At 42.5% G+C, this 144,179-nt stretch overlaps 2 protein-coding genes across 2 annotated transcripts; one reads left to right on the top strand and one right to left on the bottom strand.

Moving 5' to 3' along the window:
* Positions 1-65,053: 65,053 nt before the first annotated feature.
* On the bottom strand, positions 65,054-70,791 carry nudt2 (nudix (nucleoside diphosphate linked moiety X)-type motif 2). Its single transcript, XM_078221195.1, has 2 exons — positions 70,639-70,791; positions 65,054-66,346 (listed from the first exon to the last, which is right to left on the bottom strand). Exons 1-2 carry the CDS (start codon positions 70,769-70,771, stop codon positions 66,036-66,038), a joined length of 444 nt encoding a protein of 147 aa, XP_078077321.1. The 5' UTR covers positions 70,772-70,791; the 3' UTR covers positions 65,054-66,035.
* A 1,893-nt stretch (positions 70,792-72,684) lies between these two features.
* Positions 72,685-141,770, top strand: LOC144499156 (kinesin-like protein KIF24). The gene is made up of 13 exons (XM_078221240.1): positions 72,685-72,790; positions 80,097-80,725; positions 93,238-93,427; positions 98,041-98,138; positions 101,660-101,875; positions 104,403-104,490; positions 105,874-105,995; positions 109,061-109,166; positions 109,875-109,946; positions 115,889-115,998; positions 120,160-122,691; positions 136,234-136,327; positions 141,501-141,770. Exons 2-13 carry the CDS (start codon positions 80,118-80,120, stop codon positions 141,645-141,647), a joined length of 4,383 nt encoding a protein of 1,460 aa, XP_078077366.1. The 5' UTR covers positions 72,685-72,790; positions 80,097-80,117; the 3' UTR covers positions 141,648-141,770.
* The last annotated feature ends 2,409 nt before the right edge of the window (positions 141,771-144,179 follow it).

The following is a 144,179-nucleotide window of genomic DNA, read 5'->3' as shown; positions in this document are numbered from 1 at the left end:
ATGAGGGAAATGTGGTGCAGATTGAGTAATATGCTGATCAACATGACCTGCAAAGCTTTTTTGAAGACTCCAAGGCTGTCAATAGACTGAAGTCAAAAGGGCATAATCTCCTTCATTTGCAGGATGGCGTTCCTCTTCTTGAAGGTGACAATTGCATCTGTCAGTGCTGGACAGAACATTTTGAACAACTCCACCGTGAATCCACAGCAGCAGCTGATACTCTCCAGGCTACCCCGCAGTAACCTGTGGTGGAATTAATCTAATCATCAAGTCCTGACAGTGCAGAAGGAGACCCTTCAGCCCATCAAGTCTGCACCAACAGAGGCATTTTAGCATAGCCAATCCACCTAACCTGCCCATCTTTGGACTGTGGGAGGGAACCCACGCAGACACGGGGAGGACTCCACGCAGACAGTCACCCAAGGCTGGAATTGAACCTGGGTCCCTGGCACTGTGAAGCAGCAGTGCTAACCACTGTGCCACCCTGAGAATTCTTGGGAAAACTGCAACAAGCAATCAAACAGATGGGGGGAAAATAAACAAAACCTGCAATTCTGATGGTACTCCAGCTGAGGTCTTTAAAGCTGGTGGGCATTTACCTACATTAAAATTCCCTGCATTTATCCTATGAATTAGGGAAAGAAATAACTCTAATATCTAAACCCCACTGACACCATTGCCAACTTCAGGAATACAACAATTGTAACCATCTTCAAAAAAGATCAATCATGTTGTGGTTAACTCTTGAGGTATTTCCCTCTTACCCATAGCTGGAAATATCCTGATATGCATTGTCCTGAATTTGACATGATTTTTCTTGGCAGACAAATACATTAAAAATGTCAAGAGCAACACCAGGAACCCTTCATTGCATTCATTGACCTGGACAAAGCTTACGACTCAGAATGTGGATTGCATTCCAATTTTGATATTCAATAATTTTCATCACAATCCTGCTATTGCTTCATGATGATAAGAGTACAATTCTGTTGAGTGTGAGATTTGAAACAGACAGTTTAAAAACCCAGAGTCAGGCAAGGTTATGTGTTAGCTCCCACACTATTTATAATCCACCTGATGCTGGCTATTCACCTCATCAACGATCAGCTGCCCTCTGTCAGCCATCTCTTTCAAAGGGCCACCATTGCTGCTGCTTCAACTTTGCTTGTATTAGCATCACTAACTAACATTGTCTTCCGCCAGCATTTATGAATCTTGTTAACGATGTGGTAATGACCAGATAATCTCTTTTTTGTGATGTTGATTGATTAGGTGGGAGGTCAGGTGATTCTATTGATATTAACCAGAAAACTGGGATAGACCACCCGTTCTGCTTCAAAATCTCTTACAAGCAATGGGACCTCAGTTTAATGTCTCATCTGAAAGACACCAACCCCGAGATTGCAGTCCTCCCTCAGTATTGTGTTGGAGTGTCAGCCTTGATTTTACATGTTCAAGCCCTGGATTGGGGTTTAGACCAGAGCCTTGTGATTCAGAGTCATAGAGGTTTACAGCATGGAAACAGGCCCTTTGGCCCACCTTGTCCATGCTCCCCTTTTTTTAAACCCCTATGCTAGTCTCAATTGCCCGCATTTGGCTCATATCCCTCTATACCCATCTTACCCATGTAACTGTCTAAACATGTTTTAAAAGACAAAATTGTACCTGCCTCCACTACCACCTTTGTTCCAGATACTCACCACCTTCTATGTGAAAAAATTGCCCCTCTGGACCCTTTTGTATCTCTCCCCTCTCACCTTAAACCTATGCCCTCTAGTTTTAGACTCCCCTACCTTTGGGAAAAGATATTGACTGTCAAGCTGATCTATGCCCCTCATTATTTTATAGACCGCTATAAGATCACCGCTCAGCCTCCAGGCTCCAGAGAAAAACGTCCCAGTCTATCCAGCCTCTCCTTATAACTCAAACCATCAAGTCCCAGTAGCATCCTAGTAAATCTTTTCTGTACTCTTTCTAGCTTAATAATATCCTTTCTATAACAGGGTGACCAGAACTGTACACAGTATTCCAAGTGTGGCCTTACCAATGTCTTGTACAACTTCAACAAGACATAGTATTCAATGTTCTGACCAATGAAACCAAGCATGCCGAATGCCTTCTTCACCACTCTGTCAACCTGTGACTCCACTTTCAAGGAGCTATGAACTTGTACCCCGAGATCTCTTTGTTCTATAACTCTCCCAACACCCTACCATTAACGGAGTAAGTCCTGCCCTGGTTCGATCTACCAGAATGCATCATCTCACATTTATCTAAATTAAACTCCATCTGCATTCGCCAGCCCACTGGCCCAATTGATCAAGATCCCGCTGCAATTCGAGGTAACCTTCTTCACTCTCAACTATGCCACCAATCTTGGTGTCAGAGGCGAGAGTGCTCAAGACTGAGCCATAGCTGACACCACAGACGAGGAGATCCAACATTGGATCAGCTGTGCCAGTTCAGCCTTCTCCACGTTATGGAAATGAGTGTTTGACAACCAAGACATCACCCTCAAATTGAGGGAATGGAAGCAACAACAAGGCACAATAACCCTAATTCAGATTTTATCATATTCCTCTTACTCTGACATCACCTTATACCTTACTATTTCTTACTGTAGTGCTATTTGTCACCCCTATTCTCTGTGCACCTTGGTTTTCCTCTCTGATATTACATCCTGGTTCCTGCGCCCCTGCCGAGTTAGTTGTAACCCTCCCCAGTACACCAGCTATTGAACACAATAATCTAATCTTTGTTCAACATCAGTTTCATGCCTTAATTTGGGATCACTTAATATTCTGACCTCTCCCTTCACTGTCCTTTCTTGCTGTTCTGTTAAGTCTCTGTGTAATTTCTACATTTCCGATTCCATCTTTGACTCTCTGCTGATGAGGTTGTAAAAAAGATGAATACATATTAAATACATGTATACATACATAAAATACATGTATTTTACAACATCATCGGATCCTTGTTATTTTTAGATATGGCTATATCCTGACTGTTCCCTGGTATGGCTATGAATACAAGGTTTTATAAAATAGTCATGTTTTAGAAACATAGAAGAAACATAGAAAAACTACAGCACAAAACAGGCCCTTCGGCCCCACAAGTTGTGCCGAACATATTCCTACCTTCTAGGCCTACCTATAACCCTCCATCCTATTAAGTCCCATGTACTCATTCAGGAGTCTCTTAAAAGACCCTATTTGCCTCCACCACCACTGACGGCAGCCAATTCCACTCGCACATCACCCTCTGTGTGAAAAACTTCCCCCAAACATTTCCCCTGTACCTACCCACCAGCACCTTAAACCTGTGTCCTCTCGTAGCAGCCATTTCCACCCTGGGAAAAAGCCTGAGAGTCCATCCGATCTATGCCTCTCAACATCTTATATACCTCTAATAGGTCTCCTCTCATCCTACGTCTCTCCAAGGAGAAAAGACCGAGCTCCCTCAGCCTATCCTCATAAGGCATGCCACTCAATCCAGGCAACACCCTTGTAAATCTCCTCTGCACCCCCCCCTTTCAACTTTTCCACATCCTTCCTGTAATTAGGCGACCAGAACTGAGCACAGTACTCCAAGTGGGGTCTGACGAGGGTCTTATATAGCTGCATCATTATCCCCGGACTCCTAAACTCAATCCCTCGATTGATAAAGGCCAGCACACCATACGCCTTCTTAACCACCTCCTCCACCTGCGGGGCCAATTTTAGAGTCCTATGGACCCGGACCCCAAGGTCCTTCTGATCCTCTACAGTACTAAGAGTCTTTCCCTTTATATTGTACTCCTTCATCCCATTTGACCTGCCAAAATGGACCACTATGCATTTATCTGGGTTGAAGTCCATCTGCCACTTATCCGCCCAGTCTTGCATCCTATCTATGTCTCTCTGTAACTTCTGACATCCCTCCAGACTATCCACAACCCCACCAACCTTCGTGTCATCGGCAAACTTACCAACCCATCCCTCCACTTCCTCATCCAGGTCATTTAGGAAAATGACAAACAGCAAGGGTCCCAGAGCAGATCCCTGGGGCACACCACTGGTGACCGACCTCCATTTAGAAAAAGACCCATGTATACAAACTCTCTGCCTCCTTTGGGCAAGCCAGTTCTGGATCCACAGGGCAGCAGCCCCTTGGATCCCATGTCCTCTCACTTTTTCTAGAAGTCTTGCATGGGGGACCTTATCGAACGCCTTGCTAATCCATATAAACCACATCTACCGCTTTCCCTTCGTCAATGTGTTTAGTCACATTTTCAAAGAACTCCACCAGGCTCGTAAGGCACCATCTGCCTTTGACAAAGCCATGCTGAGTATTCTTGAGCATACTAAACCTCTCTAAATGCTCATAAATCTTGTCCCTCAGGATCTTCTCCATCAGCTTACCAACCACTGAGGTTAGACTCACCGGTCGTTAATTTCCTGGGCTATCCCTATTCCCCTTCTTGAAAATAGGAACCACATCCGCAAACCTCCAATCCTCCAGCACCTCTCCCGTCTCCATTGACGTTGCAAAGATCATCGCCAGAGGCTCTGCAATCTCTTCCCTCGCCTCCCACAGTAACCTGGGGTACATCCCATCCGGACCGTCTTTTTTAAATTTAGGGTCAAACAGAATGCCCTGGAAAAGACAGGATGGTGTATAATTGTATTGGACTTTGCCTAGTCACAGAAGACATGAGGCTCAGGTCAAGACTGAAACACAAAGTGCCATGTTTTACACCTGAACACAGAGAGAGGCGGCTGTTTTTGCTCTGTGTAGAATTACAGGCATTCTGATTAAAATACACCCTGGACATAGTGAGAGAGAAAGTTCATTTATTCATCACAAGTAAGGCTTACATTCACACTGCAATGAAATTACTGTGAAAATCCCCTAGTTGCCACACTCTGGTGCCTGTTCGAATACACTGGGGGAGAATTTAGCATAGCCAATACATCTAATCAGCACATCTTTGGACTGTGGGAAGAAACTGGAGCACCCGGAGGAAACCCACGCAGACACGGGGTGAATGTGCAAACAACACACAGACAGTGACCGAAGCTGGGAATCGAACCCGGATCCCTGGCACTGTGGGGCAGCATGGTGCTACCATGCCACCCATGAAGGTCAGGAAAGCAGCAGCCATTGCGGGCAGCAGGGAAAAGCTGTTCTCTGCTAGCTACCAGGCAAAATGTTGGTGGAAGCTGGTCCTCTGCTTAAAGAGAAGGAACCACCAGATATTTGAAGAAACTGGAAGATCATGGGGAAACTGGGAGGAGGAATCACCAAAGTGGGCCTGGCTGCTGGAAGTTGATTCGAGAATTTTCAGCAGCTGGGACAGCTGGACATTCACAACTCAACAAAACAGGGAGATGCAATTCCTTTGGAAACTAGCAGTAACTGTTAAACGATTGCAATTCTTTGAAGAGCATGCTGCAAAGTGTGAATGCAATGGGGTGGTTTTATGTGGGTTCAAATGCTAACAAGGGATGTATTTTCAGTAGTTTGGAGTATTACTTGCCTATTAAGTATTATTTAGTTGATGTTGATTTTTGCTTGTTAAAGTAAGAGCCTTAAAACTTGAAGCCTTGTTGTGCAATTCCTTCAAAGTTGGCAGCAACCGGGAATTCAAATTCTTTTCAAAATGTTACCGATCTCTGTGAGGACCGTAACAGTTTGAAGACATTATTTTAATCTGTAAATTCATTCTTCTAATTGTTTTCTCCCCCCAGAACTGACTCAACCAAGCGCTAGAGGGCCCATAACAAATCAAACTGCTCAGCAGTTCAGTCTGTGTTACTTTCAGTTCCAACGCTCCGTCCAGTGTATCTGCTCCAAGAAAGCAAAACATTGCAACATTATCTCCCAGCCTTGAAGCAGGAACTCCTAAGACAACTTGGTAAGCAACATTTAGCGAAGGGAAATCCAGGGGGGATTTCTTTACACCTATTTTAATTGTTGACAATATTTATTACCTAAAAAAAATGCTCAGCTGAAAGGGCGGAAAAAAGATGTTCATTCTGTTACATAATTTCAACAATAGCAACCTAAAGTTTACTCCCCCGACCCTGCAGATATTACCGTTAGAAAAACGCGCTGAAGCCGCGATGAGGGGTGTCAGGCTGGGACTGTTTCTCTTCGGTTTGATTCAGACAGCGAGCTCTGAAGGTAAGGCGGATTTATTTCTCTGCTCATATACTTAACTTCAAGCAGGATGCGAAATTTAACAAGATAAAACAAATTTGCGATCTGGAACCAGGACAGAAAACATTGCTCCCCGTATTGAGGCGCTACCAGTGAAAGATCAATAACTGTAAGTCATATTAGTTGCCAACTGCAGGATTTTAATGCCATAATATTCGAATAGATTAAAAGCGTCAAAATGATTACCCACAGAATTGCTTTAACTTTATAAGGGTAAACGATTTATTGCCTCGTGCGCCTCTCGAATTTTATTTTAAGAAAGTTGTCCCTGAGTTCCTTCCCTGGTTTAAAATTGTTTATATTGTCTCTCCTCAATCTTTTTCCAGACATACAACACTTCACATTTCACTGCCCTGAATTTCATCAGCCGTGTATGTCTGCCTATTTCACCAGTCTATCCATGTCCTCCTGAAATCTGCTGTGATCCTCCTCATCCATACCCGAGTTTAGTCATCTGCAAATATTTAAATCATACTCTTTATACCCAAGTCACTGTCGTTAATATAAATCAAAATGAGTAGTGGTCCTAATAGCCACCTCCTGATTATTTGCTTCCAGTCTCGAAAGAAAACTCAGTACTATTTTTATTCGTTCAAAGCATTTAAGAAATATTTGGATGTGCACTTGCACGCAAGGCTATGGGCCAAGTGCTGGGAATTGGGATTAGAATAGTTAGGTGGTTTGTCTTTGACTGGCGCAGGCACGATGGGCCAAAGGGTCTTTTTCAGTGCTGTATACCTCTGTGACTCTGGGATGCAGGCACTGCTGGCTAGACCAGTGTTTATTATCCTTCGCTAATTGCCCTTGAGAAGGTAATGTTGAGCTGCCTTCTTGAACCACTGCAGTCATAGAATCATAGAAATCATAGAAACCCTACAGTGCAGAAAGAGGCCATTTGGCCCATCGAGTCTGCACCGACCACAATCCCACCCAGTCCCCACCCCACATATTTACCCGCTAATCCCTCTAACCTACACATCTCAGGACACTAAGGGGCACTTTTTAGCATAGCCAATCAACCTAACCCGCACATCTTTGGACTGTGGGAGGAAACCGGAGCACCTGGAGGAAACCCACGCAGACACGAGGAGAATGTGCAAACTCCACGCAGACAGTGACCCAAGCCGGGAATCGAACCCAGGTTCCTGGAGCTGTGAAGCAGCAGTGCTAACGACTGTGCTACCGTGCCACCCATTCCAGTCCACGTGGTGTAGACACACCCACAGTGCTGTTAGGAAGATGTTCCACGATTTTGCTCCAGCGACAGTGAAGAATATATTTCCAAGTCAGAAATGGTGTGTGGTTTGGAGAAGAGCTAGCAGGTGGTGGTGTTCTCATGCATCTGCTGCACTTGTCCTTGTAAGTGGGGTTTGAAGGTGCTGTTGAAGGAGCTTTGGTGAGTTGCTGCAGTGCATCTTGTAGATGGTACATACTGGCGGTGGAGGGAATGAATGTTGAAGGTGATGGGTGAGGTACTAATTAACTGGGCTGCTTTGACCTGCATGTTATCAAGTTTGTTATTGGAGCTGCACTTATCCGGACAAGAGAGTAAATCACCAGACTCCTGACTTGTGCATTGCTGTTGGTGAACAGGTTTTCGGAAGTCAGGAGGAAACCCACGCAGATACGAGGAGAATGTGCAAACTCCTCACAGACAATGACTCAAGCTGGGAATCGAACCCAGATCCCTGGTGCTATGAAGCAGCAGCGCTAACCACTGTGCTACCGTGGCTGAGATATTTTATCTTACAGTACAGAGAGAATCCAGATTATCTCTACAGAATTTCCAGCCTCTGATTTGCTCTTGCAGTCATAGTATTTATAAGGCTGATCCAGTTCAGTTTCTGATCAATAGTAACCCCCAGAATGTTGATAATGGGGATTCAGTGATGGTAATGCTGTTGAATGTCAAGCGCAATAGCTGGATTCTCTCTGTACTGTAAGATAAAATATCTCAGCCATGGTAGCACAGTGGTTAGCACTGCTGCTTCATAGCTCCAGGGATCTGGGTTCGATTCCCGGCTTGAGTCACTGTCTGTGTGGAGTTTGCACATTCTCCTCGTATCTGCGTGGGTTTCCTCCGGGTGCTCCGGTTTTCTCCCACAGTCCAAAGATGTGCAGTTAGGTTGATTGGCCGTGCTAAAATTGCCCCTTAGTGTTCTGGGATGCGTAGGTTAGAGGGATTAGCGGGTAAATATGTAGGGATATGGGGGTAGGGCCTGGATGGGATTGTGGTTGGTGCAGACTCGATGGGCCAAATGGCTTCTTTCTGCACTGTAGGGTTTCTATGGTTCTAAATGGTTCTTGTTGGGGATGGTCATTGCCTGGCACTTGTGTGATGAGAATGTTATTTGTCACTTGTCAACCCAAACCTGAATATAATCCAGGACTTGCTGCACTTGGACATGGGTTGCTCCAGTATCTGAGGAATTATGAATGGTGCTGAACATTGTGCAATCATCAGCAAATATCCCCACTTTTGACCCTATGATGAAGGGAAGGTCATTGATGAAGCAACTAAAGATGGATGGGCCTAGGACACTCCCCTGAGGAACTCCAGCCGTGATGTCCTGGAGCTGAGATAGTTGAACTTCAACAACCACAGCCATCTTCCTTTGTGTTAGGTATGACTTCAATCAGTGGACAGTTCTCCTCCTGATTCCCGTTGACTCTAGTTTTGTGAGGGCTCCTTGATGGTACACCGATCAAAGGCTGGCTTGATGTCAAGGGCAGTCATTGTCACCTCACCTCTGGAGTTCAGCTTTTTTGTCCATGTTTTGGCAAAGATCCGGAGCTGACTGGCCTTGATGGAACCCAAACTGAGTGTCACTGAGCAGGCTATTGGTATCTAAATGCCACTTGATAGCATTGTCAACTGCCTTCCATCACTGCTGATCCAGAGTAGATTGATGGGATGGTAATTGGTCATAGTGGATTTGTCCTCCATTTTGTGTACAGGACATATCTGGGCAATTTTCCACATTTCGGGGTGGATGCCACTGTTGTACCTGTATTGGAAGATCTTGGCTAAGAGTGTGGCAAGTTCTGGAGTGCAAGTCTTCAGTAGTATTGTTGGAATATCCAGTGCCTTCAGCCATTTCTTGATATCATATGGAGTGAATCGAGTTGGCTGAAGACTGACATCTGTGATGCCAGGGAAATCTGGAGAAGGCGGAGATGGATCATCCACTCAGAACATCTGGCTGAGGATGGTTGCAAGCACTTCAGCCTTATCATTTGTACTGATGTGCTGAGCTCCTCTATCATTGAGGATGGGGATATTTATAGAGCCTCCTCCTGTTAGTTGTTAAATTTTCCACTGCCATTTATAGCTGTATGTGATAGGGCTGTGCGCTTATCCATTTGTTGTGTGATCACTTAGCTCTGTTGGCTGATTGCTGCTTCTTCAGTTTGGCACACAAGTAGTCCTGTGTTGTAGCTTCATCAGGTTGACACCTCATCTTTAGATATACATGGCGTTGCTCCTGGCATGCCCTCCTACAAGCTTCATTGAACCAGGGTTGATTCTTGGTGATAAAAATAGGATGGGGAATATGCTGGGCCTTAACATTACAGATTGTGGTTGAATACAATTCTGCTGCTGCTGATGGCCCACAGCCCCTCCGGGATGATCACTTTTGAGTTGCTAGATCTGTTCAAGATCTATCCCATTTAGCACAGTGGTAGTGCAACATAACAAGATAGAGGGTATCTTCAGTATGAAGATGGGTCTTTGTCTCCAAAGTGACTGTGTGGTGGTCACTCCTACCATGCTGTCATGGACTGATGCATCTGCAACACGTAGTTTGGTAAGGATGAGGTCAAGTAGGTTTCTCCCTTTTGCTGGCTCCCTCATCACCTGCTGCAGACCCAGCCTCCCAGGTATGTCCTTTAGGGCTCGACCAGCTTGGTTAGTAGTGGTGCTACCAAGCCACTGTTGGTGATGGATTTTTAAGTCCCCCACCCAGAGCACATATTGCGCCCCTGCCATCCTCAGTGTTTCTTCTATTATGACTGGTCCCCAAGCAAGGTCTCCAAATTTGGTCGCCTTTGTCTCCTCTCTGGGAACAATCTTGGCATGAGCCACAATTAGTTAAATTCCAGACAGGATACCCCAAATTGTTATGCCCCTGGGTGACGAGGGACGAATTGGCTCCCTTTCTTTATTCAACCCCCTTGGTTGGTCAAACAGGAATAATTTTAAAAGGATGCCTTCCCTTGTGGATGCTTTTTCCCAGTCCAAATGTATTTATGATTAAAAAGGAGTCACTTTAACCAGAACCTCTTGAGCTAAAGAATGAGTGAGTTTATTAGCTACTAAAATGAGAGAAAACAATAAATGCACGCATATACATACACACAGATTAGCAATGAGAAGTGAGCAGCAAATAAGTTAAAAGTATTATGAATCAGTCTTTGATTTGTTCATGAGGAGTAGATGATGAAATGTTGTGGCCATTATGCTTCGTGTTTCCAGTAGACCTGACCAGCAGTTGAATAGTTGGTTTTGAGATTGGTTCCTGACACACCGAGCAACAGTCGACATCGACCAGGTTTGCAGCTGCTTTTTAAAATCTCTGTCTTTGTGCATTCCTGGAAGAGGAGAATCCACAAACCTACGCCCTAGGTCTGGGACATAGCCAGGGATGATGAGGCTTCTATCTGGGACATTATCTGTAAGGTATGATCCCGTGAGTATGACTATATCAGGCTGTTGCTTGACTAGTCTGTGGGACGACTAGTCTGTGGGACAACTCTCCCAATTTTGGCACAAGCCCCCAGATGTTAGTACGGAAGACTTTGCCAGATCGTCAGAGCCAGGTTTGTCATCGTCTTTTATAACATCTAGGTCAATGCTGGGTGGTCTGCCCGTTGCCATTACTTTTAGTCTTGAGCAGTAGTTTGACACAACAGAGAGGCTTGCTAAGTCATTTCAGAGGGCATTTAAGAGTCATGACTATGAGTTTGGAGACACATGTAGGCCAGACCAGATAAGGACAGCAGGTTTCCTCCCCTAAAAGATACTATTGGTTTTTTATGACAATCAATTCATGGTCACCATTACTGAGACCAGCTTTTTAATTCCAGATTTTAAAAATCAATTGAAGTTAAATTCCACCAGCTGCCATGGTTGGATTTGAACCTATGTCCCCAGAGTGTTAGCCTGGGCCTCTGAATTACTAATCCAGTGACAAATCCCCTCCAAGCCACACATCATCCAGACTGGAACCACATCACCGTTCCTTCACTGTTGCTGGGTCAAAATCCTGCAAATCCCTCCATAGCAGCACTGTGGATGTATCTATGACCAGTAAGAAGTCACACCAGTGTTGTGAGACTTCTTACTGTGCTTACCCCAGTCCAACGCCGGCATCTCCACATCATGATGTATCTATGACACATGGATTGCAGCAGTTCAAGAAGGCAGCTCACACCACCTTGTCACGGGCAACTAGGCATGGGCAATAAATAAATGCTGGCCTAGGCAGTGATGTCCACATCCCATTGACGAATAAAACAAAATACCAACACTTCCCCCGTGATTCTGTCTCTCAGCGAATTTCATCTCCATGTTGCTGCTGCTCTCTAATCCCATTGGCTTTAATTTTGTTCACAAATTCATTACTTCATCAAACACTTTGAAAATCCATGTAGACAACATCAGCTGCACTACCTTCATCAATCCTTTTTGTTATCTCTCACAACACAAGTTGAATAAGTGCCCATTAGTTCTTCAAGGGGCTGTGGAGTGTGATAGTGCAGTGCCGCTTCTGTGGCTTGCCTTACTGGGTATTCCCCTTCGTTCTACAAGAAGATGGAGTGACTGAGGAGTAAACTAACAACTGAAGAGTATGTGCCAGACAAGAGCAGTGAAGTATGTGGCTGTCAAAGAGGATGGGGTATTAGCATTATACTATTGAACGATTGTGCTGAATGGAGCTGGGAAGCGATAGTACAAAGAACATTGTAAAGGGTTTGTTGTCCAAGTATTGATTTAAGAGGAGGGAAAATGTTTCCATGGTGGGCAAGAAGATGGAGAGAAGTCCAGTACATTACCTTGCCTGCACTACTGAGGCTGTAGAACTTTCGCAGCATAGTACTGCATCCTGGGAATGAGGAAGATAGCACTCAGTGGGGGCCACCTCCTTCCAGCTGACGATTAGTTTCTTGGGGTCTTCCTTTTCTTCATGAGATGTGAGAAGCATTGGCTAGGCCTGCATTTATTCCCGTTCTCTAATTGCCATTGAGAAGGTGGTGGTGAGCTGCCTTCTTGAACCGGTGCAGTCCATGTGGTGTAGGTACACCCACAGTGCTGTTAGGAAGGGAGTTCCAGGATTTTGACCCAGCGATAGTGAAGAAACAGCGATATATTTCCAAGTCAGGATGGTGAGTGACTTGACAGGGAATTTGAAGGTGGTGATGTTCTCACTTGTTTGCTGCCCTTTTCCTTCTAGATGGTGGCAGTTGTGGGTTTGGAAGGTGCTGCCTCAGAAGCTTTTGTGAGTTTCTGCAGTGTATCTTGCAGATAGTACACGCTGCTTCCATTGTGCATCAGTGATGGAATGAATTCATGTCAAAAGTGATGGTGAATGGTGGTAGATAATTAAATGACTCACTTTTGTTGGGCTGTGGGCCATTATCAGCAGCAGAAATGTACTCAACCACAGTCTGTAACCTCATGGCCCGGCATATCTCCCACTCTACCGTGAACACCAAGCCAGGTCAACCCTGGTTCAATGTAAAGTGTAGGGGGGCATGCCAGGAGCAACACCAGGCATACCTAAAAATGAGGTATCAACCTGATGAAGCTACAAAACAGGATTCCTTGTGTGCCAAACAGTATAACAGCAAGTAATGGATAGAGCTAAGCAATTCCACAACCAATGGTTAAGCTCTGCAGTCCTGCCACATCCAGTCATGCATGGCAGTGGACAATTAATTGACTCACTGCAGGAGGAGGCTCCACAAATATCCCCATCTCAATGATGGGAATGCCCAGCACATCAGTGCAAAAGGCAAAGCTGAAGTATTTTCATAAATCTTCAGTCAGAAGTGCCATAGGGATGATCCATCTTGGCCTCCTTTGGAGGTCTTCAGCATTCCAGATGTCAGTCTTCAGCCAATTTTATTAACTTCACTTGATATCAAGAAACAGCTGAAAGCATTGGCCTGACAATATTCCGGCAATAGTACTGAAAATCTGTGCTTGCTGTGCCCTGAGTCAAACTGTTCCAATACTACAACATTGCCATCTACCTGGCAATGTGGAAAATTGCCCAGGTATGTCCTATACACAAAAATCAGGACAAATGTAACCTGGCAATTACCGCCCCATCAGTCTACGCTTTATCATCAGTAAATCAATCACCATCAACAGTACTTTCAAGCAACACTTTTGTGTAGAAATAACCTGATCGCTGGCGCCGAATTGGAGTTCTTGAATGCACTCCAAAGAGTGCAGAGGAGATTCACTAGGATGTTGTCTGGGCTGGAGCATTTCAACTATGAAAAGAGGCCGGTTAGGTTGGGTTGTTTACCTTAGAGCAGAGAAGGCTGAGGGAGAGAACCTGATTGTGGTGTACAAAATTGAGGGACATAGTTAGGATAGATATGAAGAAACTTATCCCCTTAGTAGAGGGATCAGTAACCAGTGGGCATAGCTTTAAGGTAAGGGGCAAGAGATTTAAAGGGGATTTGATGAAAACCTTTTCACCCAGAGGGTGGTGGGAATCTGGAACTCACTGCCTGAAAGGGTGATACGGACGGAAACCCACAACACAAGAAGCATTTAGATGAGCATTTGAAACACCATAGCATACAAGGCTACGGACCAGGTGCTGGAAAATGGGATTGGAATAGGTAGGTGCTTGATGGCTGATGCAAAGACAATGGGCCAAAAGGCCTCTTCTTATGCTGTAAAACTCTGAGAGTAATGTTAGAGGTCCAACCATCTTCAGCTGCATCGTCAATGACCTTCCTTCCATCATAAGGCCAGAAGTGGGGATGTTCACTGATGATTGCACAATGTTCAACACTATTCGCGACTTCTCTGATACCGAAGCAGTCCATATCTGAATGCAGCAAGACCTGGACAATATTCAGGCTTGGGCTGACAAGTGGCAAGTAACATTCATCCACACAATTGCCAGGCAATGGCCATCTCCAACAGGAAAGCATCTAACAAACACCCCTTGACATTCAATGGCATCATCATTACTGAATCCTCCACTATCAATATCCTGGAGGTTACCATTGACCAGAAACTCACTGGGCTAGTCATAAAAATACTGTGGCTACAAGGGCAGGTCAAGGGCAAAATCCTGCGGCAAGTAACTCACTTCCTGATTCCCCAAAGCCTGTCCACCTACTACAAGGCACAAGTCAGACGTGTGATGAAATACTCTCCACCTTCCAGGGTGACTGCAGTTCCAATAACACTCAAGAAGCTTGATACTATCCAGGACAAAGCCGCCTGCTTGATTGGCACCCCTTCCACAAACACTCATATGCTCCATCACTGACAAACAATGACAGCGATGTGTACCATCTACAAGATGCACTGCAGAAACTCACCAAAGCTCCTTAGACAGTACCTTCCAAACCCATGACCACTACCATCTGGAAGGATAAGGGAAGCAGACACATGGGAACATTACCACCTGGAAGTTTTCCTCCAAGCCACTCGCTATCCTGACTTGGAAATATGTTGCTGTTCGTTCACTGTTTCTGGGTCAAAATCCCGGAACTCCTTTCCTAACAGCACAGTGGGTGTACCTACAACAGATGGCCTACAGTGGTTCAAGAAGGCAGCTCACCAGCATTTTCTCAAGGGTAATTAAAGTGGGCAGTAAATGCTGGCTTAGCCAGTGAAACCAACATCACATAAATGAATTTTTAAAACGCTCTTCTGAGCATAATTATTTTGATGATAACATACAATTCTGCCATGAAAATAATTTGTGAATTTAAGTAGATAAGAAAGCATGAAATTGGAAAATTGTTCAAACTCATGAATGTTTTCAGAATGTAGCTAAGTTGTAACATTACAAAATGGAAGTGAAAGATTGTGTACGCATATCTTGGCCACAAGTATATTTAATTCTGCAAACGTTCCCCTGTGATGTATATATTTTTTAATGCCGTTTTACATTTTATTTTGTTATTAAATATTCCAGGCTTCAACATCAAGAATGTCCGTCTAGATAAATGTATCCGTGCAAACAGTGAGAACAATAGGATATCTCTCACTGAATGTAACCCAGATTCTGAACAGCAGCAGTGGAGATGGGATTCCCACCTAAATTCAATAGTCAGCCTCAAATCTGAGCGGTGTCTGACTGTTCATAAAACAATTGAATTTGGAACTGTGAAACTGGAGCCTTGTGCCAATGGCCAACCTCAGGCATGGACGTGCAGCAAACGGGGTCACTTAACTCTCAAAGGCTTCAGTTTGCATCTCAACGTGAAGCACAAGACGAACAAAGTCCATGTCTCACACGAAAAAGGCAAATTAAGCAAGTGGCGAACCTTCAAAGATAAAATCATCTGTACTGAAGCGAATCATATTTGGCAACATGAAGGTACTGCAGAAATTTTAGTCTCACAAACATTGGTGATGCCAGTAAGATTTAGGTATTAGTAGCTTTCTGAAAAACCATGGGAGTAATGTAGAAAATCATAGCTTCACCTCTGTTGTATGTTCAAATTACATATTTGATTTTCAGCAAACCAAAGCATTTCAGCCTAACTACCAGACACCATATTCTCTTCACAGGTGCTGCCAGACCTGCGGTGTATTTGTGGCATTTTATGTTTTTATTTCAGATTTTCCTTTTGTGTCATTGCATTCAGATTGTTTCCTTTACAGTTCTCTCGATTCAGCTCAATATCTTGTATCTGATACTTACTGTTCAGTGACCCGTTCGGAGAATTTTAACCTGGTGTGTTTTAAGTTTTATGGAAAAATGTTCTGTCAGCAATTTTAACATTATTTGTACAGTTTTATCAATCGAGGCATTGATTACAAAAGCAGGGAAGTTATGTGGGGTTGTGTAGAACTTTGGTGAGGCCACACTTGGAGTACTGTGTGCAGTTCTGGTTGCCACATTATAGGAATGCTGTGGACACACTGGAGGGGATGCAGAGGAGATTCACCAGGATGCTGCCTGGGATAGAACATTTAAGTTATTAAGAGAAGTTGGATAGGCTTGGGTTGTTTTCGTTGAAGCAGAGAAGACTGAGGGGGTGACCTGATCAAGTATAAGATTATGAGGGGCATGGACAGAGTGGATAAGGAGCAGCTGTTCCCCTTAGTTGAAGGGTGGATGTAGCTATAAGGTTCATGGTGGGAGATACAGGAAGGACGGATGTCCGAGGAAGGTTCTTTACTCAGAGAGTGTTGGGGTGTGGAATGGACTGCCTGCTTTGATAGTGGAGTCGGACACTTTAGGAACTTTCAAGGGGTTATTGGATAGACACATGGAGCACACCAGAATGATAGGGAGTGGGATAGCTTGATCTTGGTTTCGGACAAAGCTCGGCACAACATCGAGGGCCAAAGGGCCTGTACTGTGCTGTACTGTTCTATGTTCTATGTAAGGGTTAGTCATGAGGGGACATAGGCCCAAGGTGAGGGGTAGGAGGGATGTGAGGAAAATCTTTTTTATCCAGAGGATGGTGATGGTCTGGAATGCATTATCTGGGAGGGTGATAGAGGCAGGTTGCCTCACATCCTTTAAAAAGTACCTGGATGAGCACTTGGCACATCATAACATTCAAAGCTATAGGCCAAGTGCTGGTAAATGGGATTAGGTGGAAGGTCAGGTGTTTCTTGTGTGCGGTGCAGACTTGATGGGCTGAAGGACCTCTCTGCACTGTATGATTCAATGATTCCTGGGGCAGAGCTTGCTAACAACAAAATTCTCTAACTCTTAAAATCACTTCATGTCGAGAGGGCGCTAGAACACAAGAACAGGGATGTACTTCTGAGGCTGTATTATGCTCTGGTAAGACCCCATTTGGAGTATTGCGAGCAGTTTTGGGCCTTGTATCTAAGGAAGGATGTGCTGGCATTGGAAAGGGTCCAGAGGAGGTTCACAAGAATGATCCCTGGAATGAAGAGCTTGAGGAACGGTTCAGGACTCTGGGTCTGTACTCATTGGAGTTTAGAAGGATGAGGGGGGATCTTATTTAAACTTACAGGATACTGCGAGGCCTGGATAGAGTGGATGTGGAGAGGATGTTTCCACTCTTGGAAAAACTAGAACCAGAGGGCACAATCTTAGGCTGAAGGGACGATCCTTTAAAACAGCGATGAGGTGGAATTTCTTCAGCCAGAGAGTGGTGAATCTGTGGAACTCTTTGCTGCAGAAGGCTGTGGAGGTCAGGTCATTGAGTGTCTTTAAGACAGAGATTGATAGGTTCTTGATTAATAAGGGGATCAGGGGCTATGGGGATGAGAAAAAAAAATCAGCCATGATTGAATGGCAGAGCAGACCCGATGGGCCGAGTGGCCTAATTCTGCTCCTATGTCTTATGGTCTTATGGTTTTACTTTCTTCCTTTAAAACACTCCTTAAAACCTACCACCTTGACCAAGCTCTTGGTCATCATCCTTAATATCATCTTATATGACTCAATGTGATATTTTATTTCTTAATGCTCCTCAGATGCACCAGGGGATGTTTTATTATATTAAAGATAAACACAAGTTGTTGCTGTTCAGCAAATTCAGTGTAAAATCAGGAACAGAAAGATAACTAAAGAGAGGGAATGAAAGATTGAATTATAAGAGAGAAGGAAGAGGCAGAAAGGTCAAGTTCAGAACAACGTAAGAAGATTTAAATTTTACATCCTTCAACAAGCATTTTATTTTTTATAGTTTACTTTAATAATTAAAACCTGAAGAAATGCAATTGAATAGTTACTTTCCAGTTTTATGGAGGTCAGTCAACAGTAACCAACACATGCCATTTTATTAAAAGAGTGCTTAGCAAGTCCAGAGATCCCTTAAGGTGGCTGAACAAGTAGGGAAGGTTTTCAAGGTGCCACATGAGATATTTGCCTTTATTAGTCAAGGCATTGTGCTGGAAAGTTATGCTGGAATTGTCTAAAGCACTAGTTAGGCCATAGCTGGAGTGAACATTTACCAGGATGTCACCAGGACTAGAGAATTTGGGTTATGGGGAAAGAGTGAACAGATAGGATTTTCTTTGTAACAGAGGAGGCCAAATTGAATTGTATCGGATGGAGTGGGTAAAAAGGCCCTATTCTCCATGGTTGAGGGCTCCATAACCAATGGGTGTAGATTTAGGATAAGAGGTTTAGAGGCAATTCGAGGGGAATTATTTTTCACCCAGAGGGTGGTGAGGGTCTGGGACTTGCTGCCTAAGAGCATAGTAGAGGCAAAGCCCCTGATGACATTTCGAAAGCATCGGGGTTTGCCTTTATAGGGCTATGGAGTAAGCTGAAAAGTGGGATTAGGCCGGATGGCTATTTGTTGGCTAGTGTGGACACAATGGACCGAATGGCCTCCTTTTGTGATGCAACTTTCTAATTTCTGAAAGAGAAACAAATGCCATTCAGTTCACCATTATTTTGAAAGCAAAGTCTGGCCTATTTTAGATGGATAATGTGGTGTTGACAGAAGTGGCTTTTTTCATGTCATCCTTAACTAAATGTTTCCTTTTCTATACATGTATGTTGAGATTTCTTCACAGTATGGATTTGTTACTGCTGTAACCAGTGCAGTCTCCATGAGAAACAAGTGTGCTGTGGATATTTTGTATTTGATTTTTGTTTGGTAGTTGCTAAAGCCTCTGTAGCTTTATTAGACTCACTCTTTGTTCTATTCTGTTGTTGCTATGGAGAAAGCACATTCTCTTGAAGCATTTCTCCGATGAATACCCCTCTGCTGATTAACAGTGAGGTTCCATTTAACCCTGTGATGGCTGCACTAGCAATTTTCCAATGAAGAACGTTTTGGTATTCAGTCTTCTCAAAATATCTTCTACTTTCTAATCTTTGGAAACAGTGAACCACAGGTTAAAATGTAGATGCTGTCACCAAATGGAAAGCTACTTCAGTGTTATCCCAAAGAAACTTGATGTTTAAAATATATGACTTTCAATTGAAGGTATAACAAGGAGTTAAGTATAGCCAGCTTCAATTTCTTAATCATTTCCCCGGTTCTAAATTTAATGTTTTGAGTGAGGTACTTCTACCACTCAACTTATATTTGTGTCTGCAACTTAGTTTGCTGCGCAGTTCTAAAACTGTTATACTGTCTAGTTTTCACTGTCTCATATGTGGAGTGGCATTAATTTAAAATAAATTGATCTTTGGTATTGCCATACTCACTAAATTAGGCTTGTTTCTAAATGTAACAATCCTCATTCCCAGTATTTTAAATTAAAACATTCCCACCAACACAACTCTGTATTTTTTCAAAGTCTGTTCCCAGGGCCCTGCTGCCTAAAATTGACAATTCACAGCAGATATCTGTTTACGACTTAGCACTGAAAAATACACTCTGTGCCAAGAACTTGGATGGTGTGAAACTGGAAAACTGACTGAAACTGTTGGCAAAAGTGTACATGATGGAATTGTCCAAGTTTCCGGGGCACCTTGGAAGAATTTTGAAGCAGGAAAATAAAATCAAATACTGTGTATTTGAAATAAAATGGGAAGTGCAGACTGACCTTCTCCACTGCTGCCTCACAGTGCCAGGGACCCGGGTTCGATTCCCGGCTTGGGTCACTGTCTGTGTGGAGTCTGCACGTTCTCCCCATGTCTGCGTGGGTTTCCTCCAGGTACACCGGTTTCCTCCCACAGTCTGAAAGACGTGCTGGTTAGGTGGATTGGCCATGCTAAATTCTCCCTCAGTGTACCCGAACAGGCGCCAGAGTGTGGCGACTAGGGGATTTTCACAGTAACTTTATTGCAGTGTTAATGTAAGCCCTACTTGTGACTAATAAATAAAACTTTAACTTTAAACTTCATTTTCAGAAGTGTCTTTGCATTGTGAGATCCAAGTGGTAACAATAGTATATTTTCAGATATTGAGGGATATTCGATATCCTTTTGTGTGTTAGTTACATACCTATAATGAGAAAAGACCATCAGGCCCAAGTGTGTCCCATCTCTTTTGGTTATTTGGCTGATTCAATGCTTGTCTGTCAACCATCAGTTCCCCCAATTCCTGGGAAAGACAAAGCAATGGGAATGTTCTATTGAAAATTCTTCTCTGACTTTACATTGGCAGCTCGGCAAGCTTTAGCGGATTTCCACATCCGCATGGTTATTTTCCAGAATATTTTAGTCTTACTTGCCAAATGGCATGAAAACCGCATCCATTTGTGACAAAGGACTTGATTTTTAACTTTCAATTTCAGTGCGTGATGCCAAAGGATTTCCAGTTGTTAACCTATCCATCCCATCTTTGCTTTTTAATTCTTAGTTGAATGCTATTTTTGGTTAATTTCGATGCTCATCAAGGTGAGTGATGTCAATATTAAAACATTGTAATAATTGCTGACGATGGTTCTGATGCAGGGTCATTGACCTCAGCTCCCTCTCTTTTGAAGAAAACAATCTTAATCCATTCAGCCTTTTTGCATCGATATAATCTTCCAATTCTGCCATCATCCTTGTGAACCTTTTTTGCACCTTCTTCAACACTTCTGTATCCTTTTTATAAAATGGAGACAAGCACCATGCACAGTACTCCAAGTGTGAATCATAGAATATTTACAGAACAGAAAGAGACCACTGAACCTTGGTGCCTGCACTGGCCAGAAATGGAGTCACCCAGGCAAATCCCACTCTCCAGCATTTGGCACATAGCCTGCAGGCTACGGCACTTCAGGTGAATATCCAGACACCTTTAAAATGAGTTGAGGGTTTCTGCCTCCACGACCCTTTCAGGCAGTGAGTTCCAAACCTCTGCAATCCCCTGGGTGAAAAACCTTTTCCTTATCGCCCCTCTAATCTTTCTACCAATCACATTATGTCTATGGTCTAATCAAGGTTCTATACAAATTCAATGCAAGTTCTCTGCTTTTTAATTATATTTCCCAGAAATTAATCCCAGCACTTTTGTTTTATGATCAATATACAAGAATCATAGAATCCCGACAGTACAGAAGGAGGCCATTCGGTCCATCAAGCCTGCACTGACGACAATCCCACCCAAGCCCTACCCTGTAATCCCACGTATTTACCCAGCTAATCGGCCTGACACTAAGGGGCAATTTAGCATGGCCAGTCAACCTAACACGCACATCTTTGGAGTAGGGGTCTTCATGGGTTTCCTCTGGGTGCTCCGGTTTCCTCCCATAGTCTGAAAGATGTGCTGGTTAGCTGCATTAGCCATGCTAAATTCTCCTTCAGTGTACCTGAACAGGCGCTGGAGTGTGGCGACTAGGGGATTTTCACAGTAACTTCATTGCAGTGTTACTGTAAGCCTACTTGTGACACAAATGAATGAACTTTACAACTAACCGGACACAGGGAGAACGTACAAACTCTACACAGATGGTCACCCAAGGCCAGAATTGAACCCAGGTCCCTGGTGCTGTGAGGCAGCAGTGCTAACCACAGTGTCACCGTGCCGACTCTGAAAGGGTTTAACTGGGTAGATGCTGACAGGATGTTTTCCCTCGTTGTCGTGACTGTATCTAAAGTTAGGGGGCGCAGTTTCAGAATAAGGGGTCTCCCATGTAAATAGAAATAAGGAAGAATTTATTTTTTTAAAGGATTGGTAACATTTGGAGTTCTCTGCCACAGAGAACAGTGGAGATTGAGTCCTTGAATATATTCAAGGCCGAGATAGACAGTTTTTTGACCCAGGAAAAGACAAAGATTTTGGGAAAGCAGGCAGGAAACTGAAGTTCAGGCCACAATCAGATCCACCAATATCTTATTGAATAGTGGAGCAGGCTTGAGGGGCCACATGGTCTACTCATGTCCTTATTTTTTATGACCTCATGCCTTATTAACATGTGGTGATACTTTAAGTGATATGGGTATCTGTCCCCATACTCCTCAAACCTATTTAGATTCTTATTACCCAAGCAGAAAGTGGGCTGAAACTATCTGTGAAATCCATTTGCCCCTTACACTTCTATTCTGCAAGTTAATGAATGAATTGCCTTTTGTAGCATGTTTCCCTTGTATTAGTCACCATTGGTAGTTTACGACACTTCACATGGTGGAATACTGCTTCATCAGTAAGAAGGATTGAGATGGTAAACAGCAGTTTTTCTTGCCATCTTTGACCAGTTGTCATGAAACTTCACAAGCTCCGTGGTCAATGTTGATGACTCCCAGGGTCACCCCCTCACTCTGCCACTGCCTCTGGTGGATCTGTCCTGCTAGTGGGACAGGACATAGCCAGGGATTGTGATGGAAGAGCTTCGGACATTGGCTGGAATTTTGAGTGTGACTATGTCAGGCTGATGCTTGACCAGCCTGTGGGTCAGCTCTCCCAATTTCAGAACAATCCCCAGATGTTAATGGGGAGGACTTCGCAGAATTGATTGAACAGGATGTGCCTTTGTTGTTTCTGGTGCCTAGGTTGATCCCAGGTGACCCATTCAATTATAGTCTTATTATAGTTTTGTGTAGCAGTTTAATGCAACTGAGCTGCTTGCTAGAGGACAGTTTAGAGTCAAACACATTGTTCTGGGTCTTCCTTTAGGGAAGGAAATCTGCCTTCCTTACCTGGTCCGGCCTACATATCCTCCAGAGCCACAGCAATGTGGTTGACTCTCAACTGCTCTCTGAACAAGGGCAACGAGGGATGGGCAATAAATACTGGCCAACCAACAATGCCCCAAATGAATTTTTAAAAAGTCACAGACTGGATATGGACAGCACATTTCCTTCCTCCAAGGACATTCATGAATAAGGTACGTTTTTACAGCAAACTGGTAGTTTCACAGTCATTATTATTGAAACTAGCTTTTATTCAATATTTGTTTAATGAATTTAATGCAAATTCCCCCAAATGCCATGGTAGGGTTTGAACTCATTTCTCCAGATCAATAATTTGGGCCTCAGAATTACTAGTTTAATAACAATTTATATAAATGAATTGGATGAAGGGATTGAAGGTGTGGTTACTAAATTTGCTGATGATATAAAGATAGGTAGAAAAGTAAGTTGTGCAAAAGACCCAAGGAAATGACAAAAAGATATAGATAATTTAAGTGGCTGGGCAAATATCTGACAAATGGAGTATAATGTGGAAAAATGTGACATTGTCCATTTTAGCAGGAAGAATAAAAACAAAGCATGAACCACAAGAAGTGAGTATGCAAGTACAGCAAGTAATTAGGAAAGCTAATAGAATGTTTGTTTATTGCAAGGGGAATTGAATACAAAAGAAGGAAAGTTGTGTTTCAGTTATACAGGGTATTGGTGAGACCACATCTGGAGTATTGCAAACAGTATTGGTTTCCTTATGTAAGTAAGTACGTAAGTACATTAGAAGCAGTTCAGAGAAGGTTTAGAAACTAATACCAGTAATGGGCAGGTCATCTTATGAGGAAAGATGGACAGGCTTGGCTTGTTTGGAAGACTAAGAGATGGCTTGATTGAAACATTTAAGATCCTGAGGGATCTTGACAAGATGGATGTGGAGGGGATGTTTCCTCTTTTGGGAGAATCTAGGACTAGGGGGTCACTGTTCAAAAATAAGGGGCATCCAATTAGGCCAGAGATGAGAAATTTTCTGAGTCTTTGAGTCTTTGGAAATTCCCTTCTCAAAAGGCGCTAGAGGCAGAGTCTTTGAATGTTTTTAAGATAGAGGTACATAGGTTCTTGATAAACAGGGAGGTGAAAGGTTATCGGGGGTAGGTGGGAGATTACAGTCAGATCAGCCATGATTTTATCGAATGGCTGAGTAGGCTTGAGGGACTAAGTGGCCTACTCCTACTCCTAGTTCTTATGTTCGTATGTAACATAACCATTCTACTGTCATATTGAACTCTGAATTCAAATTGTAAATTGGGAACAATACTGATCCCTGCTCAACAATATCTTTTGCCAGTTTGAGCTATCCTCAATTCTGAATTTCAGTTTTCCGTTTTTTAGCTAGCTTCCTATCTTTTCTGCTACCTGTGCCCTGATTTCACATGTCATATCAATGGACGTCAAAATCCAAATATATTACAACTATATTATCCTGGTCTACACTTTCTGTTACTTTTTCAAACAATTTATTTTATTTTTGTAACCATAACTTTTCCTCTTTTGAATTCTGTGCCATTTATAGATGTTTTACAATTACAGTTGGGGCAGCACGGTGGCACAGTGGTTAGCACTGCTGCCTCACAGCGGTGGGGACCCGGGTTCGATTCCCGGCTTGGGTCACTGTCTGTGTGGAGTTTGCACATACTCCCCGTGTCTGCTTGGGTTTCCTCCGGGTGCTCCAGTTTCCTCCCACTGACTGAAAGACGTGCTGGTTTGGTGCATTGACCTGAAGCCGGAGTGTGGCGACTAGGGGAATTTCACAGTAACTTCATTGCAGTGTTAATGTAAGCCTTACTTGTGACTACTAAATATACTTTACTTTACTTTTATATTTTACCTTTCTTACCACCAACATTAAGATAATTGCTTTATAGTTCGCTGGACTTGTTCCCTTTTTATATATATGGGAATCACGATAATTGTTCACCACTCTTCTGGCACTAATCGCTATCCTAATGCTCTTTAATAGTGCTTCTAAGTTTTCCCCAACTTATTCTAATATGTGTGGATTCAATCCATTCCAGAACAGGAATTTTATCCTCTCCAAGTCTGATTAATTTATCAATGATCTCTGTGGTGATTGTCCCTGTAAGGGCAACACACTAGAAGAGGGTATCCTGGCTTGAGGGACCAATTCAACTGAGAATGGGTGATCACACCAGGGGATAGAAATCATAGAAACCCTACAGTGCAGAAGGAGGCCATTCGGCCCATCGAGTCTGCACCGACCACAATCCCACCCAGGCCCTACCCCCACATATTTTACCCGCTAATCCCTCTAACCTATGCATCCCAGGACTCTAAGGGGCAATTTTTTTTTTTTTAACCTGGCCAATCAACCTAACCCGCACATCTTTGGACTGTGGGAGGAAACCGGAGCACCCGGAGGAAACCCACGCAGACACGAGGAGAATGTGCAAACTCCACACAGACGGTGACCCGAGCCAGGAATCGAACCCAGGACCCTGGAGCTGTGAAGCAGCAGTGCTAACCACTGTGCTACCGTGCCGCCCCATGGGATGGAGTGCTCTCTTGGGCAGAAGGCAGCCTGAAGATATGTAGAAGACATGGAGGGACTAGGACAGACAGGGGGTGCTGCTAGCCTCTGTACAGTTTTCCCTAATTAATAAATGCCTTTTGTGTTTCTGAGAAGTCTGTGAACATGCAACATTATATTGGTGACAAGGATGGGATGGATTGCTGATGACACTGCATTTGGCCCAACACCTGTGAGTATCCTGTTTTAATTGAAGTCTGAAGAAAAGTAACACTCACCCCAAATGCCAGTCCTTGGGCAACATTTAAATGTTGAGATGTTACCAGACCCTGAGGAACAGAAGCAGAGCAAACTTGAATTGGACAGTACAGTCAGAAGTTTAGAAGTATATAGAAAAAAACTGAAGAGAAGATAACCCTCCGAAGCAAGAGCTGTGATTTTGTGTTTATGAAAAAGTGGAATTTAAATTAAAAGAGAGTTGCTGCAAAGTTTAAAGAAAAGAGAACCCAGAGCTGTGTTTTGGGTGGAATGGGAAAAATGGCCCAGGGAGCCGACAGCTAGCAAAGCTGCATCTTCAAATTTAAAAAGAAGGAATTTGGATAAAAAGCAAAGAATTGCTGCAGTTAAACAAGTTCAAAAACTAAAAACAATGTCTGGCACAAGGGAATAGTGCTCCAGCTTTAAGAGTAAAAGAATAGAAGCCGCCTGAGCGAGACACTGATACATTTATTGCAAAATACACCTGCAAAAGGAAGTCAACTATATCTGAGCAACCACAGCCTGTGAGGGGGAAAAGATTACTACACAATCTTAAAGCAGTAATGCATTTAAAGTGGTAATGCATTTAAAGTACATTTAATGTGGCAATGCACTTAAAGGGCAACCACAAAAAGGAACAAATGGCAATGGACAGAAAAATTGGAGAAGACCTCAAGGAAGAGGCAATGAAAGACCCCAGAAGGAGGGGACTGAAAGACACTAAAGGACCAAATGAAAGACAACAAGAAAGTTGCAGGGTGGAAACGTCAACGCTTCATTGGAGACAGGCTTAACCAACAGTGAAGTCAAAAAGAGTTTAGCTGAAGATAAAACAACTAGAAATGAAGGTTCCGTTTGTCGAATGTCCAGTAAGTTCATGATAGATTCACCACAGAAGAAATGTAGGAATTCAAAACTTCAAAAGAAACCAGCAACTATTGAATATAAAGAGGAAGCAGCAAAAAGAATTAAAGCTCTAAAGAAGACATTAAAACAACAAGATAAAATGACTGACAGCAAACTAACTGAAAAGTTAAAAACATTGAAATTGACCACAGAATCAGCAATTCAGATAGAGAAAGAAACTGAGATTGAGTGCCGGAACAAGATTGCTGGAATGGTCATGTGAATGAAAAATCAGCAAGCCTGTGTACAAGAGTTCCATGCTGGACCATATTTGGAACTGTACATAGTTAAAGCCCACCAATAAAAGTATTTTGTTTGGACGCACAAGCCTCAAGACTTTATCAATGAGCCATCATCACTGCAACAACATGTTGCCATAATATAGAACTTTAGTAGCGGATCAAGTAAGATCCCTGGAATTGTTGTCACTCTGACCAGACTCCTGTCATACACAGTGGACATGGAGGAACAGATCATTGTAAATATATGGATCACTTGAGGAATAGAGAGATGCTCCAGCAGTCAAGAAATGTTTTCGAACCTGGAAGCACCAAAGTACCTGATCAATCTGTTATAGACATAACCAATGTCTCAGTGGAAGCAAGTTGGAATGAACTGCCTGTGCCTGTACCAACTATCTGTAGTTCCCGTTAATGTTGATCCTGTAGAAGCATCTCAGACTACAGGATTACACCATTCTACAAGAAACAGAGAAACCCCTCAAAGGCTCGATTCCAGCATGTTCAATTAGAATTTGGGCTTGAGTAACTTGGTTATTGGAGATTTTATAAAGGAGCTAAAGGGGGAGGGATGTGATAATTGTCCCTTTAAGGGAAAAACAGCAAAGGAGAGTCACGTGCCTTGAGGGACCAATTGGGACTGAGAGTGGGTAATAATCCCAGGGGGTTGAATCCTATCTTGGGCAGAAGACAGTCAGAAGATACGTAGGAGATGTGTAGGGCTTGGGGCAGCCAGTGAGCTGCTTTCGGGCAGCTGGCGGAGTGGGGTGCTGCTAGTCTCTGTGCAGTTTTTCCTAATTAATAAATACCTTCTATGTTTCTAAGAAGTCTTTGAACATGCATCATTACCATCTCCCTTTTCTCGACTTTGTCTTTTTTTTGTTCTTTTCTAATGTAATCCCCACTTTGTTAGTCTCCCAGGTAAATATGGCTGGATTTGACCTTCTGGGGACAGGTTTAAAGGCTGGGGGAGGGGGGGCATGCTCATTTCCATCTAGTGGCCTGCCTGCCACCAACCTGCCCACTCCTGTCCCCACCAAAAGTCTTTAGGGTCTTTGTTGATCACTGTTTTAGATATTTCTTACTGTAGTTTTATCATTCTACAAATATTTTTTCCAGTTTACCTTCTCTCGCTCCATCCCCAGCCCCTCATAAGTAGCTTTTTCACCATCTATTATTTTGGTCTTGCCTTAATTATGTTTTGCTCAATTATTATGTAAAATCTTATTATGTTATGGACACTATTGCCTAGATGTTCCCCCTTGTTTATTTCTCTTATCGGCTTTGATTCTTTTCCCATTACTAGATCCAGCAGTGAAGCCTCTCTGGTTGGGCTTGTTACGTCCTGGGTAAGAAAGGAATTCTGTACACAGCATAAAGACTCAAGTCCCTTGTCCCTTTACCCCACCTCTTTTTAGTAATTTATTTGAGGGTTGTTTATCTCAAGTTTTTTAAAAAATGATGATATGAGTAACATCTGTATATTAACTCTGGATCCAAATCACATTTCACAGAGCCTGAATTTTGTTTCACCGCCCCTTCATTTTTAATCAGCAAGTAGGAATGGAGAACTAATGAGGTGCAAATCACAGAAACACATTCCTGAAGACTTCTTGCCAACTGCGGATCCACTACAATTTTGGAGAAGATTTCAAAAATGTAGTTGGCACTCGCACCCAAAACCAGTGAAAGCCTTTTGAATATAATAAAGCAGGGTATTAAAATGCAAGTTTGGTCTTCCACTGGCTGGACTGTCCACAAAAGTTCTGATCAATGAGTGTCCCAACAAGTGATTGTTAAATGAACTGTTGGAGGCCAGTCCAAAAGCCTTCAAGTTTTTTTTAATTCATTCGTGGGACATGGGCGTCGTTGGTTGGCCAGCATTTATTGCCCATCACTAGTTGCTTTTGGAGCGCAGTTGAGAGTCAACCACATTGCTGTGGCACTGGAGTCACATGTAGGCCAGACCAGGTCAGGCGGCAGATTTCCTTCCCTAAAGGACATTAGTGAACCAGATAGTTTTTTGTGACAATCAACAATGATTTCATTATCATTAGACTTTTAATTCCAGATTTTTGTTGAATTCAAATTCCACAATCTGCCATGGCGGGATTCGACCCCGGGTCCCCAGAACATTAGCTGAGCTTCTGGATTAATAGTCTAGTGATGATACTATTAGGCTATCGCTTTAAAATCATTTTAAAATAATTTTAGGAGCCAAAGAAGTATGAATGCAGCCATTGCCCTACAAAAGTCTTGCTTCCACTGAATCTGGTGAACTGGTGCGGTGACAATAATCTCTCCCTCAATGTCAACAAAACGAAGGAGATTGTCATTAATTTCAGGAAGCAGAGAACATGCCCCTGTCTACATCAATGGGAATGAAGTAGAAAGGGTCGAGAGCTTCAGGTTTTTAGGTGTCCAACAACCTGTCCTGGTTTCCCCCCATGCCGACACTATAGTTAAGAAAGCCCACCAACTTTCTCAGAAGGCTAAGGAAATTTGGCATGTCAGCTATGACTCTCATTAACTTTTACAGATGCACCATAGAAAGCATTCTTTCTGGTTGTATCACAGCTTGGTATGGCTCCTGCTCTGCCCAAGACCACAAAGAACTACAAAAGGTCGTGAATGTAGCCTAATCCATCACATAAACCAGCCTCCCAACCATTGACTCTGTCTACACTTCCCACTGTCTCGGCAAAGCAGCCAGCATAATTAAGGACCCCATGCACCCCGGACATTCTCTCTTTCACCTTCTTCCTTCGGGAAAAGATACAAAAGTCTGAGGTCATGTACCAACCGACTCAAGAACAGCTTCTTCCCTGCTGCTGTCAGACTTTTGAATGGATTTACCTTGCATTAAGTTGATCTTTCTTCACACCCTAGCTATGACTGTGACACTACATTCTGCACTCCCTCATTTCCTTCTCTTTGAACGATATGCTTTGTATAGCGCGCAAGAAACAATACTTTTCACTGTATGTTAATACATGTGACAATAATAAATCAAATTAAATCAAATCAGTTCCTTCACACTCCCTCTTTAAGTAGTGTCTGCTGGCTAGAACCCATGAAAGAACTCATAGAATCATAGAAACCCTACAGTGCAGAAGGAGGCCATTCGGCCCATCGAGTCTGCACCGACCACAATCCCACCCAGGCCCTACCCCCACATATTTTACCCGCTAATCCCTCTAACCTACACATCCCAGGACTCTAAGGGGCAATTTTTTTAACCTGGCCAATCAACCTAACCCGCACATCTTTGGACTGTGGGAGGAAACCGGAGCACCCGGAGGAAACCCACGCAGACACGAGGAGAATGTGCAACCTCCACACAGACAGTGACCCGAGCCGGGAATTGAACCCGGGACCCTGGAGCTGTGAAGCAGCAGTGCTAACCACTGTGCTACCGTGCCCACCCCACCCACCCTCTGTGGCTGCCTGATCAGTGAACTGTCCTTCAACTGCTCATCAACTTTATTAAGATGTGGGTCAACCAGGCTAATCTGCCACTGGCATCGCGCAGGTGAGGTCAGAGGTGAAGCTTGACACTAAGGCTGAATTTGACTGAATGGGCATCAAAGGACCTAGCGAAACTGGAGTCAATTGAAATCAGGGGGAAAACGTTCTGCTTGTTGCAGTCATACCTGGCACAAAGGAAGATGATTGTGGTGATTGGAGGTCCATCATCCCAGTTCCCAGACATCATTGCAGGAATTTCTCAGGATGCTCGGGTGGCACGGTGGCACAGTGGGTAGCACTGCTGCCTCACAGCGCCAGGGACCTGGGTTTGATTTCCGGCTTGGGTCACTGTCTGTGTGGAGTTTGCACATTCTCTCCGTGTCTGCATGGGCTTCCTCTGGGTGCTTCGGTTTCCTCCCACAGTCCAAAGATGTGCGGGTTAGGTGGATTGGCCATGCTAAATTGCCCCTGAGTGTCACGGGGGCCCAGCTAGGGTAAATGCATGGGCTTATGGGGATAGGGCCTGGGTGGGACTGTGGTCGGTGCAGACTCGAAGGGCCGAATGGCCTCCTTCTGCACTGTAGGATTCTATGATTCTATGATAGTGTCCTAGGCCCAACCATCTTCAGCTGCTTCATCAATGATCTTCTTCCCATCATTAGGTCAGATCTCCAGACACACTGATGACTGAACAATTTTTAACATCATTTGTGACTCCTTAGATGCAGAAGCAGTCTATGTCCAAATGCAACAAGACCTGGACAATATCCAGGCTTGGGCTGGCATGGCAAGTAACATTCATGCCACACAAATGCTAGGCAATGACCATTTCCAACAAGAGAGAATCTCTCCAATGATGGCACCCCGTCCAAAAAATGTCACAACCTCCACCCCTCCAACGTACAGTGGCAGTCATGTGTACCACCTACAATTGGTACAATCAAAAACGATTGGTCTAGTTGGACCAAGGAGCGGCACAGGCTTGGAGGGCCGAAGGGCCTGTTTCCTGTGCTGTACTGTTCTTTGTTATTTGTTCTTTACAAGATGCACTGCCGGAACTCACGGCTCCTTCGATAGCACCTTCCATGACCACTGTCACCTAGAAGTACAAGGGCAGTAGACAAATGGGAACACCAGCATCTGGAAGTTCCCCTCCAAGCCACCCTCACCATCCTGATTTGGAGCTATATCACCATTCCTGTTGCTAGGTTAAAATCCTGAAATTCCTTCCCTCACAGCACTGTGGATGTACCTACACCATATGGACCTCACCAGTTCAAGAAGGCAACTCACCACCACCTTCTCATCGGAAAAGAGGGATGGACAATAAATGCTGGCCTAACCAGCGATGCCCACATCCCACAAATTAGTTTTAAAAAGTACAATCCACTCTGTGCCACTCTGAAATTCATGCAAATAAAAACATCACCCCTAATCTCTGGTAAACAACCTTCCCATCAGGCATTTTAGTTCTAACACTTTGAAAAACAAAGGAGTAGTTTTCTAGTTTTGTGATTGAGTGTAAATCTTTGCCTTGATGCTGCAGGAAGTAAGATTGGAGAGGGAGGTTTGCCCTATCACCCAAAATGGAGATGGCTCAACAGTCCAACTACTTAAATGAATGGGAGTGCAATCCTTCACCCCAATCTTTGCTCCCTGGGCTATGCCCACATTACTCTTTAAGCCCAGACAGTAAAGACAAAGACTTCAGCCTTGGGGGTCATCATTGATGGAATCTGATGCTTATTTCTACATTTCAGGTGATCATGTTGAAGTTTCAGAAGCTCCGACAGAAAATATTGAAAGATCAACAAACATTCATGTGACTAATTATGTCTCTGATACTTCCTACCCTACTTTTGAAAACATCACCAACTCTAAAGAAAATGATAAAACAGTGAGGTTCAAACTGAATGACGGTAAGACAGAAAGATTTCCTTTTGGGGACTATGTAATTTCAGGAAATGTCAATTTGGATTGACTGGGAGAGGAGTGGAATTGGAAAAAAATCACATGGGACCCAGATCCACAAGACTCCACCGAGACCTGTTTGGGTCAAACCCTTTTTCCACTCAAGTATAGCCCATGATGGGGCTGGAGCGTGAAAATTCTTTCAGCCCCTACCTCTTTACACCAAGTGTCATGGATATCACGACATAGCTGGTGTACACATAGGCAGTACACCCACTGTTCAGCCAATCAAGATCTCCAGACTGGAGTCCTGGCCTGGAAAACCTCAGAAACCTGATTACTGCCTAATTGCTTAAGATATCCTAAAGAGTGAGAGGGTGATCTTCCTGCCAAGACTTTTTTGCCAGAGGCTTCCACTAAGCAGGCTAGTCAGATTTATGTTTTCCACCTCCTGCCCCCTCCCACCCACCCTGGCACAGATCCAAGATGTGCCCAAGAGGCGCAAGCATAGATCCCTACCGTATTGATAAAGTGATAGCCATTGGTACAACTCGGGTCAAATGCAGATTACCATCTCTGTTTCCCCTACCCTTCCATTGAAAGGGCGCGTTATGCAAACTCTGGGGAAGTGCACTGATGACTTTGTTAAAATTGTGTCTGTATAATTCTGGAGACAGATGTGTTTTCAATCATTCCAGCATCATTTTTTTAATTATTTCACACATTCAGAGGCCAGTCACCTTCTGCATATTGCTTAGTGGCATTGATTTAGGTTTAAGGTTAGAGTTTGTGCCTATCCATCCAACTCTGAAAGGTGATGGGTTTCTAAGAGGGAGAAAAGAAAGAAAATAAATAATGGAAAAACAAAACAAAATGTAAAGTAGGGAGAAAAAGGCAAGGGAGAGAGAAATAAACTAGGACAATATAAAGCCAAGTGACAAAATAAATTGATACAAACCAAAAGCACAGGAATAACCCTATATAACCCATAACAATTTAAGAACCAGGGGTCACAGTCTGAGGATACAGGGTAAACCATTTAGGAGTGAGGAGACATCTCTTCATCCAAAGAGTGGTGAGCCTGTGAAATTCATTACCACAGGAAGTAGTTGATGCCAAAACATCAAATGTATTTAAGAGGCAGCTAGATATAGCACTTGGGGCAAATGGGATCAAAGGTTATGGAGAAAAAACAGGATTAGGCTATTGAGTTGGATCATCAGTCATGATTGTAATGAATGGCGGAGCAGGCTCGAAGGGCCAAATGGCCTCCTCCTGCTCCTATCTTCTATGTTTTTATGTTTCTATGTAATTTCAAACCAAAATTTATTTCATGTCACTAAATATTACATTTTGGAATTAATATTCATGTTAAGCATATGAAATTAATATACAGATACAGTTAAAGACAGAAAAATGGAAAATATCCGACTCTAGTTCAATAAAACCATTATCTCGTCCAACACATTATACTTTCTCTGTTATCATTGTTGTTGGTCTTAGCTTAGTTTTTCCTTGGTTGGGATCGAGAAAGACTGCTGGAGGCAAGGTTGTTGCTAAGCTTTAAGTAAACATTCTTCCAACTGACAAGAATTAGCAGAAGGCTTCACACAGAACATCCCTTAGTTGGCTTTATTTTATGTTATCTTACATCACTGAAGATGTAAACTGCCCATTTACATATTTAACATTAATTCTTTACACTACATCTCCCCCCACCCCAAGTCCATATTCTTCTCCATGTTCTCTCTCAAACTCAGTGGATGTGAATCGTCAGGAACTACCAGCTTGCTGTTCTGCCTGATCTTCTAGGTAACTGGTCCATTAGTCTTCTTCTAAATACAAGTGGGCTTCAACTGTTTCTTGTGAGGTTTCAGACTCCACAAGATATGATCATGGATTTTTTTCCAAAACCTGGTCTTCTCGATTTTGGTCATGAATCCATACTAACTCCCCTGGAGTTTTGGCAAGTTATATATAGTTTCTGGTTTGATTTGCATAATATTCATCCTGCAACTTCCTTGAGGCATGGCACAAGGGTGTGCAAAAGAACAGGAAGTCGGGTCCACAATTGTCTTCCGTTAGAGGTTTGGACAGAGCCAGACCATTCTTGAGTGGTGTGGAATGGTAGCTCAACAATGTCACATTGATATTGTCTTTTTCCTCAACAAAGTCTTCACCCTCCTTACTCCACATTCAGCCTCCCCATTAAGCTTGCGGGTATCTAGGTCAGCTAGTCATGTGGACACATCCATAGGCTTCTGTGAATTGCTTAAAACATTCATTTGCAAACTGTGGGCCATTATCTGAAATGGCTAGGTCTGGAATGCCATGCATTGTCAAAATTTATTTTATTGACAGCTTCCGATGTGGAACCATGCAACCGCTTAACCTCGATCCATTTGGAGTAGTAGCCAATGAGGAAAGTCTTCACCTTGAGTAGAAAAAGACCCATTCTGAGACATTTCCATGGTCTGGATGGAAATGAGGATATCACCAGTAGTTCTCTTTGCTCCTGGTGACAGATTGCACAGTGGATGAGTTTGAAGTCATTTCCTCTAATGATTTTGAGATTCCTTTGTGGCCACCAAATAGAATTGCGCACTCTAGCATGACACTTTGCCATGGCCAGGTGTCCCTGGTGTATTCTTTGAAGGATCCTGATTCTTAGGACTCCAGGTATGACCAATCTCTCATCATAAATCAGCAAGTTATCCATGATACTGAGATGTCTTCGTTGCTCAATAATATTGCTTCAGGATGAGATTATTTGGAACGTATCATGGTCATCATTAAGTGCAGTGCTCCTGAATTTTACGACATTCTTCATCTGCATTTTGTATTGTTTGAATTTTATTCAGTCGCTGTGTTGTTGCTGGTAGAAATTTTCTGGTCACTGAGATATAGGACTTCACGTCTTTGACAAAGTTTATGTCTTCTTGTTTGGGCTTTCCAACAGGAATATGCGCCAACGCGTCCACTGTAGTTTGTTTTTTCCTTGGACATACTCATCAAATCTCATCAATTCTTGATCATCACTTGACAGAGTGGACACTGAAAGGATGCTTCCCCTTGTGGAAGAGACTAGAACCAGGGGACACAGTTTGAAAATAAGAGATCTCCCATTTAAGGCAGAGATGAGAGAAGGTTTTTCTCTCAGAGGGCTATAAATCTTTGGAACTCTCTTCCCCAGAATGCAGTGGAGGCAGAGTCAATAAATATTTTTCAGATGGAGGAAGACAGATTCTTGATTACCAACATCAGACATGATCTTACTGAATGGTGGAATAAGCTCAAGGGGCCAAATGGCCTCTTCCTGCTCCTAATTTGTATGATCGTGTGTTCATATCTCAAACAAAATTGCAGTATTCTTGGCAGCGTCTTTGTTAATTCTTTAGCATTTAATCATGTAACCAACAGTATGTGGTCTAACTCAATGCTAAACATTAACATGGTCAGTGATATGGTTGGCAAGCTTCTCACAAGCCCCTGTTGGTGCTAATGCTTCTTTTTCAGTTACAGCCCCTACCTCTTTACACTAAGTGTCATGGATATCACGACATAGCTGGTGTACACATAGGCAATACACCCACTGTTCAGCCAATCAAGATCTCCAGACTGGAGTCCCGGCCTGGAAAACCTCAGAAACCTGATTGCTGTTCCATTTCAGTCAATCCTTTCCATCTTGGTCCAAATGGCTGGGTATAGAGAAACAACTATCATTTTATATCAAGGTGGTCAAGCGAGGATATTTTGTCAGGAGTGGTGGTGTATATCACTGTAATATCTCCTTCTCATTTATGAGTCAAGAACTGAGTTATTATGTGTTCCCTGGTTTGTTCTGGGTGGCCACAATTGCACACAGGGGTTTTCAATTTTTCATTTGTGTCAGTCAATGATCAAGATGCATAGTGCACTGCTCTGTGTTTATCATCTCTCTGATACTGAAAGAGTACAGCTTCCAGGACAGTCAATGATGCATCTGTGGCAACTATCATAGGCAGTTCTGGATCATAGTGAGCCAAAATGTCTGGTGAAATAATTTATCCTTTATCTTATATTCTTTTGAATAAAACGTGTTGATTGGCTTCCCAACACCATGCTAGGCCTTGCCTAAGCAATTATTGCAGTGGTTCATTTACATGTGCAAAATAATGTAAGAACCTCCCTACTTGATTAACCATTCCCATGATGTGCTGAAACTCCTGTGACATTGGGAGGTGCTGGAAATTCTTTTGATTGCCTTTGTTTATTGGGGATCATCCTGATGCCTCGTGCATGAACAATGTGTCCCAGAAAGTTAATGGTTGGTTGGTTGAGAGAAGTCACATTTTATTAATGGTGGGTCCTGCTTTTTGCAAACGTTGCAATGCTGCTCCCATTTTAGCATCACCATAGAATCCCTACAGTGCAGAAGGAGGCCATTCAGCCCATTGGCTCTGCACCAACTCTCCAACAGAGCATCTTACCCAGGGCCAATCCCCACCCTGTCCTCATAATCATGGCTAATCCCCCTAAATTATACATCTTGGGACACTAAGGGGCAATTTAGCATGGTCAATCCACCTAACCTGGACATCTTTGGACTCTGATATAGTGGACCCATGAATCAAAATGTCATCCATATGATAGTTGGCCCTTCTAACCCTTCAAGAACGCTCATCATTATCTTTGGTTGTGATGTAATACAAAAGGGTAATCGATTGAATCAATGTCTCTCAAACAGTCTGATGAATATAGTCAGTAGTTTGGATTCCTCACCCAAAGGTAGTTGTCAAAAGCCATGGTTGGCATCCAGCTTGCTAAAAATTGTGCTTTTAGCTATCTCTGCTAGATTCTCATCCATAGATGCATTGGGTAGATCTCCCTTTCCACAACTTTGCAGGTTTTTTTTTACAGGGAAAGTTACTCCCTGATGACGCATTGACTCAACATCTTGCTTCACCTTCTGTCAAAGTGGTTGTTGAACTTTCCTTGGGGGTGAACAACAATACTGGTTTGATATTTGGTCTCAATGTGAAGTGATAGCTGTTTTCAGCTTCTCAAGGCCTCTAAATAAGTTTGAGAATTTTGTCCTGAATTATTTTAGTTTGTTGTGATTTCTCAATTCTTCTACTTTAGACGTGAGTTAGAGATTTGGGCAAACATTTTGGCTTAATGGTGAACTCTCTCGGTTTTGGACCATGTGCAAAGTTTCTATGATTTCTCTTCTTTACTACTGAAGTGTACAGTCAACTGTCACCTGACCTTCAGTTGAATATCTCCTGGACTGTGGAATTATGTGGTTGATGGCTGGAGGAAGTCTTGTTTCAGCCACTATTTCTGTGTCTAAGTTGAAGTTTATTTTATGTCCGTTGACCATATGGTCTATGCTCTATTATATCCTGTAATTTCTCCCAAAATTGGCAGTTCATTGACTTCTGCATCTTCAATTTCTTGAATTCTACTTGCTTTAATTGGTTTCTCTTTAAATTTCTGAGTTGAGAGTTTTTTGCTTTAAAATGTTCACGCTCCTTACAGGAATAGCACTGTGCATTTTTGGCGGGATACTCTTTGTGTCAATGCATCCTCTTCCTGCCACAACCAGAACATTCACTAATTGTGGCTACTTTGCTCTTTCCCCATTTTTGAGTCGGTGCATTGCTACTTCTGTGACCTACAAATTGTGTCGCACAAAACTGCATTGATTCATTCATTTTTCTTCATGAAACCTCCCCATCACCTTGAATATATGGAAGATTTTGTTTTCTCACTTCTGCTTACCTTGTTAACTGCACAGCCTTTGATGAAATCCTCTCTTGATTGTAGAAAATCCAGTAAAGCTTCCTCTAAGGCTCCTACAATGAGGCTCCAATTTAAATTGTCTTTCAGGGCTCCATGTTCACGATTCTCAGCTAGTCAACATAAATCGATAAGAAAGGAATCTACACTCTCTCCTAGTCTTGGGAACGTCTATTAAACTTCACCATTTCTATGATTGTGTTCCTTTTAAGGCTGAAATATGTACCAAAAGCTTTAATAACATCTTCATATGTTGCAGTTTCTTCATTTATGCCTCTGACCAATATTCATCTTCATTATTCCCTATGGGCACAGAGAAGGGTACTGACCTGTTCTTTGCTAGGCTTCTTTGCTAGTCACAAAACAGTTCAGTCCCTGGCAAACTTATGTTAGTTCTGTATTTTTTTGGTTTGAGCTGGCATTCCACATGTTTGAAGCATTCTGGTAAGGGTAAGATCTTTGCCAGGACTTTTCTTCATTTAAGTCTTTCTTTGAGTTCTGTTGGTGTTTTTTGCAATGCTGTCCTTCCCTCGTTTTCCTTGCTGCTTTTTCAGTCGCTGGGCTTTTTCCCTCTGTCTTCTGTCTTGCTGGGATTTTTACTCAGTATTTCTTCCACTTATCTTTATTGCTACCACCATCTATTATCATCGTTGTATGCCTTAGCTTAGGTTGTCCTTGGTTGGGATCGATAGAGACTTCTGGAGGCAAGGCTAAACATTCTTCAAACTGTATACAGAATAAGACTTTGCAGGAGGCTTCACCAAGAACCATCCTTAGGTTGCTCTGTTATCTGTGATCTTACATCACCACATCCCACATCACTAGAGATGTAGATGATCTATTTACATATTTAACATTAACTTTTAACACTACACAGTCCTCCTTTTTCCTCCAATTGCCTGACTGCATGGCCACTGACAGAGCAGCCACCCAAGATACATTCCTGCGCCCCCCCCCCCCCCCCCCCCCCCCCCCCCGCCACCCAACCATTTCCCCGAGACCATTAACAAAATTCCACTGACTAAAATAATTTAGCTAAAGTGATGCAGGGAGAGAAATACAAACAAATAGACCAGCCATTATAGAGAAAAGACAGAAGTATAAGAAGTTTAGAACACAAGGCAGGGGAAATGTGTTTACAGAGATTTTTAAGGCTGCAGAATTCACTTCCAAGGTTATTGGTTAAGGCAAACACAGTCAGCATACGATTGGGTAGGTGGATGGAGGTAAAAAAAGCAATTAAAGATGGATAATAAATGCTGGCCTGGCCGGCGATGCCAATAACCCGTGAAATAATTTTTAAAAAATTAAAAATATTGACAAGGTTGTGAACAAGATGGAGAAATGTGATTCGGACAGTTTGCTTTTCTGGCTGGCTTGGCTGTTTGGCCTGTCATAACCTTTGTGTATCCTTGAGTAAATTATTTAGACATCAATATCTAAAGAGACACCCCTATGTTTATTATATTGTGTACTTCTCATAGAAATTTTGATTTATCTTCTTCTCCTACCTGTATGTAAGCGTTAAGGTGGTAATACCTGAAATGAATATGATCCATTGCTTTCAAATTTGGTGATTGGTGTCTACTGATTGTAAAACGGTCACATTTGATATTATTTTCTATAACCCAGTAGACCCAGTTCTCCTAACATTACGTAGGTGTTACTAACATGATGTATCTCTGTCCTTTAAGGAACCACTTGGAAGGTTACCATGTTGATTCTGGGTGGCATAATGTTGATGCTAGGACTAATTATACTGCCACTGAATGTCCTTTATAATAAGTAAGTGTGAAAACATTAATGGTGAGCATCTTTACTATCCTTTGCACTTTTTGCATAAATTGTTGGTTTGAATTAAGGACAAATATCAAACCTGTCTTTAGTTTGTCTACTGGTTAAGTGACTCTATGTTAACAATACAGACAAAGGTGATGTCATCTATTCCTAACTATTACTGTTCAACCAAAATACCAAGAAAAATACAGCCAAATTTGAGCTTGTCCCCAATGTTGGTTGCACATTTGAGAAGCTAAAATTATAAATAATTTATCTATGCATGGATGGATATGATTAAAAATTAAGGTAATTAAGACTGTTATCTACTAAATGAACTAAAAACAGAAAATGTTTGGAATAATCAGCAGGTCTGAGATACCTTTTCTGGAGGGAGAACATCTGTGGAGAGACAATCAGTGTTAATGTTTCAGGTTGATGAACTTTCAACAGAAGTTCGACAAAAGGGTATTGACCTGAAATATTGATGCAGTTTCCCTCTGCATAGGTGCTGCCAGATCTGCTGAGTACTTGCGGCATTTTCTGTTTTCGTTTCAGATTTTCATCACCTGCAGTATTTTTTTGTTTTTTAACTCACTGAATGAATTTATTTTAGCACGGTGGCATTTTCCTCTCATGTCCAAAACCAGGGAAGTGGTCAGATTTTCTAGTTCAATGTTCTAGTTATCACAAACAATCCTGTACAGGCCACTCCATCATCTGAAAGGCATGTGTCTATCATTTAGCTGATGAGGCTGGGCTTTTAAAAAGTTCATTACTGGAATGTGGGAGTCACAGGCTAAGCCAGTGTTAATGGCCCTTCCCTAATTGCCCTTGAGAAGGTGGTGATGAACTGCCTTCTTGAACTGTTGCTGTCCCTGTGATGTAGGCACACCCACAGTGCCATTAGGGAGGGAGTTTCAGTATTCAAATGCAATTCCTATAACCTTTCCAAAAAATAGATTTAAGAAAATGTGAGGAAATTTTCTTTTTCCAAAAGCTAAATATTTAAATCTTGTGAAATGTCTTTCTTTGGGCATTTGAAATTCAGCTTTGAGTATATGATGATGGGCGGGGAGGGAAGGATGCCACTGCGCAAATCTAAAGATTATTTATTTATTAGTCACAAATAAGGCTTACATTAACACTGCAATGAAGTTACTGTGAAATTCCCCGAGTCACCACGCTCCTGCGCCTGCTCGGGTCAATACACCTAACCAGCAAGTCTCTCAGATTGTGGGAGGAAACCGGAGTACCTGGAGGAAACCCACACAGACACAGGGAGAATGTGCAAACTCCACACAGACAGTGACCCAAGCTGGGAATTGAACCCAGGTCCCTGGTGCTGTGAGGCAGCAGTGCTAACCACTGTGCCACCGTGCCGCCCACATCTGCTCTTGATTTTTGACAGGTAGAGGGGCAGCTCTTTGACGTTGCACTCCTGGTGTTTGGCCTCAGTCACTGAGAGTGCAGATTGAAATTATACTGCATTTGATTTTCTGGCCGTGCGTGCTTCCAAGCTGAAAAAAAGAGTTCAAAATTTATGATTTTTTTTCTAGGTATTGACCTTTTCCACTGGGAGTGCATATCATAAATACAGACTGTGCTCCCCATGAATTTTCTGTTGATCTTGGTTTTAAAAAACTCATGGGAATACACACCTAAATTCTTGATATACCCCTCCCCCCATAAGTTCTGAACCAGAAGCACAGATTTATTAACTTATTGGACACCATCCATCTTCCAGCACTAACACTTGTACAGCATTCCTGACCTAAAAGCCCATTCTAATGATACGGGATAGATTTCAGCTTTTAATGCGTTTAGTATAAAAGAACGATTCATTGCTATTCTAATCACCCCAGCTGAGGTTTGGGAGTCTTCCAATGGTACAGAATAAAATTCTGAACTCCATAAATAGAATAGAATAAATGGAAGTTGCAAAGAAGTGGCTCAAACAGCAGTCTGTCAAGCCTTGTGGGAAGAGCATGTGACTCTGTGTAAGGACTTTTCACATCCTGTAGCATTGTTCACTCATGCGGTATGTATATTCTCCTCGAGTACTTTACGATTGACCCAAAATAAACGTTCTGTCCTCTTGAGAAGGTGACAAACAAAATCAGAGATCTGCCATTTGTAACGTCAATGCTTTAGAATTAATCAGTACATTTTTTAAATTCAAAATTAAATGAAAGGGGAGATGATGGCACAGTGGTAATATCTAGTAATCCAGAGGTCCAGGCTCATGATCTGGGAGTGTAGGTTCAAATCCCAGCTGGGGAGTTTTTAATTCAATTAATAACAATCTAGAATAGAAAGTTAGTGTCAGTAATAGTGACCAGGAAACAAACATCCCTTTAGTGGAGGAAATCTGTCACCCTTATGTGGTCTGATCTACACGTGACTCCCGACTACAACAATACTTTTAGTCTTTAGACTTTTAGTCACCCTCTGAAATGGCCTAGGAAGCCATTCAGTTCAGGTTGTGAGTCTGTGGAATTCACTACCTCAGAGTGCGGTGGATGCCGGGACTTTGAGTAAATTAAGGAAGAGGTGGGCAGATTTTTAATTAGTAAGGGTTTGAAGGGCTATGGTGAATGAGCAGGTAAATGGAGTTGAGGCTGAGATGAGATCAGCCATGATTGTATTAAATGGCAGAGCAGGCTTGAGGGGCTGAATTGCCTACCTCGTCTGCTCCTCGTTCTTATGATTCTTTTGATACCATGAGACATCCTGGGATCTAGAGTCAATGTTGAGCACTCCCAGGGTAACACCCTCCCCACTGCATCTCTGCTGCATTTGTCCTGCCGGTGGGACAGGACATACCCAGGGATGGTGATGGTGGTGATGTATATGACTATGTCAGGCTGTTACTTGACTAGTCTATGAGACGGCTCTCCTAATATCGATACAGGACCCGGATTTTAGTAAGGACGACTTTGCAGGGTCGAAAGAGTTGATTTTGCCACTTGGTTTTTGAGTGCCTAGGTCAATGCCATCTGGTCACATCTAATTTAGTTCCTTATTGACTTTATAGCGGTTTGGTACAACTGAGTGGCTTGCAAAGTAATTCTGGAGGGCATGTAAGAGTCAACCAGATTTATTCATTTTTACAGCATTTATTGCCCAACCCTAACTGCCCTCCATTTCAGAGGGCATTTGAGAGTCAACCACATTGCTGTGGGTCTGAAGTCATGGCTAGGCCAGACTAGATAAAGAAAACAGATTTCCTTCTCTCATGGACATTAGTGAACTAGATGGGTTTTTATGACAATCAACAATGGTTTCATGGTCAATATTAGACTTTAATTTTTATTGATTGAATTAAAATTCCACCATCTGGCATTGAAATGTTTTAAATATTGGGAACAGTTTTTAACTCCATAATTTTAATTAATTTAGTTGTAGATTTAAAGTAGTGAAACTTTACCTTATTAACCCTGGAATGAACCCTGGAATGATGACCTTCCAAGATGGCACCGGAGCGAGGCGACTTCTTGCAAGCTGTGCCCAGCATACCTTCTAATTCTATCTTTTACTCTTGTTCTATGCCTCTAAAACTTCATTCCAACCCTTTTAAACTCTCTAACAATGCTTTAATTACCGTGGCACTGCATTCTAGACTCTCTTCTTTCCCTCTCTATGAACGGTATGCTTTGGCTGTATAGTGCACAAGAAACAATGCTTTTCACTGTAATACATGCGACTATAATAAATCAAGTCAAAACCCATATATATCAGTAATACTTTTAAACACGTACATGTTTGTTGATTTCACTCAATAGTAGAAAGAAAAAGTTACGAGGCGGAATTGTTGCTGAATCTGCAGACGAAAAAACATCCCTGACTAAAGGATTCAAATTCCAACATGATGCTTCTCGATCCCCATCTTTAAAACATGGAGAAATACTGATCGAATGGAAAGATGGCAAGATAACACCTCTTTTCGATGACAACTAAGGTGGCAACTGTTAGTGTAGTAGGGATTGGACAAGACTTACCAACTATGGTGAAGTACAACCTCATTCTCCAGTATTTGTATTGTGTTGCAAGTGGGTTGGATACTAAAGAATGAGATCAATATTTCATTATGGAGGTACGTAGCTGTGAAAAATCCTGTTCTGGAAGTCCGCCCATCGTTCTGGGAGATGGTTTTCCCTAATTTTAGTTCTTTGAATAGTAACCCTGTGGATGATCTCTGAAGGGTTAGATTTCACACAATTACTTCCATGGTTAGGAAGGAATGGGGCATGAAACAACCTGTTAGAAGCAGTGAAAGGCCAGAGCCATATTTGGTATTAGCCTCATTAACATTCCATCGGTGAGGCGTTTGCACTTTCCAAGCAGCCTGGTCATTGGAAGGGGTGGGAAGTCTGGCAGCTCCACTGTGGAGCCCAACAAGTCCAAGAAAGCTAAGGTGGGTGGGGGGGTGGGGGTGCTGGAACCCGTAGTTGGGTTCTGAGAATGGGAAATGTGTGGAGTTGATTTTTGTGAAGATAGGAATACTGAGTCCTTTTTGCTCCTAACTTCACAAAAAAACATTTCATTGAACAGAGAAACTTATAACACAGCAGGAGGCCATTTGGTCTATTATGCCTATGCTGCCTCTTTGAAAGAGCATAGTTCCTTATCCCCACTTTTTCTCCAATCCCAACTACATATCCCAATCCATTTTAAAATGATTCATGAAATCAGCTCCCATAATCTTTTTAGTCAGAGTGTTTCTGATCCTGACTATCTTTCTATAAACTTTACATTTTGAGCAACCTGCAGCAATCCCTCGGGAATGTGCATGCAATGCCTCATCATCGTATCAGGATTATATTGATGCCATTGGATTACAATTTGACTGAGCTAAGAAAGCTCCCACACCTGTTTCTAGTCCACACTAAAGTTGCAGAGATCTGGACATTGGCAGGAATGGAGCGGTAAATGTGGCACTGCCATTTTGTTCTTGCTATCTGCCCATTCCTGTCTGGCATTGGCTCCTCTATGAGTGAAACAAAGTCATAATTTAAAATAATAGTAGTGGAAGACATGCCCCTGTCTACATCAAAGGGGATGAAGTGAAAATGGTCGAGAGCTTCACGTTTCAAGGTGTCCAGAACACCAACAGCCTGTCCTGGTCCCTCCATGCTGATGCTATAGCTAAGAAAGTCCATCAATGCCTCTACTTTCGCAGGTGGCTAAGGAAATTCAGCATGTCCACTACAACACTTACCAACTTTTTCAGATACACCATACTTTCTGGCTGCATCACAGCTTGTATGGCATCCCCAGTTCCCACATCTGCACCAACCAACCTCCACATATGAATGACTCCCCCTCTTACCCCTGCCCGCACCATGAGGCTCCCACTAGGGTTCGCCCCAGCATTGCCCCCTGGCACAGGTTGACAGTGCCAGGCCACTGCCAACCATATCACCAGGCAGGGCATTCAGATCTTAACCACTCGCTGTGTGGAGAAGTTTCACTGCATACCTCTATTGTTTCTTTTGCCAGTTACCTTAAATCTGTGCCTTCTAGTTCTCAATCCTTCCACAGGATAAGGAACAGTTTTTGCCTTATCTACACTGTCCAGACAGATCATGATTTTGAACACCTCTCAAAACTTTTCTCACCCTCCCCTTCACCAAGGAAAACAGCCCGAACTTCTCCAATCTGCCTGCATAATCGAAGTGCCTCATCCCTAGAGCCATTCTCTTGAATCTTTTCTGCATTCTCTCTAATACTCGCATCTTTCCTGAAGTGTAGCGCCCAAACTGCAAGTAATAATCCAGTTGAGGCTGAACCAGTGTCTTATTCAAGTTCAGGATAACCTCCTTGCTCTTGTACTCTATGCCCCTATAATAAAGCCTGGAATACTGTACGCTTTGTTAACTGCTTTCTCAACCTGTTCTGCCGTCTTCAATGACTTATGTGCATATGCACCCAAATCTCTCTGCTCCTGCACCACCTTTAGAATTATAGCCTTTATTTTCTCTGCCTATGTTCTTCCTACCACAAAGAATCATTTCACACTTCTCTCATTAAACTTCATCTGCCACTTGTCAATCAACTTTTCTATGTCTTTTTGAAGTCCTCCCCACAGTTCACAATGCTTCCAAGTTTCAAATCATTTGCAAATTTTGAAATTGGGCTGTGTACAACATGAGGTTTTTAATATATCAGGAAGAATAAGAGTACCAACACCATCTTCCGGGAAACTCCACTACAAATCTTCCACCAGCCTGAAAAACATCCATTGACTCTGCTCCCTGTCACTCAGTCAATTTCATATCCATTTGCTACTATACTTTTTCTTCCATAAGCTATAACTTTGCTGACAGCAGGCCTGTTGTGTGGCAATGAGTCAAATGCCTTTTGAAAGTACGTGTCCACTAACTACATCAACATCATTACCCTCACCAGCCTTTCTGTTGCCTCTTCAAAAAACTCCAGCAAGTTAGTTAAACACAATTTTTCCCTTAAGAAAACCATGGTGGCTTTCCTTAGCTAACCCGAGTGTCCCAAATTGTTATTTCTGGAAGTTTTCCCACCATTGAAGTTAAACTGACTGGCCTGTGGTTGCTGGGCTAATCTTTACACCCTTTTTTTGAACAAGGATGTAACATTTACAAATTTCCAGTCCTCTGGCACCACCCCTGAGTCTGAGGAATGCTGAAAGATTATGACCAGTGCCCCTGCAATTTCCACTCTCACTTTTCTTGGATGTTTCTCATCTAATGTTGGTGCCTTCTCAAATTTAAATACACAAAGCCGAGCCAACACCTCCTTCTCAATTTTAAGCCCCCCAAATATCTGAAGTACCTCCTCTTTCATCACGATCTGTGCAGCATCTTCTTCCTTGGTGAAGACAGATGTAAAGTATGCATTTAATACCTTCGCTCAGTCCATGTCTCCCTGTGTAAATACAGTTTTTTGGATCCTAACTGACCTTACCCCTCCTTTTACCTTCCTTCTTCTATTTATATGTCTATAGAAGACTTTGGGATTTTGTTTTATGTTAACTGCCAGTCTCTTTTCATGCTCCTTCTTTGCTTCTCTTATTTGCTTTTTCATTTCTGAACTTTTTATATTCAGCCTGGTTCTCAGCTGTCTTATCCACCTGACTTCTGTCATAAGTACACTTTTTAAATCTTAATCTCTAATTCTTTCATCATGAAGGGAGCTCTGGATTTGTTTGCCCTCTCTTTCCCCTTCAAGGGAATATACTGTGACTGTGCCTGAACTATCTCTTCTTTAAAGGTAGCTCATTGTTCAGATTTTCCTGCCAACCCTTGACTCCAATTTATTTGCCTCAGATCTATTGTCAACCTTTGCAGTTGGCTTTCCCTCAATTAATTATTCTTACTCTGGATTGGTCTTTGTTCTTTTCCAATAACCAACATAAACCTTAGAATAAACACTGTCTCCTAAATGCTCCCCGACTGAGACTTGATCCATATGTCCCACCTTTTTCCCAACAAAGAACAATACAGGACAGGCCCTTCGACCCACCAAGCCTGCATCGATATGCGGTTTCTATCCCTCTGTTCACCTCCCATTCATGTGTCTATCAAGATACACCTTGAACATTGCGAACGTGCCTGCTCCCACCACCTCCACTGGCAGTGCGTTCCAGGCACTTACCACCCGCTGTCCGAAAAACTTTCCCCGCACATCTCCCCTTAACTTACCCCCTCCCACTTTAAACTTGTGCCCTCTTGTAGTTGACCTTTCCAAAGCCTCTGACTATCTACCGTATCTATGACTCTCATAATTTCGTAAACTTCTATCAGGTCACCCCTGAGCCTCCGTCTTTCCGGTGAAAACAATCTGAGTTTATCCAACCTCCCCTCCTACCTACAACCCTCCAGACCAGGCAGCATTCTGGTAGAAGAAAGAAAGCGTTGACAGCCTGTCTCTTTTTTCAGCAACACTTTACAATTCTTGCACCTTTCTGTAATTCCCAGGGGAGATGGTGATGTAGCAGTAATGTGACTGAACTGGTAATCCAGAGGCCCAGGCTCAGGCCCTGGGGACACGTGTTTGAATCCCACTATGGCAGCTTGTGGAATTTAAATTCAATTAATAAATCTGGAACACAAAAGCTAGTTTCTGACAGTGATCATCAACTGTTGTAAAAACCCATTTGGCTCAGGAAGGAAAGGAAGGAAAAGTCTCATCCTCTGATGATACTTTTCTGCCCTCAGAAATGGCTGAGAAAGCCCTTCATTTTAAAGGCAATTAGGGATGGGCAACAAGTACTGGCCTTGCCAGCGTCACCCACATCCCGCGAACGAATAAAGAGAAAAGAAATTCCTTGCAAATTTGTTCCTCTACGTAGTGGCTACATCAAATTGCACCGATTTTGTTCCTTAGCTCTGACATAGTTGTAGAGTGTGAATAAAACAAACCTTTTCTCTTTTGTACTGTATACATTATTAATCAGGATGTCAGTTAATTGAATTAGACAGCTCCTTTCTCCCACCCAACATGATTGGCAAGTTTCACCCCCATCAGCTTCAGTCACAAGCTCCATCCCTCCTGATTGTCACTCTCCACTGCTCCCCACCAAGTTCTGACCTTTAGCTCCCTCCTGATTGTCAAGCTTGTTCCCATCACCGCACTCACCCCCGACTGATCTGTGCTCCTTTCTCCCCCGTAATTGCTCGGTTAGTTCATGTGGATGTAAGACTGTCTCATCTTGCCGCTGGTTTTACTGCCCAGCAGCTGGTCGGTCTGTCAGTTTGGCTGCTCTGCCAGGTCGAATACAAAAGAAACAAATTTAACAGGACCGGAGTCCCCAGCCTTGCCAGGTTTTCCCTGCACTCTGAGCTCCTCCATACTCTCCCTGTCTCTCCTAGCATCATAGCCGATATCTCTATGCTATTAAGCACTTCTGCCAGTCTATCATTATCCAGAAATTACAATTTGGCACAGATGTTAAACAATCTTTAAACAAAAAGGAAGCCCAGAAAGCCTTAATCACACAGAAGGAGGCCATTCGGCCCATTATGTCAGTGCCTATTCTCCTAGAACAAAGAACAAACTACTGTACAGCACAGGAACAGGCCCTTCAGCCCACCAAGTCTGTGCTGTCACAGATTCCTCTCTAATCTAATATTTTCTTGCCTCTATGTGGTCCATATCCCTCTATCCCCTGCCTATTCATGTATCTATCCAGATGCCTCTTGAACGTTGTGATAGAATCTGCTTCCACCACCTCCTCCAGCAGCACGTTCCAGGCATTCACCACCCTCTGTGTGAAAAACTTGCCCCTTCCATCTCTTTTAAACTTTCCCCTCTCACTCTCAACCTATGCCCCTGAGCAATTGACCCTTCAACTCTGGGAAAAAGACTCTGACCATCCACTATATCCAAGCCTGTCATAATATTGTAAACCTCTATCAGGTCCCCCCTCATCCTCCGACGCTCCAACGAAAACAATTCAAGTTTTTTCAACCTTTCTTCATAGTCCATATCCTCCAAACCAGGCAACATCCTGGTAAGTCTCTTCTGCACCCTTTCCAATGCATCAACACCCTTCCGGTAGTGTGGTGACCAGAATTATACACAATATTCCAAATGGGGCCTAGCCAAAGTCTTATACAGCTGCAACATGATTTTCCAATTCCTATACTCAACGCCCTGACCGATGAAGGCCAGCATGCCATACGCCTTCTTGAGCACCTTGTCCACCCGAGTTGCCACCTTCAGGGAACTGTGGATCTGCACGCCTAGATCCCTCTGTATGCTAATATTTCTAAGGACTCTACCATTTACTGTATACTTTCCTTCTGCAGTATACCTTCCAAATCGCATCACCTCTCATTTATCCGGGTTAAATTCCATCTGCCATCTTTCGGCCCAGGTCTCCAGCCGATTTATATCCTGCTGTATCCTTTGACAATCCTCCTCACTATCCACTACTCCCCAATTTTTGTATCATCTGCAAATTTACTAATCAGACTACCTACATTTTCCTCCAAATCATTTATATATATATTACAAATTACAGAGGCTCCAGCACTGATCCTTGTCACAGATCTCCAGTTAGAAAAGTACCCTTCCACTGCTACTCTCAGCTTTCTATGCCCAAGCCAGTTTTGTATCCATCTGACCAGCCCACCTCGGATCCCCTATGACTTCACCTTCTGTATCAGCCTGCCATGAGGAACCTTATCGAAGGCTTTACTAAAGTCCATGTATACAACAGCCACCGCCCTGCCCTGGTCAATTTTTCTTGTCACTTCCTCAAAGAAGTCAATCAAATTTGTGAGACACGACCTCCCCTTCACAAAATCATGCTGACCAACCAGGCAGTCCCAGTCTGCTACTTTATCCCCATAGCCATACAAATTGATTTCCTTTATGTGCCCATTAAATTTCCTCTTGATTATCCCAGCTTCCACCACCCTCATGGGCAACCAGTCTCCTCAGATCATCACCATTTGCTGCATAGTCAGAGAAAGCCCAATCACGGAATGCATTAGAATCAGTTCAGAGAAGGTTTACCGGACTAATACCAGGAATGGAAGGGTTGTCGTATGAGGAAAGGTTGGACAGGTTAGGATTGTATCCACTAGAGTTTAGAAGAGTAAGATATAATCAAAACCTTTAAGATCCTGAAGGGTGCATGTGGATAGAATGTTTCCTCTTGTCGGAGAATCTAGAACTAAGGGTCACCTTTTAAAAATAAGGGGTTGCCAATTTAAGACAGATGAAGAGATTTTTTTCTTTCAGAGGGTTGTGAATCTCTGGAACTCTCTCCCTGAAAAGGCAGTGGAAGCAGAGTCTTTGAATATTTTTAAGGCTGACATGGACAGATTCTTGATTAACGAGGGGGTGAAAGGTTATTGGGAATAAGCAGGAATGTGGAGTTGAAGTTACATTCAGATCAGCCATGATTATTGAATAGCGGAGTAGACATGAGGGGCCGAGTGGCCTACTCCTGCTCCTAATTTGTGTGTTCATAATGCTGTATTCTAACGATCCAGAGCCTGAAATTTATACAAGCAGCTACTTCAAACACCTCAGGAATGTAATGGCAACTAAAATTGCTTGCATTTGCTGTTGTAGGTTATGTTGTGGCACTCCAGCATCAAGAGATTTCAAGCTTGTTAGGAACAAAAAGTATTGATTGATAACAGAAACTTGGTGCAAGTGTTTGCAGTCCTTGGCTGCCCTGGAGCAGAGCTCCAGTCTTTACATGGCTGCTGGATGATTCTGCCTTGGGGAGGACTTCACCCTCAGGTGTGATCACTCACTCTCAGTTTCCATTGGTCCCTCAAGTCAGGTGACTCACTTCTGCTGTACTGTCTTAAAGTGACAGGCTTCAGATACGCAACATAGGTCACTTGTCCACAGGGACTTAAACTGAGTCAAAGAGTATAGGGGGTAGGAAGGAAAATGAAGTTGAGGCCACAAATCAGATCAGGCACAATCTTATTGATTTGATTTGATTTATTATTGCCACGTGTACTGGAATACAGTGAAAAGTATTGTTTCTTGCACGATATACAGGCAAAACATACTGTTCATAGAGTACATAGGGAAAAAGGAAAGGAGAGGGTGCAGAATATAGTGTTGCAGTTACAGGTACGGTGAAGAGAAAGATCAGCTTAATATATGGTAGGACCATTCAAAGGTCTGATGACAGCAGGGAAGAAGCTGTTCTTGAACAGTGAAGCTGCCTCAAGGGGCCAAATGGACTATTCCTGCTCCTCCTGTAAGCTTGTAAAGGGATAAGCGTGACTCCACTTTAGAACTAAACATTAGAGCTATACCCCAGACCACTTTTGAAAAATGTCACAGTAGATGAACCATTTTAATTTGATTTGATTTATTATTGTCACATGTGTTAGATTACAGTGAAAAGTATTGTTTCTTCCGCACTATACAGACAGAGCATACCGTTCATAGAGAAGGAAATGAAAGAGTGCAGAATGTAGTGTTACAGTCATAGCTAGGGTGTAGAGAAAGGTCAACTTAATACAAGATAAGTCCATTCAAAAGTCTGATGGCAGCAGGGAAGGAGCTCTGATTAATAAGAACCAGTTCTTATTAAAATTGTTTGTGTTTCATATTTTTAAAGATAATTTAAAACATGTAAATCATGTAGTTTGAGTAAGGAACTAGAAAGCTATAAGCAGGGATGCATTACCTCGGAAGAGGTGAAGGCACAGTTTAGGTCTAACAGCTTTAAAACTTATGATATAACATTGGATAGAATTTAATACTTGGCAACGTGGTCTTGCCTGCCAGTTAGAGAACTGGCGGGAGCGCCAGGTCATCTCCACCAGGTTCGGCCCATTGTCCATTGAGGCACTTAACTGGCCAGTGTGGACTGGGACAGAAATCCCATCCCCGAGAGCTGCTGGCCAATCAGAAGCCTGCAGGCTCTCCACTGGGTGTTAGCCAGGAGAAAGTTAAGTTTATTTATTAGTCACAAGAAGGCTTACATTTACACTGCAATGAAGTTACTGTGAAATTCCCCTAGTCATCACAGTCCAGCGCCTGTTTGGATCAATGTACCTAACTAGCACTCTTTTAGAGTGTAGGAGGAAACTGGAGCACCCAGAGGAAACACATGCAGACATGGGGAGAATGTGCAAACCCCACACAGACAGTCACCCGAGGCCAGAATTGAACCCGGGTCCCTGGTGTGGTGAGGCAGCAGTGCTAACCACTGTTCCACCGTGCCATGCCACCGTGTAAAGACTGGAACTCTGCTCTAGGGCAGTCAAGGGCTGCAAACTCCTGCGCCAAGTTTCTCTTATCAATCAATACCTCTAGTTTCTAACAAAGCTTGGCATCTCTTGACGCCCCCCCCCCCCCCCCCCCCCCCCCCCCCCCATTCAGAGCTTGCTGAGTTTGCTTTTGGGCTCCCTGTGTGGTGACTCCCCTGCTTACTGCTCGTTGAATATTAGCAATGGTGGGATGAGGTCCTTAAGTGGGCATTAATTTCCACTGAAGGGCCTCAATTAGCATCAACATAGAAAGGCTGCCCACAAGCCTTTCTGCCTGAAATTTAATTGGGCACAGGTGGGAAAGCAATGCCTCCCCACCCCACAAACCCCTGCCCAAATAAGTCCACAGTCCAAAATGAGGAATTGCTAGTAAAGTGGGAGGTGGGGGAGAGGGCGGGCAGTGCTTGTGGGGTGTATGTGGGGGTGCAGTGGTTGGGAGGTGTCGGGTAGGGTTATACAGGGAGAAGCCATTGATCAGGGAAAGTGGCAGCTCAGGCCTCAGAGTCTAAACAGGACACTCAATTTGAATGACAATACCTGGTGAAAATGATATGATCAGGTAGGATTAAATATCTTTGCACCATTGAACGTACTCCACAAAACTCCTCATTCAAACAAAAGGTTTACTTATCCTTCTCTTAATACAAAGTTTGAAGGATGAATGCTTCTTTTATTATTATAAATTTAAATCATTTCTAACATGAGCTTTAATGTACCTGATCAGTTTGCACTATTTGACACCTGAGGCATCTTGAATAGAACAAAGAAAATTACAACACAGGAACAGGCCTCCAAGCCTGAACCAACCATGCTTGCCCGACTGAACTAAAACCCCCTACCCTTCCGGGGACTATATCCCTCTATTCCCATCCTATTCATGTATTTGTCAAGACACCCCTTAAAAGTCATTATTGTATCTGCTTCTACTACCTCCCCGGCAACAAGTTCCAGGCACCCACCACCCTCTGTGTAAAAGACTTGCCTCGAACATCTCCTTTAAACCTTGTCTCTCGCATCTTAAACCTATGCCCCCTAGTAATTGATTCTTCCACCCTGGGGAAAAAGCTTCTGACTATCCACTCTGTCCATGCCCCTCAGAATCTTGTAGACTTCTGTCAGGTCGCCCCTCAACCTCCGTCGTTCCAGTGAGAACAAACCAAGTTTCTTCAACCTCTCCTCATAGCTAATGCCCTTCATAACACCTTAAGGAAACTCCTTTGTTCAAAGGGGAGGGATGGCACAAAATTGCTCTGGGCCTTATGTACTATTTTTATAAATGTATTTTTATGCTGAGCATGTTCGGACTGTCAGTTTTTGACATTGTGGCTCTGTGCAACAGGAGACAGTTCCAATGTAAACCAGCCTGATGCACAAAACCAAACCCTTTGGCTACTTTGACTGGGTCTTCCTGGCATCTGGATTTAGTAGGTTAAGCAAGTTTACATTGGAGTTGTCATTTGCTGGTTGAAATATGTGTTATCAGGTGCCAGCAACATTAGCACTCCTCTAAGTTCAGTATAATAGTAGCTTTAGTGTTTAAACTTTTTTTTTGCAGCAGTCATCAGGAAACACACTGCACCATGTGGTGAAATTTGTCTCCATGCATTTGGCATCTCAATGTTACGATGGAACAAAAACCACTCACCTCATTAGAATTGACACTGGAACAAATTGTCGAAAATAGAAAATCTAGGAACACCAAACTGACCTAAGGCAGAAAGATTTCTAGTGCATGCATGCTAGCTTATTTATATACATGGGTAGTGCTCTTTCTACCTTCTCATGGTTAGTGTTTAGTAGTAGGAGAATGTATGTGGCCCTTCTTTATCATAATGATAAAAAGATTCAGCACTAAATTTACAAAATTACGAAGAGATCCAATGAATGATCTGAAAAGTTTTTTAATTCAGCATTAAAAGTAAAGCAAAGGTAAAGTTTATTTATTAGTCACAAGTAGGCTTACATCAACAGGGGACCATATGCCTCTATTCCCATCCTATTCATGTATTTGTCCAGACGCCCCTTAAATGTCACTATCGTATCTGCTTCCACTACCTCCCCCAGCGGCGAGTTCCAGGCACCCACCACCCTCTGTGTAAAAAAACTTGCCTCGTACATCTCCTTTAAACCTATGCCCCCTAGTAATTGACTCTTCCACCCTGGGAAAAGGCTTCTGACTATCCTCTCTGTCCATGCCCCTCATAATCTCGTAGACTTCAATCAAGTCGCCCTTAAACCTCTGTCGTTGCAGTGAGAACAAACCAAGTTTCTCCAACCTCCTCACATAGCTAATGCCCTCCATAACATCTTAAGGAAACTCTTTTGTTCAAAGGGGAGGGATGGCAGAAAATTGCTCTGGGCCTTATGTGAAGTTACTGTGAAAATCCCCTGGTCACCACACTCCAGCGCCTGTTCGGGCACACTGAGGGAGAATTTAGCATGGCCAATTCACCTAACCTGTACGTCTTTGGACTGTGGGAAGAAGCTGGAGCACCTGGAAGAAACCCAAGCAGACACAGGGAGAACGTCCAGACTCCACACAGACAGTGACCCAAGCAGGGAACTGAACTCGGGTCCCTGGAGCTGTGAGGCAGCAGTGCTAACCACTGTGCCACCCCAGTTGCTTGTGATGCTTTCACGGTGTTGCTAAACTCAAAAAGTAAAATGACCTCCCATAGGGCTTGGTAAGCATTTAGCTCCAGAACATGGTGAAACCTGATTAGAACCTGATTTGAGATTACCTAGACCAATCCAGGAAATAGGAACATGGAAAATTCCTCTCCAACACCCACTGAATTTTTGTACACAGTGATATTAGCTGCAGTAAGGAACTCAAACGTCTTTGTGAACTTTAGCAGCAAATCTGCACTCACCACAAGAGCCAACTACAGTAAATTCAAAGGTCAGTAACCCTGCATACAGGAACTCCTTCTGACACCTACCTTACAGAGCCTATATGTATGACACATATTTTCTCTAGTCTAATTGAAATAGCCTGTCCAGACTGGTATGGTATGGCCCCTTCATAATTTCAAATAATTAAATTGACTTGAAATTCATGCTCTTCTAGCGTAAAGAGACCCAACTCTCTAAGATTATTGTGATAACGAAGGGTTTTAAAACTAGCGATCTTTCCAGGGGTCCTTCTTCAAACTTTATTCAGGATCTCAAAATCACTCACCACTTGCAACAACCAAACTGGACAGGTGTTCCAAATAGGGCCTAAGCAAGGTCTTGTACAAGGATACCACAGTTCTTCTTTTATGCTGGATCATCCTGACTATACATCCTATTCTGGGTTTGTCTTTGCAATAGACTTGACATTGGTTATACACCAATTTGTAACTCTAAGATCTGTTTAAATATGTGTGCTTGGTGTTAGCCCAGCCATGTGCATAAATAACACTGCCTTTATGTTAAATTACACTGTCGGATGTGGGCCTATTTCCCCATTGCATTGAGATCTCTTCTTCTCATTGAGGATGTTAACACTTGACTGCATGTCATCTTGGACTTGTGGGATAGTACCCACAACATCTTCATGTAACTCCTGATTAATATAGATCCTGAACAGCAATAGTCCTAACATGGATCCTTGTGGGAATCTACGAGCAACTGGTCTCCCACATAACTATTTCAATTAGTAACAACCCCATGAGTGTGACACCTCAGTCAGTCATACAGTGCAGAAGGAGGCCATTCGGCCCATCAAGTCTGCACCAACAACAATCCCACCCAGGCCCTATCCCCTAACCCCACATATTTACCCCGCTAACCCTTCTAACCTACACCCCTGGGACACTAAGTGGCAATTTAGCATGGCCAATCAACCTAACCCACACATCTTTGGACTGTGGGAGGAAACCGGAACACCCAGAGGAAACCTACACAGACACAGGGAGAATGTGCAAACTCCACACAATGACCCGAAGCCGGAATTGAACCCAGGGCCCTGGAGCTGTGAGACAGTAGTGCCAACCACTGTGCTACCATGTCGCCCAAATGTGCTGTACCTAGTCTATCCAATCCAGGATCTTCCCTCCTATATCTCTTATGAAATAATCCATTTTGTGATACCTAGTCAAAAGCTTTCTGAAAGTCCAAATGTATATACAGTAATACAGGACTAAAGTCATATGTCAGCTAAACCAGGTAGGAATGGCAGTTGGGCATTTAATGCCATTCCAGTAATTTTTCAGCTCATTTTTTTTCTGGACTAAATCCACAAATGAGTAGATTTGTTGAATCTAATTCACAACTAGCAATGGTATGATTTACTGATGCAGAATCTTGGAGTTTCTGGACAACTGTGTGTCTGTTTTTTGCTTTTCCTTGCTGCAGAAATTGAATTTTCAACTTTTTAAAAACTCATTTATGGGACATGGGCATTGCTGGCTGGCCAGCATTTATTGCCCATCCCTAGTCTCCCCTGAGAAGGTGGTGGTGAGCTGCCTTCTTGAATCGCTGCAGTCCACGTGCTGTGGGTTGACCCACAATGCCGTTAGGGAGGGAATTCCAGGATTTTGACCCAGCGACTGCGAAGGAACGGCGATATATTTCCAAGTCAGGACGGCGAGTGGCTTGGAGGGAAACTTGTAGGTGGTGGTGTTCCCATTTATCTGCTGCCCTTGTCCTTCTTGATGGAAGTGGTTGTGGGTTTGGAAGGTTCTGTCTAAGGATCTTTGGTGAATTGCTGCAGTGCATCTTGTAGGTAGTACACACTGCTGCTACTGAGCGTCGGTGGTGAAGGGAATGGATGTTTGTAGATGTGGTGCCAATCAAGCAGGCTGCTTTGTCCTGGATGGTGTCAAGCTTCTTGAGTGTTGTTGGAGCTGCACCCATCCAGGCAAGTAGGGAATGTTTTAAAACAATTTACTGACAGACTCTTTTGCTAAGTAGCTAAATTTTACATTCTACTCTTAATACTTCGGCCACATGCCTCATCTTTCTCAGATGAAAGTTGGTGAGCAGGGAGTCTCATATTGTATGTTTTCTCCATGATAATTTGAAAATAAATGTTAAAATGATTATATAGAATATAATAAATACAAACCTGCACCAAGATGCAAAAATATGTAAGTTCCCACTTCTGAAGACTGTAACACAATTACATAAAACTTTTAGTGGCTTTTTATGTATTCAGGGCAGGTGTCTCCTTGCACTTCTGCACGGTACGAGGAAAGCTGAACTTGCCCATCCCGCATTCATCTGAGAAGGTGATACTGGACCTTTCCAAATTGTTGCCATCCTTGTGGTGATGGTGCTCCATGATATTGCACAGAGCTTGATCCAGAACTTACTCTTATTGGTAACAATTTTTAGTTCCTTCAGTTTTATTATTTAGAGTCTTTCCATCCTAATGGAGATGGGGGGAAGTTGTTGGTACTTTACTTCTTTGGAATTAAGGCTGTGAGGTGAGTAGCTGTGATTTGAGGCATGAAAATGGTCTCAGAAAGGCAGAAAGTAGTTTTCAGTGGCTCCCTGCAAAGTCTGTACATCTCAAAATGTTTGTGCTACATATGTAGATAAAGCAAACAGATTGTGCAGCTCTAATCATTGAATCATAGGATCCCTACAATGCAGAAGAGGCCATTTGGCCCATTGAGTCCGCACTGACTCTGACAGAGTATCATACTCAGGCCCTCTCCCTCACCCTGTAACTGTACACACTTACCATGGTTAAATCTAACCTACACCTCTGGAGACACCAATGGACCTAATGTCCATTTTTGGACTGTGGGAGCAAACGGGAGCAGCCGGAGGAAACCCATGTAGACATTGGGAGAACGTGCAAACTCCGCACAGTCACCCAATGCCGGAATTGATTCCTGGAGCTGTGAGGCAGCAGCACACACTACTGTGCCACCCTTAATAAGCACTGTTGATTCAGTTTTTTTTAAAGTGCAGATACAATTCTTAATTTCAATTTAAAAATATATTGAGCCACACAAAATATCAAATAGAATTTGGACTATCAGAGTTGCAGGCCTGCAATATGTTAGTATTCTCTTGATTGAAGGTTTTGGATGCCTCCTCATGAAACATTTGATTCCAAGACTGAGTGGGCTGGGAAGTCTCAAGGTCAGTATTAAAATTGATAAACTTTAAAAAACATTGGTGCTAAAATTTGAAACAAACAGATTGGAATGTACATTGCGAGGAGCCAATGATCAGTGAGGCTTTGATCCCAGCGAAGCTAGCCCATCAGTCATCTCTGTTGTTGATTTTGTTGGATTTTCCCAGTGTCAGAGGGAGAATCCTCATTTTACAAATGCAGGTTGATGCCAGTTGAATGGGGAAAGGGAGGGCAAGGGAGTTGGGGGTAGGAGGATTGTAAAATGCAATAAAAGTTGCTCACTTCAGGGCTCGAGGGTAATGCTGAACCTCCATCTCCTGGAACATGCTGCATGTACCCTTTTACCAAGGGGAATAAAACCTAATGATTATCAACATTCTGGGACATCCAGACGAAGTCCCAGGTCTGAAAACCTGAGGTAGGTCCTGTTGTACTCCTGCAGCAACTTATATACTTCTTTTCCCACTGCAGTCTGCCAGTTTGGGGACAGCCTGAAAATCCCCCTGCCCATCCACCACCCAACACCTTCCTCCGAACATGGATGGCTTTATTTACATGGGTTGAAGGACCTTTCACCCTGGTCTAGTTACTTAGATTTTGCTGTGCTCTTGACAGATGTAACTGGAATTGGTATTTTAGTCACTAAGTTTCAACAGGTTTTGAATCAGCCAATGTTCTACATTCCTGAGCATTTCTCTGAAATCCTTTATAGAATTCATAAGATATGAAACATTATTTCCTATGTGTTGATTTCTCTTTATCTTTGAGCAGATATTAGAAGAATGCCAAGCAGTTGGGAGTAGGAAACTGGGGGGAATCAAATTGCTAATCATTTCTAACTGGTGTGCAAGACTGGAGAAAAAATAAAATTGAAACGTAGAAAATAGGAACATGAGTAGGCTATTTGGCATTCAAACCTGCTCCACCATTGAACGTGATCATGGCTGATCCTCTATCTCAACGCCATACTTGAGCACTCTCCCCATACCCCTTGACATCTTTAGAGTTTAGAAATCTTTTCCTTCTTAAATATACTCAGTGATTTGGCCTCCACAGCCTTCTGTGGTAAAGAATTCCACAGGGTTCACCACCCCCTAAGTAAATACATTTCTCCTTATCTCAGTCCCAAATGGCCTACCCCATATCCTGAGACTGTGACCCCTTGTTCTGAACCCTCCAGCCAGAGGAAACAACATCCCTGCATTCAGTCTGTACAGCTCTGTCAGATACATTTGCCACAGCTGGAGTACTGTGTGCAATTCTGGTCGCCACATTATAGGAAGGATGTGACTGCGCTGGAGGAGGTGCAGAGGAGATTCACCAGGATGCTGCTTGGAATGGAACATTTAAGTTTTATGAAGAGAGGTTGGATAGGCTTGGGTTGTTTTCGTTGGAGCATAGAAGACTGAAGGCAACCTGATTGAGGTGTTCAAGATTATGAGGGGTGGGAAGTTTAGGGGGGATTTGAGGAAGAACCTTTTTACTCAGAGGGTGGTGACGATCTGGAATGTGTTGCCTGGGAGGGTGGTGAAGGCGGGATGCCTCACATCCTTTAAAAAGTACCTGGATGAGTACTTGACATGCCATAACATTCAAGGCTAACAAGCGGGATTAGGTGGGCAGGTCAGGGCATTTCATACATTGGTGCAGACTTGATGGGCCGAAGGGCCTCTTCTGCAGTAGTAATCTGTGATTTCAATTGGATCCTTCTAAATGCCAGTGAATACAGGCCTGGTTAACCCATTCTCTCCTCATATGACAATCCTGCCACCCCTAGAATCAGTCTGGTGAACCATTGCTGCACTCCCTTAATGCCAAATATATCAGTTCTTCGATAATACTCCATGTGTGGTCTTACCAAGGCCCTGTATGGCTGCAGTAAGACATCCTTGTACTCAAGTCCCTGAACTCAAAATAGTTTCAGATAGAGAAAAATACGATGTTTTTCTGTTAATGTTCTTCCCTTTTTCTCTCCTGACAATGAAAGCATACTGGGTGAACAAGAGTGACAATAACTCATTCATCCTGTTTGAGCCCATCAATTATCGGTTTCCCACATGACCACAGGAGGGAGGGAAGTTATAGCTGAACTTAGTTCTGTCCTTCACACTCTCATTTTCAGGCAAGGATCACATAATAGGTGCTAGGAGTGGGTCCCCTCAACAATTTTGGCATCTGCAGCACTGAAGACCCTTGCAGTATCCCATGAAGTTATGCACACCAATACTACTCATTACCCTGTCATAGGGTACATTTACTTAATAGGCTGAGAATCTAATTCTTACATAATATGAAATAAAAAGGTGAATCTGTGGAAAACTAATCAAGTTTGTTTTCTTAATATTGAGCATTTGTAGTATTTCCAAGAAATATAATGAGGTTAAGTTCTAAACAAGTGGAAGGGCTCACCTATTGAACATGATATTGTTGTTTAACTTTAGGTGTCACATGCGCACACATGAGGAATAATTCATAATTACTGTTTGTAAAACATTACTGAGATGAAAATCTTTTAATTTTTATAATGACCAGATTTCTGAATGTCATTAATATTTAATATTCATAGTTCCTGTACAAATAGGCAATAAATGTGAATTCATATACTGATGCATTTTGTAATTTGTTTTTATTCAGTTTAGATTACTGACTGCAGATTTATAGTTCTTTTAACATTTGAGTACCTGTGGCAGAATGAGCCTTTGCCTCAGTGGTTCGTCAAAAAGTTACAAGTATGAGCACCACTCCAAACAGTCCTGGCGAGTTGAGACAGTTTTGCAAGTAGAGTGCTTCCCCACCATCAGAGCCTTGGCAAGCAGGAGGCCAGAGCTCCAGCTTCTGAATACCTGGTTGATGCACAGCAAGGTACAATGCATCTGCAGGGAGCTGAATGCCCTAACTCTGACCATTAGAGTTCCTCATTCTGAATGTTGGGTTGACATACAATGAGGTACTCATCTGAAGTGAAGCGGTGACTATCCATTACATCTCTCAAATTTTCCTGCTAGGAAATTGCAAATCAAGCTTATGGCCTGTCCATGTTACAGAAACAACCAAAAGCATCATTTGCTGGATGTAAAGCAGTCGAACAAATGGGTTGTCTCACGCCATAAGGCATGGAAGAAAAAATGAAGGCAGAAATATCACAGTGGTGTTTGTATGCAAGTGTGCAGCTGTATTGCGTACACTTGGTCATAAACGATACCCCACTCAAACCCGGTTAGAGCTCAAAGTTTGCAGATTATTATATGTAAACTTTTAGAACTCAACAACAAAGTACAAGCTACAAATAATTAATAACAAATAGATCTCTGATGGCAACGCTCATGGCTAGGCCAGAACCAGGAATATGGCTTCTGATGCTGCAGTCCAAATTCGTCGTAGTTCAGTCATCACTCCCTCACATCAAATTTACTGAATTATACTATGGGATTGCAATATTTTGGGTCAATCTTTCATCTATGGATAACTAACCTTTTGGAGCAAGAGGCCAGATATCAAAACAGATGATGAGCCGCCTGTGATACCATAATACTCTCTCCTCCATGCCCACTAAAAGTAAAACTACCAACCCTTAGATACAGCAAAGGCCCTCATGAACAGAAATAGTCTCCCATCTTCCCGTATTTTGATCATCCTTCCTTCTCCTTTCCCCTTTTTCCACCATCTTTTCCCTCTTCCCTTATTCCCCAATTTGAAACTTGAGATTTCAACTCCTGGGATCTGGATTGGTAAAAGTCAATTCCTGGTTGGTACTAAATAGCTGCTATCTGACTGGTCAAAATCCAACACCTTTTTTCAAGCATTCAGCTGAAGGAGTTTACATGTGACCAGGGCATGAGTGTGACCATAAGGACAAAGTAGACGCTGTGAACATCTGGATTTAAGAAGTGCTCATCAAGTTTGCTTGCTGCTTTTCTTGCAGTGAATCCGTGATCCGGATGGCATTCGTATCTAGTTTTAAACAATAAAAAATGAAGGAGTCTGAACATTGTTTTGAAGAAAATTGTTTACATGGAGCTTTGTGACTCAGCAGCAGTCACAGGGATAGTAATCATGCTTTTTCTTTCGTTGTTTTAACCAATATCTGAATTAATTTCTGAGAGGAATTTGACATTTTCTTCAGGTCCTCCCTGAATTTAGCTTGTGTAGCTGCATAAAACATTAATGCTAGCAACACAACAAAACCAAAAGAGAAAATGCTGGAAAATCTCAGCAGGTCTGGTAGCATCTGTAAGGAGAGAAAAGAGCTGACATTTTGAGTCCAGATGACCCTTTATCAAAGCTGACAAAGGATCATCTGGACTTGAAACGTCAGCTCTTTTCTCTCCTTACAGATGCTGCCAGACCTGCTGAGATTTTCCAGCATTTTCTCTTTTGGTTTCAGATTCCAGCATCCGCAGTAATTTGCTTTTATCACAACAAAAAAGTCCACTCAAATTCTTTATTAGACACACACACATTCACTCATGCAAGCTTCCCATATTCACACATCATTTCCACTTTACTTTTTCAACCGTGACAATTAAAAGTGAAATTAAAACAGAACAAAGATTCAGAACATTCATTCTCTAAAACTGCAATTAAAGCTCAAAGAAAATTCTCAAGAAATTATATATAAAACATTTAATAACTTCCAAAGGCATTGGGAGGGGCAGGTGAGGGAGGGGGTGGGGAGTGGTGTCTCTGAAGTTAAACCAAAGTGTAAAGCACCTCATTTTATTACCCCAGAAACACCACTCTTCCACCAGAAGAAACAGTTGCTTTAACTCTTTCATTTTACCACATTGTATCCTTCTCCTCACTTAACCTAATTTAAATTACAACTACCCACATTAAACAAGCAACTTTGAAACTACCAGAACTGCCCAATTGAAACTGCCAAGATCACCAACAACCTGTCCTGGTCCCCCATGCCGACACTATAGTTAAGAAAGCCCACCGCCTCTACTTTCTCAGAAGACTAAGGAAATTTGGCATGTCAGCCACGACTTTCACAATCTTTTACAGATGCACCATAGACAGCATCCTTTCTGGTTGTATCACAGCTTGGTATGGCTCTTGCTCTGCCCAAGATCGCAAGGAACTACAAAAGGTCGTGAACGTAGCCCAATCCATCATGCAAACCAGCCTCCCATCCATTGACTCTGCCTATACTTCCCGCTGCTTCGGCAAAGCAGCCAGCATAATTAAGGACCCCACGCACCCCGGACATTCTCTCTTCCACTGGGAAAATGATACAAAAGTCTGAGGTCACGCACCAACCAACTCAAGAACAGTTTCTTCCCTGCTGCTGTCAGATTTTTGAATGGACTTAGCTTGCATTAAGTTGATCTTTCTCTACACCCTAGCTATGACTATATATAACACTACATTTTGCACTCTCTCATTTCCTTCTCTATGAATGATATGTTTTGTCTGTATAACGCGCAAGAAACAATACTTTTCACTGTATGCTAATACATGTGACAATAATAAATCAAAGAACCAGACCACAGGGGGTTAACTAATACAATTTAATGACACAGGCACAAGACACAGACAAGAAGAATCAAGAAGGCATATGGCATGTTTGCCTTCATCATTTGGAGCATTGAGTTTACAAATTGTCAAGTCATGTTGCAGCTTTATAGAATGTTAGGCCGCACTTGGAATATAGTGTTCAATTCTGGTTGCCACACTACCAGAAGGATGTGGAGGTTTTGGAGAGGGTACAGAAAAGATTTACCAGGATGTTGCCTGGTATGGAGGGCATTAGCTATGAGGAGAGGTTGGAGAAACTTGGTTTGTTCTCACTGGAACGCTGGAGGTTGAGGGGGAGACCTGATAGAAGTCTACAAGATTATGAGGGACATGGACAGAGTGGATAGTCAGAAGCTTTTTCCCAGGGTGGAAGACTCAATTACTAGGGGGCATAGGTTTAAGGTGCGAGAGGCAAGGTTTAAAGGAGATGTACGAGGCAAGTTTTTTTACACAGAGGGTGGTGGGTGCCTGGAACTCGTTGCTGGGGGAGGTAGTGGAAGCAGATACAATAGTGACTTTTAAGCGATGTCTTGACAAATACATGAATAGGATGGGAATGGAGGGACATGGTCCCTGTGGGGTTTTAGTCAATCGGGCAGCATGGTTGGTGCAGGGCCGAAGGGCCTGTTCCTGTGCTGTAATTGTCTTTGTTCTTTTTGTTCACACAGTGTAACACTCAGACAGTGTAACACTCAGACACAAGCTTACTCAAACACAAGAGCCAGAATTCCCTGGGCGTTCACATCCCGCAGCCACTGCCAGCATTAATAGAAAAGTTGGAGCCCAGCCAAATCTCCATTCACTGCAGCAGGACTGGAGAAACTCATCTGCGAACAGGGCCGGGGAATCCGGCTCAAGGATTTTAAAAAATTAACTTAGCCTCCAGCTCTGAATGATTTGATTAAATTCTGCAAAATGCCTTTTTTAACCTGACATTCCACATAACTAATCATTTTCCCAAATTTGATATTTTAAATGTGCATTCTGAATGCAGTGATTGAAATTATTTTCCAGGTTGTTAATTAACAATCCCCTCTGAGCCAACAGTAGAGAGTTTCATTCGTCACTGTCTTCATTTACCCTTTGATCCCCAAAGGTGCACATCATTTCCCTTTGGACTGAGTAGAGCCGGGTTTTCCAATCTCGCCCGCATCTGGGATTCTCCAGTTCTGCTGCAATGAATGGAGTTTTGGCTGAGCGCCAAATTCTGTACTCGCTGGCAGTGGGGCATGAACGGAGAATTCCAGCCTTTAACTTGTCTATCTCCTACTGACTTTTTATATGGTTAGTTGATATCTGTCTCTACGCCGTATTTGATCTGTGCAAGGTCAGTTTATAAGTCTGTTCCTTAAAGTATTCCATTCAGGACTTGCAATTCTTTCTTTTAAAATTCAATCTGGTTACATCCACCCAGCTCAAAACCTTCCTTTCCCAGCAATAATCTAATCAAAACCAAGGGAATTCAGATACAGTGAAAAGTAATATAAATAATGCTGAGAAAATCCAAAGAAAACAGTGGCAACATTTTCTTCTTTATAAATTAATTAGATAACCGACAGGCAACACTAGACGTGAACAATGTTTTCATTCAATTTATACATGTCCAACTACTTTAAGCACATAGATTAGAATTTTTGCAAATAGAAATGCAAAGGCTGGAAGTACTCAGCAGGCCTGCAAGCATTTTGGGGGAGGACAGAATGAATGGGCTGAATCTTCTCAGTCTATTGGAAAGGAGATAGGACGAGCAGAATGGCCGGGAGAAGGGATTGGGAACAGAAGCCAGGCCCAATTGAATTATATCTCATGTATTGAGTTTCAAGAGCAAAATGGAAAAGTAGGGAAGTTTAGGAAGAAACTTCAAAATCTTTAACAGAACAATCTAGGCCCTTTCCTTTTCCAAAGAACCTGGTCTTATTTATTTGAGATGAACTGGTGAGCTTCTCTCAATGCTTCCTGCATTTCTTGATATTTAGCAAGTTTACAGGCCTCTTCCACGCTTAACCAGCGGAATGTTTGATGCTCATCAGAGAGTTTTATTTCTGTGTTATCATCCTTTACTTCTGCCAGCCAGTAGATAACAGTTTTGGGTTTATTATTCACTTTGTATATCATTTCCTTCTTGTATCCATCAAGCACATTAAAATCCTTGCTTTTGAGTCCGGCTTCTTCCTCGGTTTCACGAAGTGCAGTTTGGAGGTCATCTTCACCTGGATCAACATGCCCTTAAAAAAATACACACATTAGACCTTAATGGCTTGTGTAACCACACCAGTGAGCAATTGTGCTTTACAAATCATTATTAAACGTTTACTTTATCAGTTTTGTGACCAGAAAGCTTTCTGGCTGACAGATTGTATCTGTAAAATATCTTGGAATGACACGCTGTGGTGTCAATTAAATAACCATGACTTTTTTGCTGAACAATGCGGTCTGAGGGTGATTTGGTGGGAGTGTTTAAAATCATGAAAGAATAGGGCAGGGTAAAGCAGACTGTTGACCAAATGAGTGGCCTTGGTTGAGGGACAAGATTAATTGTAAGATCAACTTCTTTACCCAGAGATTTGTGGGGGCTGTGGAATTCACTCCAGGGTTAGTGGCTGTGGCCAAAACCATGGTTCATATATTTTGCAATGAGCAGTGAAAGAAAGACTTCTGCTATAAACCTCATGTGCAACAGCCCACATATTTTTAGTGGGTTTGTCAACAGAAACCTCATCATCGCAAGTTTTTGTATGAACTCACCACCCCCTAATCTTTCAGAGTCAGAGACTCTGTACTACATCATTAATAAGCCACTTACTCCTGATTATAGAAAGCCTGAGTTTTTCATTCACCTTTAGAGTGAGAACAGTGGGTAAATAGCTTAAGTTTGCACCATCACAACGTTGTTTGCAGATTCTATCTGTGACGACTGCATCAGCACAATCTGCAGCAGAGCAGTACATCACAAACAGCAGTTTCCAAATTTCCATGTTAAACCATGCAGGTATAAACAGAAATTAGTTATACCCAGAAATAATGGTGAAGGCTGACAGCCTCACAGTTACTAGAACATTCAATTAGACTGGGATCAGGGTGAATAAGTGTTTGTTGGCACATATATTTGTCATCACTGGAGCTAGGGGATTCGGTGTTAAAATAAAGGGTCTCTCATTTAAGATGGAGATGAGGAGAAATATTTTCCGAGGGCCTTGAGTCAATTTCATAGAATGAGAACAGCACAGGACATTCGACCCATCATGTCCACACTATCTCTCTGCAGTAACAATTCACCTAATGCCACACTCCCAATGTCACCCCCCGTAGCCCTGCAAATTTTTTCTCTTCAGATAATAAGCCAATTCTCTTTTGAAAGCTTGATTCCCCTCAAGTACTGCATTCTAGTCCTTAACCCCTCATTGCATAAAGAGGTTCTTCCTCATGTCACGACTCAAATTTAAACAGAGGCTCTACTGTTTCCCTCAGAATGTTCCCGGGAGTTAGGTGCCCACCATTTTTTTTGTTCATTCACAGGGTGTGGGCGTCACTGGCTGGGCCAGCATTTATTGCCCATCCCTAGTTGCCCGAGGGCAGTTGAGAGTCAACCACATTGCTGTGGCTCTGAAGTCACATGTAGTCATTATGTGGAGATGCCAGCCTTGGACTGGGGTAAACACAGTAAGAAGTCTCACAACACCAGGTTAAAGTCCAACGGGTTTATTTGGTAGCAAAAGCCACTAGCTTTCGGAGCGCTCGCTGCTCCTTCGTCAGGTGAGTAGGAGTTCTGTTCACAAACAGGGCATATAAAGACACAAACTCAATTTACAAAATAATGGTTGGAATGCGAGAGAAGATGTCGTAGCTTCTCCGCTCCGGGAAAGTACTGGACGACGAAGGGTACTCTGTCCACCCTGTCCCGTGTATGTCTTCTGAGGAGGTCGGTGCGGTTTTTCGCTGTGGCGCGTCGGAACTATCGATCGATGAGTCGAGCGCCATATCCTGTTCTTATGAGGGCATCTTTCAGCATCTGGAGGTGTCTGTTGCGAACCTCCTCATCTGAGCAGATCCTGTGTATACGGAGGGCTTGTCCGTAGGGAATGGCTTCTTTAACGTGTTTAGGGTGGAAGCTGGAGTAGTGGAGCATCGTGAGGTTATCCGTGGGCTTGCGGTACAGTGAGGTGCTGAGGTGACCGTCCTTGATGGAGATACGTGTGCTCAAGAATGCAACCGATTCCAGAGAGTAGTCTATGGTGAGTCTGATGGTGGGATGGAACTTGTTGATGTCATCATAAGAACATAAGAAATAGGAGCAGGAGTAGGCCATCTAGCCCCTCAAGCCTGCTCCGCCATTCAATAAGATCATGGCTGATCTGATAGTGGGTTCAGTTCCACTTACCCGCCCGCTCCCCATAACCCTTAATGGTTAAAAATCTATCTGTGACTTAAACGCATTTAATGAGGTAGCCTCTACTGCTTCATTGGGCAGAGAATTCCAAAGATTCACTACCCTCTGAGAGAAGAGGTTCCTCCTCAACTCTGTTCTAAATTGACTCCCCCGTATTTTGAGGCTATGCCCCCTAGTTCTTGTTTCCATTGTAAGTGGAAATAACCTCGCTGCTTCTACCCTGTCTAGCCCCTTCATTATCTTATATCTCTATAAGATCTCCCCATAGCCTTCTAAACTCCAATGAGTACAGGCCCAGTCTACTCAATCTCTCCTCATAAGCTAACCCCCTCATCTTCAGAATCAACCTGGTGAACCTTCCCTGTACCCCCTCTAAAGCTAATATATCCTTTCTTAAATAAGGGGACCAAAATTGTACACAGTACTCTAGGTACGGCCTCACCAGTACCCTGTACAGTTGCAGCATGACCCCCCTGCTTTTATACTCCATCCCTCTCGCGATAAAGGCCAACATTCCATTTGCCTTCTTGATTACCTGCTGCACCTACAAACTGAGTTTTTGTGATTCATGCACAAGGACCCCCAGGTCCCTCTGCACAGTAGCATGTTGTAATTTTTCACCGTTTAAATAATAGTCCATTTTACTATTATTCCTTCCAAAGTGGATAACCTCACCCTTACCAACGTTATACTCCATCTGCCAGATCCTTGCCCACTCACTTAGCCTATCCAAATCTCTCTGCAGACTCTGTGTCCTCCACGCAATTTGCTTTCCCACTCATCTTTGTGTCAGCCACAAACTTTGTTACCCTACACTCGGTCCCCTCCTCCAGATCGTCTATGTATATGGTAAATAGTTGAGGCCCCAGCACCGATCCCTGCGGCACGTCACTAGTCACCGAAAATCATATTGTTGGTTCCTCAGAAGACAAAGATGGGACACGGTGGACAGAGTACCCTTCGTCATCCAGTACTTCCCCGGAGCGGAGCAGCTACGACATCTTCTCCAGAGCCTTCAACATGTCGTTGATGAAGACGAACATCTCGCCAAGGCCATCCCCACACCCCCACTTCTTGCCTTCAAACAACCGCACAACCTCAGACAGACCATTGTCCGCAGCAAACTACCCAGCCTTCAGGAGAACAGTGACCATGACACCACACAACCCTGCCACAGCAACCTCTGCAAGACGTGCCGGATCATTGACACAGATGCTATCATCTCACGTGAGAACACCATCCACCAGGTACACGGTACATACTCTTACAACTCGGCCAACGTTGTCTCCCCGATACGCTGCAGGAAAGGATGTCGCGAGGCATGGTACATTGGGGAAACCATGCAGACGCTACGACAACGGATGAATGAACACCGCTCGACAATCACCAGGCAAGAGTGTTCTCTTCCTGTTGGGAAACAGTTCAGCGGTCACAGGCATTCGGCCTCTGATCTCTGGGTAAGCATTCTCCAAGGTGGCCTTCACAACACACGACAACGCAGAGTCGCTGAGCAGAGACTGATAGCCAGGTTCCGCACACATGAGGACGGCCTAAACTGGGATGTTGGGTTCATGTAACACTATCTGTAACCCCCCCACGACTTGCCTGGGCTTGCAAAATCTCACTAACTGTCCTGTCGTGGAGACAATACACATCTCTCTAACCTGTGCTTAACGCTCTCTCCACTCACATTGTCTGTACCTTTAAGACTTGATCACCTGTAAAGACTCGCATTCCAATCATTATTTTGTAAATTGAGTTTGTGTCTTTATATGCCCTGTTTGTGAACAGAACTCCCACTCACCTGATGAAGGGGCAGTGCTCCGAAAGCTTGTGGTACCAAATAAACCTGTTGGACTTTAACCTGGTGTTGTGAGACTTCTTACTGTGTTAGGCCAGACCCAGGTAAGGACGGCAGATTTCCTTCCCTAAAGGGACATTAGTGAACCAGATGGGTTTTCCCAACAATCAACAATGGTTTCATGGTCATCAGCGGATTCCAGATTATTATTTATTTGAATTTAATTTCCACCATCTGCCGTGGCAGGATTCAAATCTGGTGATAACCTGAACTCCTCCCCCTCAGCCCCGACAATGGCTGCTCCGGGTATAACTCAGGATCAGCCTCACCTTTCGGAGGCGTCCAGTGATGCTGCCCGTAAGAGGTCTGTAAAAGTAGGAACTGGATTTGGGGAGGCGCGGAGGCGAATCCCACCGCATGGAGCCGCCGGAAAACAATCAAGCCGCAGGCCCGGAGCGTCATGGCCGGAAGTAGGAGCCAGAGGGCCCACCCACCACCGGAAGTGCCGGGTGATTAACAGGCCGCTCCTGCCGCGCTCACTGGCGGCTCTTGAAAGGCCGACCCGAACAAGAGCTGGCTCCCGATTGGTTGGCGGTAAGGTCCCGTCACCGGTCAAAGCACTCGTGCCTTCTGATTGGTCGGTTCCGACGCGCACTCTGATTGGTCAGAGCCGTGGGTTCCGCGGATCGGCCATCGCTGATTGGTCAGAGCGCCTGCAGCCGTCAGCCTGGCCCTGCGTTCTGATTGGTCAGTTCAGTCACGCACTCTGATTGGTCAGTTCCGCCGCGCACTCTGATTGGTCAGCTCCTTCTCGCACCCTGATTGGTCAGTTCCGCCGCGCGTTCTGATTGGCCGGGGCCGGACGCGGGCTCGTGGCGCGGGCTTTCGCTGCGTGGCTTTCAAACGGGGCCTGCGGCGTTGCCATGGATGTGAGCGGCGCCCCTGGTTACGGCAGGAGAAGAGGAGCAGGAGGAGAGGCCGCTGCAAGAGCGGTAGGTCGGTGCTCACAACAGCGACTGTCTATATTTATATCACATAATAATGTTATTAAAAAAAGGACAGAGCCACTGGAGAGAGCGCAGAGGTGATTCGCAAGGATGATGCCACAAATATGGGGCATGAGCAAATAATTAATAGGCTGGCTCAAAAGGCCGAGGAGAGCGACCTCATGGATGTCTTTAAGATTATGAGTGGAGACAGAGGGAATGTGTCCACTTGTGGGGAAGGACATAACTGGAACTATCAATGTCATCAAGAAATGCAATAGGGAGTTCAGGAAAACTTCTATAGTCTAAGAAGGGGAGGAGGGAGAATGTGGAACTCACCACCACAGGGAATGAATGGTTGCAGTGAATATTATAGAGGCATTTAAGGGAGAAGCCAGACAAGCCAATGTGGGAAAAGGGAATAGAGGGATGTGATGATTATAGATAAGAAAAGATAGCAGCAGGCTTGAGTGGAGCATAAACACTGGCAAGGGTTGATTAGGTGGAATGACCTGTTTCTGTGCCACATATCCTATGTAATAATATCTGGGGTATAAGTTTATGATTATGGCTAATGTCTTAAATGAATTGGTTTACCGTATCCAAGGGAATTGGTAAATGTTAACTGCATTGCAAAAGTCAACTTACAGAAATGTCAATGACAATTTTTCACACTTATTGTTGATCCTGGTTATTAAAATCATAAAGTTATTAGTGATTTACGATGCCACATAACAGAGCAAAGTGATAGCTCAAGGAACAAAAAAAGGCAGTGACAAAATGAATACAAAATTGGCTTAGTGACAGGTCAGTCAGGTGAATAGCAAATTTTATTCATAGGTTTGTGAATTTTTGGAATTCTTTACACCAGGGAATTGTAATTGCTTAGTCATTGTGTATGTTTAAGTCAGATACAAATGCTTGTAGATGAAGGGAATCAAGGGGTTTATGGGTTGCTGCAGGAAGGTGTCTTGGTGTAGAAGACCAAGATGAAGGAGCAGCGCTCTGAAAGCTCGTGATTCCAAATAAACCTGTTGGACTTTAACCTGGTGTTGTGAGACTTCTTACTGTGCCCCACCCCCATCCAACACCGGCATCTCCGCATCACATCAATCTTGGTGTTATTGAATGGGGAGTAGGCTTGAAGGGCTGAATGGCCCACTCCTGTTCCTGGTTCTTACATACTTATTGTAAGCTTAAATACGATTACATGATCAAGCTGGGCCTATCATTTCAAATTAAAATATAGTTTGAAGGGTACTATTATATACAATATCATCAAGATTACCAAATGTCATTGATTATTATCGTATGCTTATTGAAAATATCAGTTAATAGGTTTAAATTTGAAATAAAAAATGCAGTGATTGTGGTGTCTGTCTCTTTAAGACAGCACAGCAGAAGAGGATCACCTGACTTGAAGGACCAATGGGGACCGAGAGTGAGTGATCATCCCCAGAGGGTTGAGTGCTCCCTGGAAGCCATGTGGTAGCAGGTGAGGACTGGAGCAGCCTAGGGCTGTATTTAGTTTCTTTTCATCAATAAATACCTTTTGTTCCTAACAAAGCATGAATTGCTTTGATGACATCTGAAGTGCCACTACACAATGTATTATTGGTGAGGGTGGGATAAATTGTGATGGCACAGCCTACCTGTGGAGGAGTATCTGATTTAGTTGAAGTTTGGAAAAGAGGGATGCACATCCGAGCGCCCGTTATTGGGCAAATAGACTCAGTTGTCAAGGTGGTGCCAGATCCTGAGAGACAGATGAAGTAATAAACCTGGTGTGGCTGGCGAATCAAGAGGTTTGGAAAGATATAGAAAATTAAAATGGAGAGAGGTTAGCCTTCAGGAGTAAGAGAAGTAAAACTTGAGTTAAAGTAAAAGGTACCAATCTCTACACTGAGGGACTGCAGGCAATGAAGTTCTGGAGTTTTTTGGGAGAACAGAAGTCCCCACCCTACTTGTTCAAGAAAGAAGAATTTTTAAAATGACTGGCACTAAGAAGCAGCAAATAAGAAACAGTTGGAGACACTTTGTACCTGCAGTGATACATTTGCTGCAAAGGGAAACCAACTGTATCTGAGCAATGACAGATTGTATGGGGAAAGAAGATTACTACACAGCTTTAAGCGGTAATACATTTAAAGTAGTAATACATTTAATGTGGCAATGCATTTAAAGCAGAAACCACAAGGAGAAACAAAGAGCATTGGACAGGTAAAATCAGAGGAAGTCTCCAGGTAAAGGGCAACTCTCAAAAAGGGGTCCATAAACAACGTAAGACTTCAGCGGAGGAAATTAAGGCAATGCTGCAGTTCAGAGGAAGTAATAAACCCTCAAGGAATCGGCAAACCAAGACTCAGAGTAGGCAGTAAAAGATCCAAGAGAGTGGGGAGCACTGGAAGACCCCAGGAAGGGCAGAGCACTGGAAGACCCCAGAAGGAGGGCAGTGAGAGGTCCCAAAAGGTGGGCAATGACAAAAGACCCAGAAAGAGGGCAACGGAAGGCCCTAAATGAAGAGCTGAAAGCAAGCAAGATCAGTTACATCCCTTTTATATTGTAATGAGAAGTTCCTTCAAAGTTTTAGCGAAGAACTGCAAGCAAACAGTAAAGCTGTAATCAGTTAGGAAGTACAACAAGTCACAGCAGAAGAAGAAGCAAGGGTGGAGAGAAAAGAGTTGGATAAACTTAACCAAGAACTACAAATAGTAAATGAGGTAAAAATGAAAAAAGATAAGGCCTAGGGCTGCAAACCCTTGTACCTAGTTTCTCTTTATCAATAAATACCTTTTGTTCCTAACAAAGCCTGAATTGTTGTGACGATGCCTGAAGTGTCACTACATAATAAAGTATATCATCTAGTGCAAGTATTAGCAGCATTAGACAGCCAGTGTATTCTGGGTGTGTGATTTCAACCTAAAAAAACCAATGTTGATTATACTTGAATGATCCTATTATGTTTGATGCAAATTGTAATATAGTGTATTTTGTATAACAACATTTAGAGGTCTAAGTAGATATGAAAAAAAGACCAGCAAGTAACGTAAAGAGAAAAGCAAAGGATGTTATAAGCACAATGAAAATTTTAAAATTATTTTTTACAAATGGATGTAGTCAATTAATTAAACAAATTCACTTTTGGAGGATTTGGGTACAGCAGAGATGAGTACTGAAGAATGTAATTGTGCAAGTGACAGTATACAATTAAAGACTAGAACAGGTGAACCATAGAGACTTTTTGGCCGTTAGCTGCTTTCCCTCTCTGGATCCTGACAAGACTGCTGGTATCTGAGAATTTTTAGGGTATCTTAAAAACCCTCCCCTTAAACCCTTCCTCCATGAATAACTTGGGTCTTATATCAGGATAGAAATGCTGATTAGATCTTTAGACCCCCCCAACTCTAAACTATCCATTTGCTCCCAAGGTGGAATGAAGCATAACTGTTTGCAACCTGCCTGGAGCTTTGGTGACTGGCAGTCTAATCATGTGTTCACTTTTTCCAAGTATGAACAATTTGTACCTTCTTTCCAGCAAAATAGTCCAGGCCTGTGTTTACACCACATCACTCAGGTCTGTTGTAAGGCAGACCGTGGAACAGGTCACATGACCCCTTTTATTTTGTCCTTGAGACACAGCCGTGAAACATACTACCTTATAAACTTCAGCTAAATACTGAAAAACGGCCTAAAAACAAATTACTCCCTGGCTGATTTCTTAGTATAAACAAGATATGATAGAGGCTTGGAAACCTTGGTGGAAAATAACCACAGTGAATTAGCCTTATGAAATATTTTTTACTCTTGCATATAGAATTGCAAGATGGTTATAGCACAGGAGAGTCCGATTGTTTATCTGATATTGGTTCAGTGGTAGCATTCTTACCTCAGTCAAAGCTGTGGCTGCAAGTCTCATGACACATCAACTTTCATTTTATACAATGCCTTTAGCATAGGTTATGTAGTAAAATTTGACTAAGCCATATTAGATAGTTTTACTACATAATCTATGCTAAAGGCATTGTATAAAATGAAAGTTGACGTGTCATGAGACATGGACAGTTCGATTCCCAGCTTGGATCACTGTCTACCCACCGTGTCTACGTGGGTTTCCTCCCACTGTCCCAAAGACATGCTGGTTAGTTTCATATTGGCTTTGCTAAATTCTCCCTCGGTGTACCCAAACAGGCACTGGAGGGTGGCGAACTAGAAGATCTTCACAGTAACTTCATTGCAGTGTTACTGTAAGCCTACTTGTGACGCTAATAAATAAACTTTAATGTTGGTCGTTACAACGATGAGGACTTCCCAAAAAACAAACACTCAGAAACTGCCGTGGCATCGATGCCCACATGGAAAAAGTGAAGGGTTTTTAACTTTCCAAGCTCACATTAAGATGAGTAGATGATGCCTATTGGAATTATTAACCAACACAAAGGAACACTTGCAGCACAGATGGAGATAGCACAAGGAGCTAAATTAAACTGGGGCAGTGTTTATGTGACAAGATTGTGGCCACCAGGAACCATACTGAGGCTAATGCCAAAAGCATTCTGATTTGCAAAGGAGTTGAACGCTACAGGGGAGATATGGGGCGGGATTTTACAGCCTTGCTTGGGCAAGGCAGGAGATTCCCACCCACGGTCAACGGAGATTTCCATTGTCGGACCATCACCCACTCCGATTCCGTGGCAGGCGAGGTGGTAGAGTTCCGGCCATGGAGTGGTTTGATACCAGGTCAGCTCTCCTGCTGCTTCTCCTGCCTCCAGAGGGGGTTCACAGCATCGCTTTCTGTCCGATTCCCTATAAACCAATAGGGAAGATCAGGCAAAATGACCGCCTGATCTCCCAGTAATGCGCTGCTTATGTGGTGAACTAGTTTGTGACAGTTTTACAGTTGAGGCCATGAATCAAAGTTCCATTTGATTGGGTTTGATTTTTAACCGCACACCTTTTGCCAAATCGATGTTTTAAAATTGTTTTTATGTTGGGGGGAGGCCAAAGATAAATAATTAGCAACAATTTCAGCTCCTGAGAGATTATTTCTTACATCAAGGGCCCTTTTTGTACACAAGTTGAAAGATTGACCCTGGAATTGGCACTAGATTTTGGTCAGGATCGGGGGAGGGGGATTGTTGTCCTGTTGCACTGTTGGAGGGGGGAGGGGGGCTTGGTTCTATCCAATAGGATTGAGAGTCCTCACCTTGTGCTCGATTCCTGATTGGCCGCTGCCCCATCATGTGACTGTAGTCTGATGTGGTTCTTCTCTCAAATTGTACAAACATGTCTTAATTGCATCTGTGACATGGTTTCATTTCCTATACGCTCTTGGAAGCCATTTAGTCCACCCTCCCTCCTGCTCAAATCACCTCATCCATTCAGGGCAGGATCTGGGATGGGGTGGCTTTTAGTCCTTGAAACCATTCAGACCAAAAGTTATTTTTTTTTTACCTCAGGCGTCTAACCATCAGAAAACGGGGTGGCACAGTGGTTAGCACTGCTGCCTCACAGCGCCAGGATCCCGGGTTCGATTCCCGGCTTGGGTCACTGTCTGCGTGGAGTTTGCACGTTCTCCCCGTGTCTGTGTGGGTTTCCTCCGTGTGCTCCGGTTTCCTACCACACTGCAAAGATGTGCGGGTTAGGTGGATTGGCCATGATAAATTGTCCCTTGGTGTCAGAGGGACTAGCTAGGGTAAATGCATGGGGTTATGGGGATAGGGGCTTAGGTGGGATTGTGGTCGGTGCAGACGCGATGGGCCGAATGGCCTCCTTCTGCTCTGTAGGGATTCTATGATTCTTGGAATTAAATATATTTATGGCTTATTGGAAGATATCTGAGGGCATAGTAATTCCAAAGTATTGAGACACCCTCTAAAACAGATAATCTTGTCATTAGTTCATAGTTTGTGCAATTTACTGTATACCCGCTGTGATTCTCCACATATAAAAAATATTATACTTCAAAGGTTTTAAAGCACTTACAGGATGTGAATGTGTTATATAATTGCAAGTTCTCTTGTTCTTTAATATGTACAGTTTATTTGGAGCAGTTACAGTTCTCAATGCAGTAGCTAAATTAACGTACTGAAGCTACTGACTTTACTGTTTGCAATGTAATGTGTATGGTTTGTTTACTCTGGAAAAAAAAATTGCTGTTGAATTTATAAACATGTTAGGTGGGATTAAAGGCACTCCGCAGCCTCTTTTTTCACTTGTAACATTCAGAAATTATCATGTTTAGCTAGATGGAGTAAAAGTCTTCACTTAATATTGAAGCAAAAAGTTTTATTCTGACTCGTGCTGTACCTGATATAGGAATTTTCAGTGTTGGAACCACCAAAGTGATTTCATCTTCATCCCAAATTTTCTCTCCTTGGTGAAACTCTTCAAAACAAAAAGCAGAAATTTTACAGATAATAATTGTAACTCAAGTAATAGCATTCAATTCTATTTTCTTGGAGATTCTAATTCATTAAGACCAAGAGCTTGAAGGATATCGGTGTCTTTTGTTATTGCAATGGAGAGGGATAGGGCCGTACGGCAGGGCAAGGTTTACAATTGGGGGAGAGGTAATTATGATGCGATTAGGCAAGAATTAGGGGGCATGAGATGGGAACAGAAACTGTCAGGGAAAGGCACTAATGAAAAGTGGAACTTTTTCAAGGAACAAATACTGGGTGTCCTTGATAGGTATGCCCCTGTCAGGCAGGGGGGAAATGGCCTAGTGAGGGAACCATGGTTCACGAAAGAGGTAGAATGTCTTGTGAAAAGGAAGAGAGAAGCTTATGTAGGAATGAGGAAACAAGGTTCAGATGGCTCGATTGAGGGTTACAAGTTAGCAAGGAATGAGCTGAAAAAGGGGCTTAGGAGAGCTAGAAGGGGACATGAGAAGTCCTTGGCGGGTCGGATCAAGGAAAACCCCAAGGCTTTTTACTCTTATGTGAGGAATAAAAGAATGACCAGGGTGAGGTTAGGGCTGGTCAAGGACAGTAGTGGGAACTTGTGTACGGAGTCAGTAGAGATAGGCGAGGTGATGAATGAATACTTTTCTTCAGTGTTCACCAAGGAGAGGGGCCATGTTTTTGAGGAAGAGAGGGTGTTACAGGCTAATAGTCTGGAGGAAATAGATGTTCGGAGGGAGGATGTCCTGGCAGTTTTGAATAAACTGAAGGTCGATAAGTCCCCTGGACCTGATGAAATATATCCTAGGATTCTTTGGGAGGCAAGGGATGAGATTGCAGAGCCTTTGGCTTTGATCTTTGGGTCCTCACTGTCCACAGAGATGGTGCCAGAGGACTGGAGAATGGCAAATGTTGTTCCTCTGTTTAAGAAAGGGAATAGAAATGACCCTGGTAATTATAGACCGGTTAGTCTTACTTCGGTGGTTGGTAAATTGATGGAAAAGGTCCTTAGGGATGGGATTTACGACCATTTAGAAAGATGCGGATTAATCCGGGATAGTCAGCACGGATTCGTGAAGGGCAAGTCGTGCCTCACAAATTTGATAGAATTTTTTGAGGAGGTAACTAAGTGTGTTGATGAAGGTAGGGCAGTTGATGTCATATACATGGATTTTAGTAAGGCGTTTGATAAGGTCCCCCATGGTCGGCTTATGATGAAAGTAAGGAGGTGTGGGATAGAGGGAAAGTTGGCCGATTGGATAGGTAACTGGCTATCTGATCGAAGACAGAGGGTGGTGTGGATGGAAAATTTTCGGACTGGAGGCAGGTTGCTAGCGGAGTGCCACAGGGATCAGTGCTTGGTCCTCTGCTCTTTGTGATTATTATTAATGACTTAGAGGAGGGGGCTGAAGGGTGGATCAGTAAATTTGCTGATGACACCAAGATTGGTGGAGTAGTGGATGAGGTGGAGGGCTGTTGTAGGCTGCAAAGAGACATAGATAGGATGCAAAGCTGGGCTGAAAAATGGCAAATGGAGTTTAACCCTGATAAATGTGAGGTGATTCATTTTGGTAGGACTAATTTAAATGTGGATTACAGGGTCAAAGGTTGGGTTCTGAAGACTGTGGAGGAACAGAGAGATCTTGGGGTCCATATCCACAGATCTCTAAAGGTTGCCACTCAAGTGGATAGAGCTGTGAAGAAGGCCTATAGTGTGTTAGCTTTTATTAACAGGGGGTTGGAGTTTAAGAGCCGTGGGGTTATGCTGCAACTGTACAGGACCTTGGTGAGACCACATTTGGAATATTGTGTGCAGTTCTGGTCACCTCACTATAAGAAGGATGTGGAAGCGCTGGAAAGAGTGCAGAGGAGATTTACCAGGATGCTGCCTGGTTTGGAGGGTAGGTCTTATGAGGAAAGGTTGAGGGAGCTAGGGCTGTTCTCTCTGGAGTGGAGGAGGCTGAGGGGAGACTTAATAGAGGTTTATAAAATGATGAAGGGGATAGATAGAGTGAACGTTCAAAGACTATTTCCTCGGGTGGATGGAGCTATTACAAGGGGGCATAACTATAGGGTTCATGGTGGGAGATATAGGAAGGATATCAGAGGTAGGTTCTTTACGCAGAGAGTGGTTGGGGTGTGGAATGGACTGCCTGCAGTGATAGTGGAGTCAGACACTTTAGGAACATTTAAGCGGTTATTGGATAGGCACATGGAGCACACCAGGATGATAGGGAGTGGGATAGCTTGATCTTGGTTTCAGATAAAGCTCGGCACAACATCGTGGGCCGAAGGGCCTGTTCTGTGCTGTACTGTTCTATGTTCTATGATATGTATGGCCAATATTTCCCAAAATAATACTAAAATTGAAAATCTAATCTGCAAATTTTTGTTTTCCAGTGTTAATATAAGTTTGGCGAGATGTCCTCGTGCCTCTATGAATGTCTGTGTGAAGCGGGTCTGGGACAGTATTACACTTGCTTTACAGCAATGGGGTTTCTGAAATCGCAACACCTGGTTAAGCTGACTGTGAATGATTATTCTGTGCTGGGGATACACAATATGCATGATCAAAAACGTTTATTCCAACTCATTCAAATCATCAAAGCTGTACAAGAAGAGGAACATGGTGCCAGTACAAGTACTGACTGTGTCCAGGCATCTAGCTTCTTTGTGGAGAAAGTTAAGCCTCGCCCCCGACGACAGTTGAACTTTGAATCTTTATCTAATAACAAACGGGACAATGTAAGCCAGGTATCTGATCCTAGTAATTACCCTCAGTCATCATCTTGTGCAAGTCAACTTCAGGATACAGCTTCAGGATTGTTGAAAATTCCTTCATCAGTTGACCAACTACCTGCCAAATTATCTCTAAAAAATATGCACTCTCTTCCTGTGAAGGAAGATGGTCACCCAACAACATTCTTACCGAACGATGGACGAATTTCTGACAGTAGTGAAATCCAGAACACAAAAATGATTTTGCACATCTCAGGATATAATTATGGATTACCACATGCTGTCTCAAGGTATTGTAAAAACCATATGATCATGCATTAATTTCTAGTTCCTTAGAGCTTATGCAAAACTTAAGAATTAATGTTACCACGTTCAATAATGAAAACTAAATTTCACAATATTAAGGCACAATGGAACATTGCATTGAATAATTTTCTGTGGGGCATGGGTTTGAATTCAGTCCAGATAGATGTGATTGATATTTACACTGGGTACTGTGTGAAATGAGTTTGAGCATGCAAAATCTCTGAGTTCTTGAGCTGATTCAATTTATCACAGCCAAATGCCAATAAGTACTTTGGAGTGAGCCAATATTTGCATGCAAGTGCTCAATACTTGCCTGATGGGCAAGGCAGATGAACTCAGGGCATGGATGGGTACATGGGACTGGGATATTATAGCAATTACTGAAACATGGCTAAGGAAGGGACAGGACTGGCAGCTCAATGTCTTAGGGTACAGATGCTATAGGAAAGATAGAACAGGAGATAAGAGAGGAGGGGGAGTTGCACTTTTGATTAGGGAAAGCATCATGGCCGTACTGAGAGGGGATATAGCCGCGGGTTCGGCCACTGAGTCTATATGGGTAGAACTGAGAAATAAGAAGAGGGAAATCACTTTGATAGGGTTGTACTATAGGCCCCCAAATAGTTGGCGGGAAATTGAGGAGCAAATATGTAAGGAGATTACAGATCGCTCCAAGAAAAATAGGGTGGTAATAGTCGGAGATTTTAACTTTCCCAACATTGACTGGGACAGCCATAGTATTAAAGGGTTGGATGGAGAGAAATTTGTTGAGTGTGTTCAGGAGGAATTTCTCATTCAGTATGTGGATGGCCTGACTAGAGAGGGGGCAAAGCTTGACCTCCTCTTGGGAAATAAGGAAGGGCAGGTGACAGAAGTGTTAGTGAGGGATCACTTTGGACCAGTGACCATAATTCTATTGGTTTTAAGATAGCTCTGGAGAATGATAGGTCTGGCCCAAAAGTTAAAATTCTAAATTGGGGCAAGGTCAATTGTGATCGTATCAGGCAGGAACTTTCAAAAATTAATTGGAGGAGTCTGTGGGAAGGCAAAGAGACGTCTGGTAAGTGGCACATTTTCAAAAGTGTGTTAACCAGGGTTCAGGGTAATTACATTCCTCTTAGAGTGAAGGGCAAGGCTGGCAGAAGTAGAGAACCCTGGATGACTCGGGATATTGAGGCCCTGGTCAAGAAGAATAAAGAGACACATGACATGCAGAGGCAGATGGGGTCAAGTGAATCCCTTGAAGCGTATAGAGGGTGTAGGAGTAAAGTTAAGAGAGAAATCAGGAGGGCTAAAAGGGGACACGAGATTGTTTTGGCAGATAAAGCAAAGGAGAATACAAAGAGCTTCTACAAATACATAAAGGGCAAAAGAGTAACTAGGGAGAGAGGAGGGCCTCTTAAGGATCAACAAGGTCATCTATGTGCGGATCCACAAGAGATGGGTGAGATCCTAAATGAATATTTCTCATCAGTATTTACTGTTGAGAAAAGCATGGATGTTAGGGAACTTGGGGAAATAAATAGTGATGTCTTGAGGAGTGTACATATTACAGAGAAGGAGGTGCTAGAAGTCTTAAAAGCGCATCAAGGTAGATAAATCCCTGGGACCTGATGAAGCTTATCCCAGGACATTGTGGGAGGCTAGGGAGGAAATTGCGGGTCCCCTAGCTGAGATATTTGAATCATCGATGGTCACAGGTGAGGTGCCTGAAGATTGGAGAGTGGCAAATGTTGTGCCTTTGTTTAAAAATGGCAGCAGGGAAAAGCCTGGGAACTACAGGCCAATGAGCCTCACATCTGTAGTGGGTAAATTGTTGGAAGGTATTTTGAGAGACAGGATCTACAGGCATTTAGAGACGCAAGGATTGATTAGGGACAGTCAGCATGGCTTTGTGAGTGGAAAATCATGTCTCACAAATTTGATTTGAGTATTTTGAAGGGGTAACCAAGAAGGTAGATGAGGGCAGTGCAGTGGATGTTGTCTACATGGACTTTAGCAAGGCCTTTGACAAGGTATCGCAAGATAGGTTGTTGCGTAAGGTTAAATCTCACGGGATCCAAGGTGAGGTATCTAAATGGATACAAAATTGGCTTCTTGACAGAAGCCAGAGGGTGGTTGTAAAGGGTTGTTTTTCTAACTGGAGGCCTGTGACCAGCGGCTTTTGCTATCAAATAAACCTGTTGGACTTTAACCTGGTGTTGTTAAACTTTTTACTGTGTTTACCCCAGTCCAACGCCAGCATCTCCACATCATGACTACCAGCGGTGTGCCTCGGGGATCAGTACTGGGTCCACTGTTATTTGTCATTTATATTAATGATTTGGATGAGAATATAGGAGGCATGGTTAGTACGTTTGCAGATGACACTAAGATTGGTGGCATAATCGACAGTGAAGAAAGTTATCTCCAATTGCAACAGGATCTTGATCAATTGGGCCAGTGGGCTGACGAATGGCAGATGGAGTTTAATTTAGACAAATGCGAGGTGATGCATTTTGGTAGATTGAACCAAGGCAGGACTTGCTCAGTTAACGGTAGGGCGTTGGGGAGAGTTACAGAACAAAGAGATCTAGGGGTACGTGTTCATAGTTTCTTGAAAGTGGAGTCACAGGTGGACAGAGTGGTGAAGAAGGCATTCAGCATGCTTGGTTTCATTGGTCAGAACATTGAATACAAGAGTTGGGATGTCTTGTTGAAGTTGTACAAGACATTGGTAAGGCCACGCTTGGAATACTGTGTGCAATTCTGTTCACCCTATTATAGAAAGGATATTATTAAACTAGAAAGAGTGCAGAAAAAATTTATTCGGATGCTACCGGGACTTGATGGATTGAGTTATAAGGAGAGGCTGGATAGACTGGGACTTTTTTCTCTGGAGCGTAGGAGGCTGAGGGGTGATCTTATAGAGGTCTTTAAGATAATGAGGAGCATAGATCAGCTAGATAGTCAATATCTTTTCCCAAAGGTAGGGGAGTTTAAAACTAGAGGGCATAGGTTTAAGGTGAGGGGAGAGATACAAAAGTGTCCAGAGGGGCTATTTTTTCACACAGGGTGGTGAGTGTCTGGAACAAGCTGCCAGAGGTGGTAGTAGAGGTGGGTACAATTTTGTCTTTTAAAAAGCATTTAGATAGTTACATGGGTAAGATGGGTATAGAGGGATATGGGCCAAATGCGGGCAATTGGGACTAGCTTGGGGGTTTTTAAAAAAAGGGCGGCATGGACAAGTTGGGCCGAAGGTCCTGTTTCCATGCTGTAAACCTCTCTGACTGAAAAGTTTGAGGGGAAAATCCTAGCTTTTGTAGAATCATAGAATGATACAGCACAGGATTTGATTATTTAGCTCATCGTGCCTGTGCTGGCATTTTGAAAGAACTATATATTCCTCTGCTCTTTCTGCATTGCCCAGCAACATTTGCTCCTTCAAATATTTCTCCAACTCCTTTCTAAAAGTTATTATTGCATCTGCTTCCACCACCATTTCATGCTGTGCTTCCGAGATCATAACAACTCACTGCATAAAAAAAAGTCCTCCTGTCACCTCTTTTGCCAATCACTTTAAATATTTGTCCTCTGTTTACTGACTGACCAGGAAGCAGGCAATTCTGGATTTGGTATTATGTAATGAGCAGCGATTAATTAATGACTCATAGTTAAGGGTCTTCTAGGGAAAAGTGATCACTGTGTGATAGAATTCAAAATTTGGTTTGAGGGTGTGAAATTGGAGTCCCACACTCGCATTCTGGAATTAAACAAAGGTAATTATGTAGGCATGAGGACCAACTTGGTCCGAGTGGACTGGGCATGAAGGCTAAAAGGTAGGAAGGACAGTCGATGAGCAGTGGCAGTTGTTTAAGGAGATTTTCAATTCCTCCCAACTGAAATATGTTCCAGAGAGGAAAAAAGATTATAAAATAGGAACACAAGAAATAGATACAGGAGTAAGCCACCAGGCCCTTCAAGCCTGCCCCGCCATTCAATATGATCATGGCAGATCTATGCCAACCTCCTCTCCTTTTCTGTACCATTTTCCCCATAGCCGTCAATCCCTTGATCTATCAAATATTTGTCCACCTGCACTTTTTACTTCTAATGATTCAGCCTCCACCACCCTTTGGGGCAGTGAATTCCAGAGATTCACTGCCCTGCGAGAAGAAATTTCTATGCACCTCAGTTTTAAATGAGCGACCCTTTATCTTGTAGCTATGTTCCCTTGTTCAAGACTCTCCCACTAGTGAATACTTCTCACCATCTACCTGTCGAGCCCCCTCAGGATCCTATGTTTGAATAAGGTAACCCTCACTCTTCTCAACTCCAAAGAATACAGACCCAGACTATTTAGTCACTTTGATAGGACAACCCTCTCATTCCAGGAATTAGCCTGGTGAATCTCCTTTGGTCTGTTTCCAATGTTACTATATCCTTTTTTAGGTAAGGGGACGAAAACTGTATGCAGTATTCCAGGTGGAGGTCTCACCAACACCCTGTACAATTGCCAACAAAACCTCCCTATTTTTAAACCCCAAACTCTTTGCAATAAAAGCCAAAATGCCCTTTGCCTTAACTTCTTGTTGGACCTGCCTGCTAGCTATTTATAATTCAGGAACACAGAACTAAAACACCTAGATCCCTCTGTACTTCATTCACCTACAGTCTCTCTCCATTTCGATGATAATCTGCTTTTTGGTTCCATCTACCGAAGTGCATGACCTCGCACTTCCCCACATTAAACTCCATTTGACAGGTTTTTTCGTGCTCAGTCAATCTATCTACATCTTATTGCAGAATCATAATATCCTCATCACAACATGCTCTTCTACCTATCTTGGTATCATCATCAAATTTGTAAACCTTACATTCTGTTCCTTCCTCCAGGTCCATAATGTAAATAGCGAACAATTGCAAGCCAAAAACTGATCCTTGCTCCACTAGTTACATCTTTCCACTCTGAAAAGGACCCATTTATTCCAACTGTGTTTTCTATGTGATAGCCAGTTTTCAATCCATGCTAACATACTTTCTCCAATTCCTTAGGCTTTTACTTTATGCACCAGCCTATTATGTGAAACCATGTCTATGATTCTTTGTCAAATGCATTTTGGAAATCTAAATACACTACATTTACAGGTTCCCCTGTATCTACTCTCCCTGTTACATCCTCAGAAAGAATTTGAGCAAATTTGTCAAACATGATTTACCTTTCATAAAACCATGTTGACTAGGTTTGATTATATCAGCTTTCCTAAATAATTAGCTATTTTCCTCTTTAATTACCGACTCCAACATATAACCGATAATTGATGTCAAATTAATTGGCCTATAGTTCCCTGCCTTCTATCTTGCTCCTTTTTGAACAAAGGCGTCATATTGCCAGTTTTCCAATCTTCTGGTACCATTCTGGAATTTAGCAAGTTGCGAAAAATTTCAACTAACGCGTCCACTATCTCTGCAGTGTGACCTTACTGTACCTTTAAGAAATTTCTTTTTCAAATCATGTCCTCTGCAGTTGGTAAGCAGTTTTTCTTTTATTGTAACTCCGGCTGCCTGCTTCGATGTCTTTTATTGTTGCTTAAATGGGGTTTTGTTTATTTTTAGTCTGGGTCTAATGCACTTTCTGGGAGTTTACAACCTTTTGAATTGTTGGGGGAAGAATGATTGACAGGTCAGGTGACAGGAGTTAATTTCCTTTCAGTTTGGTTCAGAGGCTGTCTTGGTTTTCAAGCTGCAGGCAGGTTTTGTTTGTCTCTCCCTGATATTGCAAATTCTGCTGGCTAGCTGGAAGCAGGTCTTCTTGCATTCCTGGAGTGAGAATTCTGCTGTTGGTAGTTTGCTAGTTGGTAATTAGAGGTAAGGATTGGCTCTGTCTCTTGCAATGGTTTGCTAGCTAAAAGCTAGAGGCTAGCAGTGGCATTATCTCGATCTCGAGGTCTGCTGGAAGTTACAAGGCTGGGAACTCAGAGTTTCAATTCTCCAACCAAAGGACGAAGTTCCAGCGTCACGTGAGCATTCTGATTTTCTGTGCTAAACGTGGCAGATGTATGTTTATAAGGAGGTTTGTTGTATTGGAACAGTATTTAGCTGTTAAGGTTTATACAATATCATGGTTTTTTTTTCTTGTTTGTAATTGGTAAAAGCTATTGCTAATTTTCTTTCTAAGTGTTAACGGTATTCTTGAATAAACTTTGTGTGATAAAAGTTCCCTCGTGGGTCATTTGAATCATACCTGAAGTGAAACATCTTATGCTTACCCTAGCCAAATTCAAAATGCAAAACTTATGATCCAAGCAGACTTCATTAAATACCTTGGAGTTTCTGACCTGGATTATAACAGCAGCTACTTCCATCAAAAACCTAGCATGCAGTTCATCAGGTCCTGGCAACTTGTCTGCCTTTAGGCCCTTGAGTTTCTCTAATATCCTATCCCTAGTGATTGGGATTTTTGTAAGTTTTGTAAGTTTTACCATGTTATTTGAAATCAAGTAAGAGTTTTAACAACACCAGGTTAAAGTCCAACAGGTTTATTTGGAAGCAAATGCCATTAGCTTTCGGAGCCCTGCTCCTTCATCAGATGGAGTGGATATCTGCTCCCAAAACCTGTTTTTGCAATGGTTTGCAAAAACCAACCGTGGTTGGAGAATTGAAACTCTGACTTCCCAGCCTTGTAACTTCCAGCAGACCTCGAGATCGAGATAATGCCACTGCTAGCCTCCAGCTTTTAGCCAGCAAACCATTGCAAGAACAGGTTTTGGGAGCAGATATCCACTCCATCTGACGAAGGAGCAGGGCTCCGAAAGCTAATGGCATTTGCTACCAAATAAACCTGTTGGACTTTAACCTGGTGTTGTTAAAACTCTTACTGTGTTTACCCCAGTCCAACGGCGGCATCTCCACATCATTTGAAATCAACCCATCTGATATCTTAGGGATATTTGCAATGTCCTACACGGTGAAGACTGATGCAACATAAACACAGTGGCTACAAGTCAGAGGCTAGGAGAATTGCGGCGAGTAACTTTTTAAAAATTCATTTGTGGGACATGGACGTCGCTGGCTGGCCAGCATTAATTGCCCATCCCTAGTTGACCTTGGAGGGCAGTTGAGAGTCAACCACATTACCTTGGCTCTGGAGTCACATGTAGGCCAGACCAGATAAGATTTCCTTCCCTAAAGGACATTAGTGAACCAGATGGGTTTTTTCGACAATGGTTTCATAGTCACCAGTAGGTTCTTAAATCCAGATTTTTTTTTTATTGAATTCAAATTCCACCATCTGCCGTGGTGAGAATTGAACCCGGATTCCCAGAACATTAGCTGAGTTTCTGGATTAATAGTCTCGGGATAATACCACTAGGCCATTGCCTAGTGCCTCCTGACTCCCGCAAGCCTGTCCACCATCTACAAGACATAAGTCAGGAGTATGATGGAATACTTGCCTGGATGAGTGCAACTCCAACAACATTCAAGAAGCTTGACACCATTCAAGACAAAGCAGCCTGCTTGATTGGCACCACATCCATTCCCTCCACCACCAACGCTCAGTAGCAGCAGTGTGTACTATCTACAAGATGCACTGCAGCAATTCACTAAAGGTCCTTGGACCGCACCTTCCAAACCCAAGACCACTTTCATCTAGAAGGACAAGTGCAGCAGGTACATGGAATACCACCACTTTGCAAGTTCCCCTCCAAGCTACTCACCATCCTTGGAAATATATCGCCATTCCTTCGCCGTCGCTGTGTCAAAATCCTGAAATTCCCTCCCTAACAGCATTGTAGGTCAACCCACAGCACGTGGACGGCAGCGTTTCAAGAAGGCAGCTCACCACCACCTTCTCAAGAGCAACTAGGTATGAGCAATAAATACATGCAATGCCCATATCCCACGAATGAATTTAAAAAAAATTATTTAGCATGTCTGCCATTTTTTTGCTTGCTGTTATCAATTCACCTGTCTTGCTCAGCAGAGGTCCCACACGTACCTCAGTGCCCGCTTCCTATTTATATATCCATATAAACCCTTACTCCTTGTTTTATATGCAGCATGCAAGTTTTCTCTCAAAGTTCATTCTCTCACTCTCATGCGTTTTTTAGTCTTTTGCTGCTGGATCCTAAAAACTTCCCAATCCCCTGGTCTGCCACCCTCTTGCCACTTTGATTATCCTGCTTTTCAATTTAACATTATCCTTGATCGCCTTTGTTACTTCATTTTGATTGATGTAAACTCCTGCTGAGCATTTTGAATGTTTGCCATTCATCTACTGACCTATACTCTAGCTTGTTAGCTAAAGGGCAATGGTATTGTACCATCTATCTCTGTATTCAAGTCATTAATATAGATTGTAAAGAGTTGGGACCTGAGGACCGAACGCTGTGGCACCCCACTAGGTACATCTTGCCAACCAGAAAAAGACCCATTTATCCCGACTCTCTGCTTTCTGTCAGTTAGCCAGTCTTTTTATTCAAGCTAATAAATTATCCCTAACTCATGTGATCTTACCTTGTGTATTAACATCTGTGAGGTACCTTATCAAAAGCCTTCCTGAAGTCCAGATATACTACATCTACAGGATCCCCATTATGCACTTGGCTTGTTACATCTTCAAAGAACTCTAACAAATTGGTCAAAAATGATTGACCCTTCATAAATCCATGCTGACTCTGATGGATTGTGTTTGACTTTCCAAATGTCCTGCTATTACTTCCTTAATAATGGATTCTAACAATTTCTCAACAACAGATATTAAACTGACTGGTTTATAGTTTCCTACTTTCTGCCTCCCTTCTTTTTTGAATAACTGACTTTTCACGCACCCAGGGAATTTTGGAATATTATAACCCACTATCTCCGCTGCCACTTCCTTTTTTAATCCCCAGGATGTAGGCCATCCTGGGGACTTGTCATCAATCCCTATAGTTTTTTTAGTACTATTTCACTATTGATTATTATTTTAAGTTCCTCCCTTTCTATCACCTCTGCATTGCCTGTTACTATTCAATCATAGAGTCCCTATAGTACAGAAGGAGGCCGTTCGGCCCATTAGGTCTGCACCGACTCTTAACAGAGCATTTTACCCAGGCCCACCCCCTGTCCTATCCCCGTAATCCCACACATTTACCATGGGTAATCTATCTAATCTACACATTTTGGGACACTAAGGGGAAATTCAGCTGGCCAATCATCTAACCTTTGGACTGTGGGAGGAAACTGGGGCACCTGGAAGAAACACACGCTGACATAGGGAGAATGTGCAAAGTCCACAAAGTCGCCCAAGACCAGATCACCAACAACCTGTCCTGGTCCCCCCATGCTGACACTATAGTTAAGAAAGCCCACCAATGCCTCTATTTTCTCAGAAGACTAAGGAAATTTGGCATGTCAGCTATGACTCTCACCGACTTTTACAAATGCACCAAAGAAAGTATTCTTTCTGGTTGTATCACAGCTTGGTAAGGCTCCTGCTCTGCCCAAGACCGCAAGGAACTACAAAAGGTCGTGAATGTAGCCCAATCCATCGTGCAAACCAGCCTCCCATCCATTGATTCTATCTACACTTCCCACTGCCTTGGCAAAGCAGCCAACATAATTAAGGACCCCATGCACCCCGGACATTCTCTCTTCCACCTTCTTCCGTCGGGAAAAAGATACAAAAGTCTGAGGTCACGTCCCAACCGACTCAAGAACAGCTTCTTCCTTGCTGTTGTCAGACTTTTGAATGAACTTATCTTGCATTAAGTTGATCTTTCTCTCACACTACATTCTGCACACTCTCATTTCCTTCTCTATGAATGGTATGCTTTGTGTAGCACGCAAGAAACAATACTTTTCACTATGTTAATACATGTGACAATATTAGATCAAATCAAAGAATTGAACCCAAGTCCCTGGCGCTGTGAGGCAACAATGCTGACCACTGTGCCACCCTTATTGGAATGGTACTAGTGTCCTCCACTGTGAAAACTAAGGGAAAATATTGATTTAGCATCTCCACCATTTTTGTGTTCCCTATAATTAACTCCTGGGTCTCATCCTCCAAAGGACCAACATTCACTTTAACTACTCTCTTACCTTTCATTTACTTATAGATGCTTTTGCTATCCATTTTTATGTGGGCCTGGTAAAGACGCCCAGACCAGACGCCATCTCCCTGGCTCTGCACACAACCCTGGAACACCTAAATAACAAAGACATCTATGTCAGACTCCTATTTATTGACTACAGCTCAGCCTTCAACACCATTATTCCTATGAAACTCATCTCCAAACTCCTGGGCCTCAGCTCTTCCCTCTGCGACTGGATCCTGAACTTCCTAACTCGCAGACTACAATGTACGGAGGCGATGACCTAGTGGTATTAGTGCTAGACTATTAATCTAGAAATTTAGCTAATGTTCTAGGGACCCAGGTTCAAATCCCGCCATGGCAGATGGTGGAATTTGAATTCAACAAAAAAAAATCTGGAATTAGGAATTTACTGATGACTGCTGTCATGAATGTAGCCCAATCCATCACGCAAACCAGCCTCCCATCCATTGACTCTGTCTGCACTTCCTGCTGCCTTGGCAAAGCAGCCAGCATAATTAAGGACCCCACGCAATCCGGAAATTCTCTCTTCCATCTTCCATCGGGGAAAAGATACAAAAGTCTGAGGTCTCGTACCAATCGACTCAAGAACAGCTTCTTCCCTGCTGCCATTAGATTTTTGAATGGACCTACCTTGCATTAAGTTGATCTTTCTCTACACCCTAGCTATGACTGTAACACTACATTCTGCACTCCCGTTTCCTTCTCTATGAACGGTATGCTCTGTATAGCACGCAAGAAACAATACTTTTCACTGTATGCTAATACATGTGACAATAATAAATCAAATCAAATCAAAAAGGATTTAAACCTGTCGGGCTACACCTTGCGTCCCGGTCTCTCCTGCTGCCAGTCAAATCATAGAGGCTGCGGGATAGGGCCCTTAATTAGGGATTGATTGCCCACTTAAGAGTCTTGCTTGGGGCAAAGGTCGATGGCTCAACTGAGCTCTTCCCTGCTGCCCAGAAAATCCTGGCAAGGATATGATAACCTGCCGCCGATTGAGAGAGGCCCTGATTTATTGGTCCTCTGGTGGCTTGTAAAATCCAGCTGATTGTCTTTGAAACTTCCCCCATCATTGACATGGGCTGAATGACCTGTAATTCCTGAATATAAGCCTCTTTTTAGTGAAGACAGATACAAATTACTCATTTAATGTCTCGGCCATCTCCACACGTCCTTTTGAGTGTATGATCAAACTCACCCTTTGACTTTTTTTCTTACTATTTATGTGTTAGTAAAATACTTTTGATGTTACCTGTATACTCATGCACTCATTTTGTCTCTTCTATTTCCTTTTTCAGTTGTTCTCTGTTTTTTGAGTTCAGTTTGTTCCTGTACTGTTTAATGAACTTTGCATTTATCACTGACCTCCTTTTTCAGTTTTATTTTAATCTCTATATCTCCAGCCGACCCAGCGAGCTCCAGCTTTGGATATCTTTTTTTCCCCATTCCCTCTCCCTGCTTGGAAAGATACCTAGTCTGTATTCATGCTGCCTCCTCACTGAAGGCCCCCCCAGTGCACGTTATTATTTTATTTTCCAATCTTTAAATTCCAATCCACCTTGGGCAGGTCCCTTTTCAAAATCCTGAAATTTGCCACCTTTTAGTTGGGTTTTTCATGTTTGGCTGCTTCTTGTCCTTTCTCACACTTCTTAAATCGAATGATATTGTGCATTATGCACCTCCTGGCATTATAATAAGCTAACAGACTAAAAGCTCCAAGGTTTCAGATTTGTGCAAAAGGACAATTTTTAATTTTTTTTAAAGAAAAGATTACTTCTTTTCTTTGACTACATTGTAGTGAAATGGGAGGTCCAAAACTGTACTGACTCCAAAAATTCATAGATCCGATCGTACACTTCTGGTGAGTTTGCTAGAAGTGCAGCAAAAGGAACAAGAAATTAGCTAGGGTCCTAATATATATGGAGCCTGGCTGTGGGCAGATTTGCCAATCACCTCAAACATGGCCCTTGCAGACAGAGCAGGTACAGCCAGATGGAGGACGCTCGATGGAATTTCTTTGACAGTTCCTTATTACCAATGGAGTTCTATACTTTTCTGAGCTATTCCGATATTCAAAGCTATACATACATACTTGAGAGGAAGTAATGGTAACATTTTATGTACCATTCTTGTCTGGCAAAATTTCTAAACATTTGTTCTTGAGATGTGAATACATTAATTGGCCATTCTTACTTACCCTCAGAAGATGGTAGCATGCCCTCTCCTGCATGGGGCACTTCGAGATGAGTAGATTGAGATTTGATAGTGTTTCTCAGGTGCCTGGATTTACCCAGAGGGCTTTACAGGCAATAAAGTGCTTCTTGGAGTGTGGTCACTGTTGTAATGTAATAGTTAGTCAATTCTTTAGTTTCTGGAATTATTATTTACTCTTTTACCTTTTTTATTCCTAGGTCTGTGAACGCTGGGAAAGAACAGTCATGGACAGAGATTGAAAAAATCCGTGTGTGTGTTAGAAAACGACCTCTGGGAGTACGAGAAATGCGCCGTGGAGAAATTGACGTTGCAAAAGTGGAAGAAAAAAAATCTGTCCTCGTTCATGAAAAAAAGGAAGCAGTTGATTTGAAACAGTACCTCCAACAAGTAGGATTTCTTAATTCTCTTAATCTCTTCAATTTTAAATATTACCCAGTGAATATACAGTGAATACCTTTTGGGAGTAGTTTCAGTTTTCTAAGGGAAAAAGAACAGCAATAGTTCAGTGTATTAAAAGAAGGATAATAGTTTGGCGGCATGGTATTAGAAGATGGTAAATCATTGATGAACCACTCAAATTGCAAATTGTTCTGATCTTGAAATATCATCCCCACGCCTGCATTGTTCAGGATACTACAGATTGCACTCGCCCATAATGTTGCTCATGGACAAATATTTGTATATTTTCTGCTAGTCCATTTCTCACCAACCTGTGTTACATATTTATTTTGACCATTTTTCTGAGGAAATCTATTGAAACTTTGAAATGATGTCAACTTTTACATTGTTTTGCTATTCTTGTGTTCACTTGGTTGTGAGGGACCAAGGAATAACACTTTGTCATAGAACAATGGCAAATGAAATTATTTAATCACGTCCCATAAATTAATGTTAATGTTTAAAAGCAATGTATAAAACATAATTACTACATAATTTCTATAAGATCCTAGAAAATGATATTAGTATTTTGATTGGCTGTCACCAATAAGATGCCTCAAAAAATGTATTCTCAATTGACAAATTGGCAAAACATGGCAAATCCCGCATGGCAATTGGTGAAACACAGATGACTTGTGTGCTCAAATCTTGTTACTGAAAATTATTTCATAGCATTCCACAGGGAGGTGACATATCCTATTTAAAAAATATGGGGGAATCATTGTGAATCAGACCAGGAAGAGTGTACAGAGGTCAGGATCGCTGTGAAGCAAATCGGGAGAAGTGGGAAGCAGTTCAGGATCACTTTGAAGCAGGTGAGGAAGAGTGTGAAGCAAGTCGGGAACACTGTGAAGAAGACCAGGAGGAGTTTGGAGCAGTACAGGATCACTGTCACTCTGAAGCAGGTGGGGAGGAATGTGCAGCAAGTCAAGATCATTGTGTAGTAGACTGGGAGAGGTGTGAAACAGGTCAATACTGCTGAAGTGAGAGAGAAAAACAAATCAAATTGTGACAGCACAGGGAAGGTTGTGGGTTTATTGGCGAGTGAGTATTGTGGCTTTGTTTTCCTTTCAAGAGCTGAGAAATTAATATTGAATTTTTAATATAATAAAGGTGCTCCTAATCTGCTCCTAATTCCTAGGTTCCTAAATGTTAAATATTTCAATTAACCTTTATATTTAAATGATAGCAGTAGAAGCGGAGTAGCTGGTGTGTTTTTCTGGAGTAGTAGATTTTATGATGTACTAGACATAGGAAAGGCAGGGAAGTTCTGACCCCTTGGAATGCACATCCTGTTCCATGTGGGAACTCCAGAAAATTTCCTGTGTCCTGGATAACCAAATGTAAAGGAAGTGCGGTCAACTGCAGCTGCTCAAGCTCTGGGTTTCATACCTTGCGTCACAGTGACACTCAGCTGCAAATTTGAGAGCTTTGTGGATAACATGTTTATAGATGTGGTCATTCTTAAGAGTATGCAGGCAGAGGAGGAATGGGTGACTTTCAGGCAGTTGAGAAGAAATAGGTAGGTAGTACAGGAGTCACAGTACACCTCACTCTCCAGCCACTATTCAATCCTGAACATTGAACCAAGTTCATGGCACCATGGCTGGCTCAACTGCATGGGGGAAGAGGGGTGGCGGGGAGGATAGAGCAGATGGGTGAGTGGCTAAAGAGATGATGCAGACTGGAGATTCTTGGGACATTAAGATCAATTCCGGGGAGAAGGGACATTTGGAGGCCTGAAGGGGTGCACCTAAACAGAACCAGGACCAATTTCCTTGTGAAATGCTTTGCTGGCGCTTTTGGGAAAGCTTACATTAACTTTGTAATGGTGTGGGAACCAGCAGATAATAAAGAGGAATGCCAATTACAGAATATTGGGAGAGACAAATAGTGCTGGATTAAGGTACTAGGAAATAATAAGGAAATAAATGTGTTCAGAGTAAGAGGGAAAGTAATAAAATCTAAATTAGGGTTACAGTGCATATATGTGAGTGTGCAGAGTGTGATAAATAAAATTGGTAAGTTGCAAATGCAGATAACCACTTGGAAACATGTTGTGACTATAACCGAGACTTAGCTCAAAGAAGAACAGGGTGGGTATTAAATATTCCTGGACATAAGGTGTCCAGAAACTGTGGAAGGGAGGAGCGGTGGTAGTATTGATTAAGGTGGACATTGCAGTGCTAGCGAGAGAGGATGTCCCAGAGGGGTCAAGGACATGATTTATTTGGCTAGGGCTAAGAGTCAAAAACTATGCAATTACACAGTGTAATATTTGGGCTCAGTGTAGTCTATGGGCCACCAACTAAAGAGAGAGATTTAGAGGAACAAATTTGCAAGGAAATTACAGAGAAGTGCAATTATTGAGTAGTTATAATGGAGGACTTTAATTATCTGGATATAGACTGAAATAGTTGTAGTGAAAAAGGCAGAGGGGGCAAGAGTTCCTAGAGTGTGTTCAGGTGAATTTTCTAAAGCAGTTTTTGTCCAGTCCAAAGAGGAAGGAGGCATTGCAGGACCTGGAATTGAGGTGGGTTAAGTGATCAAGTTTCAGTTGAGGAACATTCTAGTGGCAGTAATCATTGTATGATAAGGTTTAGGTTGGCTATAGAAAAGTTCCAGGAAACATGCAGAACAAGAATAATTAACTGGGGGGGAAGTCAGCTTTTATAGGGTAAGAATGTATCTGACTTTGATAAATTGGAATCAAAGATTAGCAAGCGAAACTGTAGCTGAACAGTGGCTGCTTTTAAATAAGAGATGATTCAATTAAAGGTGTATTCCCATGAAGGGGATAGGTAGGGCGAAAGAGTTAGAGGGTAAGATGAAGGAGCTTAAGTGTGCTTGTGACAGATGTTAAGTGAGAACCACGCCAACTTTAGAAGGCTCAGAAGGGAATTGAAAAGCAAATAAGAGAAGCAGAGAGTGTGAGACTAGCAGCTAATATAAAAGGGAATCCCACAGGCATATAAGTATTAAAAGAGAGGTAAAAAGGAGTGGGGGCCAATTAGGGATCAAAAAAAGGAGATTTATGCATGGAGGCTGAGGTAGTAAATGAGTCTTTACTCCTCCCTGGCAGAGAATCCTTGGCTAGCAGACAAGTATCAGAATTTTGCAGAAAATGCTGCAAGAAGAATGCCCCACACCAACTCCTCACTCTTCCTCACTTGGCAGAAGTGGTCATGACCCGATTGAGAAGAACTTTTTTTGAGGCTCACAAATGTGCTTCAGCAGATGAAAATAGTGTGTGTTAAGAAAAAAACAATTTTGCTGCACCATTTTAAATTGTGATCCTGACTTCAGTGGACATGTTTGCAGGGTTGCGACCCAAATCACTCTTATCCGTGAAAAAGGCCACATGAAACGAGCAAAGGCCAAGGAGGGAAAGGAAGTTTGTTTTTGCAGGCAAAAATCTAAAGCTTTCAGGTTTCCTGACCCCGTTCCTACCTCCAGCAGGACAGTAAAATTCCATCCATTGTCTATTTTTGTGGAAAGATAGGGTGAGATTTGGAGCGTGACTGTTGAGGAAGTCAATAAAGATGTGTAGAGCTTGTATTGTGAGGTGAAGAAGCAAGATGGAATGCAGATATGGTGGATTTTGATGGTTAATGCAAAGGGAATGTGTAAAGTGAAGAACGAATAGTAGGAATAGTGGTTGGGTGTGGTAGTATGTGAGAAAATGGTGTGAAGAGAGGAAATAGGAAGAGGTATAACCAAGGATAAAAGTTGTGGTGGATGGTAGGAAATTGTTGAAAGCAGTGAGGAAAGGCTGAGATTAATTTTGTGAGAGTTGTGGAGCAGTGAAGAGCTCTACTCACCCATGCAGTTCTTGCAAGCATCTAACCTCTTCCTGATTCAAACCAGGTGCTGGGGGAAATGCTACTGAGCACTGACCCTGTCAGCTACCTCTGTCCAGGCCTGGTTTTTCCTAATCTTGAGGATTCTATCACTTGCTTTGGAGGAGATGCTCCTGCTGGTCTTCACTTCCTCCAGTCGGACCTTTTAATGGAAGCCTCAGAATACTGGGGTGGTGACTCATCAGCCTTGCCAAAATGTGAAGGAGTTGCTCAATGAAAAATGACAGCAGGAATTGAATTCTTTCTCTAATAGGTTCATCACTGATTCAGATAGGTCTCAGGAGTTGTGCCAGAAGTTGGGTGAGCTGGCTGATTCCATGCAGGATTGGGAAAGGTATGAAAATGGCCTTGTGCCAAGGAGTCTGTGGGATGCTCAGAGTCCATGGCGGAGTCTCTTGTCTGCAAGGGTTAAACTGGCAGTATTATTTCCAGAAGTATACATGGAGTATTTATTTGCTTTTTCAGTAAAATATTAGTCATGTCCAGTGACCGTGATATAATGTTTACTGGAATGAAAAAGGTCCTTTCCCAAGTCTTATTTCAAGGGAATCTTCAAGCTACATCTCAGTCTCATTATCTGTCAGCTATAGCAACTCTCCCTTACAAATGCTAGCGTTCTCATATTGAGATCTTCTAATCAATCATTTCCCATTTTCAATTTTTATTTTTTAAAAATTAATTCAGTATGTGATTCATTTTCAGCATGTGTTTTATTTTGATGAAGCATTTGAGGAGACTTGTACCAATTATGATGTGTACTTGAAGACTGCTTATCCTCTCATCCAGCATGTTTTCAGCGGGTATGTTACTTTTATTTCATCACTGTTGTCATCATTTGCTTTTCTTTTATACATAAACTAAAGAATTTCATATAGCATTGTTCATATTAAGTGGAAGGATGTGCCGTTTCATACTATGAAACGATGCAGGACAAATGATTTTTTGGTGGTTGAATAATTACAATATTTTTATTGAAGTTAAATGAAGGTCTAAGCATCTCTCTTCATTCCACTGTTGCAAAACAGATATTTGCCTTCTGCTCAATTCTGTGTCCTGCCTACCTTATTTCCATCTCTCAGGAGCTTCACAAGATTCCACCCATTCCACAATATCAAATGTAATTCAGAGTATTTTGTTTTGAAAATATGGATGACTTGGAGGAGAACAAGCCCTGGTTTTGTAGAATAATTTTCTGACTTTGTGCTTTTGGTGAGGAGTGTCATCTGCCAAAAAAGATCATTGGTACCTACTGCCCAATAGAAATTGTGATGTGTGCTCTTGATAGGTGGGTTCCCTCACCAAAATCAAGTCAGGGAGAAAAAAAACTTACATTTTTGGTAGATTCACAGCTTTCAAAATAATATAAAAATACCACTTTTTTCAGTATCTACCTGTATCATTGTCTACTCTATAATGGATCTGAGGATTCTGATATCATGCGTTGAATAGCTGACATGTTACTTTCTATTCTTTTATAGAATGTGGCCATTGCTGGCTAGGCCAGCATTTATTGCCCATTGCTATTTGTCCTTGAGAAGATGGTGATGAGCTATTGCCTTGAACAGCTGTAGTCCATGTGGTGTAGGTACACCTACAGAGCTGTTTGTTATGGTTCAGGTTAGAAACTCCAAAGTGTTTTATGAAGCCAACCTGAATCATAAATTTTGCACCTTGAATTTGGCTAGGATAAGCATGTGATGTTTCACTTCAGGTGTGATTCAAAAGACCCACAAGGGAACTTCTATCAAACAAAGCTTATTTAAGAATATAGTTAACATGTATAGTAAGAAAATTAGCAAGAACTTTTATCAATTACAAACAAAAACAAAACAACCAAACCAATGTATAACCTTAATGAATATAATCTAATGTTTCAATCAAAACCAAAATACAATAAACAAATCCCTTTAAACAGATTTATCACTGCACAGGCTAAAGCTTCCAGGACCCTGGAATCCAGTTTCCTGGGTTGAATGCTGATTTCAAATTATCTTGAAAACTCAGAGCAGTTTGTAGTCGTATCAACTCCCCAAAACACCACAGCACAGATTCTTTACTGCATCATGGCAACAAGCCTTTCTTTCAGCTAACTGGTCAAATTTTCAAAGCAAAAGAGAGAGAGAGAAAGAGACTTCTTTTCCAGCTTGCTTCCAAGACTGCATGTAACACTGCAGCCAAAATGAAACTGAAAGCTTAAAAACTTCAGTCACCTGACCTGCCAACAGTTTTTTTTCCTCCTTCCAGCAATGACATCACCCAAGGCTGTTGACCATGATTTAAAAAACCTCTTAAAGGTACACTAACAAGGACTTCCAGGATTTTGACCCAGCGACAGTGAGGGAATGGTGATTATAGTTCCAAGTCAAGGTGATGTGTGGGTTAGAGGAGAAGTTGCAAGTGCTGGTGTTCCCATGTATCTGCTGCCCTGTCTTTCTAGGTGTCAGAAGTGTGGGTTTGGAAGATGCTGCCGAAGGAGCCTTGGGGAGTTGCTGCACTGCATTTTGAGGGTGGTGCACACTGCTGTCACTGCATTGGTGGTGGAGGAAGTAAATATTTATGGTCATAAATGGGGTGATAATCAAGCTGACTGCTTTGTGTTGACCTTCGGGGGTTTTGTTGGAGTTGCATTTATCCAGGTAACTGGAGAGTATGCCATCAGACTCCTGGCTTGTGCCTTGTAGATGATGGTCAGATTTTGGGAAGTGAAGAGGTGAGTTACTCTCTGCAGAATTCCCAGCTTCTGACCTGTTCTGGTAGCCACAGTATTTATATTGATAGTCCAGTTCAATTTCTGGTCAATGGTAACCTTCAGGATGTTGATAGCTAACAGGCTACTGGGACCTATTCCAACCTCGTGCTGCAGGATGAAAGATTGGTCTATCGTGAGAGGCTGAATAAATTAGGCATATATTCCCTGGCACTTCGAAAACGGAAGTGATCTAATTGAAACATACAAGATTCACAAGTGGCTTGACAGGGTGGACACGGAAAGGTTGCTTCCACTGGCAAGGGAAACTAAATCATAGGGACACAATTTCAGGATAAGGAGCTGATCATTTAGTACTGAGATCAAAAATGTATCCACTCAAAGGTTGTGAATCTTTAGAATCATCTACCCCAAAGGGTTATGGATCATTCATCATTGGCTTTTTATGAGGTTGGGATAGACAGACTTTTGGTCTCAGGGAATTAAGGAATATGGGGAGCAGATGGGAAAGGGGAGTTGTAAACCTGGATCAGCTCCTATCTCTTGTGTTCTTGTGCCTCCAACAGCACTGAAAAATTCTGAAATAAGCTGCATATGATTTTTCAAATCAGTGTTTAGTGTGAAGTTGAAGAATTTCCTTCTACAGGTAAACTTAACTGAATTATTTTTTCTAAAGCCTCCTAGTTAGAGAAATCCTAGTTGATACACCACGTAGAAAATGGAGACCATTTGACTCACCGGTCTGTGCTGGTTTTAATACTCCACACGAACCTCCTCCCATTCCATCTCCTTCATCTCGGTATTTCAGCATATCTTTCTATTCCCATTTCTCACGTGTACTCTTGTTTCTGTTTCTAATACATTAAAGTCAGATTCAGTTAGGCCCAGGACAGATCTGTCAGGTAGTCAGTCGATAAAAGTGAACAAATAAACTAAAACTGTTAACCACATGACTTTTGATGAAAATGGTAGGTAGGGCATTAACACATTTCACAAAGTTTTTCACCAGTTTTATAGGATATGATGTATCCAAACAGTTGCTAGCAGGCGGTTTAGCAAAACCACACCATAAATTCATATAGAGCCTTTTAACATAATATATTTGTCCCAATGTATTTCATAGCAGGGCAGGGAACAAAATTTAATAAGACTCATGAGGAGATATTAGGACCAATGACCAAAAGCTAAGTCAATGAGGTGGGTTTTAAGGAGTGTTTTAAGGATAAAGAGAGATGAGAGATTTAGTCTAGGAATTTCAGAGCTTAGGGCCTTGGCAGCTTCAGCCAGTTTCTTTTCAGGAGAGACAAGCTTCATGTTTGTACCATATGATTACATCAGTTTTCAACTCCAGTCATCACTTGGAGTAACTGTACAATTCTTCCATAAATTTGTCGTCGTCTTTGGGTAATGGATGGAAGCAGAGTCAAAATATCTTCAAGGTAGAGTGGTCACGAGGTAAACATGGCAGTTGATGTACTAAACTCTCTGATCTAGGTAAGTTGGGTATGTCTTTATGAGAAAGAGCGTGCAATCCACATTTAGTAAACAGAAGCTCAATCTGTGAATTCACATTTTGTATCTTTATTTTGATTTTGCTAATCTTAACACCTTTAGTGGAATGGCAACTTGTTTTGCATATGGGCAGACAGGAGCTGGAAAAACGCATACTATGATTGGAACTTCTCAAAATCCAGGGCTATATGTACTTGCTGCTGAGGACATCTTCATGAGGCTGCAGACATCTGAGCAAGATGGAGTGCTTTTCATCTGGATTAGCTTTTATGAGATATATTGTGGCCAACTATATGACTTGCTCAATGGGCGAAAAAGGTATGATAATGCAAATATGGTTTTAGGGCAAAATGGAAATGTTTACTCCGTGTTTAAATAGGAAACAATATTGGTAAAAGTGCTATCTTAGAAAAAATGTCATTTGGTATTTCTGATGTTACGTAATACAAAACTGTGTTTTAGAAAATGTCCCCTCACGAATATTAAAAGTGGCGTACTTTTTGAAATTCTTTTGTGGGATGTGAGTGTTGCTAGCAAGGCCAGCATTTGTTGCCCATCCCTAATTGCCCATGAGAAGTTGGTGTTGAGCTGCCTTCTTGAACCACTGCAGTCCATCTGGCGTAAATGCATCTATACTGCTGTTAGGAAGGGAGTTCCAGGTTTTTGACCCAGTGACAGTGGACATGGAGAAGATATTTCCATTAGTTTTTATAAAGTTGAAAGTTTATTTATTAGTGTCACAAGTGGGCTTACATTAACACTGCAGAGAAGTTACTGTGAAAATCCCCGAGTTGGCACACTCCTGCGCCTGTTCAGGTACACTGAGGGAAAATTTAGCATGGCCAATGCACCTAAACTGCATGTATTTCAGACTATGGGAGGCTGTGGGAATGAGTACAACATTCCAAAGATGTGCAGGCTATGTTGATTGGCCTTGTCAAATTGCCCTTAGTGTCAGAGGGACTAGCACGATAAATACGTGGGGTTACAGGGATAGGGCCTGGGTAGGATTATTGTCGGTGCAGGCTCGATGGGTCGAATGTCTCCTTCTGTAGCGATTCTTTGAAACTGGAGCACCTGGAGGAAATCAACGCAGACACGGAGAACATGCAGACTCTGTACATACAGTAACCCAAGCCAGGAATCTAATCCAGGTCCGTGGCGCTGTGAGACAGCAGTGCTAATCACTGTGTCACCGTACTGCCCATATGGATCCGAGGGCACAGCCTCAGAGTAAAGGGATGAACCTTTAGCACTGAGTTGAGGTGGAATTTCTTCAGCCAGAGGGTGGTGAATCTGTGGAATTCATTGCCACAGAAGTTTGTGAAGGCCAAGTTATTGCATGTATGTAAGACAGAGATAGATAGGTTCTTGATTGGTAAGGGGATCAAAGGTTGCAGGGAAAAGGAGGGAGAATGGGATTGAGAAACACATGAGCCATGATTGAATGGCAGAGCAGACCTGATGGGGCCAAATGACCTAATTCTGCTCCTGCATCTTATGCTCCTAATATTCCATCACCCTCTTGACTTCTACCTTGTTGACGGTGGACAGGCTTTGGGAAGTGAGCAACTCGGCACAGAATTTCCCAACCTCTGACCTGCTCTTATGTGGCAGTTCAACACATTTGGTTAATATTTTTCAAAATGGACATTGAAAGGTGCATGCACTCATCATAGATTAACGTGATGCTTTGTAGACAAATACTATTGTCCACTCATCCCTTCGCATAGATCAGAAAAATAAATATAGATCAGGAAAACTGCTTAACCACAAGCTCATTCAAATTGACCACTCCCTCCATCAAACTGTCTCAGAACCTGTTGAATGGTGGAAGATCTTTTTTGCCATCCAATTGGAACACCCTTTCAACTATTAATTACTCTTTGTGTGAGCAAGTTCCCCTTGAACTGCTTCAAGTCCTGAACTGGTTGGCCTGTTTAAGTTTGGTATCAATTTTGGCAATAAGGAACATTTCTACATGCTTCAACTGGGCCTGTTTGCTAATTGATGCTCTTTTAGAAACTATATATTGGAAACAGGAGAGGAAATATAATCAAGGATTTATGGTTTTGAAATAATTAGCTGAACTCAAAGTAGGCTAAAGGTCAGGTGGATCAAGGATGAATGGAGCAAAAGCAGAAAATGCTGGAAAGTCTCAGCGGGTCTGACAGCATCTGTGGGGAGAGAATAGAGCCAACGTTTTGAGTCTAATCCATTTTACACAAGAGTTTTACAGTAATAAGTGGCTGATCTGATATCACTAATCTTACTCTATCATCCAAAGTCAAAATTAATCCCTTTGGATGGAGGTCAGAGACCAATACATCCTTTAAGAGAGAATACATATTTGAGGCAGCGATATATGGAAGGCTATGGGCAGAGAGCAGTGTAGTGAGGTAAATTTTGATTGTTCCAGCAAAGACAGTGGAAATACGATGAGCTGATTGGTCTTCTGTTCTTTAAACTTCTGTGTTTGATATCATTCATTTAAAATAACCTTCATATTATTAGCTAAACTGCTTATTTAAAAACAATTTTGCAGTTGGGCTTTTTGTGGAGTGCGGGATGGTTCCTGTATTTTATTATTGTATTTTGGACTTCTGATCTCAATCAGAGTGCACTAATTAGCGCAGCAGAAAATCTTCCACAATTAGTAATATGGTTCGGTAAGACGTTTTCCTCTTCGTACAGTGTGCAGCAGAATTATGAACATGCCTAAACAACTTAAGTGCTTCTTTGCAGAAATATTTGTTAAATATTGTTTGTTTGCATTTAATTTTGAAGTCAGCAAACGGTGTTACTTTAGTTATGTATTTATGACTTTCCATATTCTCATTGCTAGGCTGTTTGCCAGGGAAGATGGCAACCATACAGTGCAAATTGTAGGATTACGTGAAATTCAAGTGGATGGAGTACAGTCTTTGTTGGAGGTAATTAAAAGTTTTTTTGATCTTGGGTCCAGTATTAACTTTACAAAGTTCTACAGTTTGCTAAACTCTGTTTAATGTCCTGTGTTACACAGTGAGGCAGGTCAGCCAACTTTTATTCCCAAGGATGAAGTAAAACAAAAAGAAAGGCTTGCATTTTATTTAGCACCTTTTGCAACTTCAAGATGTCCCAGTGGGATTTACAGCTAAAGAAGCAGTTTTGTAAGGTGGAGTTCATCCATCTGGGACTAAATCCTGTGGCGGGGGCAAGGAATGTTTCCTGCTGTGGAGGCCAACAGAAAACCATGCCATATCTTCTGGCCCCGACCTCATTAATTATGCATTCGGGGGTTTAGCACTGTATTCCTAGGCGGGGCGGGCTTGAATGTGCATGTGCCGCTGCCATATCTGGGTGCCATATTTAAAAGGCATCCAACATTACTGACCTACCATGGAAGAAAGAAGATGGATCTCCAGGGACATGCTGAGGCTGGAAAATGGTTCTCTTCAATCACACTGAAGCTGGGATGTCCATTTGATAGCTCTCACCCAACCCACTGCTCCAGCAAGTGGCAAATTTCAGTTATGACGCCCTTACTGAAGTTCGAGTGTCTGCAACATTGTCACTCCATGAGGTTCAGGTGCAAAGAATTGTTCTCTTATCAGCCTGGATGGATTTGTCCTCCTTTTGACAGCCTTCTCCTTTTCCTCCTCCTCTGCCTCTTCCAGAAGTTTGTCCTGATCTACATATCCTTGGTTTGTTCTCAAAGGCAAGGAGAATGCCTACTAGTGCAACTATGTCTGGGAGCAGTTGGTTTATTTCAAATCCTGAAGTCAGCAATATTCCTTGAGAACATGCCACACTACTCCCTGCAGAATTTTGCAAGTTTAAACAGTGTTAGAGATCACTAAACATTTATAGAATTGAATCAACAGGCATATTGGGATGCTGGCAACTGGAATGTTGGATGCCAAAATGGCACTACTGGTGTCAAATTGGCTTTACACACTGGTTAATGACATGATTTGCTTATTCTACATACTTTCAGTGACATATGCTGATGTCTTCATTAATATGATGTACGGCGTGACTTGCCCCATAAGTGTACGGATGCATCGCAGGCACTATTTACCATGCCTACAGCTACTCATAGCACCCAAAATGAATGATTATAATTTCATGCCCAAAAACTCTAACCACTTAAAAAAAAAACTAATCAGTAAATTAAGTACTTCCACTGACTTAACAGTAACTACCAAAAACATTAAAACAATAAGCTAAATACTCATCTGTAACTCAACCCTGCATGTATTTTGCTTTGGATCTAAATGAAATATGTAAAATAATTCTTTGATTTTATTAGCTAGTTTTGGATCTCCTTTCAGGTGATTTCTTTGGGTGGTAAAGCACGGAGTACAGGTGCTTCTGGGATAAATGCAGACTCCTCGCGTTCACATGCTATTATTCAAATCCAGCTTAAAAATTCAGATGATACAATTGTTGGAAGGTAAAATATTCTTATTTGCATTTCATAAAAGTTAAAAATCTGTAGGATTTGTAGCAAATACATGATTTTTGTATTTTAACAGGCAAATAATTTATATATTTGATCCATGATATAGTATATGTGAACATTAACATTACCTTTATTTATTCATTCATGGAAAATGGGGTTTGCTGACAAGGCGAGCATTTATTGCCCATTCTCAATTGCTCTTGAAGATAGAATGGAGCTCATACCAATGAGGGATTTACAAGACCATTTCAAAGGCCAGCTTAGAGTCAATAATATTGCTGTGGGGCTGGCATCAGATATAGATCAGCCTCCTTAATGGGGAGATGGTGGTATTGTCACTGGACTAATAACCTAGGCTAATGCTTGGGGATCTGGGTTTGAATCCCACCAGTGCATATGGTCAAATTTGAATTCAATAAAAATCTGGAACTAAAGGTCTATGATGACTAGGAAACCTGCCGTTTTTACCTGTTCTGGTCTACGTGTGTCTCCAGACCTAAAGCAATGTGCTTGACTCTTAAATGCCCTTTGAGGTCTAGCAAGCTACAAGATAAAGGCCTGTAAAATCGCTGGCACCAATGCACCCCTCCCTGATGAGCTCAATGCAATCTATGCCCACTTTGAGCAAGAGGCCAGCGAGAGCATGCCCTCTACCCCGGAAGCCTCAGATGAACCTGTATCTAAGGTATCTGAGGTCACCATTGCAGACGCCAGAGCAGCCTTCACAACAGTCAACCCACGGAAAATGACTAGCCTGGAAGGGGTACGCCGATGAGTGCTCAGATCCTGCGTGGACCAGCTGGCAGAGGTATTCGCAGACATCTTTAACCTCTCTTTACACCAAGCTGAGGTCTCTACCTACTTCAAGAAGGTGACCATGATCCCGGAACAAAAGAAAAGCCAGGCAGCGTGGCATGCCTCGATGTCTATTGTCCGGTGGCTCTGACATCCACCATTATGAAGTGCTTCGAAAGGTTAGTCATGGCACAAATCAATTCCAGCCTCCCAGATTGTCTCGATCCACTACAGTTCACATATCACCGCAACGGTGCCACAGTAGATGCCATCTCCCTGGCCATGCATTCAACCCTGGAACACCTAGATAATGAAGACACCTACGCCAGACTCCTATTTATTGGTTATAGCTCATCCATCAGCACAATTATTTCTATGAAACTCATCTCCAAACTCCATGGCTTGGGGCTCAGCTCCTCCCTCTGCGACTGGATTCTAGACTTCCTAACCCATCGACCACAATCAGTAAGGATAGGCAACAACACCTTCTCTACGATCATCCTCAGTGCCGGTGCCCCACAAGGCTGTGTCCTCAGCCCCTTACCATACTCCTTATACACCTATGACTATGTGACCAAATTCCCCTCCAACTCAATTTTCAAGTTTGCTGATGACACCGCCATAGTGGGTCAGATCTCAAACAATGATGAGACGGAACACAGGAAAGATATAGGGAATCTGGTGAACTGGTGCAATGACAATAATCTCTCCCTCAATCAACAAGATGAAAGAGATTGTCATCAACTTCAGAAAACGTTGTGGAGGACATGCCTCTGTCTACATCAACGGGGACAAAATGGAAGCGGTCGAGAGCTTCAAGTTTCTAGGTGTCCAGATCACCAAAAACCTGTCCTGGTCCCTCCATGCCAATGCTATAGTTAAGAAAGCCCACCAACGCCTCTACTTTCTCAGGAGGCTAAGGAAATTTGGCATGTCCACTGCAACTCTCACCAACATTTACAGATGTACCATGAAAAGCATTCTTTCTGGTTGTATCACACACAGTTTGGTATGGCTCCTGCTCTGTCCAAGACCACAAAAAACTACAAAATGTCGTGAATGCAGCCCAATCCATCATGCAAACAGCCTTACCATCCATTGACTCTGTCTACACTTCCCGCTGCCTTGGAATAGCAGCCAGCATAATTAAGAACCCCACGCACCCCTGGATATTCTCTCTTCCACCTTCTTCCGTTGGAAAAAGATACAAAAGTCTGAGGACATGTACCAGATTCTTCCCTGCTGCCATCAGACTTTTGAATGGACCTACCTTGTATTAAGTTGATCTTTCTCTACACCCTAGCAATGACTGTAACACTACATTCTGCACTCTCTACTTCTGTATTTATCATATGCTTTGTCTGTATAGCGCGCAAGAAACAATACAAATCTGTATATTAATACATGTGACAATAAATCAAATCAAAAAATCAGTTCAAGGGCAATAGATGCTGGCCCAGCCAGTGACACCCACATACAATGAATAATTTTTTAAAAGTGCATTAATGAACCAGATGAGTTTTATGATAATCTGACGACTTATTACAGATTTATTTAATTGAGTTGAAATTTGTAAGTTGCTGTGTGGAATTTGTGTCTTCTGATTCACGCCTCTGGATTTTCATAAATAATGGATCCACTATTTATTTATATGTATGGTGATGATGGAATATGCTGACAGAAGACCATGATATTGGAAATATACAATTCATTGCTGTTGGTTTGGTAATGCTTTAGTACTAGATAGTACCCGGAAGTTTAGATTTCACGTCCCACATTTGTAATATTGAATTCAATTAAACTGATAATTTGTAGTCTATCACAGTTTTTTTTTTTAACTGGTCGGTGCAACATCGTGGGCCGAAGGGCCTGTTCTGCGCTGTAATGTTCTATGTTCTATGTTCTATGTTCTATCATTATTTAATTTTAAAAGTTAATTTGAAAATTGCCAGATTGTCCCAAAACCCAATTAATAATTTGTTCATTGATGTCCTTCAGGTAAAGGGGCTTGCTACTCAATCCATGACTGTACCTAACTACAGTTATCTGTGTTGTGTTTGATTCTTAATGCCATCTGAGGTGGCCTAACAAGCCACCTGGTTGCCTGGACAATAAGAGAGGAGCCTAAATATTACCCACATTCTAAGAACAAGCATTTAAAAACAATTCAGTAAAACATTGGTCTTCACCACAAAGCAGGAATCTTTATTCATGTTCACAAACAAATATAACTTCAGGTCTTATACTGATTCTCTGCCCAGGATTTCTTTCATCGACCTAGCTGGGAGTGAGAGAGCTGCTGATGCCAGGGATTCCGACAAACAAACTAAAATTGAAGGAGCAGAAATAAATCAGAGTCTCTTGGCCGTAAGTTGTTTGTACAAATGACCATTACTAGAGAATTTAAAAAAACTTAAATACAATTAACCAGGAGAGATATATTCTATTAATATGCTGCACCGTGCAATAGTGTAATGCAGGATATAACTTTAATTGCCAACAGGAAGCTGTAGAGATGACCGGCTTTCGTCCAAGAGTTTTATTATGAGGCCTTTCAGATTTTAACTGGCAGCCTCATTTCACCCCACCAGCCTTTAGGCAGGTAGACATTGCCGAACCTGTAGGTTTCCCATTAGCACCAAAGTAGGTCATAAGGTGGACAGAATTCAGAGTCCCATTGTTAGTGGGAATCAGAGGGGTGGGGAGGAGAAGGGGATTGGGGGGGGGGGCGCGTGGGAGGAGGTTGGCTGGGCAGCACAGATTAGCTATCTCAAAGGGGACCTGGAGGATTTACAATACCTTATACTGACCGCAAAGCCTTGAGATTTATCATGAAGAAGTTGGTTAGTCAAGTCTGTGTCCTGACTAAACAACATCTGGAATTATTGAGGAAAAGATGGGGGAGGTGGAATGTTTGTTTTCTAGATAATTTACATTGAGTGAAATAACACTCTTAATTCAGTTGGGAGGAAGATGATCCTGACAAGAAATAAAAATGATATTTCACTTGTATCAAAGTATTCAATATTCACATATTCAGCAACAACATTGTGCTTGTTTTCCTTCCTTTTCTAGCTTAAAGAGTGTATCCGAGCTTTGGACCAGGAGCAACCTCACACACCCTTTAGGCAAAGCAAGCTTACACTGGTAAATTGTTTGTTTGCTTATAATACTTTATACAGATATTTCTCTACATAAAACTTAGCATTGTACACCAGTTAGCGTTTTTAAAAAAGAACTGAAACTTTCACTGGTGACTCCAACCTCAGGTTTTGGAAGCATTTCACAATGTATTTACATCTGCAATACATCTGTGCTTTCACATAGCAGACAGCAATCCCCGCGGCTATCAATTTGAGAACTTCATGTGCAAGAGGTACAGAAGAAATCTTTTGAAGACCATTTTAGAACTTTGCATGATGGAAATGCGCATCAGGAATCCAAGTGTAGAGACCAGTGCATTAATCGTGATTGGTGAAGCACTGACATCTGAACCTCAAATTCCTGCTTGATATGTGCTTCACGTTTAAAGCTACATTGAGTGGGAATTTCTGGGTGAAATTTCTTGTTCTGGAGACCAGTGGGGTGGCGGGAGGGAATGTTGGTGTGATTCCGCCGGGCAGCATGGTGGGTTGTCATGCCTGACTATCTGCTGATGCATCAATGAGGAGCTGGTAGAATCTTGTGGCAGGATGGCCTGAGATTCATCCACCCAGCAATTGCCTCATGGTCCAAGGTCCCGGTGCCCACACACGTTTGCACCTTCACCCTCTACAGTCCAAGATTTGTTGTGGCAAGTGAAGCAGTGGTCCTGAGAAGAAACAAGCCCTCTGCCTCCACGCTATCCAGTAGAATGAATTAGTGGACTAATGGCATGAGAGTGAGCATTTAATGAGTGGCCTTTAGTATTAATGGTCCTACTGAAGTCCTGCCGGTGCACACAAATGTAACCTGACTCACAGGCTCACTTCCATGCTGTGGAATGACAAATCACAGCATCCTCAACCGCAATATCTTCTCAGTATCAGTATGAGAGCTGAACATTATTCATACATAAAATATGGCGTTTGCAGAGATGCAGCTATCCAGATTTAGATCAGTCCTCAGGAGGTCAAGCGATAACCTGTTACTGATGATTGTTCTCCTTGAGGTACCTTGCAATGCTCCAGGCATACTGCCATGAGTGCATTGATGTTTGCAGTGGTGTTCCTGCGTCTTGGAGGCTGCCATAGCCGATTAAAATGATGAAGCAATGCTTGAAAGACATCTTTTTGGCAAACCAAATAAACTAAATCAAATAAACTGAGGGACAAAGTAAAATGGGCAGCTGTAGTCGACTTGGGTACAATCAAGACTATGGCACCAAGAGTACTCAAACATCCGAGCTTTATTACTTGTGCACAAGGAAAACACATATACAGTGGGATGCACTGCTAGGTGTTCTGTTGATTCATACAGATGATTTGCAGTTATAATTCATTACAGCAAATGAGAAACGAGCAACGTTCTAATCCTTAATTTACATACATAGTTTACCAATTATTGTATAGCTGTTGTCCTTTCTTCTCCAATAGAAAACTGTCTCCTTCTAATCCATCATTAGCATAATATGTCCCCATTTCTTGTTTTCGGTATTTGTTCCTGTACTTATTTTTGGTTCATCCCCTGGCTACGGCCATGGACGGGAACACAGTGTTTAAGAAACTGATGCAAAGTTAAATTAGTCACTTCTCTGAATAAGCAACCACTGACCTCACCCAGGCCTTGTCTGCACATAAGCACTTCCCATTCTTGCTGATAGAGCTGTCTGCCGTAGTTATTGTAACTTAATTTCCACACAGCCTCAAGTAAAATAAACCAAAGTGTAAAGGAAACTTAAAACATCAAATCAAAATGTGATTAAAAGGGTCAAATAATACACCCCAGCCCCTGCAGGGCCCAACGGGCATGGAAGGCCCCGATGGTGCCTGTGGACTCTGCGTGCTCCCTCTGCAGGGACACCCGGCCACGAATGGTGCCGCAGTAGAGGGGCAGACAGTCATGTCGGACGACCTCCTTGGTCGCCTACTGCCTGGACCTGTTTATGGCGAATCTGGCCTGGCCCAGGAACAGGTTCACAAGGAGGTGCTCCGCCTTCCGCGCCCCGCAACGCCTGAAAGGACAGCACCATGTCTACTTGCTGCAGATTGAGTGCTGCTGGAATTCTTATCTCATTACAGGACGCCACATGCTTCATAAGCTGCTTAGCATTCGTAGGGTGAGGCCATTGTTATGTACGATTGTGATTACACATTCTGATGTCCGTCTTTGAGATATTGAGGATTACAAGGAAGGTCTTCCCTGCAGCAAAGAGACAAGTGGAATGTGCTTGTGTGAGATCAGATCTTGGTCGAGATGTTGCACTAAGCAGTTCAGAAGAATTCTGACAAACATTTTACCAGTGATAGAGAGGAATGAGATTCCTCTATGATTGTTGCAACACTGGGGAATTTCTTTCTGTTTGTACTTTGGACAATGGAGACATTTTTCTACTCTAGTTGGATAGTTCCTTGTTCCCACATAGACTAAAAGAGTTCAATGTGCTTTTTTAAGTTTGCTATCCTAAGACTATGACCTTTCAACCTAGAATGCCTCACAATAGGAAGCATTCACTCCACGTCTACTATATCCATACCTTTTATCATCTTGTATACCTCCATTTGATCTCCCCTCGTCTTCTAAATTCCGGAGAGTATAGGCCTAAACTGTTCAATCTCTCTTCATACGACAAACCCTTCATCTCTGGAATCAATCTAGTGAACCTCCTCTGAACTGCCTCCAATGCCACCACATCTTTCCTCAAATGAGGGGATCAAAATTGTGCACAACACTCCAGGTACGGTCTCACCAAAGCCTTGTATAGTCGCAACCCTTATATTCTATTCCTTTAGCTACAAATGCCAACATTCCATTCATTTTCTTTATTATCTGCTGTACCTGCATGCTAGTTTTCTGTGATACATGAATGAGGACACCCAGATCCCTCCGTACCGGAGCACCCCAAAGTCTCCCCCCATTTAGATAACAAATCACCTTTCCATTTTTCTGACCGAAATGCATGACCTCACACTTATCCACATTAAATTCTTATCTGCCACATTTTGGCCCATACTCCTAACCTATCTATATCCATTTGTAAGGTTCTTATTTCCTCATTGCAACTTACTGTCCCGCTTATTTTTGTGTCATCTGCAAATTTGGCTATTGAGCCTTCTATCCCTGTATCTAACTCGTTAATATAGATTGTAAATAGCTGGGGCCCAAGGGCCGAACCCTGTGGCACCCCACTAGTTACTTCCTGCCATCCAGAAAAAAAACCCATTTATCCCGACTCTCCGTCTTCTGTCTATCATCCAGTCACCTATCCAAGCTAATAAATTACCCCTAATCCCATGTGATCTAACCTTGTGAATTAACCTTTTGTGCAGCACCTTATCAAAGGCCTTCCGGAAGTCCAGATATACTACATCTACAGGATCCCCATTATCCACTTTGTTTGTTACATCTTCGAAGAACTCTAGCAAATTAGTTAAACATGGGTTTGCCCTTCATAAAACCATGCTGACTCTGATGGATAGTGTTTTGACTTTCCAAATGCCCTGACATTGCTTCCTTGATAATTAATTCTAACACTTTCCCAACAACAGATGTTAAACTAACTGGTGTGTAATTTCCCCAATGAGTGGTGGAAGCAGGGTCATTGAATATTTTTAAGGCAGAGGCAGATAGACTATTGGCCAACAAGGGAATCAAAGGGCACCAGGGGTAAGTGGGAAAATGACGCAAAGGCCATAATCAGTTCAGACATGATCTTATTGAATGGCGGAGCAGGCTCAAGGGACTGAATGGCCTGCTGCTGCTCCTAATTCACATGTTCATAAGAGTTCTCTATAAACTATGTGGTAGTGAGGGATAGTCAGCCCTACTCTCTGGTCCTGACCTATCTTGATCCAGTGGCAAGATAAGTCTTGATGGCTGGAGATGGATCGAGATGCAATGGGTGATCAGGACATCTTCTATGTCTTGTCAAGCTCTACGTGTTCCACAGCACTGTGCTAACCCAGCACAGGCTGGATCTTAGATGGGTTTCATTTGTGCAGCCTGCTGGAATCAGCCTTTGTGTGCCAAGGTAGTCAAATCCTTAAATTGCTGTAATCAAAAGACTAATGAACAGAAAAAAGTACTTTAGAACATCCGACAATACAAGATACAGGGTCCCTTCCCATATCTCACGTCACTGCATCAGGTATCTAAATTTACAAGTTTGGTCCAACATAATGGGATTATTGATGGCTGTAATTCTTGACAAAGTGAAAAGCACTTCATTTAATTGAGGAAAGTAAAACAAAGCATGCAGCAACAGACTCACACACACATACCTAGTTGCTAGGAGACTAAAAGCTGGAAAATTTCGAAGTGTCTAGTTACCGTCCCATCAGTCACTCTTGCAGTCATGCTTCTAGTTTCTATGTTTCTGTAAATGGTATGTTGGCCTTCACACTGAAAGGATTTGAGTATAGTAATAGGGATGTTTTACTGCAATTGTATAGGACATTGGTGAGGCCACACCTGGAGCATTGTGTGCAGTTTTGGTGTCCTTATCGGAGGAAGGATGTCCTTGCTATGGAGAGAGTACAGCGAAGGTTTACCAAGCTGATTCCTGGGATGGCAGATCTGTCATACAAGGAGAGACTAAGTCAGTTAGGATTATACTCACTGGAGTTTAGAAGAGTGAGAGGGGATCCCATACAAACTTACAAAATTCTAACAGGGTTAGATAGGTTAGATTCAGAAAGAATGTTCCCAATGGTGGGGGAGTCATTGTGGGTGGCACGGTGGCAGTGGTTAGCACTGCTGTCTCACAATGCCAGGGACCCGGGTTCAATTCCCGGCTTCGGTCACTGTGTGTGTGGAGTTTGGACGTTCTCCCCGTGTCTGCGTGGATTTCTTCCAGGTGCTCCGGTTTCCTACCACAGTCTGAAAAATAGAACATAGAACATAGAAAAGCTACAGCCCAAACAGGCCCTTCGGCCCACAAGTTGCGCAGAACATGTCCCTACCTACTAGGCTATCGAATATAGAAAAGCTACAGCACAAATGTGCTGGTTAGGTGCAGCATTGGCCATGCTAAATTCTTTCCCTCAGAGTACCCGAACTGGCTTCAGAGTATGGCAACTAGGAATTTTCACAGTGACTTTGTTGCAGTGTTAATATAAACCTACTTGTGACACTAATAAATAAAAATAGTTTTAGTTCTAGTTTTAGAACTGAGGTGAGCAGAAATTTCTTCACCCAGAGGGTGGTGAATGTGTGGAATTCACTACCACAGAATGTAGTTAAGGCCAAAACATTGTCTGATTTCAAAACGAAATTAGACATAGCTCTTGGGGCTAAAGGGACCAAGGGAAATGGGAGGAAGGGGGGATCAGGATATTGAATTCAATGATCAGCCATGATCAAATGAATGAATGGCGGAGCAGGCCCGAAGGGCTGAATGGCCTACTCCTGCTTCCAGTCTCTATGTTTCTAGGACATAAATGAGCACTTTCCACTTTGTTAGGTAGATGCCATTCTTTTAGCTGTACTGGACCAACTTGGCTAGGGACGAAGGCTATCGTGTTTTCCCCCAACCTCCACCCTGGCAAAAATGGTGTGCACAGTAAGAAGTCTAACAACACCAGGTTAAAGTCCAACAGGTTTATTTGGTAGCAAAAGCCACGAGCTTTCGGAACAGGCTGTCCCTTCGTCAGGTGGGTGGGAGTTCAGAACTCCCACCCACCTGACGAAGGGACAGCCTGTTCCTGTTTACCCCAGTCCAACGCCGGCATCTCCACATCACAAACATGGTGTGTGCAGGGTCTAGGGGAGGAACCTTTGGAATCGGGTCTTCAGTGCCATTTGACTGAGGTGTGGAATCATTCTGTCTGCTGAATTGAGGCCAAAATATCAATTAATTGAATTGTTTTAGTCAATATTGTAATTATATTATTTTTCAAATGATAAATGCAAAATTTTAGTTGTCCTTAAATATATATGTGCATTTTTTTAAGGTATTGAAAGACTCATTTGTTGGGAATTCTAAGACCTGTATGATCGCTAATATTTCACCTAGCCACGTAGCCACAGAACACACACTGAACACTTTACGTTATGCAGACAGGTGAGCAACAAGTCGCAACTCTTTTATGACAAATGTTATATTAAGATGATGAGAAAATTGCACCGCGGTATCTGAGAAAGTGGTTTAATTGTAATTTCTCAAAAAGCTTATTACTGAGATTAAGATTGATGTCACATTGTCACACACACAACACACACACACACACACACACACATACACACACACAGTGACACGCATATATAGAATTAGCCAGATAATGTAGTGTGGATAGCAACACTAGAATAATTTAAGGAACAGTTGGATGCTGTGAATTTAGAACTGTGAGTATGTTTTTAGAAAGATGGGTTGGATTTGAATCTTAGTTCTAATGGTAAACTGATGCCACCTATTAAATGAAGATATACTTAACATACCAGGACTGTTTTTCTCTCATAAGAGCATAAAAAGTAGGAGGAAAGATAAGCCTTTCGACTCTTTGAACCTGCTCCGCTAGTCAGTAAAATCAAAGCTGATCTTTATCTTAACTCCACCTTCCCTCACACAATCCCTATCCAAAAAATGATCAATCTTTGTTTTGAATATTCTCATTAACTGAACGATTCTCTGGAGTAGAGCATTCCAAAGATTTGCAACCCTTTGAATGAGGAATCAGTGACTAGACTCTAGACTTCCAGGGGAAACATCCTCACAGCAGTCACACGAATGAGCCCCTTAAGAATTCTAGATTTTTCAGTGAGATTTGCACCCTTCATTCTTCTAAACTATTGGGAAAATGGACCTAGTCTATTTGACCTTCCCATCCCAGGAACTAGTCTAGTGAAGGCTAATTGGCCTACAGACCTGCTTCCTCTCATCCCCACTATTCGAGGTGGGGAAAATGTTTGCTACCTTCAAATCCATAGAGAATATTCGAAAAGCTAGGGAACTCTGGAAGATCAAAACCAACCACCCTGTTGGAATCTTCTGACAAATTGTGGATAGTGTATTCAATACCAATGGAAGAAAACATGGCCAGTCAGACATTACGGAGGGAGATTTTCCCACCACGTCGCACTAGTTTTCTAGCGCAGCGTGGTGGGAGACTCTCGCATCCGGGCATGCGCGGGGGGCACCTTGGCACTGCCCATCGGGCATGGGGCAGTGCCAAGGGGGTGGGGCATATAGGGGAAAGGCCTGGTGGGGATGGGGCTTAGGGGACAATCAGTGGGGGTGGGGGGTCTCAAGAGGCTTGGAATACAAAAGCAGGGATGTACTTCTGAGGCTTTATAAAGCACTGGTTAGGCCCCATTTGGAGTACTGTGAGCAATTTTGGGCCCCACACCTCAGGAAGGACATACTGGCACTGGAGCGGGTCCAGCGGAGATTCACACGGATGATCCCAGGAATGGTAGGCCTGACATACGATGAACGTCTGAGGATCGTGGGATTATATTCATTGGAGTTTAGGAGGTTGAGGGGAGATCTGATAGAAACTTACAAGATAATGAACGGCTTAGATAGGATGGACGTAGGGAAGTTGTTTCCATTAACAGGGGAGACTAGGACGCGGGGGCACAGCCTTAGAATAAAAGGGAGTCACTTTAGAACAGAGATGAGGAGAAATTTCTTCAGCCAGAGAGTGGTGGGTCTGTGGAATTCATTGCCACAGAGGGCTGTGGAGGCCGAGACGTTGAGCGTCTTCAAGACAGAAATTGATAAATTCTTGATTTCTCGAGGAATTAAGGGCTATGGGGAGAGAGCGGGTAAATGGAGTTGAAATCAACCATGATTGAATGGTGGAGTGGACTCGATGGGCCGAATGGCCTTACTTCCGCTCCTATGTCTTATGGTCTTATGGTCCCATGCCACTCTACATGGGGATCAATGGGGGGCAGGAGCGAGGCCAGCGATTTGGTGTGGGGGTCAGCCAGGAAGGGGTGCAGGTTCTGGTGGGAGGAGCGGGGGTGCCTGCTTGGGGGGGTGGTTGGAGGGGGGGGCTGGAGATCAGGGCGGTCTGGGGCGGGGTGGTATAGGCTGGCACGGGAATGGTCAGGGGAGCTGCAATCGGCCATGGTGGGTTGGGGGGAGTGGTCGGAGGGCCTGCGTTGCCAGGATCTGGGGGAGGCTGACAGTCGGGGCCATTACGCATGCGCAGAGGCCCGCAACTTTCAGCCTCCCAGGCAGGAATAGGCCTTGCCCCCTGAAATCTAATGATATTCACGCTATTGACTTCTGTGTTACACAGAGTGTGGGAGATTCTGGTGTGAACTCCCGCTGAAAATAACCAGTGTGAATCACTCCAGTTTTCCCGCAAATTTGACACTTAGAATTTTTGGGGGAGAATCGCTCCCTACAAGTCTATCCAGTGCATAGCTAGTCTTATAGCTCTATGTTGAGCAATGGTCCCCATAAATTTTATTTGTTATGCACAACCTAATTATTTCAATGCATGGCACGTCATTTTTTGCGCTGTTGCACATGTTGGTTTCAATGCAACCCATCATGGTAGGAACCATGGCAGCCAAGCCAACAATCACAGGAGAAGCTCCATGTCAGTCTCCCGGCAGCGGGCAAATCACCCCAGATTAAATCGGAGAGTGGAAGAGGCTAATGTGGCATTTCCGGCCACTGGTGACCAGGAACGTACCAAATTAATGAGCCAATTGACACCATTATCCCTGAGGCCATCTGCTTTTTGAGGTGCCTCAGGGATTTAACGAGAGCCGCCAAATCTTCCTACGGACTCAGAAGGCTGATCAGCAAACTAGCCTCCCAATGCCTGATGTCTGAAAGTGTGTCAAAATTAGCAGATGACACTAAGATGAGTGGCAAAGCAAAATGTGCAGAGAATGCTGAAAGTCTGCAAAGGGATATAGATAGTCTAAGTGAGTGGGCGAGGGTCTGGCAGATGGAGTACAATGTTGGTAAATGTGAGATCATCCATTTTGGTAGAAATAACAGCAAAATGGACTATTATTTAAATGGTAAAAAATTGCAGCATGCTGCTGTGCAGAGGGACCTGGTGCAGGAATCTCAAGGAGTTGGTTTGCAGGTGCAGCAGGTAATTAAGAAGGCAAATGGAATTTTGTCCTTCATTGCTAGAGGGAATGAGTTTAAAAACAGCGAAGTTATGTTGTAGCTGTATAAGGTGCTGGTGAGGCCACACCTGGAGTACTGTGTACAGTTTTGGTCTTCTTACTTGAGAAAGGATATACTGGCACTGGAAGGGGTACAGAGGAGATGAGAGGGTTGGCTTATGAGGACAGACTGAATAGACCGGGGCTATAATCATTGGAATTCAGAAGAATGATGGGTGATCTTATAGAAACATATCTATTCCCTTCATAATCTTATAAGATAGAAGCAGGGAAGTTGTTTCCATTGGCGGGTGAAACTAGAACTAGGGGCATGGCCTCAAAATAAGGGGGAGCAGGTTTAGGACTGAGTTGAGGAGGAACTTCTTCATCTAAAGGGTTGTGAATCTATGGAATTCCCTACCCATTGAAGCAGGTGAGGCTACCTCATTGAATGTTTTTAAGGCAAGGATAGATAATGTTTTGAACAGTAAAGGAATTATGGGTATGGTGAGCGGGTGGGTAAGTGCAGCTGAGTCCATGAAAAGATCAGCCATGACCTTACTGAGTGGCGGAGCAGGCTCGAAGGGCCAGATGGTCTACCCCTGTTCCTAGTTCTACCTCCTAGTGCAGATAGTGACCTGTAGTGACCTGATTAGCCAGCAGGTTCCGGTGTGTGGGACTGCCACCGCCAGCAATCTCAATTGTGGAGGGAGGCCAACTGTGGCCACTTAAATTCCTGAAGGGTACTATATTCCATCGGTCTTTCCTGCGGAATTGAGAGGAATTCACCGCTGGTTCTCCAACTGGTGGGCAAGACACCCATTAGCCCCACAAAATCCAGCCTATGGTATCTTAAAGGGGACAGCCTGAGAGCAGCCTGCATGGTACCTTCGTGATCACTGTCTGGTTATCAACAGCGAGAATGGTGCAGTACTGTCGGTGCTCCTGGTTAGGAGGAAAAAATCAGCTGAAGAAATAAATACAACATCCAAAATGACATGGAAGATGATTTGCTTACTTTTACATTTTTATTATATTTAAAGTTTCAAAAACCTCAGAATTAGATGGATTTATTGATTTTTTTTTTACATTTATAAAATTAGCGTTGTGTCCTTGTAGCTAATCTGGCTGTTAATATTTTCAGGGTAAAGGAATTGAAGCGAGGAACTAAAACATCCAGCACAGTTTATACTAGATGTCAAGGCGTTAGAAGTCCATCTCCAAAACGTACCAAAGAAACACCTTGTAAAACATGGGGAGAAAAATCAGTCCAGAAAAATATGAAGCTAAGAATTGAACAATCCAATTGTGACACTAAAAGTACAATGCAGCCTCTATCATCATCATCCATTTTTCATCCACCTAATGTTCTCTGTTCCACACCAAAAATGGCAAATAAAAATATCCTTTCCCTGGCCAACTCAAAGGACCTTTGGCTTAGTCACACTGCACCCATTAAGGGGATGTTTAAGAAAGGTTCCTTAGATGTCAGAAAGAACGCAAACGATAAGAGCAATATTACCAAAGAGCGTTTTCTGAACTCTAAACCCGGAACTTCCAAAATAATTCAATGTGGACAAAGGAATAATTTTTTCCCAGAAAGTCAACGTAATGTAACTAGAAATGTGAAAGTTCAAGCAGTTTATCCCATTCAAAAAGAAGTCATTTCAAGAAATAGACATCACTTTACTGAACAGGTACCAAAGACCTATTCACCCACTAAAGAAAATAATGCTGAAAGTTTTGAAAATGAGTGTCACAATAGGCCTGAGTCATCGGTCAATATGCACTTTCTGCAAAAGGAACGGGAAAGACACTTGCGTCTTTATCACCAGCAACTCCAACAACTTCAACAGTCACCATTGATGCAAAAGAAGCTTGGCTATCAACCCTTAAAGGAACTTCTCAGACAATTCTATCAACCTAAAATTAGAATGGATGATGAAGAAATTAAATACAATTCCTCACTGCTGTGTGCTGCCCCAGAGTCAGATGAACAGAATGAATGTAGTAGTAGTTGTGATTCATTTTCTGATTACCAATGCATGAATGGTAGAGAAAGTCAGACTGATGGTAATCAAGATAACTTCTGTGAAGTATCAAAAAGAGAACCAAGTGGAAGGAAGAACGTTCAAGAATTTCTGTTTACTCAAAATCAACATGTTAGTCCAAGGAATGAAGACAGCAATAAATATAATTCACCATGGAATACAAGAGAAGACTACATAGTCGCCCATTCATCAGGAGGTAAATCCAAGGAAACAGTATATTCGCAAAACAATATTGACCATGGTCAAGAGACCTTAAATCATTTATCATTGGTTTCCAAAGGCTCTCCACAGAATAAAAAGCAACAATGTCTTTCAACTTATTGCCAAGATAACAATGCTGCTTCACAGCATTCACAAATGAACAATAATTTGTCTCTTGCAATGGATTTAAAAGCTACTAAAGTTCGAGATACTACTTTGTATCAATCTAGCAGAAATATTGATTCCTATTTGAACTTGCAGTCTCCATTAAAAAAGATATTAAAAGATGAACAAATGTATAACACCACTAACAATGTAATTGCGTCCAAAGACTGCATTTCTGAAGATTTATTGACTGCTTCAGATGGCCAATATTCCATGGAGAGGCCACCTTCTAAAGTTGCAATTTCTGCTGATGAAGGAATGACGATATCATGTAGTCAGTGCACTGATGAGATGGAGGATTTACCCTGTAACAAAGCTGAAGTTTCATCACCACCAACCGTTTATTTGGGAAACTGGGTGACTGTGTCACATGACTATCTTGATAAAAAACAGAAATTTTCATTAGATCCAATCCTTGACAAGAAAAAGACTTGTCGCGATCAAGATTGTATTTTGACTGATAGCCTTGAAGTGCAGATGACCGCACAAGATGAAAATGACCAGTGTTCAAGTATTAACTATGTAGAGACTTGTAAAGACCTCAACACTTTAACAACCAATTCACCAACTTTGTCAACAAATAAAAGACAAGGCTTTCAAATTCCATTGAGTCAAGAAATGTCCCGTGCTGCCTCGCCACGTGGGAACCTCCTCTCCAATGACATTAGCCAGACAAGTGAATGTGGCTCTTACAAACAAGGGGATAAATGCTTTAACAGTGAACTCTATGATGCTGACACTGAAGAAACTGAAATTAGGTCTTCTGTTTTAGACTTGAATTGTGATGCATCTTCCTCTGCTGAGGACAAAGCCATGACATATCAGTGTAGTTCAGATGCTGAAGAACAGAGCGCCACGGCTCCTTATCTTAACCAAATGAATATTCAGGATAACACTTCCACCCCAGCAATTTCCAATGAGAAAGCGACAGGTGGGAATGGTGCTGCTATTGAAGAATCACAGCAACAAACAAAAGAATCGGTAGCTGAAAACAGTACTGATGGGACCCTTAGCAACTGTCATAATGAATTTCAACTTCGGTGTAAGTCCGATAATAAGAATTTGGTCGGCATATTTAAAGAAAAATTACTTCAGAACACTTCTCTTCAGTTTAACCATATTTCTGCAGAGCAATATTCAGTTCCTAATATGCAAGAGTCAATTAGCCATGATAAAACTAATAATGGAGCAACTGATCAGACTGGTGGCCAATCTACAGATTTAAATCCCCAGCAGCTGGAGGCAATGGAGCAAGTACAGTAAGTATGAAACTGAGTCAACTTGTAAAGTTAGATTTTCCTTCGTGTTTAGTAGTCATGATACCCTGAAATATCAATATTTATAATTAATATAAATCTGGACAGCTGCTAGCTAAACCAGTTTTAAAAAAAAAATCCTGTGTTTTGCTGAGCACCTTCGGTCTGTGCGCAATCAGGACCCTGACCTTCCAGTTGCTTGCCATTTTAACACAAGATCCTGCTTCCATGCCCACGTGTCTGTCCTTGGCTTGCTGCAATGTTCCAGTGAAGCTCAATGCAAACTGGAGGAACAGCATCTCATCTTCTGGCTAGGCACTTCACAGTCTTCAGGTCTCAACAGTGAATTCAACAACTTCAGATGATTAGCTCTACCCCACCTCGACCCCTTTCATTTTATTTAATTTTTTATTGTTCTCTACCTTTTATTTCTTTATTGTCTTTCTTCATTTTTCTTCCCCCCCACTCTTCCCCCTACGTTATCCCCCTTTCCTTACCTTTTCTTCCCCTTTGCTTCCCCTTTCCCCCTTTTTCTAAATTTTACTTCTCTCCCACCCATCCTCTCCCTCTCCACTCCCTCCCCATCCCCACATCCTTCATCTGTCACAGCTTACCCTCTGATTCTCTGCTGTTTGGCCATTCACACCCTTTATTCTCTTCCTTTTCCCCTGGTTTCTATGGCTATGACTCATCTTTCATTCCCTCACCCTGAAGTATGAATATCTCCCACTTTCTATGCCTTTTAGTTTTGCCAAAGGATCATCTGGACTCGAAACGTCAGCTCTTTTCTCTCCTTACAGATGCTGCCAGACCTGCTGAGATTTTCCAGCATTTTCTCTTTTGGTTTCAGATTCCAGCATCCGCAGTAATTTGCTTTTATTAATAAAAATCCTGTTATCTGTAGCACGTGTCCAGATAAATCATCTCAGCAAAATGTTAATAATTCTTCTTGGGCTTGCCTGGTGATGCTTCGATTGGTGCTGTGGAAGCTGACCACAAATCTGTGTGTGTGTGAGGTGACACTGGCCCCATGCTGCGCAGCCAGTGCACTGTTGGTGAATTATAATGCGGTTATTTAGGTGGGTGCCCAGACACCTTGACTAGAGGTTAACATGGTGTAAGTCAGCTGAATGGGTTGGTGTAATGCCCAAATTTAAAATTTGATTAAAGCATGTACAGGGCATTATCTTTGTGAATCATTCCTGAAACAACATGCAATATGAAGCAAGGTGGGCTCTGTTCTAGGATCACATAAAGGGCTGCTCAATACGTGCAGATGGGGTGTTTTTTGACTTGCTTTTGCAAAGGTTTGGTTTGTGGGAACACTATTTTGAATTGCTGGAGTAAGTTGGAGATATTTGCTGCACACAGTAAGGGAGGAAAGACCAGTGTCACACACAGGTATGGGGGCATATCCTCCAGTTTCATTTGGTCTGCAATATGACCAGGGCATGGAGAGCAGGCTTTGCAAAGAGGCTGGAGATGAAGGGCTCTTTCTTCCTGGAAGGCCATGACTGTAAAGGGTGTTCTAGGAGCATCATTCCCACTTAGCCATGGATCAGGAGCAGTGCCTGAGAAGACAACTTTATCAAAGAGGTTGTCATGAAGTTGTACCACCTCCTTCACACTCACCTGAAACCTCAAAGCAAAACAAGGATGGCCCTGCAGTGAACATGACCGTCACCACTTCCCTCACGTTCTATGATGTGGAGATGCCGGCATTGGACTGGGGTGGGCACAGTCAGACGTCTCACAACACCAGGTTAAACTCCAACAGGTTTATTTAGTGATACCAAATAAACCTGTCGGACTTTAACCTGGTGTGAGACGTCTTACTGCGCTCGCATTATATGCCAGTGGATCCTCACCAGTAGGAGCAGGCAATATCCGTAACATCTGGAAGCCAGTGTCCAGTGGCATACCACAGGGCTCTGTGTTGGGCCCCTTCTTATTCGTCATTTATATAAATGACATATGACTATGGGGGAGTAAGATGAGTAAGTTTGCGGATGACACAAAAATTGGCTGGGTGGTTAAGAGTGAGGTGGAGTAGTGTCTTGGGCTACAAGAAGATATAGATGGAATGATCAAATGGGCAGATATATGGCAGATGGAATTTAACGCTGAAAAGTGTGAGGTGATGCACTTTGGAAAGAGTAATTTGACAAGGAAGTACTCAATGAGTGGTGGGACACACGGAAGTTCTGTGGAACAAAGTGACCTTGGCATATTTGTCCACGGATCTCTAAAGGTGGAAGGGCATTTTAGTAAGGTGATGAAAAAGGCATATAGGAGACTTGCCTTTATCAGTCAAGGCATAGATTACAAAAGCAGTGAAGTCATGTTGGAGTTGTACAGAACTTTGGTGAGGCCACAGCTGGAGTAGTGTGTGCAATTCTAGTAGCCACATTATAGGAAGGATGTGGTTGCACTGGGGGTGCAGAGGAGATTCACCAGGATGCTACCTGAGATGGAACATTTAAGTTACGAAGAGAGGTTGCGTACGCTTGGGTTGTTTTTGTTGGAGCAGAGAAGACTGAGGGATGACCTGATATGAGGGACATGGACAGAATAGATAAAGAGCATCTGTTCCCCTTATTTGGAGGGTCATTCACGAGGGGACTTGGGTTCAAGATGAGGGGCAGGAGGTTTAAGGGTGATGTGAGGAAAAACATTTTTACCCAGAGGGTGGTGATGGTCTGAAATGTGCTGACTGGGAGGGTGGTAGAGGCGGGTTGCCTCACATCCTTTAAAAAGTATCTGACGAGCACTTAGCACATCTTAACATTCAGGGCTATCGGCCAAGTGCTGGCATTTGGGGTTAGGTGGGAGTTCAGGTGTTTCTAATTTGTCAGTATGGACTGGATGGGCCGAAAAGCCTCTTTGGCACTGTATGATTCTGTGATCTCACAGTTTGCCATTTGTATATCTTTTTTTAGCACCAGTAAACCAATTAAGTGTTTCATGTGAAAGGGGCACTATCAACCCACTATTCAGAAAACCAAAACTTCAGAGGAAACTGAAATGAAAACATAATTTCCAGCGTCGACGATGCATTACAGCACCTCACCCCCAGCACCCATTGATTGAAGATGGCCTCAAGTGTACTTGTAGACACCACATGCTCCTTTTTTGGGTACACGGAACCACAGAATAGAGGCAGACAGTCAGGCCGAGTGAGCCCCCTCCACCCATGCTGATTAGATCTTTCATGGCCACCTTGGCCACATCCAGGAGCACTCGTATGAGGAAATCCTCTGACCTGCCCATGCCTCCTCTCTGCAACAGATGACAAAGATCAGGATTGTGGGGCTGAGGTGAATCAGAAATTGAGCAGCCAGTAGGTCATGGAAGCAATGTACACAAGGAGAGGGGACTTCATCTTCCTCTCCCTGAAGGAGCAGCAGGGTTCACCTGGATCGAGAGCTTCCAAGTCAAATTACGCGCAATATCGGAACTGCAAAGGCAGTAGATGTGTACTCTGGCAAAGGTCAAGGCATTTATCCTGTAATAGAACCCATAATACCCATTATTTTCAGGCCTCCAAGATGCATTGAAGGATGGCTTCTTAGTGACAAGTGCTGCCTCTCTACACATGGTTGATAACAATGTTGTCCCATTGTTTAAGAAGGGGAACAGAGACTTCCCCGGGAATTATAGACCGGTGAGTCTCACTTCTGTTGTCGGCAAGATGTTGGAAAAAATTATAAGGGATAGGATTTATAGTTATTTGGAGAGTAATGAATTGATAGGTGATAGTCAGCATGGTTTTGTGGCAGGTAGGTCGTGCCTTACTAACCTTATTGAGTTTTTTGAGAAAGTGACCAAGGAGGTGGATGGGGGCAAGGCAGTGGACGTGGTATATATGGATTTTAGTAAGGCGTTTGATAAGGTTCACCATGGTAGGCTTCTACAGAAAATGCAGATGTATGGGATTGGGGGTGATCTAGGAAATTGGATCAGGAATTGGCTAGCGGATAGGAAACAGAGGGTGGTTGTTGATAGTAAATATTCATCATGGAGTGCGGTTACAAGTGGTGTACCTCAGGGATCTGTTTTGGGGCCACTGCTGTTTGTAATATTTATTAATGATCTGGATGAGGGTATAGTTGGGTGGATTAGCAAATTTGCTGATGACACCAAAGTCGGTGGTGTGGTAGACAGTGAGGAAGGGTGTCGTAGTTTGCAGGAAGACTTAGACAGGTTGCAAAGTTGGGCCGAGAGGTGGCGGATGGAGTTTAATGCGGAGAAGTGTGAGGTAATTCACTTTGGTAGGAATAACAGATGTGTTGAGTATAGGGCTAACGGGAGGACTTTGAATAGTGTGGAGGAGCAGAGGGATCTAGGTGTATGTGTGCATAGATCCCTGAAAGTTGGGAATCAAGTAGATAAGGTTGTTAAGAAGGCATATGGTGTCTTGGCGTTTATTGGTAGGGGGATTGAATTTAGGAGTCGTAGCGTTATGTTGCAACTGTACACAACTCTGGTGCGGCCGCACTTGGAGTACTGTGTGCAGTTCTGGTCCCCACATTACAGGAAGGATGTGGAGGCTTTGGAGAGGGTGCAGAGGAGGTTTACCAGGATGTTGCCTGGTATGGAGGGGAAATCCTATGAGGAGAGGCTGAGGGATTTGGGATTGTTTTCGCTGGAAAGGCGGCGGCTAAGAGGGGATCTTATTGAAACATATAAGATGATTAGAGGTTTAGATAGGGTGGATAGTGATAGCCTTTTTCCTCTGATGGAGAAATCCAGCACGAGGGGGCATGGCTTTAAATTGAGGGGGGGTAGTTATAGAACCGATGTCAGGGGTAGGTTCTTTACCCAGAGGGTGGTGAGGGATTGGAATGCCCTGCCAGCATCAGTTGTAAATGCACCTAGTTTGGGGGCGTTTAAGAGATCCGTAGACAGGTTCATGGACGAAAAGAAATTGGTTTAGGTTGGAGGGTCACAGTTTTTTTTTAACTGGTCGGTGCAACATCGTGGGCCGAAGGGCCTGTTCTGCGCTGTAATGTTCTATGTTCTATAACCTACCTCTACCACTATCCCACCACCTCAGAGAGTCAAGGAGCAACCTGCAATCTTGGGAGTTGAAGTGCTTCTTGCTTCCTTATACAATGCTTTTGCTGTCTAGATCGCTCTACAAGACATGACTAAGACGGTGTCCATGTTTGTGGTGGTATGATGCATCCTCTGCAATCTAGCCATTCTTTGAGCTTCTGGGATCCAGAGGCCACTTTGGGAGGAGAAGGAGGAAGTGAGGAGACCATATCCACCACATGCAATTTGATGCAGTGAAAGGGACTTGGAGTCAGGTCTAAGGAACTTCTCTACCCCAACATGGACCCACCATTCTGTAAAAGTGCATCCATAAAAATCCCCATTAGAAAATTTCAATGGCTAACATCAATCAATAAAGACCAGCAGCAAAGCCTTCACTCAATTACTTTATCTAGCCACACACCAATTCAAAAGAAACAAATTGCCCTGTGCATCCTGTTAATGAATATCGTGTGGGTGTCCTTGCCTGCACAGGGCTACAGTAGCTACAGTATGATAGCTGGCATTCACTGGGGTAAATGGCATTGAGTAGCTCTGGGCCTTGAGTGCCTGCCTTCATTCTGCATCAGCACTGGCACTCTGGCATTGTGTGAACATGAATGCTGTCATTCTGAGAGAAGACAACAGGCTCATCCTCCGTAGTGTCACTGCCAATCCCATAGGGCAGAATCTGTAATTCTCATAATCTGCTGTACTGCTGCGAGAACCTGCATGCCCTATTAAACACTGAGATCTGCAATAATGATGGCCACTAGTCTAGACCTGCTTGCAGCAACCATGGATCTCATGACCTCCGTGTGAGCTTCCACTGCAGAATGATACTTTGGGAGGTCTCTGCTTCTGCTGCAGTGGAAGCGGAGACAGCAATCAGCAGACTCTCCATCAAGGGTCGGTCCCGGTCTAACAGTACTGCCACGGAGTTGCCCCCCATTTCCATGGTGGAAAGGACAGGCTCCAAGGACTTCACAATGTCCACTGCCAATAGTCATAGAGGTTTACAGCATGGAAACAGGCCCTTTGGCCCAACTTGTCCATGCTGCCATTTTTTTTTAACGACTAAGCTAGTCCCAATTGCCCGCGTTTAGCCATATCCCTCAATAGCCATCTTACTCATGTAACTGTCTAAAGGCTTTTTAAAAGACAAAATTATAGCCAAGTTGAAGTCAGATTCCTCCATCTCCAAACATCTGTGGGTGCATCATCATTAATGTTTTTTTGTGCTTCACCCCAGTGGGACCCTCATCTGAATCCCCTCAGCAGAATCTGACTGCAGTCTCGCTCTCTGGGGTATTCACACTCAAGCTGATCTATCCCCCAGTCCTGACTGCAATCCACCCATGCTTCGTGACTCACTATGTGCTGATCCCAACTCCATACTAATCTCAAAAGTTTGTGCAGTGCAAATATCGCAGTGGCGGCCACGAATATAAGGTCAGGTGCCAGTGCCTCCTTTACATTCCTGTGGAGTTGCTCTTCCTCTTCCCCAGAACTCTTTGGAGAGTGAAAGAGGCATCATTTTCACACTATCTGAAAGTACAAAACAGTTTCATTGTCACACTATTTGCATTTGCCATTAACGTTGCAATTCACAATGATTCTCGATGGCCTTGGCAGCACCAATTGCCTCTGGTTCTGTGGTATTGGTCTCAGTGACTTGTTGGACCATCTCCTTGAAAGCACTGAGGAGATGTTAGTGTGTTGGTCCTCCAGTCAAAGAGTTTCCCACCTATTGTGGGCCACTTTCTCCTGCAAGAGAGAAAGTAGAAGGTGTGTCACTATACAAAGAACAGTACAGCACAGGAACAGGCCCTTCGGCCCTCCAAGCCTGTGACGATCACATTTACCTATCTAAACCAACCACTTATATCCCTCTCTTCCCCGTTTGTTCATATGTCTATCTAGCTAAGTCTTAAATGTGGCTAACGTAACTGCCTCAACCACCTCACTTGGCAGTGAATCCCAGGCCCCCACCACTACTCTGTAAAAAAAACTTCCCCGCACATCTCCACTGAACCTTTCCCCCCTTATCTTGAACTTGTGCCCACCTGTAATTGTCATTTCTGCCCTGGGGAAAAAGCTTCCAACTGTTCACCCTATCTATACCTTTCATAATTTTATAAATGAGTGATGTGACTGCCATAATTGAATAGGTTTACTGAGGAATGGAAAGATGAGTGTGCAGTTGACATGAAAGTGTGCATGGCTGAGGTGTGGTGTAAGGATATTAGGGATATGCCCTGAGTGCCAGGCTCTATTGCTGCGTGAGATACCTTGATGTGCTGCATTGAGTACTTTGAGAGGTGCGTGGTATGGTGGGTCTGAGATGTGATTTGCAGATGCATTACTTCATCACCCAACTGAGGTAATTAATCTTTTTCCTACACTGCTACCATGTCATGGTTGAGTCACTGTGATCATTAATGACCATTCCTTTCCAATGATTTGCCCCAAAGGCTTTTTTGCCCTTCTGGTGGGAATGTAACATCTCTCCTTGTCTCCACCTGTCTCAGCAGTGCCTCCAGGGGAACACCACTGAAGAGGGGAACCCTTTCCCTGGAATATTGCGACATTTTCTTTGAACCTGAGATTTCAAAAGTGATTATCTAGCAACCTTCAGTCCATTAGTGCAGCTCCCCTTTTATAGGGACTGTGCCTTTAAAAAGGGAAAGCTGCCTGTAGCACATGGTTTGGTTCACAATACCAGTTGGCCCCCTGCATTGTGCAAAGACCACCAGCAGCTACCAAGTGTAGTGAGGGATTGCTTGGAGCCGCACTATTGTCATGGAAATTGGGTGAGTGCACCAAATTTACCTGCTGTCCACCCGTGTTCAGAACTTGCACAGACTGGCTGTGATTCGGACTGTCCGCACAATGGAACAAGGGCACATCAATTTCTAACCGAATGTAATGGGCTATAATCCACCCTCCTCTCAGCAATCTTGGATGTTTATTTTCAAAATTAAAAATTCTGGGCCAGTGATATGTGGCAATATAGATCTGTCCACGATATATTATGAAGAGCCCAAAATAAAATGAAACATAGTGTTTTTTTTAAAGAGTGTCAACTATTTAATTATTGACACATTTAGACCAATTGCAGTCTCCCTGGTTGACACATTTTTTCAAAGAGTTTTGGCTCACCAATTGGTGAAATTCTTTCTTGTTAAGTGATTTTGTCAGAAATTCTGTTTTGTGCACGTGTCACTACAGAATGTGGTAGATAGTGATGCAGTCGTCAGCCACAAAGACACCAGCAAGGTTCATGTGGCCATGATATATGGTCAGCATTATTTAGCCAGTAACAGTGGAAATGGAAGTACAAGGAAGAATCTTAAGTTGGAATGCGTGTTGGACTGGTGGACACCAAGATCACAAACCTGGCATCAACAATGTGTCTACTTTAACCACAGGCCTCACTTGCATCTATTTGGCAGGCTGTCTTTTGGATTGCAACCCACCTACTTTCAGGGCAGAAAGTGTGAATGCACCTCTTAAAGAGTGGCTGTTTTCATTTCTGGCAGATTCTTTTCTGCTGCTGCTGTAAGGAAGAAATGAGCCACGAAGCTACACACAAACCTCTGGTCTCTTCCCAGCGACACTGCAAAGGTCATGGCAACAAATGGCCTTTTTTTTTCACTAATGAGAAGAAAATCCAACGGCCAACATACAGCAGACCACGGAGGTAATTCCATTAACATTACCCCCAGGAACTGGATACATTGCAGGAAATGATTCAATGACCTAGCCAGAACAACAAGGATACTGACAGTTCTTCATTTCTTCATCTCTCTATGTAACACCTGGAAACAATCCTTCCCCTTATCCGAGTATCTCTATCGTTCCGTCCCTTGCATCACCTCCTTCTCTGCCAATCACAAAAGGCACACTTTCCTGCTTCTCATTCTAGACACGAACTCACGTCCTGCATCCGGATTTCACAGCAGTCATCAGCAACATTCTGTTTTCATACAATTGCAGTTGCTAAATTAGGAATTCCTCTGATCATTTCTTACTCACTTTACACTCCAGTCACTTTCTATCAAACGCCTCTCCTTGCTTGCAGTTTATTTCTTTGCACTCATCATAATGTAAGTGCGACATAAAGAATTTGGCAGAGTCTGCAGTGTGCTTATTGGATTTATTAGCCATCTCAGAACCCATTAAACCAGAATGGAAGCAAATCCTCCTTCATCGCAAGCGAGTGCCTCAGAAGAAGACATGAAGCCCCACACATTGCCTAATCCTTCTGAATATCCATTCACAAACTGTCTCTCCTTCTGCAGGATAAAATGGCTTACATTAGGGAGATGACCACCCAATAATTAGCTCCTGATCATAATAGAGCGAGCAGGCCTAGATATCACTAACTAAGCAACAGTGTCAAGATTTTGGAGATGATAATCTGGGGGCTAAATTAAACAAGGTGCTTGCCAGTTATGGTGTTCTTTTATTTAGCTCAAACACACGGTGGCACGGTGGTTAGTACTGCTGCCTCACAGCGCCAGGGACCCAGGTTCAATTCCAGCCTTGGGTCACTGTCTGTGTGGAGTTTGCACTTTTTCCCTGTGTCTGTGAGTTTCCTCCGGGTGCTCCGGTTTCCTCCCACAGTCCAAAGATGTGCAGGTTAGGTGGATTGTCCATGCTAAATTGCCCCTTAGTGTCCCAAGATGTATAGGTTACGGGGATTAGTGGGATAAATACATGTGGTTAGAGGGGTAGGGCAGAGGCCTGGATAAGATGCTCTGTCATAGAGTTGGTGTAGACTCGATGGGCCAAATGGACTCCTGGTATTGTAGGGATTCTATGATTCTATCATTCTGTGAAATAATTGTATATTCAAATAGTTTCATTACATAATGAAGATTTGTCATCATCTTCTATCTATCCTACTTTGCCATGCTACATTTTCCTGTTCTTTTTCTTCTAGGCCTATCCCAGCACCTTGAGCTTTCAAGGAGGAGTTGGAGGAAGACTGTCCTCTGGGAAAACCCTCCATCCCTCCCAAAAGCCATCAGAAATTGGCACTTTAGATAGGTTAGACCAGGCTTGTCCAACCTTTTCACTAAGGGGGGAGGGGGGGGGGGGCATATTTTCACTTTTTTCACACTCAAGGGGTTAATGTGCAAATTTCAGAAACAAAAGGTTTGGTACAGCATTAAATGAATTTTTTTTTTAAATGTTCAGGTCTTAAAAAACAATTGCTGAGCGCAAAAAAAACAATTTATTGTTATGATATTGCTTTAAGTTTAAAGAAATTAATAAAACTGACCAGGTGAGAGGGTCAGAGTGTGTGTCGGGATCACTCCCAATCTCAGGGTGCTCACTAACCCACTGAGAGTGAGTGTATATGTGTTGGTGAGTGATGATGAGTGAGTGAGAAGCCTGAGGTTGGCAAGGCAGTAAGGCTGGCACACTCAGACTCTCTCTCTCGCACACCTTTCACTCACTCCCACACTCACACACTCACTCATTTATTCTCACTCACATACAAACTCTTTTGCACTCACATCACACAGATACACACACACACTCAGTTGACACATATAATCCCACATATGCATTTACTTTCAGTTTGACACACACACTCTTATACACACACACACAGTCACTCTCTTACTCCTATAAACACACACACTGAGTTTCTCACACATGCTCACTCCATTCACAGAGTCATAGTGATAGAGTTTTACAGCACAGAAAGGCCCTTTGGCCCATCGTGTCTCACTGGCCATCAAGCACCTGTCTGTTCTAATCACATTTTTCAGCACTTGGTCTATAGCCTTGTGTTTCAAGTGCTCATCGGAATGCTTTTTAAATGTTGAAAGTTCCCGTCGCTACCACCCTTTGAGGTAGTGAGTTCCAGATTCCCACCACGCTCTGAGTGAATCCAATCCGCACTAACTCTCCTCGCCATTATCATAAATCTATGCCCCCTGGTTATTGAGCCCTCTACTAAGGGGAAAAGTTTCTTCCTATCTACCCAATCTATGTCCGTCATGTAATATTGCTTGATAGGCACCCCATTTATAAACATATACCCTGCACCACCGACTGTTTGTGATAGCAGCAGTGTGCACCATTCTACAAAATGCACTGCAGGAACTCAAGCTTCCTCAGACACACCTTCCAAATCGTAAGACGGCAATCTTCAGGCACAGCTAGTTTTGAGAGAGCTTAGCTTCTTGCTGTGATCTCAGTTGCCAGTCAGCACTTCTCCTCCAGTATAGGGCTGACTCTGCCACTAATATACTGTTTATTCCTTTTGATCTTGTCTTACCTGAGCAACTTGTCTTGGAGGTCCCTCTTCGAGCATTTCTTACAGGAGAATCCACGTTTTAGCATGTAAGTGCGCAATCCATCCTTATTTCTCCCTTTGATCTCCGACCCTCTTTATCTTTAACTCAAGCGATTCTATGCTCTATTGTTCCCACTTCAATTATGAAGATACCTGTTCACCCTGTTACTAGGGTCATCCTCATATCAAAAGCCCTCAGTGCAGCTGAATCTTTATCAAGCTTCGCTTACTCAATTATTTAATCTTCGTTTTATCCCAGCTTCTTGACAATATAATGTAGGAAAATGCAAAGTTAAGCACTTCAGTAGGAAGAATAAAATACCCGAATATTATTTAAATTCAGGAAGAGTGCAGAAAACTGCAGCACAGAGGGATTTGGAGGTCCTTGTGCATAAATCACAAAGAAAGTTGGCATGCAAATTCAGCAGGTAGTAGGCAGGGTTAGTTATTTAGATAGATTGGAGAAGTTGGGCTGTTTTCCTCGGAGAATAGAAGATTAAGAAGAGATTTGATAGAGGTATTCAAAATGATGAGGGGTCTGGACAGAGTAGATAGAAAGCAACTGTTCCCATTGGTAGAAGGATTGCGAACCAGAGGGCACAGGTTTAAGGTGAAGAAGCAGCAATGACATGAGCAAGAACTTGTTGACGCAGCAGAGTGGTTAGGATCTGGAATTCACTGCCTGAGAATGTGGCGGAGACAGGGTCAATTGAAGCAAGAGGAGGGGAATTAGAACATTATCTGAAGAGAGAAAACTTGCAGGGTTCTGGGGAAAAGGTAAGGCTGCGGGACCAGGTGAGTTGGCCTTGCAAAGAGCTGGCACAGACACAACAGACTGAACAGCCACATTCTGTGCTGTATCCACTCTCTGATTTAATAGGTGTTTTTGTTTTTCTTACCAAAGTATGTAAGCTCAAATTTCTCTCTGTTAAAGTTCATTTGCTCCTGAATTCCCAACCTGCAAGTTTTCTAATGTTATATTGTTTATATTGCCTTCTTATCATATAATACATAGTGACATCCCACCAATCACACTTCTTCTGATGTAACCAATTCATTCTTCAGGCGAGATGCAAAACATGGGCCCTGTAACTGCAAGGGGGGCAACCAGATAACTCTCCCATTGTGGATAAAACCTCAAAAATTCACCTGTGTTTTTTCAGTATTGAGATTTTCTACATTTCTATCTATGAGTTAAACACAATATATAGGAAATATAAACTGGATCCCCAAAGTTATCACCTACAAAATCTTTTTACAATGAATTAGGTGTGCAAAGTTGCAAAGAACAATCGACTCACTGATTTTCCCCTCCCTCCTTGAAGGGTACTACACAGTCTGCAGCTGCAGCTCTCTGGGCAAAGCAACCAGTTGATAACAAGAACTTGCAATAAAGGGAAGCACAAATGGCATCGTGTGCCCTACTATTCAGTGAAGCAATAAATTGCAGGTTAAGATTGCTATATTATCATGTGCTCTATGAAATGGATTTCTAAACTGAAAGATGTTTCTGTATAGTAGAAACAACAATATTTTGGCTGTATTGGAGATTTCAAAATCCTTCTGACTTCGCTTTCAAATCTGTGCAACTTTTAATTGAAGTACTAAAAACTAATATTTCATAATATTTCTAGTAATAGAGAATGCATTTTCAGTTCTTATGAGTGGGGATTAGAGATTTGATCCATTTTGGTTTTAGTTTTCTTTTTGCTGTTTGTTATTAACTGTTTGAATGTAGCCCAATCCATCACTCAAACCAGCCTCCCGTCCATTGACTCTGTCTACACTTCCCGCTACCTCGGAAAAGCAGCCACCATAATTAAGGATCCTATGCTCCCCGGACATTCTCTCTTCCACTTTCATCCGTTGGGAAAATGATTCAAAAGTCTGAGGTCAGGTACAAACCAACTCAAGAACAACTTCTTCCCTGCTGCCATCAGACCTTTGAATGGACCTACCTTGCATTAAGTTGATCTTTCTCTACTCCTTAGCTGTAACTGTAACAGTACATTCTGCACTCCCTTATTTCCTTCTCTATGAACAGTATGCTTTGTCTGTATAGCGCGCAAGAAACAATACTTTTCACTGTATGCTAATAATAAATCAAGTCATGTACCACTGGTTCAGTAAAACTTCCCTATGTATTATTTCAACAATAAGGACTAATTTCAAACCATTTTGTTCTTTGCTAGGAAGCTTGTTGTCCAAGCCCATTGTGAGCATCTCGAAGACATTTTAGCTCTTTTTGAAAAGGAAGAACATCTGCTGAACAAATTAACTACGTTGGTAAGACATTTTTTGCAATCTTAAAATGAGACAAAGTGGAAGAATATTTTTAGACTATTGCGATCTTTAATAATAAGAACAAAGAAAAGTACAGCACAGGAACAAGTCCTTCAGCCCTCCAAGCCTGTGCCGATCATGATGCCCTGACTAAACTAAAAAAACCTCCTGCCCTTACTCGGTCCATATCCCTCTATCCCCTCCCTATTCATGTACCCATCCAGGTGCCTCTTAAATGTTGCCAATGTGTCTGCTTCTACCACCCCCTCTGGCAGCACATTCCAGGCATCCACCACTCTCTACGTGAAAAACTTCCCCCGCACGTCTCCCTTAAACTTTCCCCCTCTCACCATGAACCTCTGCCCCCTTGCAATAGTTAACAGATCTTTTAATCACATATTGTGGGCAACAACCAAGAATCACAGGAGTTTTCATCATGCATTTAAAAGTCTAAGTTGGTGCCAAAGTGAGCTGTTAGAATGGTCATTCCAAAACAGACAAGTTGGGCGATTTTTGATTTGATTTGATTTGATTTATTATTGTCACATGTATTAACATACAGTGAAAAGTATTGTTTCTTGCGCGCTCTACAGACAAAACACACTGTTCATAGAGAAGGAAACGAGAGAGTGCAGAATGTAATGTTACAGTCATAGCTAGGGTGTAGAGAAAGATCAACTTAATGCAAGGTAAGTCCATTCAAAAGTCTGATAGCAGCAGGGAAGAAGCTGTTCTTGAGTCGGTTGGTACGTGACCTCAGACTTTTGTATCTTTTTCCCGATGGAAGAAGGTGGAAGAGAGAATGTCCGGGGTGCGTCCTTAATTATGCCGGCTGCTTTGCCGAGGCAGTGGGAAGTGTAGACAGAGTCAATGGATGGGAGGCTGGTTTGCGTGATGGATTGGGCTACGTTCATGACCTTTTGTAGTTCCTTGTGGTCTTGGGCAGAGCAGGAGCCATACCAAGCTGTGATACAACCAGAAAGAATGCCTTCTATGGTGCATCTGTAAAAGTTGGTGAGAGTCGTAGTTGACATGCCAAATTTCCTTAGTCTTCTGAGAAAGTAGAGGCGTTGATGGGCTTTCTTAACTATAGTGTCAGCATAGGGGGACCAGGACAGGTTGTTGGTGATCTGGACACCTAAAAACTTGAAGCTCCCGACCGTTTCTACTTCATCCCCGTTGACGTAGACAGGGGCATGTCCCTGTCCTCCTTTACACTTCCTGAAGTTGATGAAAATCTCCTTCGTTTTGTTGACATTGAGGGAGAGATTTTCAAATTGCTACTGCTTTATTTACCATATACGCACAGGAGTTTCATGAATACATTTTTTTATTCAAGGCCCATTGATATGGTAACAACTCCCATTATTTTCATTTCTACATGCCAGATCGCCATCAGTTCTTGCTCCAGGTCTAAAGATGAACATTAGAAGCAAGGAAGGGGCTATTTTGAATACTCAATAAAGTGATGTTAAGCTCCAAGGAAAGCACGTTTAAGGCATAAAAGTTCCTACTTTAAATGTCTTTGCATGTGTTGGTACTTCAAAGATTTTACCTACTCCCCAAAACTGGTGCTTCCTTTCCTTTAGGATACTACTCCAAACTCTTCAAAATTGGCTGTCCAGCTAGATTACCTGCCACTAGATTAGCGTGCTGCCTATAGGGAGCATGTTTCATATTCGCAGTTCAAGTATTGCAAAAAAATTATTTTATAGATGTGGGCACTGCTGCCAGCATTTGTTGCCCACGTGTAATTGCCCTTGAGAAGGTGGCGATGTGCTGTCTTCTTGAATGACTACAGTCTATCTGGTGGGGTTTTAACAGCACCCACAGTGGTGTTAAAACCCCACCATCAAAACGGCATGTATCCCATGCAGGGCCAATGCAAGAGGATTCAGTCTCCTGGGTGAACCCACAATTAACCTTCAAAAAATGAATATTGTGCATCATTTTGAATAAATATTCTGCACTTATAATCTGATTAATTTATGTGAAAAAGGAGAGTATTAAGATACTGATTGTACATTCACATTGTTCTGCACTTACACAAAGGATATGTACTAGAAGAAGTGCACATTACAATGTGTAATATGTAATTTGTAGTCCTGCTTATGCCCAATTTACACAGTCAATAATCATTATGATAGAATGGACAGGATAAATTACATTCTTTGATATTGGTTACTGGTTCAGAGTTTTGGAATACTCATGTTGATGTACAAATTTGTAAAGCTATATAAACAGAATGAGGAATAGAATATGAAATGTTGGGCGATGTAAATACATGGGAATCTATATATATGTCAGTATATGTGGAGAATTAACAGCCGATCTAGACCTTTCACTCCCTCTGTTGAAGCCTGTTTCTTTACTCATGTAGTTTAATGAATAGTTCATTCGTTTTTCTGCTGCTTCTCCCCCAGATTTTGCCTAGTGGCAAAATGTCATTTATTTTAGTGGAAACAGCATACACTTGCTCATTGGCAGCCCAGTATGTATTTAAACCAAAAATTGGTCCCATTCTGTTTGGAATTAAGCATTTTTTGTTTCAATTTGCACACTGCCACCATCCACTCTATTTGAATGTATATAGTGCTTTTCACAACTGTGGGACAGGCTAAAGCACCAAATCAAGTACTTTTGAAGTTTAGTTATTGTTATGTTTGCTTACAACAAAGTCACAGGAATAGTATCGAGATAATGACTAGATATTTTTTTAGTGATGTCCGTTTAAGGATAGCCTCCTATGCTCTTTGACGAATGCCATAGATTCTTTACATCCTGCTGAGCCTGCTGAAAGGCCTTGGTTTAATGCAGTGATTCCCAAAGGGTGCGGGGCGCCACACTGGTGCGGCGAGAGAGGATGGCAAGTGTGGCGGGAAGATTCAAGGACAATCAAAGAAACATTTAAACATGGTTTAAACAAGCATTGTTTTATACTTTCTGGATGTCCCATGATCATATCATAAAGTAGTTGTGTTCTATGTTATGAATCAAGCACTGCTGGGAGTTGGGTTTTTTTAAAATGTATTTCTCATCAATAAAAAATTCGGTGTGGTGCGAGCAAATTTTTATTCCGAAAGTGCGGCCCAGTGAAAAAAGTTTGGGAACCACTGGTTTAATGTCTCATCTGAAATCTTCTGACTGCAACATTCAATGCTGCACTGTTGAAAACCAAGATGATAAATTGGACATTGTCTTGTGCCACTCGTTAACACAGCAGATCAATTTACTCCACTCAATCGGAGAATCCTCTATTACAGGAAAGAAAGAGGCCATTCAATGTGTGTTTGTGCAAACTCTTCAGTCTCTAATTTCATTTTCTTGCTCAGTGGAATTTCCTACCTTGCTTAACACCCTCAGGAATTAACTTTATGGGAGAAACAACTGCATGTAATGGCTATGGAATTCCATTGTGCGCAGTCTCTATGAAACTCACACCCTACATCTTGGGCTGAACAGCCTCCTTCTGAGCTGTAACATTCTATCAGTACTGTTCCAGCTCTTTGAAAGTGCTATCCAAATAGTTCCAATTCCCTGTTTTCATTTCAAGTGGATATGTAATTCCCTTTTGATAGTTGTTATTGTAACACCATCCTTTCAAGCAGAGCATTCCAAAACATTCCATATCATAACTTGCTGTGTAGCACACACACGAGGAGTAGGGTTGGATCAAATGGACATCCAGCCCACTCCACCATTCAATACGATCATGCCTGATCCCACTCCTGATGTCTCTCCTTGATTTCTTGAGACACCAAATATCTGTCTATCCTGGTCTTAAATATATTCAATGATGGAGCATCCACAACCTTCTGGGGTAGATAATTTCAAAGATTTTCAACCTTTTGAGTGGAGGAATTTCTTCTCATCTCAGTCTTGAATGATCGACCCTTTATCCTGAGACTGAGCTCCCATGTGTTAGATTCCCCATTCAGCGGAAACAAGCTGTCTATTCTTATCAAGTCCCTTCAGAATCTTGTATGTTTCAGTGAGGATTATGATTCTCAACTCCTGCTGGCTCTTTTGCCAACTACCTTAAATATCTGTCCTTTATTTACTGACCCTTCTGCTAGTGGAAACAGTTTATCCTGGATTTATCTATCAAGAACATTTTATTTGTTCATTTCCACCACTTTGATCCTCTCCACCTTTTTCATTCCGACTGCTACTGGAACTTTTACATCCCTGCATTAACACCATGCTTAATCACTCCAACAATCGCTGCTTTGTAATCAACTTACCAAAAATGTCACACATCACATCCTACAACATGGTAGGATAATGGTGCTCTGACTAGACTAGTAATCCAGAGGCCTATACTAATGGCCTGGAAACAGGAGTTCAAATCCTACCACTGCAGCTGGGGAAATTTAAATTTAATTAATTTTTAAAATCTGGAATACGCTGCTGGTCTCGTTAATAATGATCATGAAACTACCAGCTTATCTATTTCTCTCATGTCCTTCAGTGGAGGCAATCTGCCCTCCCTATCTAGTCTGGCCTTCACTTGACTTTACTCTCAGCAATGTGGTCGACTCCGAATTGCCTTCTGAAAAGACCTAGCAAACCACTCAGTTGCACCAAATCACTACAGGAAAAAGCACCATTAGTGTATCTACACCACATGGATTGGAGCGATTCAAGAGGGCAGCTTGCCACTACCTTCTAATGGACATTTACGGATGGGCAATAAATACTGGCCTTGCCAGCAACATACACATCCCAAAAACAATTTTTTTAAAAAATGTCTCATCTCCCAACATTAAAAAACACTTTATCTTCTTATAAGTTAGAATAGAATTCCATAGTTACCAGGGTGATTAATTCTGTTTGTTATGGGATACAACCTAAGATATTGTGTTCAATGGATAAACAAAAATACTGAAAATTAATATAGATTATGACGTCAACTGGGGTAAGCAGAATTGTCATACCAAATTCTGTGAGAAAGCAAATCTGTCAGGTACATTGGATATTGAAAAAGTCTACAGATAATGAGCAATAAATTGAAGATTAGCAATGATCTCTTTATTTGGACAATCAATATTATCAGATGAATCAGTTGTGCTCCATAAAACCATTACACTTTGTGCAGTATATTTTATACTTACATATAATCAAGTATTTCAAACATTGCAAAATGCCTGAATGAATTATTTGTATCTCTTGGCAGGACTTCAAAGATTATGTAACACAGCTGGAAGAGATCCTGATGCAAAAATCTAAATGCATCCAGCGCATGCAAGGTCAAATCCATAAGTATCAAATTTGTGCTGGGACAGTGTGTGACAATTCAATCACTAAGTCATCTGTATCTTAGTTTTTCCAGTATAAGTTATACTAAAGTTGAGAAAACCAGTGCCTATTTCTGAATTCCTTTCTACAATTTTGTAGCAATTGTTCACATTTAAATGCAAGTTACAAAAATAAATCTTTACATATCTTCTCCATTTTGAAATCCAATCTTAAACTTTGCTTTTCTCTCCCAAACTCGATGCCTCAGCCTTGGTGACCTGCAGTTTCTGTCCAAGCTGCTATTGTTCATGTCTGACTTGAATAACTAATGTCAGTCTTCTGGGTGGAGGTGGGGAAATGAAATAAGCAGCGTCACTTTGGAGTTGAGGTGAGTGGTAAATGCAGTAGTGAACAACACAGAAGTTATAAACAAAACCAAAAGAATAGAAACATCACAGAGTAGCTTTGAGAACCAGTTCCACCAATCAGTGATGATGTGGAGATGCCGGCATTGGACTGGGGTGGACGCAGTAAGAAGTCTCACAACACCAGGGTAAAGTCTAACAGGTTTATTTGGTAGCACGAGCTTTTGGAGCGCTGCTCCTTCATCAGGTGAGGCTTTAACTAATATAGGATAGGTGCAGGATTGATTTCAGGAGGTTTTTCCTCTGAAAACTTGGAAGTCATTCAGAAGCAATTGGATGCTGCATTAACAGAACTGTACCGAATCTCTGAGTAGATAAAGTAAGACAGGTTAAATAGCCTTTCTGTTCCCTGTAATTATCTTGAGAAAGTTAGAACCACATCAGTTGTGTGTGCCAGATAAAATAATTTAATGTGAACTAAATAGGCTGACAGCATCTGTGCTGTTGTAGAGAATTCTGCAATGGACAGCATTCTGTCTGCTTATGGGAGCTGGAGGGGATAGACCTGTAATTGGGGGCCAAGGATCCTGCCCACTCAGCTCTAGGTAACACTACAAACCAGTGTCCTACAAATAAAATAGTCGTGGCTAGACTGCAGCAAGGAGCTTACCAGTGCTTTGTCCTGGAAAGTAATCAGTTGTAACTTTTAAACACTTCATTGTCCCTATGCTTGGCTCTTGCTAACCAGTGGTTAGGTTCTAGGCATAGTTAAACACATCTCAAGGAGAGTGTACACTCCATATCAGGAAAATGAAAACTTACTTGAATTTTGCAATGATTTTGAAGACTGTTGAATATTTGGATGTGATTCCACTAATTTTAGAACTTGACTGGCACAAAAACTAGGAACCTTTGCCATGAGTGTCATTGGGTTAGTTGGCTAGATTCGTTATAACCTAATCCTGTTCTCCCTCAACAAAAAACATGCAGTCCAATTGTTTGGCTCAGCTAGTCACTGGATAATCTTGTTGAGGCACTTGGGGGAGCTCTTCCACTTTTTTCAACTTGAGTCGTGTGTGCAAATTTCATCTGAATTTACATATATTAATAAAGCACTGCTAATGGTGATAATGTGGTGATTCTGAATTTGAGCCCATGTAAACAAACATCTTGCAAGTGAAGTCCAGAGGAGGAAATGAAAATATTTAATACATTCCAATCTGGGAAAACACAACTTTTCAATGAAGCCAACTCCAATGCAACAAAAGAAATTAAAAGTGTTGTGTATGCTTGATCTCATTGATCATCAAAAACACTCTAAATAAACAGAGGGAAGCTGGACTGAAGTTTGGGTTTCAGGCAAAATTTTCAACTCTTGCTCAACAGTGTAATGATTCCCAGAAGTAAGAATTGAGAATAGGCAATAATGGATTAAACCAGTTCTTGATATTTCAAGAATTGAATACTTTATTACAGATTACATAAGGGCATACACTGGATGTATGAAGTATTTGAAGTAAGTACCATTTATTTCACATTTTATTGCAAGTATTTGAAACTTTGCAGTTTCATTTGATTTTTTTAATATATCTGTAGTATATATTTTCCAGTTTGAAATCTGTATTGAACATTTTCATATGTTAAAATCCAAATTATTTAAATCGATTGTATTTAAAATAAAGACTGTAGAGAAATGTGAACCCATTTAATAAATTTGCCTTATTTAAACATTGGTTGCAGATAAATAATTTGAAAATTCAGTACCACTTTGAAAAGTTAGAAAAATCATTCACTTCAGTTTTTTGTCATTTGTTTCAAGAATACTAATAACCTCTTGGGCATTTCAGCTGCAGTGCCTTGCATTAAACCAGGCAACTCCTTCAGATGGTCAACGCAATTCCTCAAAAATGTATTAAAAGCACTGAAGCAAAAGTTTAGCAAATTATAATTCTTTGACATTAATTTTGAAAAAAGAGGCTGTACTGGAGTCATTTTTTTTAAATAATGCCCCGCCACTAAAGATTTGTACTTCTCAAACAAGTATGATTTTTAAAGTCAACGAACCAAATTTACGGCTTTCTGTGGCAATTTTGCTGCTTTCATTAAAGGTAGCTTGATCAAATTCAAATAAATATGAAATTACTGACTCCTACTGGCAGTTAAATCTTGTTTGCCAATATCTATCAGTACGCTAGGAACAAATATACTAAATATGACAAAATTTGAACTGAGGCAGCAATAACCAGTTCAGC

Source organism: Mustelus asterias, chromosome 1 (genome assembly GCF_964213995.1).
Source record: "Mustelus asterias chromosome 1, sMusAst1.hap1.1, whole genome shotgun sequence".
Lineage (NCBI taxonomy): Eukaryota > Metazoa > Chordata > Chondrichthyes > Carcharhiniformes > Triakidae > Mustelus > Mustelus asterias.
The sequence above is the reverse complement of the archived record's forward strand: the minus strand, read 5'-3'. Positions and strand labels throughout refer to the sequence as shown.

Coding starts and splice junctions, on each gene's coding strand:
- nudt2 (XM_078221195.1), bottom strand. CDS start 70,771: ATGACGCTCCGGGCCTGCGGCTTGATTGTTTTCCGGCGGCTCCATGCG. Junction 66,347..70,638: donor TCACTGGACGCCTCCGAAAG/GTGAGGCTGATC, acceptor TATTTTTTTAAG/GGCATGTTGATCCAGGTGAA.
- LOC144499156 (XM_078221240.1), top strand. CDS start 80,118: ATGTCCTCGTGCCTCTATGAATGTCTGTGTGAAGCGGGTCTGGGACAG. Junction 80,726..93,237: donor TTACCACATGCTGTCTCAAG/GTATTGTAAAAA, acceptor TTTTATTCCTAG/GTCTGTGAACGCTGGGAAAG. Junction 98,139..101,659: donor ATCCAGCATGTTTTCAGCGG/GTATGTTACTTT, acceptor TAACACCTTTAG/TGGAATGGCAACTTGTTTTG.